We start from the raw sequence: 113628 nt of genomic DNA on the forward strand, positions 1-113628 counted from the left end.
ACTCTCAAAACGAATGCTCTCGCGTGCTTCTCGCAATAAATACCAACACAGTGACAGAAAATTGACCAGTGTTTTTCTTTAAGTTGGCATTTATCGAAATTTTCGTTAGTAAATATTATTTATTGTTGAAAAATTTGTTTCGTCGTAGATTTTGAAAATAATTAAAGTTATTTCAAACTGCTAAAAAAAATAAATATAAGTATGGATGAAGGTATAAATAGTTACTTTTTTTATATTCCACATTTAAAATATGAATACAATTTTATTTTAAAATTCGGATCTGTAAACAAATTTATTTTACAGCATTATACTCTTGTAAACTTTGCAATGGTTTTGAAAAAGTATATAATTTTTTTAGAAATCATTTAAAAAAAATTACTCACAACGTAAATGATGTAAACTTCTTACATGAAACTATATATTTTACTGTTAATTTAGCTTGTTAAAACCTTATATTCTTTAAAGGTTTTCTCTTATTTCAGTAAAAAAATGTTAATGAAATAATTTGATTATTAAAATAAGCGTAAAAAGTTTTCAACCAATTATTATTGTTAACCACATTATTTATACATTAATGAGGTTGCTAACTCTATTCAGAACATTTTTTTTTTCAACACTGACTTAGCGCACTCTGCTGATGCATTTGAAAACTAATTCACGTTCCAATTAAGCTTCAGCATTATGCGGCATTGTGCGGCACTGAGTCGCATTATGCTCTATAATTGGAAAACGTACACACACTCGCAGATCGCTCTATGTTGTATCTCTGGATTTATTTGTTATCTTTGGTTTCAGATTTCACAGTTCACACCATTTTCTTGGCATTGTAAAAGATTCGTGTTTGTCGGCGTTTTATAAAATACAGCTTGCAAAAAATTATCAGCTTTCTTAGTAACATGTGACACCAAATTTGTGACCAATGTAAATTATTTATAAGTTCTGTAAGTATACCAATTAAACTATCAATATAATATGTAGTTTACAGGTGTTTACAAATCGAAATCCTCTAAAGAGCGTGATACATTGTTTCATTAATATTTGAAGTTCCTTGTAAATTATAACTTGTCTGATGGGTTTGTTACCTGAATATTTTATTCAAATTTTTAGTAGTTTATCTGAGGTGATATTGGAAGACTATCAAGGTCGCCAAAATATATCTACAGTAATACTTACTGAAACAACATTTCTTTCAATTCGATTCCTTTATTGGAGACTTCCTGTTTACAGGTAATACTATTTTCTGCAAGATGTAGATTTCAAATGATGCCGAAATGCAACAATAGCCCACAACTATAAATCATTGTCACTATGGCGAAGTTAAAATTTAAATAAATGGATTGCACATAACCCACCTCAAGATGACTTCAAGGGAGGCTTTACAAATTCTTCAAAAACCATTAACCACAGTGGAAAAAGTTGGTGGTATTAGTTGCAATTTATGCAAAAAGATATTTAAAAATAAAGCAGATTTTGACACTCACTATACAAATCACACTGGGAATAAAGAAGTTTTGTACCAATGTGTTGTTTGTAGCAAAGAATTTCAAAGGTACTCAGCATTCCGTGGCCACTGCTACACAAATCATGTCATCAAAAACAGATATGTGTAAGTTAAAATAAAACATTCCTTAATAAACTTAAACAGTTATAGTTATTATATAGTTCTAGCTTTTAGGCTATATATTAGATGGCTTGGCATTAGCTTATAGTAATTTATACATATTTATAGTTTTTACTTGGTCATTATTGTGTAACTCATAAATACTTTTTCTAGATGTACACAATGTGACAAATTCTTTTCCAAACAATACAATCTACAGCAACACATTGAACTGGTTCATGGGCCACAATGTAAAGCGTGCATGCAAAAGTAAGTTGTATATTGAGATATATGACATATATTTTATAGCATTCTTAAAAAGTCATAGAAAAGAAACATCACTTGTTTTCACATTTCACTAATGAATTTTTTTTTATCAATTTGATTGTTTAAATTTATATATGTATTTAATTTATAGATTTCCATCTAAGAAAGAATTGCATCTACATCAAATCGTCTACCACAATGAAAGTATGGCCGACAACTCCTGTCAAGTATGTCAAAAGGAGATACTTACTGTGGAAGCATGTAAACAGCACATCGATTTGCACCTGTCACAAGTCTACACGTGCCCAATTTGTCAAGAAACAATTCTCCATAAGAATATGTCTGCTGATCATTTAAAGAAACACTTTTGGAAAAACGATTTTGATGAAAACAACTACGAAGGAATAATTAATCAGCTGACTGCAATAGCTTGTGGATTATGTTCAATAATTTGCCCGAATCGCGAAGAGTTTGACGCCCATTTTTTTTGCGATCACGCTGGCAAAGATGTGTTTTACACCTGTATTTTGTGTGGCAAACAGTTTTTTAAACATTCCGCATTCCACACGCACGTCAATCGCCATTATACTGATGGCCAATTTCTGTGAGTAAACATATTATTGTTAATAAACAATAATTTCCGACATCGGCTACTCCATGATGAAATTCTTTTCAGATGTGACACATGCGACAAAACATTCCCGAATCTCTCCGAGCTCGTGTGGCACGTGTGTGAATGCAGTCAAGATTACAAAAAACATAAACCGTACATCTGTTTCCACTGTGGCAATAGATATCTCCTCGAGCACTCGCTCCTGAAACACATCACCGATTCACACAATGGATTCGATTTACGTTGCCGGGAACCTGGATGTGAACAGATGTGAGTCTAAATTAGTGATAAACATTTTAAGAGTATTTATTTCGAATTAATGTCAAATCTAGACGATCGTGCCCCGCGCCGGAGGTGCGTTGGAAACATCGGTAAACGAAATACTTTCAGATTCGACAAACGGCGGGACCTGCTGCTGCACTCTCGGCATCACGACGACCGCGTTCAGAGCTGGTGCCGCATTTGCGGACAGGACTTCGCTTCGCTGCCTTCCTGCGCGAAGCACCTCGAGGTCCACAAGAAGTATCTCTTCGCGTGCCCTCTCTGCGGCAAGTCTTACGCCGAAAGGTCCTACCTTCTCAAACACATCCCCACTCACTTCAGAGCCGTGCTACACGTGTGCAAGGTGGGTGAGACTCTTTTCGTTTATAATAATACTGAGAAGTATTATTGCATAAAATATTGTTTAATATTGAATTTTCAGATCTGTGGAAAAATTTACGATGCGAAACGAAGACTCCTCGAGCATCAGAAGACTCACCACGAAGTCAAAGTTCACAGCTGCTCGCGATGCCCCAAAACTTTCGCTAAGAAATCCCATCTGCTGCAGCATCTCAACGTTCACAATGAGGAGAGAGACTTCCTGTGCGTCGTGTGCGAGAAGAGGTTCTCTTGCTCGCCCAATCTGTCGAAGCATCAAAACAGAGTTCACTGCGTAAATTCAAACCGATTAGTGATCCGGGACGCTCGAGAGGAAGCGGAAACCGATCCCAAAATTGAAAATTCTAAAACGGACACTTCGCAAAACAAAGATTGGTACGTTTACCTAAACCGAGAGATGGAGACCAACGTGATCGACGAAGCGGTGATAGAGAAGGAGTCCCGACTGTTCGAGAGCCGAGAGGGAGCCGAGACGGAGATCGAACGCATGGAGGTCGTCAGAGAAGATGCAAATGATTTTAAAGTTATTTTTAAAGAAAAGTGCTTCGGAATCGCCTCGAGCTCTTTGTCTGGTGAGTTTTTTAAATTACTTTTGTCAGTAAAGAGAGCATTAAGCGTGCAGACGTCCAGGTTCACATAATCCTTTATCATAAGTCCACTCCGGCACCGGTCTATGGTGAACCATGTAAACACTTAAACAAATTGTATGTGTTAAAAAAATTTAATTTTATCATTCTTTAACTACACAAATACACAATACACATATATTATGATATATTTCGATCAAAAACAGTTTTCGACGATAAATATGCCGACACTGACCGACTCCTTGAGCACATCCGAATGACTACAGATTTCCTGCTCGAAAAGGTCCCGTCCGGGAATTTTGATAATCGGTACCTTTAACGCCCACTTTGCCGACTCGCTCGGCTCAGATACCACTTTGCTTTGGCATATGACGTGACACAAATGGTCCCCGCAATTACGTGAATACCAGATGTAGATGGTCGCAACCCATCTTTGTTGTACCTTGTCTCCCGAAGAGCAATTCGAATCATCGACGACCAGTCACTTTCCGAGCGGCTCGATCCGGGGTTGCGAGATGTGGGGTCTCCCTGCATCTTCTAACACTTGTACCATTTAGAGTGTTCAGAGGAGTCGCTCGAATTAATACCTGCAGCTGAGTTTCACTGAAGTATTTCCGAACAAATTCGACTTAGAGTCCTTCGAGCAAAGAATTATACAAAAATATTTAAAATGACGGCAACGCACTCGCGAACCCTCCCGCATTGAGAGTGTCGGCGGTGGTATCACTTAACATCGGGTGAGCCTCCTGCACGTTTGCCCCCTGTTCTATAAAAAAATAGGATTAGATTAGGACATATTATTTAGAAGCATGCTACGTCTTCGACTCGACTAATCTGTGGCCAATTCGTGTCACGTGACTGACAATATTTTTAGTTTGGATTTTCTCTTCATCACTTTCAGACATAGGAAATTTCACAACGGACTCCGTTCCCCTCGAGTACGGCCCGGAGATCGTGTCTCCCGGGGTGGACGACTACATTCTTCCGCACATAGACCCCTTGCTCACGATACTGACGGATGCCATCCCCGACCGCCCGGAGCCCGCGCCGACCCAACGCATTCCCGACGGGAACGAGTTCTCTCTCGCCGAGTCGTGGGCTCCTCCCCTCATCGCCAAAATATACTCGCACTACTACGACGAGTACGAAGAACACAACCGTTTATCTGCCAAGACGGATATATTTTAAAAAAGTTGGACGAAGTGGTCTTTGACGTCACATATAGACGATGTCTTTCGATCGGTCGCCATGGCGACGGACGCGCCTCGCGACCGGCCGACGGAAGAACTCAGATGCAAAAGTCCACTGATTAAACTAGCCGGACTATATTTTATACAAACTCAAAGATCATTTCAAACCGATTCAGCTACCTCAGTAACGTCTTACCTCACTAATGTATGTATTATTGTATTTTTTACACTTTTAACATATATCCCACCAAATTAAGACATATATATACAATATAGTATAACGCTACCTCATTTTAGATAAGTATATCGCTTGCACTTAAAAAGAACACTAATATTTGTGAGTGCTTTGTTTTCGAGTCGTTTAATCGTTTTCGCTCGACGAGACGCGCTCTGTGCCAAAAATAACGTCGTTAAATAAACAAATAAACGTCGGAAGACAGAACGAGAAAGAATAGAAAAAGGTTTTTAAAATTGGCACAGAACGAACTGTCCCCGAGCGTCGATCGCATAATATCCAAAGTGTTTAGGCTAAGTCTTTTGCGAAAAAGCTTTTCTATATATTTGGTACATCGACGGCACGTTGTATTTTGGTTCTCGCTTTATTTGAGAGAATCCATCGCCGGACCGATCGAACGAGAATATTGTTTACGTACGCATCACTCCAAACCTCATATTACCTCGGCCGAAGTTCACTTCGCTCGATACGCACCGAAGCGGCGATGGCGATTCCTTGCATTTTAATCTCGATTCCTTTTTATTATATTTTTTATGAAGTCGCGATGCCAAGCGTCGCGATATTAGTGTAAGTGAATCGATAGTGCTGTGATATTTTTATGTATATTTAGAGTTTAAGCGTAGGGTGAGTAACGATCGAGTACAAATTATGATAACGACGATACTGCAGTATCGCGTCCGCTCCGAAATCCCGCGGGACTCATTTCCACAGGACGCATTCTGACTGATCCAAACGCATATGGAGTACGAATTGGCCGACATCCCGCCGTCTAGGCTTTTAAGGAGACTTTCGATTTGATGGCAAATAAAAATATGGATGGTCCATATGCGTTCAAAAATTTCTGAAAATAATGATAGCATTCAAACCTGCCCGGCAGAGATACCATGAAGTAAAAATTATATTAAAAGAAAAGGAATTTAACTCCGAAATATTTTCGAGAGAGTGATTATTTACAAAGGTCGAGTCTTAGGTAATTTAATCCAAAGACTGTGATGTATTTATAAGTTCCGTGAACTTAGTAAAAATCGGGGGGAAACGAGTCAGACGCGAAATATATCGACGTACGATTTAGCTTGAAACTTGGCTTCGAAAAGAACAAACTGTCTTTTGTTCGCGTGAGTCGTGCGAAGCGACCCAATCCACACACGAACAATTTGGCCTGAGATAAAACAAATATATCTGGTGAATTCGATTCGGAAACGCATGAGCCGAACGCCATGCTTCCAAAGTACAAAATTTTATGCCTCCAAAACTCGGTTGTCGAAACTGAGAGGTATCCAAAACTGCGCTCATCATTTCCATGAGAGCGCAGCGCTGTTGGCTTAGCTGCAAAGTGCACTGGGATCATCGGACGCCGCGAGGGATACTTTGAAGTATGCCAACGATTGCCCGTCGCGAGTAGTCTGTGTCCCAGTCTATTTTGTCCGTCACGACAGTTTAAGGTCGTTCTCACTCGACAGGCAGTTCGAGGCTGGAATGACAATGTTTGAGCAACTTTACTCACTTTCACTAAATCTAGAAGTATTTTCAGATATGTAGCAATGTCATCGAAAAATTGTTAAACGAAGTCACGAACTGTTTGCCGAGTGTGGAAGAGACCGAATAGCTTACATACACTGTTAGTTGTACCTCAATGTAATAGTACTTATTCAAAACTATGTTATTATATTGTCATAACCCTTTTTATATGTATTTTGTCGCAAAGGAAACAAGGGTATAAGAATTTTTCTATGAACTTAATATAAAATATATTTTTGATACTTGTGTGAAGTGTTAAGTTGAATATTGTTAGTATTTATCGTAATCTAGTCTAAACTAAGGGTTCTATTATGGAACGTGGTTTAAATTCACGGTAACAATAGTTTTTTATATATAATAATTCAGTCGGCGTTTTATGATGAGACCATATCTGTTGTAACTTTTTCTGTAAACACTAAGCCGAACAGGCACATTTGTCTACCGAAGTCTATGTCGAGCCTAGCTTTCAAATTTAGGAAAATTGTTGGTAAATTGTAACCTTTGCGACCATAAATGTCCTTAGCTGTTAGGTCTTAGGTTAGAGTCGAGCACAGGGTATTGTGGTTCTATTTCTGGGGAGTGTTGTACCTCGATATGTTAGTCAGTACCCGACGAGCGGTCACAATACTACCCCAATACCCGATACGTGTATTTAGGCCCATCTCAGTCTGTCGTAACTTAAGGTGAGCCGGGTTCGTGTGTTCCGTTTTAATGAATTGCAGGAAAAAGCTAAGAAATACCTTGATCATAAAACGTTACGGACACGAAATCGGTCTCTGTTTATACATTAGCGAATTACTTTCAAATAATATTCGTTTAGGATTTCAAAATTATCGCATAATAAGTAGTTCTTCTATAGGTATTCACTTGTCGGATGTAATTTTGTCATTGTTTTGGTTGTTTATCGTCGAAGCAGTTTTATGAAATTCCGTTACATCAAGTTTATTAAGTGATATTTTCTGAAATACATTTCAAATTAACTCGAAACGCCCGTTTGCCGAGCAAGTTTGACGCGAGTATTACTAAAAAGTAAATCGACGATAAACAACCATTAGGGCGTCAAAGGACAAAACGTGTAAATATATAATTTTCGTAACCGTCTGATAATATTCAATCGAAGCTGCTTTCGTGAGTCGAGTTACACCGAACGATATCTTCAATGCGGGATTAAGTTAAGCTATATTTAAGACGCTAAATGCTTTTTTTGCGAAGTTTCGCTATTTTTACCTATTTTGTGTCGACGATTTAAATTATTTTTTCATGAAATTTACGAATATTGTCTATGTAATGAGACCACAATTTGTAATTTTAAAGTTTTATAAGCGGTGACGTGAAACAATTTTTTTCGAACCGTTTCATTTTCAAGATTATGTTAGTGCCATCGTTCTCGACATCATAATAATACGTTTTCAGTATAATCGACTTATATAAGTGAGACAAACGCAAGTAAATCAACCTGAATACTATTTATAGTCCGTAGTATAAGATCCACGTTACACGACCGGTGGTTTAGCGGCAACTTCTCTTCGCTTCTACACTATGCTATTACTAATGATACCCTGGAAATATAGAAAAGGAAGACTCGCCCGGCATAATATATATATATTTAAGAATCTCTATAAACCGAAGGAAGAGTTAAAAGTTGCCCCTAAATATTGGTTTTCCATATAAATAAGTAATTTCATCGATACGTCTTTATAATATACCGATCTACCTCCGCAGTATACGCTGCTATTGATTTACTTTTTGTTACATTTAAAGTAAGGCCGTAGGTTATGCATGTTTTGATTTTTCTGTAGAAGTGTTCGGCGCCTTTCGTGCACTTCGACGTCTAGTTAAAGTGAATGTTTGGAATTTTATTAAACGATCTGGCTAAATCGCTTTTCATTTAAAAATAAAAGAAACGTTATCAGCATTTTATTGAAATCCATTTCACCGAGAACTTGTACAAACTTACACAGCTATTTCTCAACCGATATTCATTACATTAGCACGGCGCAGAGGATTCCGGTTTTAAGTGAGGAATTAAAGGTTTAAACATTTTACACGAACAGTATCGAGTCAAATTTCACCACAAACCCATTGACTACACTAACACTAGCTTCACTAAAAGACACACTTTGTCAACTAACGCTTTAAGGTGGAGTGGGAAATGCATTAGATGCAAAAAATAAAGTAAACAATAACAAAAGTTTTGGTAAAGGTTCGTGCTTCTTCTACTAACAATAATTGCACTTTTCGAATGACACTTCACTTTCGTCGACCCTCCTCTCCGACACTTCACATGTTCTCGAATTGCCCATCCTGAAAGTGAACGGTTCCATTAAAGATACATCCTCGAGTACCAATAGAACGGGAGGAGTTGATTCAGCTTTAAGAATAGAAAAACGAGAAGGAACCTTGTCCAGCAGGAGGATGTTGGGGTTCTCCTTCTCGAAGTCGGTGGGCTTCCGGTCCCTCATCTCGTCCGTCCACTCCCCCTCCCCTTTTCCCCACTCCCCCACCTTCTCCCCTATCACGTCCACTTCCGCTTCGGCGCGTTCCTTCTCCACCTGAGTGTTATATGTTATCGTGTGCTAGAAGATACATTTAAAAAGAAAACAATACTATGTCACGAGTGTATACCTGCGTGTCGTGTTTCGCGAATTTGTCGAACATGTTGGCGTACATCTGCTTCTCGCGCTGCTTCTGCTTCTGCAGGGTATTTCGGCAAAGCAGCACTTGCTTGACTGCGGCCTGACGAAATATAAATATATAATAAATCCCGTTAGGACCGGTTATAATCCAGGACTTTCGGTTCTTCACCTTATTTTCCGGTTCCATCTCGACGATCGCCCGGAAGTCTTCGATCGCCCGCTCCGCCTCCCCGATGCCCAACAGAGCCTGACCCCGTCTGAAGAGACCCTTCACATTCTTTTCGTCCAATTTGAGGGCCTTAGTCGCGTGGTCCTTGGCCTCGTAGTGATGCGGAGGAGACACCTTCAGGTGGACCAAGGCCAGGTTCAAATGCGCCGATACGAGTAGTTCTTTCGCTTGAGATTTGTTTTCCTCGGATTCGGACGTGTCTTCCGGCATATCTGGGAATTAAATTCGAAATTGAGTATTTTTATTTCTGTTACTGCTACTGACTTTTGGATCGTCAACCTTCGCGGAGAACCGATACATATCTTTGCCCCACAAAATTAGATCGAATCGTGTAAAACTACACAATTCTTCCTCGGATTACCTTCTACGAGCGACACCACCTTCTTGTATTTCTTAACGGCCAGCATAAACTTATTTCCTTTAAAGTACTCCGTCCCCTTTTCCTTCGCGAGCTTAGCCTGCTCCAACTTCTCGTCGCCGTCCATAGACCAGGATTCTTTGGCCTTTTCAAAACTGAGTAACTTCACCACGTATTCCACCGGTGTGTTTGGAGGCACTCCCAACTCTTTATTTCCTTCCGATTTGAAGGCATACTTTGGTTGTATTATCAAGCGTGATTTCTCATCTTTGAGGAACTTTTCGAGTGCCCGTTCGATTCCCTCGCACACGTTGTGTTCCGTCCCTTCACCTAGTGTAAATGTAACTGTACGAGTATCGAAAACTTTATCACCATACTTTCCCTCGAGTTCCACTGAAATGAATGAATGTTTAATAGAGTTAAAATTATACACCACAGGCAATATATTATTAAAGAGAATTTTAGAGAAATTAAGAAATTCATAGACCAAAAAACTTTAATGATTAAATACTCTATATAATTGTAGTTCTTTTACTACCATAACGTACCTGTTACTTGGGATCCATCGTTGGGATAATCTGAGCCGGAGCCCTGCTCTATAATGTGCCGGAGAATACCTTTATTCTTGGCAGGACTTAAGTCTTCTGCCTTCCAATCTATCATCTCAATCTGTTACAAACATAGGAATTGGATGTAATTTATTTCATGATATTATATAATATATAAATTATAAAGTAAGAAACCTCGGGTTGACACATTAAACTAGCCGCTGATTGTAAAATAAATAGATTTTCTGTCAATAAAAATTTCAATTGCAAATGTACCTCAAACTGCAGAGTTGAATTTGGTGGTATTTTAGGTGGACTTCCTTGGGCACCGTATGCATATTCGGGAGCACATGTCAAAACACAAACTTCACCCTTTTTCATAGTAGCTACACCAATGTCCCATGCTTTTATAACAGTTCCTAGAAATAAAACATTTTAGATTTTATAAAAATCTTCAGATTGTGTAGAGGTAAGTATGGATGTGGTAATTGTGCCAAGTGTATTGCATTCTTAATTAATTTTATTCAATTTACAAAAAAAAATTATAAAGTCATTCATGATCATAAAGATGGTATTATAAATTAAAAATAAACATCTGTCTATAGTCACAAGATGTTCTGTATGCATGCCTGAATGTTATTTTAAATTCACATACATACAGCTAAGTTATGACTATTTAAATTTTCATTACAATTTAATATAATGAAAATAGTTTGTTCCCATATTTTATAAACATATGATAAGAGGAAGTGGTTTAACATAAGTGATAACCAAAAAGATATACTTATTGCGGTTGACATTAGATGTAACATGGATTTTTTTATAGGTATAACAGGTATAGGCATTTTTTGTTTGTACACCCTACACACTAAAAATGAATATTTCACATACTACTCCTTTTACAATCTTCGCAATAAAACTTATTATTATCTACCATAATTTTATACAATTTTGAAAGCCTTACTTTTTGATTAAAGCCTGATTATTACTCTCTTAATATAAGAGTTAGTACTTTATAAAGGTCATAACTGATAATTCACACAGAGTTTTCCAAAAATAACATAAAAGTCAAAATTATTAGATGACCAATAGTCAGTCAGTTGGACTAAATGAATTACAATTTGCTTTGTAAGTGAAATTATAATAATAATTTTTATCTGGACTATATATTAACATGTCTTAAATAGGTTAGTAATATAGAAGGTTAGAGGACATGCTAGTATAGTAAAAGAAAACAAAATAACTACATAACCTCCAGAACAGCTTAGGTTTGTTTACCTTTTCCTAGGTTAAATTCAAAAGGTTCGTTGCGGTCTTTACTCGAATCGAATTTAGAACCATCCAATAAAGTTCCAGTATAATGTACGGTCACCTGGCACCCTGCACCTGGCGTATCAGTTCCATCGCCCTCTTTAATAATTCTTTTTAGAACTCCACGATCGCCGGCTTTAGTTATATCGATTCCTTCGTCAACAGTCATGATTGTTGTATGCTAAAATTTTATATTATAACTGGAAATCTAAAGCTCTGTAGCACGTGTCCTTAATAATTATAATTAATAATTTAATAGAGTCAAAGAAAATTTAATTCAATGCGCAATGCGCTTAAGAGTTAAGAATAGAGAACATTTAAACATTAGCATAAATATTTCTGGAAAACTCTAGCGACAATTGACACTTACGATTTGCGATTCGTCACTTGATGTACATGTCACATGACACAGAACACATAATACCGTATGGTTCTCCCGTATTAACTGCTAGTTTAATAATTAGGTAATATTTAATACTAATACTTAATAGTAATGTTGTAGTCCGTGGATCACCAAGAGACATTGGTGAAATCCAATTTTGCAATTGGAAGTTTAATAACTAAAGATATATGATGTAAACAGGCAACTGCTATTAACAACATAACATAACTAAGTTTAACCACATCCCATTCGTTTTTGAACATGTAGGAAGAGCACACTTAACTCTTCATGTGCTAGTTAAGAGAGTATGGCATTTTAAGGATAGGTCATAGGAGTAATAAGCTACTTCTAACAAACATGTCTAATTCACTGCCTTAAATAAAATCTTGATCATTTTGCTTTTTATAGTAAAGAACATACCAGATTAATTATAAATAGTAGATTGGGTTTTTTAAACAGCAAAAAAATATTTAACTGTAATTAAATAAAACATTATTTGATAACATTGTTTTACTTTTCATCACATATGTTCTAATATACAATCAGTCTTTAAATATCATCATTTTATTTACAAAATGATAACAGTTCCATTACATAATAAGGATAATACTACATTATCAGCTATCCCGTTTTGTTTGTATGAAATATTTTATGGAGATCTGTTTATATCTAATAAGCGATTCTAATTCATTATTGTGTTATCTAATTGTTATACATAAATTGGGACAAAGTTTCACATAATGTCTTAAATTGTTTGACTGACTTTGACTAACTAACTTATGATTTTTTACTAATAACCATTCATCAGAGCCATCACAACAATCACAAATTCCATCATTAAGTTTTCCAGACGGTATAGAATTTATTGAAGATTTTGGAAATTGAGTATCACAATAAAAAGTTCCCATAGGACAAGCACTCGTACTAGGTTCATCTGTTCCATCATCACAATCACAGAAGTCATCATTAACGTTTTCAAATGGTACATATTGTCCTGTGTTACGGCATTTAAACTGATTTTTTGAGTTAGGCCTGTAGTCCTTAACTTGAGTAAAATATACACCTCTTAACACGCCGTGTTCATTTACATATTTATCTTGATCTGAGCGCACATGTATTAATTGTTTAACACTTTCGTGGTCCATAACTGGAATAATCTTATTATTAAAGCTTTTATCGGAAGATATTGCTAGAAAAAAATACAATTGGTAAATTATGAAGCTGCTTGCCGACAACGCAGATAACAACAACACCGTTTTCTTCTTTAATGTCAACATTCTATACATGTTACGGACCTACGAAAAAACAAACTTTAAGTCTAAGGCAAATAATGTTCTCAATCACTATTATTTCTAAAATCTCAGAAATATCACGTTTATTCCATAAGAGGTATGATAGTATTATTTGTTTTTACTTTTTGAATCAATAATCAATTATCAAAAGTTTTTTTTTTTTTTTTTTTTTAATTTATTTATTAGCCGGATATCAAAAGTATTCTATAGCAGTGTTGCCAACTGCCAAGTGCCAACTTCTACAGAATGTTACCCCTACTCCCTAGAACCAATTTTAAATACCCCTAAATTTCGATTAAAAGCCCAAAAGTTTTTGTGTTACGGTGACATTTAAAACTGACCCAACCCGTATAGAATCGTGCGTTTTTAAAGAAATATTTCGTTTCTGAAACTCACCATATAATATGATAAAGAGATAAACACGACTGTCAGATGTCAGATGCCGCGCAAGTAAACTTGTGAGTTATGACGTATAAGTTGAGATTAGTCATTAGAATTTAGAACATTCAGATTTCAGATTTGTCATTTGACAATTGAATTAATATTACGATTTACATTTTACGACTTACGAGTCGACGAGCTATAAAAAGAAAACAATAAAATATATTATTTTATTACTTGAATGGAGCTTCAGTCAATTCTGGTTAATCAATTATCATTTTCATATTTATTTTAGACACTTCGGTATAACAATTAGAAATCTTTAGTTGAGTATGATTCAAAACAAATTATAAATATGAGTTTTCTCACTGTGGATGGGCCGAAACCTTCCACCAGTTCGGAAAAAAGTGATTATATAGAAAATGAGGATCTTGAGGTACTTGAGGACTTATTTGTCCATAAGATATATTTACGATAATTGTGCTATATTTTTACAATTATGACAAGTAATCTTTCAGGTGGATAACTCACAGAGTGTTTTACTTAAGATTGCTAATTTGTATGCTGAGCAGTTAATGAGTGATTTAGTACTTGAAGTGGGAGGTGTTGATTATTCAGCTCATAGGCTGATATTGTGTGCTAGTAGTGAAGTCTTTCAGGTAAACGTTGTGTACCTCCATTAAGTAGAACAGTAGTATATTTTCATAATATCTTGATTAATTTAAAACAATGAGCTGTCTAATTTTTAACTGTAACATGTAGGAAAAACATTTCAAATAATGGGATCAATTAGGATTAAGGTGAATATTTGTTATTATATTGTTTACTTTTCTTGAACTTGTGTTGTTGTGGCCCCAGAACTTAAAATTTTAGCCTCAATCATAAAAACTAAATAAGTTAAAATATAAGATAGATTTACTGTAGTATTTGAAAGACCAACAAAACCATAAACACATTTTTATTTGTTAAAGGTAATGTTAATGAACAGAGAATGGAATGAGTGGCGTGAAAGCAAGATAGTATTGCAGGAGACACCCACAGCTGCATCAGTCTTCCCACACTTTCTCAAGTAATTTTAAAATTGTTGTGGCTTATTCCACTGGAAAATAAATTAGAGTGTTGGAATATAACTATAAGATATAGCAAATATTCTATTATTAAATATCAATTTCATATGTCTCAGTTCTGAAGTTGTAATAGTGTTATACTTGTTTAGGAGAAAATCCTAAATAATACATCATTCATTAGTCACTATGTCAGTCAGGCTTGTTTATATTCTTTCATATCTAATTAAATTTATATTACAGGTATTTCTATACAGGACAAATAAAAATTTCTTACAACACAGTATTACCTGTTCTGTCTTTGGCAGACAAATATAATGTTAAGGTAGGTATATTGTTAGGTGTGTAAATGTGTACCAGGAAAAGATTATAAATTGAAATTTTTTAACCTTGTAATTTTAGGACTTAGTGTCACTATGTTTGGAGTACATGTCCCAACACATAGCATTGGCTGCCAAGAAGGGACAAGTGATCAATTGGATGCAGTACACTATGGCGTGCGGACATACCAATGTTGCTAAGGTGTGTTGTGTTTGGATTTTTAGATTATTATTATTATTTCCACGAGTCCAAAACAATTTTAATATGTTGCTTTTCAGGCATGTCAAAATTTTGTGAAATGGAACATGGAATGGGTGTGGGGTCATGCAGATCTTTCAGAGCTGGAGGATGAAACCTTGCTGCTTCTACTACAGCAGAGTGATCTAGTTTTGCATAATGAATGCAGTTTGTATCGGTAAGGATCAAAAAGAAATTTAAAAAGTTTACTAGGCACAAGTCAAGTCTTACAGGTTAATGAGTGCACATAGGCCTCAAGAAAAGAATATGTTTTGGTATTTTTTTTAAGTAAAATTGCATACAATATATCTAATCTATCTATGAAAAAAATTTCTCAGCAACACAATCAGCTGTCATTACTATAATATCTTGACAGAGCTATTGCGTGAATAATTTTGTCTCTAGGTTTACAGTGGACTGGCTGCACCGGCAGAAACAAAGATTTAGTCACTCGGAGGAAAATGCCTGTGAATGGAAACAGCATTGGGAGACACTAGTTACCACCGTCTTTTCACACATTAGGTACATATTATCTACTTTTGAATGGACTTTCCCTATTTGTCTATGTTTTTTAACCCAAAACAATTAATATTATTCCCTCTGAAATTTACCCTTTTAATTTTTAGGGTGCCTCTTTTTGAACCATATCAAAATCAGTAAAATATGCACAATTAGCATAACATTACGTTAAACCTTCTTTAGCTTAGAAACGGGAATTAGTTAAGTTATACCTTCAAGCGATATCTGTGGTCATATTGACAGATGACAGTATTAGGTATATCTGTACTGACAAGCAGTGAATAAGTTTCGAATTTAACACTAGACAGACATTTCTTATAGTAATATTAGAAGATTTAACTAGGTTCCCAATGATGTGTCCGTCTCAGCTGGCCAAGCTGCTGCTGTGCAGCTTGACGCAGGAGTACAAGGAGTTCTTCATGGAGCAGATGGCCATCGCCATGAGCTACCAGTCAGGTGAGTTGACCGAAATGTCCCCGCGGTCTGTCAAGGATGTTCAGAATACATGTAATCGGAGAACGTCTGGTGGTCGACAGGTCAAAACGAGCGAGTCGCCGAGATTCAAGAGAGCGATCACGGCCGTATGTTGTTCACTCCTCGGCTTTACACGGAAGATATTTGGGGTTCGATTCTCGGCGTGGACAATTTTCATTCGCTGCCCTGCTATCACACGCGCACGTTCATATTCTCGACGCGGCCCAGCGTGGTATGTGATTGTAGTCTATCGTTTTCACTCATCAATTAGAATTTGTATCAAAACGGGAGGCCTCTGCTATTAGTTATTTTTTCTACTTCTATTGGGCCAAATAATCGCCGCTCTAGGCTCCAGCTCACTCAGTCTGCTGGTAAATGAAGGTATTATTTTAAATATCGCCAATCTTTCATAGATATGATTAATAATATATTAATGTCGCCGTATGCGCGTACGCGTTTCCCGCACGTATGCTCCTTTTCATCTATTTATTAACTGAAAGCGTACATAATTGATTAGAGCATTCGTTCGAAGGTGGACGTGGCACCCGAGCGCCTGAGCGAGTGGACGGTGGATCTGTACCCGAAGGGGGTCTGGTTCAAGAAGAGTATGCTCATCGCCTGGTCCGGGACTTACGATGTGAGTATTCCTTTACTAATAATTAATGATAAATAATTTAGTAAACTTTTTAAAAATGAAAACGGTTCCAGGTCCCGGAAGTGGTCCTCCGCACGGTGCGCATCTCCATCACGTGTCAGAGCTGCCCCGACCCCGTGACGTGCGACTTCGCCTGCGAGGACGACGTCCGGGTGAAGGTATCTCTCTTCGTCTCGCTCGGTTCGGCCCTGCGTCCGAACACGCAGTAGTTAAAACCGGAAGTGCTTTGCAGGTGGGCGTGCTCGTGTGGGGCGTACAAAATGGCGTCGAACACGTCGCGTCCGTGGTCGAGAGGATTCATCGCTTCTCATCACAGAACAGGTCTCGATTCCGTCGTCGACCTCTCTCTCGGCAGAAGTTTAATGTTAAACGTGAACGATGAATAAAGACATTTCGGATTGCAGGGTGCTGAACGTAGATGGCGCTTTGGATTTCGACGAATTGAACACGCCCCTCTACACGCCGGCCGCGGCCGCCTCGCCTCTTAACAAACCATCGGGGTGACGAGAGTTTATTGAACGTCTATGTGGGAAATCGATATCGGATTTTAAATGTCAATATAATTCTGTATTTTTCTAGGCGGTGTTTGAAATGCACGGAAAATTGTGACGCCCCGGAGCCCAAACATTTGTTGGGCCCGAATAGAGATCAACTGCGGGTGAGATAAATTATTTCTTTTAACCGAATCTTTAAACAAAATATTCATTCGGACTATTGGATTTAGTAGTCTGAAATAGCAAAAACTGTCAGTCATTGAAATTAATTAAAAAATCGTATATAAATCGTGTTAAGCTTTTCTAAAACGATACATAGATAGATAGATATCTAAAACATGTTAATAAGAACGAATACCATTTAACCATTTCTCAGATCCAAGTGGTGATCGTGCCGCTGACCGACTTCTGTCACGTCTCTGCGCCGGATGGATGACCGCGAGCTCCGTCTCGCTCGCACATATGTCGAGCGAAAGAGATAGCCATATCCGCGTCGAACGATTGTAATGCCACGGCGTTAATCACTTAGAAGATTCTGCTATTTTGTTTTTACTTTTGAAATTTTGTTATGTAATTAATTATAGATACTATTTACTTATCGGGATCGAAACAATGTTCTATGAAAAAGTTAGTTCAAAACATTTACACAGTTACGGTTGCATCTTATTAGTTAAATAAGATTGTATGTGTGCATAATCTAGTATAGAACGTTGTTCTTTGACTGTGGAAGTTGACTTGGATTCCTACGTTCTATACATATAGCGACAGTGATTGAACCCCTGATGAAGAATAAATTTGTGCCAAAGGCAAAGACAATTTGGGACTTATAGTATAAGATCCCGATATACAACGACCTTCACCGAGATGCTTATTTAATGAAACGTATTTTATATTTAATCTAATATGTCAATAAATATAATCCATATGGGTTGCCTAGCAAATTTCAGTCCAGAGTATGTTTAATTAATTTTTTTTCAATCAATATTTTTAAACAGGGTAGTATTATATTTGTATCACTATAACCTTCTTTTTTACTAAAGATGTATATATATACTTTAGTGTCACATAAAAAATATACACATAAATAATTAATTGATTAAAAACAACCTAACGTTTGCATATTCTATGGGCTTCATACTTTCGATTGGTATAGAATTTATCTAATAATCATACCGGTGAAATGTTTAAAAAAATATTTTTTTTTAAATATTAATTAAAATACTCTGGACTGAAATTTGCTAGGCAACCCATATGGATTATATTTATTGACATATTAAATTAAATATAAAATACGTTTCATTAAATAAGCATCTCGGTGAAGGTCGTTGTATATCGGGATCTTAGACCATTATTCTGAATACATAATTGACAAGCGAGTCACGCGACGCTTAGGATTATTATGTGCAATAACTAATTATACTATTGTAATTTTAACATTAAAAAATACATTTTAAAGTTGATATTGGTGTCCTTATTCAATACAATTGTTATTTGCCACCGTCGCAATATACCTATTACCTATGAAAGACCAATTTTTACTGTTCCTGATAAAGTAAAAACAAATTGTATAGTTCTAAGCTGCTTAAAGTCAGCTACTTCCGTACCTGCACAAATATTTAGAGAAAAGTTTAATTAATTATCATCAATATACTACTACTACATATATATGTTACTCGTTACGTAGTAACATATGCTTTATTATATATATCTATGCCGTTGATAATTTCTGTGCAGAGCTCTGGATGCGCGAGCTGCGCGATTCATAAAAATCGCAACCAGCGCAACAAATTAAAAGCCGCCCACGCGGAAAATCACAATCAGATTAGTCATTAGAGTAAAAAACTGACTTCACCGAGGACGTGGACGTTCACTAAGTACTTCGCTCACTTCCAGCTTCCGTCCTGCCCTTCAGGCCACCACCCCGCGAAGGCCCAAGCTGAGTCTCGCAGGAGACGCCCTTGCACCAGTCGCCAATCCATACTCAGCCCAAACTAAGCTGTCAAGGCCCTTAGGGCCGACAGCGCGATTCCATTTAAAAAAAGAGTACCCGCGCCTTTAGTCACCTGTGCGCCGCTGATGAGTCCACACATTTTTTTATGTAATAGTAGGCAAACGGGCAGGAGGCTCATCTGATGTTAAGTGATACCGCCCATGGACACTCACATTGCCAAAAGGCTCGCAAGTGCGTTAAGTTAAGTTACGTTAAGTCGATTTGGTTCGGAAATACTTGAGTGAGCTGGTTCTACAGTGGTGGGGCGCAGTAAAAACTGCCTTGAAACGCTCAGTTGTGGAACGACGGACGTCGAGGTCATACGGATGGTATTTTGTATTCTGCCTTGACGTCCGATAGTGAAACTCAGCAGTATTAGTCCGAACAACTCCTCTGAACACTCTCCGTAGTAAATGCGGTAGAAGATGCAGAGTGACCCACATCTCTACGCAACGCCAAGGTATCAAGCCGCTCGGAAAAGGATTGGTTGTCGACGATTCGAACCGCTCTTCGTGGAATACGGTCAAGTGGAAGTCCGCCCCGGACCAAATGTGGGGCCGAATTTGCGCTTTATACCTACAGTATGCAAGCGGTGGCCTGGAGTGAAGTACCGTCTTGCCTTGATAAGCACACCACGATTTTTGGAGGCTAATTTAGACATTCCCTCCAAATGACCGCAAAACTGAACGTCGTTCGATATGTCGACGCCAAGTATTCCGATGCTGGCTGTGGCTTTATGAAGAGTGTCTTCAAAAAGAGGGGTATCGACAAATGCTGTTTTTTTTCATTTGTCGTCCACATAGCAATGAATATTGCTAAGTTGCAAGATATAATTGATTTACAACCCCTTGTGAAACCCCAACCTTCACGGGTTTAAGGTTGGAACATGCCTTGACATGATGCTCCGATCGGCCAGAAAGCTGGAGATTCGAGTCGCATAATTTCTTGGGATGCCTCCGCTTTATCCAAACTAACCGCTTCCCTGTTGGACTGGAGAGCGGGCAAGAAGAACTGGCAATAAACTCTCCGCCACTCTTTTTAATCGCCAAGTTTTTTGTTTTGAACTACAAATTAGCTTGTCCCCTTTGAATTCATTCAAGCATTTTTTTATTTGCTTTAATTTCAGTTCAATGAAAGAGAGGGAGTGGAGACTATGTAATTCATATTATGTAGACTGTGGAGAGGTGTCTACATATTTTTTGGCCTAAAGGTCTAGATACATACATAAAAATATGATACACATTTATTTTATATACCCCGTAGATAGAGTATAGAACTAGATGAGTTTCTAAAATGACAATAATAACTAAAGAGAGAAGGCATTAACGTGAAATACTTAAGTGCGAGCGAAACAAAGTATCAGTTTTTCTGTCTCTATTTGCGTATCGGGTTTTATTTGTTTACCACCGAGCCCGTGGTGGTTGTTTGGTTTAAACAAGTTTTCACCGCTTACTGATAAATCTGTGAAACCCAAGTCAAACCCATATTTTAAGACTTTATCCTTATAAGAGGTGTATTTAAAGTGTCAGTCATGGTGAATTGTTGCATAATTGGCTGTAAAAGCTATAGTGAACGTAAAGAACCAAACATAACCTTTCATCGGTAAGTAGCTTATTTTGTCACAACTCAGTAACTTTGTTCAAGAATTATTCATTCGAATGTGTATTTTGGTCAATAATAAGCAGTCTTCAATGAAAAAATAAAAAAAAACTGTAAATACGATATATGTCAATTATTTGCTCTCACACGTTGTACGCTGATGCCTGGTCTATACCAAAGTCCATCTACGATATACCCGTTTCAAATGTGTCAAGCAAATGTAATTTTTTTTAATATTATGCGTAGACGGACTATGGTACTATACTCTATCTACGATATTATGGAATAGTTTTATGTCATGTCAATAGTTTCAGAAATGTCAAGTCTTCACCCTCAAAAATGATTTATGTCATTGTCAAATTTTCAGTCCAAACATTTTAATATTTTTAACAGTGATGCCAACTTGGGGGTTTTCCCCCCAAATTTAGGGGTAATCAAGATATCAAGGGGGTTTTTAGGGGGTACATTTATTTAGAGGAATCTTAGGGGGTACTTTATTCAAGAATTTTTTTATCTACAAACACACGATTCTATACAATTTATAAACTCCAGCTTAAATATCGAAAAAGAATAATTTCATATGTCAAATTTGTTTCTTCTGACCGTATGTTCAAATCATTTAACGTCAATATGTACAATTTCAAATATCAGCAACAGCAAAACGCAGTGCTATGTCCAGGCCGATGCCTTCGACCGTCGACGAAATATTAGAAGCTTATCCCAATGACATTTAAAAATAATGTAATAGAAGGAAATAAAGGAAACATTGAAGCAATTCGTTTTTATTTTAATTCTGTCTCGTTTAACTGTAACAGAACAGATAAAAAAGAAAGTAGAAAAAGCTTTAAAAAAAACAATGACGAAAATGCAAAAAATTGTCTGCCAAGAAACGTTAAAAAAAACTGAATTCGAACAAATAAAAAATAAGAAACGTTTCATCTCATTGTTATTATCATTAATATTATTCGGTCATTGATTAACATATATAAATATGTACACATCATCACAGTACAACAGCTATTTTTTACTACTTTAACGTATTTTTAATTCATATTTGAAATTACCTATCAAACCAAGTGTACAACAAAATCATTAGGGGTTTTTGATCGACATTTAGGGGTATTTGAAGTTGGTCGTAGGGGGAACATTTTGTAGGAGTTGGCATCCCTGATTTTTAGTTGTGGATTGTGTTTACTGTTTGTGTGCAAGTGTCACCTGTGACCTGAGGGTTTTGGGCCGGAGAAATGTCTTCTGCCGATGATAATATAAAAATTCGAGCTGTTGTTTTAGGAGGTAATTTAGCTTATTCTAAACACCCTATTCCATAAAGATAAATTGAATACAAGTTTAATTAAGAAAAGTTATATTTTTTTTTGTAATTTTGGTCTTAAGTTTTTGAATCAGTAACGGTCTCGCGGTTAGTCATCGGGTGACCTAAGTTTTGCAGTGTTTTTGTAAAGTGAATGTTTTAATAGGGTGCGGCTTTATTGGCCGCAATTTGGTGGAGTACCTCATAAATAATGACCTTGTCACGGTGCTACGAGTGGTGGACAAGACTCCGCCGCAACTTGCTTTCCTCAATCCCTCTCACACAAAATGTTTTGAAGATCCTCGTGTCGAATATAAGAGTGCTAATTTAATAAATCCCGGTGAGTATTTCACATTATACTCGTTCAATATGCCTATCATTTAACATTCTTACTTAAAATGCTCTATTTAAATTATACGCGTGTCAAAAAGTTTTCTTTTAGATTTAGCGCGTTGTAATACGATTAAAGGTATCTCATTTCAGCTTACTTATATAAATAACTTTTGTGTCTAGACATCTGCGCTTATATCAATTTTTCAAATGTAAGTGCTATTTCAGTTTAGTAAGGTGTAAAAATGTATATTTTATAAAACAAGTGTCATTGGCATGAGTGATAACAGCTTATCACTATGATTCACAGCCGAATAAATATTAATAAACCAAATTATATATTACTTATTGCTACTTGTTTACTAAAAGAACCATATTAAAAAAAAATATATATATATAAATATTGAAAATACTGCTATGCCACCAAACAAACATTTTGTACAGTTTTATAATATATTATTAATGTTCTAAAGATTGTAATAAATATCCAGTACTTCTTTAATTGATTACTGAAGTGAATACTTATTGAAGTTACTTTGAACACCCAATTGAATTATTTGCATGAATGAACAAGGGGCTATGAGAAAAATCAATACATCCCTAAACTGAGGGGATTGTTCCCTCAGCCATGTGAGTAAGAATTATTTATGCCCTATAAACTTGCTGTTTTTTCTGTACATAAATGGATTAAATAAAAGTTACTAATCTCATACGCCAATATCTATGCTAACACTACATATAGATATTAATTCAATCCTGCCAGTGTAAGTTTCATTTCCTTCCTTTGAAGCCTTATAAGGCTTATTTAAGATATTTTATTATTTAAATTGGGAAAGCCTTGGATTATAATTTTGAGTAGTAAAGGCAAGCAGAGTGGTCTACTCTTTAACTCTATTGATTACCCAAAATGAAGTAGTAAATGATAACAAACAGGAAATAAATGTTATCAACACAATTTAATTTTAGAAAAGTTTGAAAGTAAAATGTACAATGAGAAATATATATATAGTAAGTATAGTGTATCGTGTTCACACCATGGAAATTAAATTATTTTTCTACAATATGTAATTTGCACGGTCATTGCTGTAAACTAAAAATAAAATAAATAAAACAAGGTCTGTTTGAATTTGAATTAAACATTTTTTTTAAACAAGGTTATTAAAATCTAAAATCATTATTGCTTACGTGAACATAAATTATTGTCCTTAACTACTACAGCCAATATTATGAAAAACCAAATCTTTTGGCAATAATGACATTGCTAATTAATTGGTTGGCCTATCAAATTCTAATCAACGCTGTATGTATGCACATGCCATTAAATTACTTTTAATTTTATTCCTTAAGCACTTCCATTAGTCAACAAACAATAGGTGCTAGACAATATGGCTACATAAGTTATTGAATTGTGTGAACCTAAAACAATGCCTATTCACATTATCTGCTCCTACTGCCATTTGCCATATTAACAAGGCAAGTAAATAAATATAGAATATTTAAATGTGTTTATGACATATTGTATACACGCATTCCATTACAGATCTGCCTCAATATCACTTTAATTAATAAATGCCAGAATAATTTTTCTTCTATAATGCTGTTACATTCTTAAACTGAAAGTGATATGACAATATTTTTACTAAGATTTTCTTATTTATTAATTAATTAAATAATTATCAATTGTTTAGTTAAGCAGAAATGTATAAGGCAAATTTATGCTCAATTTTGAATATAAGTTTTTATCATTATAATTGATATATTATCTGTTTTGTGATGCAGCATCATGCGCGTCAGCTCTAGAACCGGATGGGGGCCAATGGGATCTGGTGGTAAACTGTGCAGGTGAAACAAGGGTTGAAAAGACTGAAGCAGTCTACTCGGAAGGTATATTCACCCTCAGTGTCAACGTTGCCAAGCAGTGTGCGAAAGTGAAAGTTAACCGCCTTATTGAAATATCTAGTGGACAAATGTACAGCAGTGATAAGGTTAGTGGATGTAAAGATATATATGTTAGGAAAATGTGAAGACCATAAATAGTTTTACAATTAGAAAAATAAATGATTAAAGAATAATGGAGAATTTGAAACACATCACAATTGTACTAGCATATAATTCAATCTAGTCTGGCCTATAAGACATGGTGGAAATAGGTATTAGCCGCATGTCAATATACTGCTATTATTGGTTAGGTTTTCCTTCCTTTAGCTGAGTCATCAAGCTCTATGCAACATCCAATGCATACAAAATAAGCAAATGGTAAAACATGAAAATAAAGAATAGCTTTTATATAACATTTATTATTAATTTATTTATATAACACTTAGGAATTTTAATTACAACAATTTCAGCCCCACAAGGAAGACGGCCCTGTGGATCCATGGACAGTCGAAGGACGAATGAAGAGCAAAGTTGAGCAGGAATTAAAGAAATTGGAGAGCGAACTCAACTACACTATCCTAAGACCTGCTATTGTCTATGGCGTAGGAGATAGGCGGAGTCTCAGTAAGAGTTTCCCCATATTATGACTAAGGCTCTTGTTTGCTTTTATTTTATTTAAGGTAAATAGCCTCTAGTTCACTCCTTATCACTACAGATGTTTCTATAATTTCCAGCACCCCGTCTATTATACGGTGGAATCTACAAACACCTAGGTGAAACGATGAAGCTTCTTTGGACGGCTGATCTCAAAATGAACACCGTTCACGTCCGAGACCTCTGTCGGGCAATATGGAAATTGTCCAGCTCGCCCGAAGCCCAGGGGCAAACGTACAACGTGGTGGACGAAGCCAACAGCTCCCAGGGCAGATTGGCGGAGATGGTCGCCGAGATATTCAAGATAAATCATGATTATTACGGAAAGGCCATATCTTCACTGGCCAAGGTGAGCTTCGATGATTATCTCTCCATGAAATGTCTCCGAGGAACGGCTCTTAAAGGCTGAGGCGTCTTTTCAGAACGACATCGCCTCGGTGGCGGAAGAGGCCAACGTGAAGCATCTGACCGCGTGGGCCGAGATCTGCCGAAAGTACAACCTGGAGCACTCCCCCTTGGAGCCGTTCGCCAGCACCGAGCTGCTGCTCAACAAGCAGCTGTGTCTCGACGGCTCCAAGCTTCGGGACCTGCTCCCGCTGGAAGCGCCCGAGCCCACGGTCGACCGACTGCTGGAGGTGACCAGACTCTTTTTATTCTTCTGTGTGTGCGTGCGTGTGTGTCGCCAATCGCCATAGAGACATCAAGACAAAATGTATTATTTTATCGATAAAATGTTGCAGGTGTTGCAGGACTACGCTTCCATGAACCTGTTCCCGAAGGAGCTGCTCGTATGACCGCGAGGTGTCGAGACCCGCGTTTCTGCGCTACCGTGCTGTCTGTCGAAGTATCGGTAGCGTCGAAGCTGCTTTTGAGACGTATTTTTCGAAATTCTTAAATGACCATTTGGATGCTGTGATAGTTTGACATTTAAAGACATAGTTTATAGATTTTATTGATGAAGACTGGAGAGGCCGATCGCATTGTTCACTTTACTAAGTGGCTGAACGCAATTCCATCCGGAGTCATTTTTAGACATTTTAAGAGATTTTAAAATTGCCTTTTCCCGAGTGTACTTAGCGCTGTGTACTTATTCGCAATTGTTCAGTGATTGTTCGTATTTCTAAATACCCCTATAGTACGGGAGGTAGCAACGTTTTCGAGAAAGAATTTCAGGTCAGCTGATTTTGTGATATGTCTTCCTTCTTGCACTTCCGGTTAGAGTCTGGGCAATCTGGCTGGCGGTAGCGGTTGCGTTCATTAGTGCGCATCCTATCTGTCCAGGTAATAATCCTGGATTTTAAAAGCATTTTAAGAAGCGTAATTTTTAATTTTTCGTTTTTAAATACGTCTACCTGACATACTTTTTTTATTGCCAGACATTTTTCACGTTGCTAACAATTCTAAAATGCTTTGAAATTTTTATAAAAATAAAACTTAAAATCGCGTCTGGCACATAGTTAGCAACGTGAAAAATGTCTGGCAATAAAAAAAGTATGTCAGGTAGACGTATTTAAAAAGGAAAAATCAAAAATTACGCTTCTTAAAATGCAATGCTTCATCATACTGCAAAACTTTATCATTTTAATTCAAGACTTAACAACCGAATTAATGTCTGGCAAATTCATTTTCAGTTTTTCTTATATTTAAATAACATAATATTAAAATTACAGACATTCTAAAATGCTTTGAAATTTTTATAAAAATAAAACTTAAAATCGCGTCTGGCACATAGTTAGCAACGTGAAAAATGTCTGGCAATAAAAAAAGTATGTCAGGTAGACGTATTTAAAAACGAAAAATTAAAAATTACGCTTCTTAAAATGCTTTTAAAATCCAGGATTTTTACCTGGACAGATAGGATGCGCACTAATGAACGCAACCACTACCGCCAGCCAGATTGCCCAGACTCTAACCGGAAGTGCAAGAAGGAAGACATATCACAAAATCAGCTGACCTAAAATTCTTTTTTTTCAAACGTTGCTACCTCCCGTACTACTAGATGAGATCTTATAGATTTACCTTTAATTTTAAGCTTTTGTGTATTTTTCGCCCAACTCGTATGATTATGAAAAAATGCTTGTTATTTTAATTACCTTTGGTAAATTTATGAAACGAAGTTTCTTCCGTTTTACTTTTCGTTGTAAGAGTTTCTAGGTGTGACATTTTTTGCGCAATAAAAATTTAGTCATTTATATGTTTTTTTTATCTAAACTCCCTGCAATTTCGCTCACATCATTGATTAATTTGGAGGAAGCACAGGTGTACTGTTCCTCTGACCTAAATCGTCGACCGGTCCAGACCATTCAGAAAATGACGTAATTGCACTGAAGATGTCGCTATAATCTAACTAAAATAGTTTTCTATCTCTGTTAGTAGAACTTTCATCTCTGATAATGTAAAGTTAATGAGTAAATAATGACAAATAGTTTGAATAAAATTTTATCGACTGTAACGGTTTCCACCTGGAGAGTTATCTGCCGGTAACCATATCGCTATCAGTAATCCACCTGCAATATAACAAAAAAACGCTTTCGTTGACCAGTCCAGGTTTAGAAATTGTTCAGTTTTGGCGAATTAGTGGGGCAAGGGAGCACTACTATTTTTAAAGTAAAAATATTTTTGATTCCAAACTTGGTTCAACTACCAAAGTGCATCACTCGAGCATGAATTACTATGGCTCCCGCGGTGGAAACTTCTTATTATCACGTCTATGATGAATTAATTAGAACAATTCAAAATAAAATTTCGCATAATTATTTGATTATCACTACTTGAGATAGACATCTCATCTTTTTATTTTAATAATGTCCGCGAGTACTGAATATTTTTAACTTCAAGGCAGACTGGCGAAAGCCTACTATTTAACCAGGATTAAACTACGTGAGGCATCTTATTGTCCTATACACACTTGTAATGAGAGCGATGTATCCTCCAATCATTGGTCTGCAGTGGTCAGACAACAACGTGGCGATTAGCTGAACGCTGAAGAACCCAAAGCCTCTGGCCACAACCACAGACAAGCATGTCGCCATTCCTCTATAAAAAAATTATGATCCTTTAATATTTCAATAAGAGTTAAAAACCATGTTGCGAATTCCCTAGGACCCTGCATTAGATTTGAATGATTTAAATTATAAGAAGTGGCATTAGAACCCATGACCTCAGAATTCTGTAGTTATTAGAATATTCAGAATTAGTAGATGTAAAATTTACCTTAATTGTGTCGGATTTAATTCCACTAAATACGTATTTACATTTCCCAATATTAAAGCCACATAAAGAAATATGAAGAACAGTCCAATGCTGGCTATCGATGGCTTCACGAAGAGAAGCAATACACCGGCTACGATTGCGATAATAAAGACTAATAACGTTGTCCTTTTTTTACCCAGTGGCCCGACTATGAATGTGAGGAGTATATTTAGCGTCCCCGACATGCCCGAATAGCACATGACCGCATATAATGTCATAGGTTGAATCGTGGTACTACAATCAGTGGTCTGAAACAAGTATAAAAGTCATTTTAATTTAAAGAAGAACTGTGCTTCGATACAATAAAGCTACGCCGTAGTGGTGGGAAGGTAATACAGATTACTGACCTAATGTAGCCGCTACGGAGTCGTAGCGAACGTCAGCCGCGTCTATGTCCAACACTTGTTACGTACAGTCCAAAGTACGTAGCAATTACGGGCTTTGACTATTGCCCTTGGACACTTCGAGATAATTTGTATAGACTAATATAGCAATTTATTATATATTGAATACTTTATTTTGATTTCATTTAAGTTTTAATGGATCTTCCATAAAGACCTTCTTTTCTTTAAATTTAAATAAACAAATAGTAGCTATTAACTCAACTGTCAAATTTCGGAAGTTTTAGTTCAGAGCTGGCTATTTTATGGAAACTTTGTTCTTACAGTTTATCATAAGTGATTGTATATATATTGAAGATCCTACGAGATCCTATGAGATCGATACCTTAATTTCATTATTATTAAATAATTCTTTGTTAAACAAAACTACTCTGCTTAATCTGATTTCAATTAATGTGGTAAATTTAAGTTATATAAGAAATAGGTAGGAAACATAGGAGTCAGGTGATGCTGAAGTATGAACATACCAAATTATTTTGAGATGCAGCTTTACTGGCCACTTCACAAAAAGTTTTTCCATTGTTATCTTCTCCATTAAAATATGCGTTTGTCATTGTTGGTACCCACATTGTGTAGCCAGTCGATCTGATACAACAATTAATAGTTAATAGTTATGTTACGTTATTATTTTTATCACTTGCCTTTTAATTTAATAAACAAAATAATCTTATAGCAAATATAACTTACGTCATGTATGCACATAGTAACATATAGTAAAGTATCAGAGAGTTTTTTAAAAGCGGTGGTTTGAAGAGAGGTGCCGTTTGATTCCAAATTTTTTTCCAAACTGAATTTCCAGAATATGTAGTGATGGTTTCCTTAAGGTGTACTGATGATATCTTCAAGAAAAATAACAATAAGGCACTTGCTTGAATGATATAAATTACTTACGGGTGTTGAAACTCACTTTGAATTCACTCGATCCCTTATTCCATTTATGTATAGTTTTCAACACATCGATCGCGTCCTTTTCGTGATCCTTACTAAGTAGGAATTTAGGACTCTCTCGCACCAACATAATACCAATAGTCCCAAATATCCCTGGGAATGTTATTAGCTGGAGGAGGAGTCGCCAAGGTCGGTAGTTCAGGTTGATCAAGGGCATACTAATGCTGAAGGTAAGCTGAAGAATGGGAAGTGCGACAACTAAAACAGGTATTCATTAAATGTTAATTTTTTTTTCTCCCGGGTTAGTTAAATATTTTGACGCATCATAAAAAAAAACTGTTATATGCTCCGATTTAGTAATGGGATGGATTATGCTCTTAATACAGTCAAAGCCGCGCATGTTCACGTCTATACTATAATCTACTATCGTTTAAACAATAACATATTGATCTATTGTGTATCCTACATAATATTTACAAGTAAGTAAGATGTAGGTATGACAGGTATGTGATGCAAAATATCGCGTATTATATCATAATGTATCTAATATGATCTATTTAGAAAACATATAATTCACTAAGATGCAGTATGTGCAGAAGATGTGTAAATAGAATATACGTAATACTTATAATATATTATTAACATAATTAACTCACTACTTATAATAAGCTGAACAAACATAGTAGCACTGGCCATAAGGAACATAAATTTGCTCCTGTAAGCAGACGGAACACTTTCTCCTAGAAGTACGAATGCTGCAGCATTCGCTGATGATGAACTTTAAAACGTAAAGCACACAGTTTTAGTTGAGTACTGATTGGACGTGAGAGCGCAAATGCTTGCAAATACTTACAAACAAGCTGACATAAGTTTGAGTACTGCCAATGAAGTGTACGTCGGCGTCATACTAGCTACTAAACTCCAAATAATGCTCACCGGCATGGCCAATAACAATGTCTTCTGACGTCCGATCGTGTCGGTACTTAGACCCCAGACATATGAAGAAATCATGACTCCTAAGTGAGGATAATGTATTGTAATGACCACTATAACTTGATATCTATATTAAAAAGTACGATGAAAACCTAGGCGCAATATCATGCACTATAGATATATGTAGATACTTATGTTACATATATATCTTACCAATCAATGGTATCGCGGAGAGAAGTCCCTGTTGCGTCGTCGATAATCCCATATCACAAGCCACGTCTGGTAACACAATGGAGAAACCAAATATGTCTATGTACATGGCCAAAATCAACAGGCAACAAGCAATTAGTAGACAAATATTATATTTACCGAAACCTGAAATAAAAATTGAATTGTCCAAATTGCAATAGGCAATCTCTATGACGAAGACGCGATTTATGCGTATAGGTAAAGATTTAGCACTAATTTGAGATTCGATGTGGTCTTAAATTTATTAACGAGTTCTTATTTGTTGACATTTATTTTTATTCTTACCAGTTTTATTTATGGCTTCCTCAAAATCTAGCCTTTCGCCTGTAATATCGTCCATGGCTACTCGCTTCAGACAACTTGTTCACTATTCTTAACCCGCACTGAATAGTTGTGATGTAAATATTAATAATATAGAATTCATGACAAAGGTTATACTAATATATTATATGTAGTACTAAAGATTGTTATGATCATAGAATAACGTTTCTACAGAGTCGCACTAAACCTACACTAATATTAGCTAGCTAGCTGAAAAGTTTATTCTGTTGAATTTACCTAAAACCTTTTGGTTTTGGATGGTCCATCAGGGAAGGTTACACCGCTATCGGCTATATAACATCCGAAATTACGCCGGGCTCAGGTAGTTGTTATAAACTAAGTACAAACATCGTTCTCGTAGCAGCTACCCGCTACTAAAAAAGTGATTTAAATTGTAGGTATAAGTATTGTGTATTATTGAGACCTTGCTTTGCCAGAAGACATGCTCTGCGGTGATCATGAAACTGCGAGGAGCTGGACTCTTTCTAAAAATAACCAGTAATACTTCTTATTACGTTTTCTAACACAACTCCATTTTTGTGCTATTCTGGTAAGTGCTCTGCTACGTTCACGGATACCTCGTGGTAATATCTTTCGTTCCACTCTTAATAAATTATTGATTATTCACTACAATGTATTAATTTACGGTAACATATAATTAGAAAATTAACTATATATAAATGAGTGATTTATGAATTTGTATCGAATTCTTGCAACAAAAAAACGTCTTATTTCGGAAAGTGAGAGCAAAAGTTTGATTTTCATATCACAATTTAGAAAAATTGTGTCGAGATGGAAGGAAGCTATATATGCATGTAAATTGGTTATACATTTCAGTTGAAAATGGCAATTCTTTAAATTCAATAGTGTAAATTACGAATTCACAAATATTTGATATTAATCTTTGATTGCAAATTTTAAGTGGTCACTTCACGTCATAAGTGCAGTGGTGTTTATCGAAATCAAGGTAATGGTAATTACTAAATTGGGAAAATCGTCTATCGATTCAGTCTACATTTTTATATATTATTTCTGAATAAAATGGCGGAGTCACTTTGGATACTTTAATATTTATTTCGTTCAATAGACTCCGAGCTGACAGTGTACTTTTTGCAAGATTCCTCTTGAGTTACAGGTTTTCTGACGTCCGCTGGCAGGAAAAAGGCCGCTATTAATCCACCTGAAATATAGGTATTCTCTATTTATTTTCAACCATATACAAAGAAAATTCAACACAAAAAATAATTAAAAAAGACAATTTGACATATTGTCATCAATATTAAGTACTTACACAATAACTAGGTACAACGTTTTGTTTCAGAATTAACTCACAATATTGCCGGATAATGAAACATGTAAATGTGTATTTAATATGTAAATGTAACATGTTTTTAGGCATTTTACTCACTTAGTCCGAGTAGAACGTATGATATTATCAGGGGTACACAGTAATCTGCTAAGAGACTCGCGATGACTTGCACGCTGATAAATCCGAAACCTCGCGCAACAAGAATTGACAAACAAGTAGCCATGCCCCTAAAAAAATATATAACAATGTCTAAATTAAATTAAAAACAAGAAAATATCAAATATATTGTATCCTTTTGCGTTCTTGAAGTAAGCTTATTTAATTAGCAGACATGTTTAAAATGAAAAGCTACAGGCGAGATTTACGTCAATCTTAGTGGATCGCCGAAATCATTATACATATATGTAGTTTAACAGTAGGATTAGTTCTTTGACATAAGCATTGCATAAATTATCAATTATACATAAAGACAATAAATAAGGTGGTTTATATGATAATTGTTACAGAAGGCTACATACATACGATACACCACGCTCTCCCATTAAGCGGAAAAGTGGCAGGCTCACGGTACCTCGCCATGTTTCTTCATCATGGCTGGCAATTTCCCACAAATTGTGAGAAGTTGCGTGAAGAGCTTACTATAGAAATGCTCCTATGAAGTAAGGTCTTGTCGAAATCAAGTTAAGCGCGCTATCTAATGACGATTTTTGTAACCACATCCTATTGTTTACTATCAATTTATTAGAACATTCGAATATTTTCAGAGGTAATAAATCATTTAAAAAATTGAAGACAAGAGTAATATTATTTTATAAAGGATTTGAAATACATACCTTAAATATGTAGGAGTTAGCTCTACCAAGTACGTGTTGATATTTCCCAAGATTAAGGCCACATAGGGGAAGATGAAAAACAGAAGAATGCTCAACATCGGAATCCTGACGAAGAGAAGGAACACCCCACAAGAAATTGTGATTATAAATATTATTAACGTCGTGGTCTTCTTTCCTAAAGGCCCAACTAGGAAGGTAAGAAGAAGGTTTAGAGCTCCGCAAAGACCTGAATATACCATTACAGCATATAAGGTGTTTGGCTTGATGATGTTATCACAGTCTTCTATTATAAGCGAGCTCTGTAAATTAAACATATTTTTACACTATAATTATGTACCATAACGCTTAAAGTATTACTTATTATTATTAAGATAGATGTAATAGTCAATAACAATGTATGAACACAGTGCTGAAATTTGCTTTTAAAGCAAAATAAACAAAAGAAAAAGATCATGTTACAGCTAAACCATATCTATATCAAAATGAAATCACAAAGTCTTACACCGTTCTTATACAGAGTGCGTCGGGCCGCAGAACTGGCGATTTCACAGAAAGTCTTGCCGGTCGTCGGGCTGTCGTTGTCGAAGTAGGCGTTGGTGACAGTTGGAATCCACATTGTAAAGCCTGTGGACCTAAAAAAATAGTATTTTTTTTTAATTTAATTTATTTATAGCAGTGTTGGCCTAGTGGCTTCAGCGTGCGACTCTCATCCCGCAGGTCGTAGGTTCGATCCCCGGCTGTGCACCAATGGACTTTCTTTATATGTGCGCATTTAACATTCGCTCGAACGGTGAAGGAAAACATTGTGAGGAAACAGCCTTAGACCCAAAAAGTCAACGACGTGCGTCAGGTAAAGAAGGCTGATCACCTACTTGCCTATTAGATTACCAAATGATCATGAAACAGAAATCTGAGGCCCAGACCTAAAAAGGTTATAGCGCCATTGATCTTTGTTTTTTTATATTATTACGCTTTTTTCCAAAAGGGATAGGCAGAGACCACGGCTCTCCAACTACGGTCCTGACATAACTCTTTCGCTTCATCCACTTTCATGATATTCACCAAGCTTGTCGGTTATGGGTACTTACAACTTTTCCCTTCTCTTGTACCTTCTGGATTTGGTTCAGGTATGTACGACAACCCGATTTTGTTTTTAAATTAAAAAGTTCTTATAAAGGGTTTTTAAGGTTAAATCCTCCAAATGTATATAATTAGTTTACTTAGTTATTTATCGTAACGTTAAAAAACTTACGTCATGTAAGCGCACAATAGAATGAAGTAGAGCTTTAAAGAGTTTTTAAGTAGAGGAGGTTTGAAGAGAGGTGCCGTTTGGTTCCAGATTTTCTTCATTAGAGACTTTTCCGTGCTATTCGTCATTTCCGACTGCTCCAGGTATACCGAGGTTACCTGAAAGAACGTGAACTGTATATGTAGTATATTTCATCAGAAATTAAAAAGTGTTCATGGTATGTATACTAGACTAGTAAGTCTATATTATCTATACTAATACTATAAATAGTATTTGTTTTGTATCTTTGTAATGAATAAACTAAACCGAATTCAAAAATTATTTCACCATTCAAATGCGTCATATTTATTTTTTAAAATGTTTTCAAACATAAATTTGCAGTCGCGTGATTTTATTACTAAATAGGAGAAAAAAAATAACAGAGAAGACGGGGTTAGGTCTTTCCCTACCATATTTTAAATATATTCGTATGTGTGTGTATAAGTGTTATGTAATATAATTGTAACCTTATATAACGCTGTATCACTTCCTGTGTTCCGTTTAAATATTTTCTTTAGAACCTCCAACGCCTCTTCGTCTCTTCCTTTACTAAGAAGGAATTTAGGACTCTCTTCGAAGAAGATCATGGCAATTATCATTACGAAACCAGGCAGGCAAAGAATTTGTAGCAGCAGTCTCCATGGACGGTAGACCATGTGAAGCCATGGGACCTTAATGTGAAACGATAGTCTGAAGATCCCGAGAGCCGGCACTAGGAGAATCGGAATGTTATATTATATGTCGTTTGATAAATTTTAATTTAATGTACCAAAACTGAGCTGTTTTAAAACTTATTGAATTTGTATAAATAAATTGAAATACCCACAACATGTGCTCAGTTGCCCAATCGTCGTTGAACATGCCATAAAGAACATGAACTGACTTCTGTGATGACTCGGGACGCTTTCCCCCATGAGAACGAACGCGGCTGTATTCGCTGATGAGAGACTGTAAAAGGAAGGTTTCTTAATTTGTAGTTTTAAAGATTATTTAGTATTATCAACTACATATTTTTTTTTAACAGCAACGCAAAATGTAATTAAAAGACGTCAACAATTATTTATAAATTTAAAAATAATAACCGACTTTACTTCTTAATTCTTGTAATATTTTGTATCACCTTCATGTATGTGAAGACAAAAGGCGCCTGGACCCAATTAGAAATATTTTTTTTATAAATATTAACTCTTCCCTTATGAGACCTCTTATTATTAATGGATAAAGAAAAAATGATTGAGAAATAGAGGGATCCTCGTAAATTTTAATGACATATTTATTTTCGATACTTTTTTAAAGTGACTTTAGACTTTAGTCTAAAATATGAAGTGTAAAAGACAAGTGATGGTTCGTTAAAAGCACGGAACATTTATATTATAATTTTTTTAATAAATTGTCTCTGCACAAAGACAACGTTACATATTACGATCTAGCCTAACTTAAGACTAATAAGAAATTAAAAACTAACCTAATTTAATAAAAAGGACTTTTAACAAAAGAAAGTGTCCAATAACACTACTTACAGTCTATTAAGGGAAGACACTCTGTTCTTGTGTTCTATTTTTTCCTACTTACCATTGTTTAGGTTACCATGATATTTTTAACTATCCATAGTCTGTTTCTTATGAAATGTAATAAAAGTTTGATTAATAGTAACTGACTCACAAACTAGCCGAAAAGAATCTTAAAATGCAAAGTGCGATATAGTTCGGCGCCAGGCTGGTGAGCAGACTAATGCAGGACCCAATAGGCATTGCCAATAAAATCGTCTTTCTGCGACCCAGGGTGTCAGCGCATAAGCCCCAAACGTACGACGATATCATTGTTCCTATAAAACAAACGTTTACCGATTATTTGTTGTCTGTTGAATTCAGCGTTAAATGTCTCATTCTTAGTCTGAACAGAGATGTTACAGTGTTTTCCAAAGGACAGGATAAACATTCCAACCCACACACATCATTTCCACAAAGTACAATAGATTGCTCCACTTTATGTGTACAGAGTAAAGTACACGTGTATGATGGTATACAATATTCCTAATTATCACGGCTACGAAATTTATTCAGAAATAAAAAAAGCCAAAAGTAGTAGAAGGTCATTGTAGTTGCTTTAAAAATGCAGTATGTTATAAGTCTACTCTGCTCATCATATTTATTTATTTATTTACACTTTGTTACCTTAAACATATGTATATAAAAAAATAAAAAAAGCAGGTTACATAAGTTTTAAGGCAACGGGCGGCCTTATCGCTAACAAGCGAATTCTTCCAGGCAACCCTAATATAGAACAATAAAAAAGAAACACCTACAGAGGGTAAAGTACAAGAAGTGCATAAATAATTAACAAAAAAAATCTCAAAATAACATGTAACTATAACTTAAATAGAATAAAGTTAAATCTAAAGTAAAAATAAAAATAATAATAGATAAAAATGTATAAACCAAAATTTAAAAGCTAATCACACGGTTAACTGAGTCACAAATAATATATTTAAGTAGTAACTAATTACGAGGCAGACAAAAAAATGATCAAAAAGATACTTTTTAAATAAATTTAAAGACTGAGCTCGTCTGATATCAATAGGTAAGGAATTCCATAGCAGGATACTTTGCACAGTAAAGGAGGAGTGAAAGAATTCTGTTTTATGAGTAGGAGTTTCAAGAATTAGATTGTCTAAGGAACGCAAAAATCTGAAAAGAAAACGAAAAGTTTCTTTTTATTACTGTCGGCAAATTCGGCTTCACATTGGGAATGTTTGTTGAGTTAAGTGCATAGAAATATTTTCACTGATAAGTTGTTTTGAATTGTTGCAACTGATGGTATGGCTGTTCCTGGGGCTGTGGTTTCCTTCTTTATTTCAAATGACTTCTATAATCGGGTAAGCAGATATAAACAAAAAAAAAATAATCTAGTGTATTTGTTTTTGTAAACGTGATAGTTTTAAATATTTTTATTTCACAAGGATACACTATCCTTACTATAGAGCGACTCACGGCCATTTTTTTTTTCACCGACGTAAACAAAAAGTTATGATTTTAGAAATCTTTATATGGTATAACTTAATATTATCTTCAATACACTCAATAAACAGCTATAAATAATATGTCTAACGCAAGGACTCATCAGTACCAATCTAGTGGATATTATGAAAAAGATACAGGATGTAGTTTTTCGAATTTTAATAAGAATTAGTAAAAAAGTCAACTTTCTTATAAAAACGCAAAATAAATTATAACTCTGCAGGGGTTGAGCTTAGAGACCTCCCGTAGAACATTTTTTTGCAGCTGATGACTTCATCTATCCCCTATTTGCGTTTGATCCACGTTTTGGCCACCCTGTCGTTGTTGTTAGTTGACAGATTATTTATGTTGATTGAGTTATTGTATTGTACTGTATGTGAGTGTATAAATAATAATAAAATAGAAAAATCTACTCATTCATAAAATAACTAAATTATTATTACATATTACATATTTTTTAATTATAATACAACCATTACCTAACTGAGTGAGGTTTTTTAAAATGGCGATAAATCTACCATTAAAAGCAATTTAATAAAAAGATTTGGCACCCGGTAGCTTGTATTCTCTCGTCTAAATGATTATTTGATTAGTAAGTAAAACAAATATAAAAGTAAATACTAATTGAGTACGAAACTAAATTTCCTTGAAATTACAACAGCTGTTATCGTTACTAACCTTCGTTGAAAGATTGACTAAATTTGGGTCTAAAACTCTTTAATTTTTACTTTACCGATAAGTGGCAGAGCTGAGAGAAACCCTTGTTGGTTATTAGTGAGGGCTAAATCGCAGGAAATACTGGGCAGCAGCACAGAAAAGCCAAAAATATCCACGAACATCGTGAGGATCAGGACGCAACATGTCCCCAACAAGCTGTAATTGTACTTGCCGAAACCTGAAAGAAAATTATTTCCTGTTTTAAGTTAAAAACATATGTAAAGCGGCTATTATCGTGTAAATAACATATCGTCTGATTTGTTTGAATATCTGGTAAACAACAAAGGGCCATACGATTCAATCGAACGTTGATCCAATCTCGGTTGAATTTATAATACTTACCTCTTGAAAAAAAAAATAGACAGAAACCGCACGCCAATAGATTAATCGCTTTGCGATAGAACATATTTTAAAGATAACTTTATTGCCTACTTTACTAAACATTTGTATGTATAGTATACGTTACCTATATATACAAACGTTTTATTTAACATAGAAAAGCTCATTACCGTGAAAACGCGGCCTGTACCCAACCAACCAATGCATCTCCTATCTTTGTGCACAATTTATACTTGCTTAACCTATGAACACAGATTACCTACTTGCCGTAACATGAATGATTAAGAAAACAGGTTCCGTTATAAGAAGTGTTTTTTTGAAAATGCAAATAACAGAACGGGTGCTTTTAAATTCTAATCGCAAACGACTCACCACTAGCCTCTAGGGCGTCATCGAATTGTAATCTGCCTCTATATTGTTCAGTGGGCATTTTACCAATTTATTTGCTCAGATGAACTATGAACGTCTCCTTGTAATAATTTATACTGAGACTAAACGAGGCCGATACAGGCGACTCTTTATAAAGACTGATTATTTATTTGAATCGCAAAACTATGTACTCTATATTTAAATAATGTATGTGGAATAGATAACAATATTACGTCATCCGCCGATCAGTACCTACGGACGCGTTTTTTGTTCTTTCAGTTTTCAAAATGTCTAGACATAAGTTGCCTTGGTTGGGGTGAAGAAAGGGAGGATACATCTCCGATTCAAGATCTTCTGACTTAAAAACCGTTAACAAAAAAAGAGGGGCCCGACCAAAAACTCAGACGACCTCGTCTGCGTTTTTGAGAGACCAGAATGCCAGAGACCAAAATTTTATAAGTTCTAAAGCAATCGAATACCCAAGCAAAGTCACCAAGGCGAACTCAAAGTACAATATCCCGGTACAGACCGTAGCAGTATCGCACCATGAGCGTCAATATACCTGTGCGTGTTGTGCTTCTCCAATCTCTTCTCTCTCTTAGCAAATGCCGAAGATTTTTAATACCACTCTAAAAAGGGTAGCAAGCCCGCTACCCACACAACCCAATAAAGAGAGGAGAGTCAAGGGTTTTGGTTTCGGAATGCAAAGAATAAAACAGAGAAAACTTTCTACTATTAAGCAGCGGCCTGCGAACTAAGTTAAATAAAGTTAAATAATCGTTATTGAAGCACTGATCGTCGATATAGTGGCTATAACAGAAACAGGATGTAACGATTCTGTTAAAGGTGCGGAAATTGTGTCAGCGAGGTATCGGATGTATGGAAGAAAGCAAGGTGGCTGCATAATTTGATTGCAGGAAGGCGTTTGACGTCGTGGATAATGGCAAACTGTTATAAGTTGGCCAGTATCGGAATCACTCCATAACTAATTTGCTAATTATATGAATCGCCGGCAGTATGTAGAGTACAAAAGGTGTCAGTCGGAACAGTTTTGACGTGAGTCAGGGCCATTTAGAGCCATTGCATTTTGCAATAATGGTTAAGTTTTACCAGAGGTAATATAAATAAACCATGCAAGATGCCTTCTTTTTGCAGACGATCAGAAATTACTCCTGTCAATCCAAGATGTGGACGAACGTGTGTGTGAACGCTTGCAAGGAGATATAGATAGAGTAAGTGAGTACAGCAAAAACATAAGCTCCAATTAAATATTGACATAATTATGATATGTTGGGAACCAGACAGGACTTATAATTGGCCTACTATGTACTTGAATGTCTTGCGGGGGGTAGTGTGTAACCCACTTGGTTTGCTCCAAGAAGTCGGTTTCTTTGAACCTATGGAATATGTGCGACGGCGATGGCCAAGGTTGATTGCGATAGCAAGGGCCAGAACCAGTCTGTTGCACAGATCCCCGTTATCAAAGACGTTGCGCCTACTGAACGCTGTGTCCGACACTATCGACATATTTATATATTCGCAGTGAATTCACAGCTGCGATATTGTGTATATTTTATGTTTAATATTATATACTTTAGTATATTTTATTTTTTCTCGACATTATCGTATTTGCATAGTCTGTAAGGGTAATTAATGTATGTATTTCTGTAATAACTAAATAAATAACATTGAAGGTAGATTTTCTCTTTGCGAAAGAATAGAAATAGTAATGGTGTTCTAGACTTGACTTTATCTATTCCTGATTAACAAATAATGGTTATTACCTCTGTCTAACAACATAATCAAAAAGTGACAATGTTACTGTTATTATTGAATAATGTTTAGCACGCTTTTATATCGAAAATAGCTAATTTTATATGTATTTTTTCATGGACACGTGCCGTTCAATAATTGAATCGATTGATAAGTATTCGTGAGCATCATTTGTTATTATTATTTTTATTTCTATAAATTGTTATTTTTTTGTTTTTATATTAAGTTTAATTGTTCAATTCAACTTGAACTCTTTGTAAAAACATATGAACAATCAATATACATTATACATGTAATGTGTGTAAATAATAAATATATCTCGTAAGCAAAGAAAAACAATCATATCATACGTATGCCAGCATCAGGTCGAACTGTTTTATTCAGACTTTGTGCACTTATAACAAGTAGAAGTCGATAAACTTATTTATGAGACGTATACATTTAAAGAATATTATTAATTATCCGTTTCTGCTAACTATACTCATTATAAATATCGAAGAAAAAATGTAGGTTAATGTGTTAAATTTTTTTCTACATATTATCATCACTCGGCAATGGTGAACCATGCAATATTGTGATGTCGCATGACTTTAGACCCCTCATTTTTTTTTAAATATTGATAATATTACATACATGATGTAAATGATATTGTCTCAGTTCCCAGTGGGGGGTTCCCAGGGAATTACAGGGTTAGGTTAAAGCCAAAATTTTGTACCTTCTTTCATTTATTTCACAAATCATGATGTTTTAATTAATTTCTATGGGGTTAAAGAGCATGCACCACATTATTGCATGGTTCACCATTGCCGAGTGATGAAAGTATGTAGAAAATAATTTGGAGCAGAGTTAAGGTCGATAATGTACCAAAATATGAGTACATTGCTTTTGTCTTGATCGTTCGCTAACTTCTAACTTCTTTATCAAGTCTACATTGAGAAAGAAGTTAGTTTTATATTTCTATTAAAACTACTAACATATACACTATTAACTACACGAACACATCGACTCCACGATTCAGACTCAGTTTCGTTCCAGTCCTTGAAGACATGTTGTAATCAGTGGCAAGTGGTGATGTGTCATATGTAAATTATGGTGATCCTGGACAACCTCTAGAGAGAGATGTAAAATCATTTTTATATATTGCACTGTAATGCAAATCTATGTAGATTGTAGACTGTTCAGTTAGAACTTCGAACAATAGGCGCCGTCATCAATTGAGCGTAATAAAGAAGATATTCGATACGCCTCTACATATTGTGGGTGTTTTGCTACGGAGACACACTGGTTTCTAAACTCAACCTATACTCGTATAAATTAAAAAACTAGCTAATTAAAGAATCACGTAGGTACGAGCAATATAAAAATATAAAATAACATAGCTCGTTACTCGTGTAAGGAAAATCTACAACCATTTCATGTATTCCTAGTGAAATCTATGAAAATGGCGGATCTGGTGCGCGACGTTTTCTATAGGGCGCGGACTTATTAGAAAGTTTTGATTTTTTTCGTTAATGATTTGAAAAAGTAATAATATTCCGTAAAGGACAAAGCAATTAAACCTTTTAATAATTTAGGGCTTATATATTATATATATAATAGATCTAAAAAAAAACTAGACCAAATTGGGTAAGAAAAATGCTCATCAATCCCCCATCTACGGGTTTTCCTGACATGTTAAATACTAGGGTGATATGAGTTTCGAAGATATATAATGGTAAAGGAAAATTTAAAAGAGAGTTAGAAATTTTCGAGTTTACTCGGATAAGGTATTGCCTGAGTATCAGGTAATTAATTGATTTAATACTTTATTAGTTTCAGAGAGGTCTACCTGTATTCCCGATTGTTTTCTGTGTTTTAGTGCCGTTATAGGTACGTGTACTGACCTAAACCAAAGCTGCTCTTCCTCCGACCTAAAGGGAGGATCAGGACCATCTAACCATAGACTGGTCAGCCCGACGGGCCCAGAGACTTAGGTCGATAGGCTTTGCCGTTGGAATAATCATATTGAGCTTTTTTTGCGCGATTATTTTAAGACGTCATCGCAGTGATTGTTGCTGTAGATAGTAAGAGCTACGCTGATGATTGAAATATTTCATTAGAGTATTTCATTTATTTATAAATTAATAACGTTTTTCTAATCATACATTTTATTTACTTTAAACTATTTAATATGCCGCATCTACAGCCAACATAGAGCTTCACTCATTTTCTCGAAGGGGGGTGTAAGAAATCAATAGAATCGCGCAGGCGTACACATGGGTATACATTTAGCTATCTTCTCTAGTTTGCTGTTGTCCTAGTACAACCGCCCACAACTCTGTCGTTTTCTTGCCCTCCTTCCTGGTTTTCCCGGATCAGACCTTAGCAATTCATAGATGTAGGGCGGCCAAGCAGGTAACCAACCGCCCAAGAACTTCGGTTTGTTTGTTATACTTGAATTTTTCTTATTTTGGTGTTCGATTTGGTATAGCTGCTCTCTCTATTTATTATTAGGCATTTTTGTGAAGGTAAAAAATATTACTTTATAAATTCTCTACTCTATTTAATCTATGTTGCTCTGGTACCTTGCATGTCAAAGAGGGGTTGTTGGTGACGTTTTTGTTAGATGACGACGCAACGATAAAAAACAGTTTTATTTATTTTATGGTAACGGTTTAGCTAGCATCTGTAAAGTGTATCTGTATATTTTTTAATGAATAATTGGACTAATACACTCCGTATTCGTCAGTAAAAAGATTCAAAAACTTTCTATCGCGTATGTGGGAAATATCAATAATATCCATAATTTAAGTTATAAGATTTATTTATTTATTTACAGCCTATATATATTTATAGCCTATATATGTTAAACTATAACATTTTAAAACAATGTTAAAATACAATTAAGTATTTTTTTATAAAATTACTAGAAAAATTTTGCTATCTATTAATTAATCCTTTCTAAGTACATTTTTAAATCACTATTTATTATTACTCCTTCTAATTACCCCGGCGAAGAATCGAGAAAATGGGAGCTTGTAGAGAAGACAGGGCAAGTAAAATTTCACACCAAAAAGCTTATGTTTACGGCAGCGGTGACAATTCCCCGAAACGTAAAATCTCATAATCTCTCCGGGCAAGTATGCGCTTTCAGCTATTATTTCATAGTCTAGGGAAAATAATTTGGCGCCATTAGGTGCGTAGAACTCGTTTTTGAGGTTTTGCCTATGAAGTTGGCGGTTGGAGAAGCGACCTTTGTCCAACCATGCATCGAGCCAATTGTCGAAGCCCGAGTATGTTATTGAAATAGATTTTCATCAAAACATTGATTAACACCGCTGCTGTATAAATTTAAAGAAAAAACTAAATAATAATAATAATAATTTAATTTTTTAGTTAAAAAGCTAAAATTTATTTAAAAGACGAGAAGACCCTATAGAGTTTTATACTTAAAATTATATTAATTTTGTATAAAATTTTTATTTAATATTTTTTTAAGTATTTTATTGGGGTGATAGAAAAATTTAATAAACTTTTTTTAAAAATTTTACATTAATATATGAAATTTTGATCCATAATTTATGATTTATTTCTTTACGTATTTAATTAAGTCCCTGACGCCATCTTAAATTGTCTAAAACTTAATCACAGCCACAGTTATATCAGTCAGTCGAAGAAACTGCAATATCTTCATATTAAATAACTAAGTACCAGTATAAGAATTTATAGATTACATTTTGTAATATTTAGTGATTTTGACCAAAACGAAAATTAAATCTGTGACGAAATGCAAACGAAGAGTGTCGCATCGACGCGGGCGCAGAATGATTCGTTTGGTTCATATTCAAAGTTTTCAAGCAGAACCGTGGGGTTGATTCCGTGTGAGATCCGTTTTTATATTTTTCGGCGCACTGTCACTTTTCCCGGGTAGTGAGAAACAAAGGAGAGCGCACGCTGCAACAAAAGTGACATTTTCATTAAAGCTATTTTGCTGTAACACTAAAAAATGGGGAATAATGTTGTTTTAGTGTTATTCAATCTTCTTATAAACATAGCCCCTGACAGGATCCAAATGAAAAGCTGGCTTGTTCAGGGTTTAGGTTAATTTTCTAAGCCATTGGAAAAAGAAAAAATTATCCTTACTTAAAATAAGTCCCCCGAAAATGTAAAAGCTGAGTCCGCAGTTGGTGGAGAGGAACATGCCGATCAGATTGGAGCCCGCCATGGAACCCACACGACCCATCATCATGGATAAGCAGATGGCCATCGCCCTGATAAATATAACTAACTTGAAGTACTCTAATTTTGCATAAGTTTGATTATATCAATATATTTTTTATCGAGATTTTTTTGTAAGCGTAAATTATTTTACGTATAAGCTACCTGTACTTAGTCGGAAAGAGTTCTACAGTAACCGCATTAGTGAGACCAATACAGGCTCCACACATCTGGAATACCGCGAAAAGAACCACAGCTATGTTCTGGTTTTGAGCGAGGTGAGCGCCAATCCCGCTGAGTCCAGTGCTGGAGAGAACTAGCAGAAGTATCAGTTTCTTTCCCATAAAGTCTACCAAGAAACCAACGATGATGTACATTGAGCTGAAGACCAGGCCAATGTAAATGGACAGCTCGAAGGTTGTCGTGTTCATAGTGTCGTCACAAACCACCTGATAATGAGACATTGTTAATGTAAAATTAAACACGAAACGTAACGACATTCCAACGGGATTTTGATTAGTCAACAGCATTTCTGACCAACATGCGCAGACACGCGACATGACGTCACTATTTTACGTCCCTTTGTCCAATTACAATCAAGCAGTCATGGAAGCAATTTTTTAGGATCGGAATATTTCCGATATGTTTTAAATGTCATTAAATTGAGAAAAATATCGCCGGCCATAAAATTTAGAGCAACTTTGAAAACTTACGTCAGTGCCATTTCCAGGCGATTTTTGGTGAGCATCTAGAATTGCGCATATTCCAGCTGTCCCACCGTCGTGGTTGGCCACTGAGTTCAGAATTGTCGGGAACCAAACGTAGTAACCATTTGTCCTAAAGAAAGTATTTATATTTATTTTAATATGCCATTTAATTCGGCAACAAAATAATAATTATTTGACCTACAAACAATGGCGTAACTATACCATCTGGGACCTGTGACAAATCTTCCTTCGTGGCAGTTCTTTTAATGGGGCCCTATCAGTAAAAATCGTCACGTTGTACTCAGTCTAATTTTAAAAAACTTTGAGATTTTCAGCGTACTCAATTACACATTGTATATATGTCCCACTAATGGCCATAGGCCTCCTCTTTTAGGCGAAAGTGAATGTTCTGTAGTCCCCACGCTATCGCTAGCCCAATGCGTATTGGAGACTTCACATTCATCCATAGAACATAATATATCTTGGGCAGGGGCCCTCTTGGGTCGGGGGCCCGTGGCATTTTGCCAGCCCTGCCACCCTATTGTTACGTCACTGCCTACAAACTAGAACTTAAGAAGTAGTGTTTCCATTGTTGGAGTACCAGTCATCTAATTAAAAATCTACTAACGTGCCAAACAGTCCAAACTGAATGAAGCAAATAAGTAAAGTCCACTTTAACAACGGAACCTGGAAGAGAGGCAGAGTCTGGTCTTTCATCGATTTGAACACAGCTGTAAGTCCACTACTCTCGAGGGCTTTGACTGTATGTGATTCTTCGACAAGGGATTTTATCTGGAAATTTATCAATGTATGTTTATTTATGATTCCTTTTCTTTAAGTTTTATGTAAAGCAACTAGTCCCATGGTAAGCTGGTGAAGCTTGTGTTATGGGTACTAGGCAACAAATATGTATATACATATTATAGATACACATTTAAATACATATTTAAACACCCAAGACCTAAGCACAACACCAAATGCTCATCACATCGATGTTTGTCTCAGCCGGGGATCGAACCCTACTACTACTCGGGGTACTAACCACTAGACCAATGAGCCGTCAATTTATTGATGAACAAATATTATTTTTACTGGTTTACATTTAGTATGACTTTTAATAAAGCCTAATAGCAAAAGGTTACAAGAAATATTTTCAATAAAAACTTACCGGATAATTCTCTTCCGGTAAACGTTTATTGACTGCATACATCTGTCTGAGAACTCGCAAGCAAGCCTCTTGCTGTCCAGATGCGTTTAAAAACTTGGGACTCTCTGGCGCAAAGAGTAGCAGAACAAAACCAATAGCAAGGGGCAGGTTGGCTGCGATGACCAAGAGACGCCACGACCGGTAGGTAATCTTTAGAAAATTGATGGGTAGGGAGATGTCTATAGGGAGAATCAGCCAGCTGACAGCTGTGAAATGAAAGAAAATGTGTAAGTCGTAGAGATAAATATTAAAATAAAACTCGGGTACTATTACACATTACACATTACAGTGCCCCAATTGTTTTACCTGGTAATAGTATTGTGCCGATTCCGACAAACGATGATCCAAAAGCGACAATTTTATCTCTGTGACGTAAGTTTGTAAACTCTCCTAAATAAGTGTACACCACTGAAGATGGTCCCGCCATGCTGAAATCCAAATACGATATAAATTATGGAAACGTTTAGATGCCTGTGTCGAGACAACTGTGTCTGTCCCGATTCCACTCCATTTAATCCATAAAATACTTACAAGACTGCTGACGTAAAGGACAGTACGGCGAAAGAGATGATCTCTGGTGAAAAGCTAGCGAGAACCGCGAACACGGTGGAGATAAGCATGGAGAAAAGCATGACGAAGCGGCGCCCGCGCGTGTCGGCCAGCCAACCCCAGAAGTACGAAGTTAGGATTATGGCTGGAATGTTAATCTAGTTTTACACATTTATATTTGATGTTCATATTGGACTTGTTAATACTACATTTTATAATAGTGACCCGCGTTGGCTTCGCACTGGCAACCGTGAACTTCAAAAATGATATGCCTAAACCTTCGTCATGTCATAGATATTTGGTGATATTCGCAAGAAATTCCGTGCATTTTTTGAGTTTGTCGCGAACAGGCAGACCTATTGACGAAGTTCACAATAGTGGAGAAAAGTAAGCTAGCTTTCACCACCAAAGGAATCTATGGGATTTTGAAAGGTCCCTGTGCCGTTAATCGTAGTCGTATAATAAAACTTAAACTTCGAATGGCGATACTCGCGTCAACCACATACAATACCCACCAGAGAAAGGTATAGCAGCAAGCCAGCCGCGCTGCTGCAGCGTCAGGTCAAGGTCGCATTGGGCGGCTGGTAACACGTAGCCCAAAGCTAAGCTTTGCATGATCACCCCCATTAGGATAAGGCCGCTGAGCAGCATATGTAAGATGTTGTAGATTCCGAAACCTGTCATCAATTAAACATTACGTAAACGTGCATTAAGGAATGTTTATGCTATGAAGTGCTATCAATCTGTGTGTCTTATTGACAATAATGTATTTGAAGTTCTAGTTCTGTAACTAGATAATACATAGAGTAAGCACATACAAAAACAGCCATTGTTTTCCTAGGAATCGAATTTAGGACGACCATGTTTAATAGATATAATTAATTAGAATAAGTATACTTATACGAATAAGTCTCGCAATACAGCGAGGAAAGGCTGCCAGCGTTAAAGGTACACTTCCACAGGGACCAAACTTTTTAAATTTGTTTGGATTTTCTTTTTAATAATTTTTAATATTGTTTAATATTACTTTGTAGGTTAAGAAAATTGTAAATACTGTATACTTGATTGTTAATAAAATACATATATTAATTGAATAAAGTATGTTATACTAAATGCAATAGAAGATAAAGCATTCTTTCTCTGAAAAAAAAAAAAAGAATTATTTATTACCATTTGGCCACAAAAGTCATGTTTTACATCATGACATGACTTATAGGGTTTGTAGCTGAACGGACGACGCAAAGGCGTTTGAATTCATCATTTTTTACAATTTTTTTAAATATTTTAATTGTTTTGAGGAGTTTCTTCCAAACGACTACAGAAGTTTATGCTCGTTTAACGTTAAAAATCTTTCTCTACTTGCGAGTAATAATAATATAATTAGATTTTATGAAATGTTTTCACTATTACGAACCCTATCTTTGTAAATATTGTCGCATTGCAAATAATATAAACAAATATGTATTATCTCCCGCGAGCACAAACGGAGTTTCCCATTATTTAGTATGTATACAGATAATAAATAAATTCATTACAATATATACAATCAACATAAACCCATAATAAATTATACACCAGCTCCTTAGGATGTGCTGTATTGATGAAAACCGTACTAAATTCTATCATCAAAAGTATTCAACTATTCCCAAGACAACATTTTACTCTCACGAGTCTATATTAATGATTGTATCTGAATAACAGTGTAATAAATCATTGCGAAATGTTTAATATATTATACATTGAGCGATTATAAAAACAGTCAATAAACCTCATAAATACAATAAACTTATGACGGTAGAAAGGTTATAAAAATAATGATGTAAAATTATGCAAGTATTTTAATTGAATATTATAATGCAACTATTTAGAATTTCTTAGCTGCAAATCAAAATAGTTGCCCCCAACACTGGTGTTATCAATAGAGAGTTGATAACCCGATCTCGAAGCTGTCAGGTCTTAGTAAAGATTATATTGCGTAATACGATATATACCAACTGAAAGGTCAGGTCAGGTCAGACCAACAAAATTTCTTATAATATTAAATTACCACCGGAATATTATTGCTTCTTCTATGAGAATAGAAAAGTTCAAGAGCGACTCTGACTTCGGGTAACAACTTGTGTGAGTACTAGAATGCGGAAAGTTCCCAAGAATAAGATATTTTTTATATTCACTCTTCTTCTCTTCTTTTTTTATCTGGCAGCTACCTCGGACAAAGAATTAGTCTAGCAATTCAAAGGGGGAACGCTGCCAGTATCTTCGGAACCTTGCCTAAAGGGACTCCTTTTAATGATATATTTTAGTTTATGTTAAGTTTAGTTATTTATTTCAATGTATATTATTTTATTATTAGTTTTATGTATAATTATTTCCTATATTTCACATTAAATCTCTTCTTTGCACAAGAATGGATAATAATATTGACAGTAAACTTATTGCTACTAAGCGATCTCTTCCAGACCACCATAGTATAAGAAAACATTAAGAAAGAATTGTAAAGAAGTGCAAAAGTGCGAAACCTAATTATTAAACAAAAATATAATCAATGAAATCTCGATACTAATAAAGATAACGAATAACTTATAAACTTACAGAGATAAAAAAGAAATGGCGAATGTAAAGATGATGACGTGATTATTGAAAAAATACTGATATTATTTTAAGGACTCATATACATATCCCGATAGTCCGTCCATAGAGATGGATTGTCTAGTCAAAGTCAAAGTCAAAATAACTTTAAATTGATTTTTTTTATATTTATCTTAAGGTGGGAACTGACCAACGTTACGAGGTGTAATGTAACATGTAATGTAATGTTACACAGCGAGCATTCGTGCAGTCAGTACGTAGTGTTACGTCGTGTTTCCCCGCCTTTATACATACATTGCTTTATGATAAACTTACTTTAACTTAAACTTACTTTAATTAACTTAAACTTAATTTAATTAATAATAATAATAATAAACTTGACAATAAGCTTAAAGCTATCTATTATACTGAGAGACTGGTGCTTGAAAAAGGTTGGGAAAACCTGTTATTACAAGTCACCAGTCCCTCTTGAACATAGTGTTGCAAAAAGTATTGCTAATTGCTAACAAGTCTTTAAAAACGAACGAAAATAAATAATTTATAAAAATATATAAAAAAAAAATATATAAAAATAAAAAAATAGTAAAAAGTAAAAGCATTTGTGTGTGAGTGTACGGGTCAGTGTGAGTGCGTGTGCGTGTGTGAGTGTACTAAATTGAGACTAGTGTGCGCGAGAAAAACGTTCCATTTATTAAATTAAATTAGAGGTCGTAATAGATTTTCTGTGATTTGGTAATCAAGCGATTTGAGATATTTAGTTACTACTTTTTTACAATTGTATCTTGTGAGATGATAAATTTGAAGGTCTTTGTTAAGTTTATTGTATAAATGGGTACCTAGAAAGCAATACGAACTATGGGAAAGAGCTGTTTTGAAAAGTTGAGGACGGCATACGGAATCCTTTCTACGCCTTCCATCTACTACTTTTTGATCGTATTCTATCTCAGAATGCTTCGTAAGAATAGTGTACAGGATGAAAGTCTTGTCTTACGGATAATACATCCCAATCCTTATACAAGTCAGCTGTGGGAAAGCGAAAGGGGAGTCCTGCACCTACTTTCAAGATCGCACGATGCGCTCTCTCGACCTCAATGAGGTATGTTTTGGCAGCGCCTCCCCACGAGGGTATACAATACACCACCAAAGAATGACATAAGGCATAGTATACCATCCTAAGGACGCTGCGATCAGCGATGTGCTTGAGAAGCTTAAAGACAAAAATAAGTTTCCGTAATTTTAATACCAGGGATTCGACGTGCCTGCTAAAATTTAATTTTTGATCGATGTCGACACCAAGGTATTTGAAGTGGTCAGTCCTTTGAAGATTAGGACAAAAGATCTGGGAGATATTGCAGTTACAGTTTGGTACATGAGCGTATTTAAATTTAAATTAATTTAACTGAAAATTAATTGCAAACTTACATTTACTACCAGTTCGCAAGTCAAAAGCGTAGAGCGGGCAAGAAGAACTGGCAAAAAAACTGGCGTCCACTCTTTTTAATAAGCGAAGTTTTGAGTCATACAATATGTTTGAACTGGAGCAAATCCATCCCAATCCCGATCATTTAAATATTCGTCAAATTTATAAAAAGCTTTATTGATTCATTTACGTTTAACGAGGACTATGAATTTATTTAGTGATAGTTCTCTAATTTTTAAAGTGGTTTCTTCTGGAGTCTGATTGTCTGGTTGGCCGTGCACTCAAATTGGTTCTGTTTCGAGTATTATACTGAGAATATTTTTTGTACCTACATACAACAAGGTCTCAAGAATATATTGACCAGATAGTGTCATAGTATTTAATTCCTTAAATTTATTCCATACCGACTCCCTTGGGGAAACAACAAATACCCCGAACAGCCAATATCGCGTTATACCTTTAGATTCTAGTAATAAAATAATAGGAATTATAGATTAACTCATACGTTGACCGTGACAAACTTCTCAACTCGTTCGACAAATACCTTTTAAGGAGTTGATTAGATTTAAACATAATTAGAATATTGATATGGATACCTTGACCTGACGTCGCGTCGTTCTACCATGATAGTTAAGATTTTAGTTTTCCATTACAAGCAATCAGTCTCAGGCATAAGCAGTCTATTAAATTCTCACACATTCTCTATCTCTGAGATTCAGGCTTGAATTTTAATCATCAAGCGCTTCTGTAGGCATAATCAAAGCGAAAAACCCTCCACGAATATTAATGTTAGATATCGGTAATTCTTTTTATTGAGTCAATCAATTCGTTGTTTTGTTCATATGACAAGAAATTTATCGGGTAATCTATTGATTCAGTAAAGTTTCCATCAGATAGTAGGTATTATAAAGATTATATTAAAACATCTATTTTTAATCTGCAATAAACAAGCAGTATTTGATAAAGTATTTCTGAATTATTACCCTATATGTTGACGAATTGATGATGACGTTTAGAGATTTAATTAATTGGAATTTTTAATATTTTATTAAAAATTTTAAATTTTTATTATGTAAAATGATTACTTATTTGAAATCCATACTAATACAATAGGAACTATTTGTGTTTTTGTATGTATGATTGTAATGTTTTCACAAAAAAACTGCTGGACCGATTTCACAAATTCTTTCACCATTAGTAAGCTGCATCTTCACTGACTGACATAGGCTATATTGCGTTTTAAAAAAAAATTAGGAATCCCTAACAAAAATGCAATCATATAACCCAAGGTGTAAAAAATTATCCATAAAAAATCTGTCATCGCGAGCGCTGTGAAAACGATTGATGATAGAACAAATAAATGTTGTACAGTATTATAGAACGTATCAATATCAGCAAAAAGAAAATTTTGCCCATGTGCATCTATTTGGCCTATCCCGAGTCGGAACTCCAAAACAGGAAATTATTTCGCTGCCACAAAACAAAACTACGTCAAATGTTAAAACTACATCTCCCCCCCTACAGAGAGTAACAATTACATGTAACTGTTATTCATCGACAATTACAGGGGATAATTAATTCTTTTCCCATAAGCCAGTGCTGCCAATATTTCGCAACTTCTTTTAATGCTAAACATTCTAGATAAATCGCCTTCTTGTTTTAATACTTCAGAATATAGAAGAAAGTCTTCTTTATTGTTACTTCAGAATATAAAAGAAAGTTTTCTTAATTTTTGTCACCTAGTACATCAGGAATTTGACATTTGTTTGAGAAGTTTTCTTTTTCTTTCCGGAATTGCAAAAACCTATCCACCAGTAGTAGCGATCGTGTCTATGCAAATGATGTTTGATTTTCCATCTTCTGACGGTTTCACAATAAAATCAAACCTCATTCTTTCCGTATTTCGTAAAATATGTGCAGAAAATGTTGTTTTATAATGGTATCAATCGCTTATACGAGTACTGGGAATAAATAAGGCGCAACTGCGTTTCTCTGTGAATACAAAAGAAACAACTTTTAAAGCCTATATTCTAGGTTTTATAAAATAAAATAATATAAAGTAAAAATGAAGACATCTTACATCTATTATGTCAAGTGACAATTTAAACATTGTCGATCAGACGGCAAAGAAGAAAAATAAAATATAAAAAGAGTTTGTATAGGAAAATATTAAATATTATGTTTTCCTTACATACATATTCGTTGGCAGTAAAATCTGTGTATTGATTAGATTATTATGAATGTAAGTGTATATCTAATAATCTGAAAGAAAGTGATTAAAAACAAAGAAAACTAAGTAAAATAAAACTTTTATCATATCAAATATATATATATATATATATATAGTCCGACTAAGAAGACTTTCCACTACCACAAGAGCGGTATCTACGCGAGTGAAACCACGAGGCATTGCTAGTAGGTTATAAAGTCACGGCCTTTATTTGCGAACTGTATCCACCTAACAATTAGCTGAGTGAAAATGTGACTTTTTGTTTGGCATTTCACGTAGGTGTTGTTTAATTAGAAACATTTTTTTTAACCTGAAGTGTTTTTGACTCAACTGATCAATATTGGTTACATATTAGGGTCACAAACTCTTGTAAGAGATAAGATAATTTAACTATTGAATAGGCAATTGACATTCTCAAGTAATAACAGTACAAGTAGTAGACGGTACCTACACAGAATGCTCGGGAGTTTCAAACACAAATACGTCTTGTAGGTTTGTACTCCACTGCAAAGTTATTAACAACGGGTTAATAATAAAGATTCAGCAGCACCCATATAATGATGTTGAATTTTAAATAGAAATCTTGGCATGACGGGACGGAAAAAAATCTTTGCGGCATAGTTAAATTTAAGAAAGATTATATTTCATAGAACTTATGAATTTTCAATCATTTATTTCATCGTGTTTAGGTGGGATATGTTTGAAACTAATACCTGTAGCAAACATCGCTTCGTCAAGCGTCGCTGAATTGTCGTACGCTTCTTTCTTCTCCATTTTTATAATCTCTGGTAGATTCTTAGCCTGAAAAATAAAAAATAAAAATAGTTCCGAGTGATTTGTAGCAATTAATATTTGCAATACAAGCCCACTTCGATAAGACTTGATTAAATCTAATTATTGTCTGCGGAAAAGACAAGATTATTATTCCATTATTTTATTATTATGTTTTCCTTGATCGCACAAAGTGATAATTGTTATCAAATTGAAATTACAAATGCAGCAAGTAGTGCAATACAAAAACTGTTAAAAAACAAAAGATACAAGTAATTGATTTTTGACTGCGAATGGACAGAATATGTTTCTTAATAACCCTCTTTTTCAACCCCCTTTAACGCAATGGGCAAATACACGTTTTTGTCTACGATACATCGATCGTTATTATAAATAGGCAAAGACAATTAAAGTAAATTGTAAGACCCAAGTGATTGAGAAAGGTTATCCAAGGGCTATCGAATGCATATTATAAAAGTCTACGTCGCCGATGACATATTTAAACCAGACTTCAAAACTGGATTCGCTCAGAGAATGTAGAACCCTATTACTTACAAATCTATCGGATTGAGCTCAATCAATTAAGTAGGCTCCTTTTTAGGATACCTTAATTAGCTTGAACATTTTAAAAGGGCTACTGGTTAGATACCAGTTATAAAATTGTCATTCCTAGCAATGGGTAAATTATTTTTAAATTAATAAATTTAATTTTAATTATTTTTAGGATCTATCTTAGACACTCACCTTATTAATTAAATCTCTTTATAAAAAAATGGGACACGTGTTAACATGAGACACAATATAAAAATATAGAACTTTTTCATTATGTTGCGATTGTTAAATAGTGAGGAGGCATAGATATCGAATGATAACTAACAATCATTTTATTTTTCTATTCCCAGCGCCAGTTTAAATATTGTTTTTCTATATTGTATGTAAGTGCTCTTACTTAAATTCTAATTTCATAACATTTTTATTTTTAGTCCCTCCCTTGTTACTGCGAATTATACACCAGTAGTCCAGTAGTCATCCAGTCGGGTTAGCATTTGACTTTGCATTGATGGAAATATCTTTAAATCTAAAATTTTTTAGAATTCATTCAATTTGAAAAAATTGTCGTTGCGTGTAATGCGACATTATTATTCACAAAATATTATTGCTTGATCTGATCCTTAAATGGCGATTTAGATCAGAGAAGTACACGTGGCCGATTATCATAACCCGTTTTAGATAATTTGATTTATGTTATTATTTTACTGAATTATTATTGATTGGAGGTTTCACTTTTACTGGCCGACATACGTTATAAACTTTTTGCACAGTGTAACGACATTTAATAAATACTGGCTTCATCACAATCAAAATTACCGATTTGATTATTGCGAGGTAGCTCAAACAGACAAATAAATTTCTATCTATAGATCTATATTTATAAGTTTAATTTTAGCTGAACTTATCATAAAACGAAATCAATAATAACTGATATAATTGTTGTTACCAGGATTTAGGTTTGGCCGTCAATCGCCACTTGGAGTTTCGAAATAATGATTTCGATAAAAATTTGTTAAATGATAATATTCTGATTATCTATAATCCGGTTTAAAGGGAAATTAGGTTTTCCTGTAAGATGTTTTTTTTCTAAACTAAATCTAATATTCCATAACATATTTTTCTAAGGATAAAACTCTTATAAAAAATATCTATTACATTGCATTAGGTTTTCCTTATGTTTATGAGATATGCAACATATATTGAATGTTTTTTTTATCAGAAGGTTTTACTATTAATTTATTATTCTCCTTTTAAATATCCTCCTCTTATATAAATATTACTCGTATTTGTACATTATAAATTTTAATTTATTTTTGTTATTTAAATTTTATTTATCAGTATTATCCACTAACGAAATAAAATAAAAATCTCACCTTCATTTCATCTTTTTCCATAGCTAACTGTTTTGAATTTTTCCCACTGCTAAACCACCGCACACAAGCTGATCCCACAACTGTCATTCGTTGTATAACGCGTCTAATATTAAGATTATAATTTATAGTAAAAATGAGGTTGTTTTATTTATTTAAAACTTAGTATGATAACATGATTATGGCACTTTTAGGTCAATTATATGGTACAAGTTCGTGATTGGAGGGACATGTAATAAAACGACCATGTTTCACTGAAGATATCGCCTTTTAATTGTGGCTTATTAAGCAAGGGCAATTACTCTAGCCAGGGGCGTGAGTTTAGCATCTTGAGGAAATAGAGACTATTTCTACGTTTAATACGATTGTTTTGGCCTTAAAACGTGGTAATGTCTAATATAAAAGCTTCATGGTGTTGCGACATTTCTGGGCCATCGTTAATTCGGCTAAATTAAGCAATAAAAAAAGGAAAAAGATTTAATGCTTTATTTCAAAATATAAAAAACTTGAGTTAACTGTCCCAAGAGAAGTTACATAGTTTTATGTAAATTTGTTTATTAATTATAATTACGATTACTATTTTTCTTTATACATTATTAAAGCTTAACCAAAAACAGTACAAATTATGAGTTGCAATTAAATTTATTCAAATATGAATCATCAAAACTAATCAGTCAATGTTCGATAATCGTCGATATTCTTCTCAAAAAAATAAATATAATAAAAAAATATTCTTAACGCAAGTTTAATCTTTTATGTTTTGAGAATGCTACGTAACATAAATGCAAGTGCTTTCCTGTGGTGCCTAAAATGTTGCGCAATATTAAACAACATTCCTACCTAGGTAATTTAATTTAATTCACTCAACATTCTTTATTTAGTAATTGGAAACCAGGCACCGACAAGCTGTCTAATAAAAAAGCATTTCCTACAAATGTAACAAGAAAATATAATCAGGATACCCAAAGTCATAAAGGTTTAATATTTAGGCCTCGATAAACAATTGTCAAAGGCTGCCCTGGCAGGCTCTACGGTTGATTATAGTAAGGAAGAGTTATTGAGTGGAAAACAATCAGGTAAACTAATTATAGGAGGAAAAATTTATTACTTGTTGCAATAATTAATCAATTTTTTTTTAATTTGACTAATATCACTATGAGAACTCACATATACATAATCATAAGTATCGTAAAAAAAACTTTTAACTTTTTTTAATAGTAAACAATTTAAGTAATTAAGATCACCATAGATTCGATTGGAAGCTTTAAAGGTTTCTTACTATATGCTACCTTAAATCACCATTCAATTCAATCACTAAAATGAGTAATTACCATTTTTCATCAAAGGTAATTAAATAGCCGACTCGGAGTCTTAAAAGATAAGCTGTTTAATCTATATTAAACGGGTTTATTGTCATTTTGCAAAGCATATAGACATTATCTCAAGTATCAAAGACTTGTTTTTTCAGATTTTGAAGCCGGTTTGCTGTCGTTGGGAAGTAGGAAGCTCAGCGCTGCACATACTGAAATGTTTTTTAATAATAATTAAATAAAATTATTTTCTCTTTAATTAGTACAGTTGTAACATTTTGTTGTGTTGTAATATATTGTTGAACCAAATTTGAAACAACATAATCACTAAAAATATATATTTCCGTTTTATTATACAAGGAATTCAAATATATCCAAATTATCACTATAGCGTCTTTAAAGAGAAATTTTAATTAAACAACCATGTATTGTGGATATTTCAGACAAATAACATGTTTTTATGTGATTAAGGCGTTTATTGAGTAAATGTCTTTATCTATTAATGTAAATAAACAGAGAAAGAAAACAAGCACTGTGTTTTAAACCTATTTCAACCCAACAAAGTCAATATAAATGTTAGATGGCTGATGATAAAATAAAAGTTAAAAACTAGTCCAACATATAAATACTCACAGGCAATAAGAGCAGCAAACGCGTAGAATGTATATTCGCAACCACGAGCCAGGAAGATACCAGCCATGTTCGCGCCGAGCATCGAACCCACACGCCCAAACATCATCACGGCACCAACAGCTGAACCTCTGAAATCATTCACCTCGTAAGAGAAACGTTCGTCTCAGTAAGCCTTAATATTAACAAAACTGCTTTTCATAACATTAATAGGATTGTTAACACAATGTAGAGTCGTTTAATAAGAAAATAAAACATTTAATTTCACGAATAATTGTTTTGTGTTATTAATATTTAATTAATAATTTACCGTCGATATATTTGACAAATGGAGCCGGGTCCTGGTACCCATAGCATAACGTTGTTTTAATGATAATTTGAGTTAATTATAATATTAGAAATCTAACAGCCTCTGTTAGCCTTAGCGTATATCATTTTCGGGATTTCCCTATTGTACGACCAACAAGCACTTGTTTGTTCAGCATTAAGCGGTATTAAAACATCATATCTTCGTCAACATAGTAAATTAAGTTGATATAATTATGTAGTTTCATAAACAAGTGACAAAAAATGTATAATGATAATGAATAACACAAATATATTATTATGGTCCACAAAGGATTTACTATTCAAAAGTTTATTTAAATCTATATTTCATTTATATTTATCAATTATCAAGCTTATTTTATATATGTATTTATAATACAAATTATCAATTATCTAATATATATATAATCTAGGTTTTCACTAAATATTTATTGAATTGTCTAATAACTAAATGTTCTTAGTAGATAATTATTATGATTTTTAGTTACCTTAAACTTGTTGGAAATATTTGTACTGCATAGGCGTTGAGAGGTCCGATACCGAGAGCAGTCAGTTCCAGAGTAGACATGGACACACCAGCCACGAATCTGGTTGAAATTTTGTAAAAATTATGATTTAATAGTATTACCTCATACAGTCATAGTGATGATGTTTGGCGATCTTAGTTCTTACCTATTGCGCGTAATCACACTGACTACGCAGGCAGCAGAAACGAGTGTATACATTCCAACCAATAATGTCTTCTTCGACAGTGGACTGAGACTCACTGCCATCACTATAGCGCCGTAGAAAAGGGCTGTTATTACAGTTATTTTAAATGTGTCGTACGAAATACTGTCTATGCACGTTACAGTGTGCGTCTGAAATTAAAAGAAAATTACTTCCTATCGTTTTATACTTGAATATTTGCTAGAATTTTTTATAAACACGAGATAACTTCGGTGGCGTTTGTTGTAGATATGTTCAAATATATGTCAAATAAAACACTTTGTTTGACAGATGGGTCAACTGGCTTTAACTGTTTAAAATATGAGCTTATAATTAACATAAAATTAGGGGGGTTGCGACGCTAACAAGAAACTAATATGGCTAAGGGTTCTTAAGTCTAAGTGACCCTTCAATATAAGTTCGACATTTTCGGAAGCAAGAATGTTATATGACAATTTATGAGTGTGGGAAAAACTAAAAGGCTCATTTTGTGTTGTGAGATGATTGCTAACTTTTTTGCTAACTTTTTTCGCTTCTAATTTACTTACTGTATATTATACATGTAAAATATTAATGTTAGGTTACATAACTCACGTTATCGTAATTATTTTTGAAGGTTTACAGTATTTAAATGTGTGTAATATACATTAACACAGTTTATTACTAACACCATATTGTGATATTTCACTGCAATTACTGAAATATACGACTAACAAAGTCCATAAACTGTTTGACTACTGTATACACTTGCGTACTGTTACACTAGTTTTTAACAGTCCCACCCGGGATTCGATCCAGGGACCATAAACTGCAGTTACATACGTAAAGCATTATAGGAACAAGCAATATGAAAGAGCTACTTACGACGTTGTCTGGCTGGTTTAAAGAGTAACAAATGGACACGGTCTCGTTTGGTAATTTCGTCATCATCTTATTTATCGTATGTGGAGTGAATAGAAATAATCCATTTAATCTGAAAAGATATATTACTTTATGTTCATGAAGTATAGGATAAAATTATATAAATTATATACCATGGCTTTAATACCTTATTGATTTTGAATTAAATCGATAAGAGAGGTTGACTGAACCTTGTCATTGATAATGAATTGACAATGTTGGATCAAGGAACCCACGGCATTGTAATTGTGCCTACAGCATAAACTTAAAGGGCTGCTTCTTCCTTTCATTAAAAGTATCACGAAATTAGAAGGTGGCACCAACAAAATTATAAAGCTCAAATAAAATTGAATAAAATCTTGCATTAAATGTCCTTTGCATAACTCTTGGTTCTAGACTCTAGAGCAACGACATGCCACCCCAGTTCACACATGAAATATATTTTTTATTAGATTAGCACTATGTCTCGGGACCACCACCTTCGTGACCAAACTTCAAATCTTTATGACTCGGAGGAAATAGTATTTTTTCGGGTAAGTAGGCACTGATTGGGTCGTGATACAGAACTGAAATGTATCCAATAAGACCAGCCTTGCTATTCTGTAACTCACTTTTCGAACTCACACAGCAGTTTTCGCAGCGGCGGTCGCGCTCAAATCAGTCGTGAAGCAGTAATTTTATGATTTGGCATTCCGATAAGGACGGAGCTTGTAGTTTATTGTTTATCAGAATGCCAAATCGTAAAATGACTGCTTTATGACTGATTTGAGCGCGACCGCCGCTGTGAAAACCGCTGTGTGAGTTCCAAAAGTGAGTTACAGAATCGCAAGGCTGCGCTAATTCGGGAAACACGTTTACAGTGAATTTAGTATTTTGCTGTCTTTAGAAATTTATTGACAGAAGAGATGAATAAATTGAATCACGTTTCTGACTACTACTGATATGTGCCCCAATGTGCGCAAAATCAAATTTAAGAGCAAAATAAGTGGGGTTGTTTCTGACATTACAATTACAATGTGGTAAAATAAATAATAAAAAAACTCACAAGGAAAATAATCCCAGCATGAGGAAGCCCAATAACAGAAGCCACTTGACGTGTGGGGGCTTTAGCAGAGCAGTAGCTGATGTCTTTGCTACTTTGATAGCTTCGCCATCTACCTGGTCGGCATTGTCCTCTTTTTTAAGAGATGTTACCTGTAATTGTACAAAATACTCACGTACCTACATAATATGTTGAGACATAGTACAATAAAATCGTCGAGGTGCCACATTTAAAAAAATCCATGCGACTACATGCAAATGTTATATACTATTTATTATTATTTTAAAATACATAATTGTTATTACTACAAATATATAATTAAATTCGGCCTGACATATATTTCTGAGTAATAATCATTGTCGAACGACTACTTGGTTATATTATTACAGGCGCTTACAACAAAATATACAATGTAAATGTTATTTGGATATTCCCTCGTTCAATAAGTTTAGATTTCATGATATAAAGTATATATAAATACACGTTTCTAATAATTAACTCTATCGAGTGATGTTTCAGAAGTACTATATTAAATAACTAAAAAAAGTACTATATACTAAATAAATAAAATAAAAATAAAGTATGGTATGTGTAACATATATATATACGTATAATAAACTAAAGGTATACCTTGTATTCATCTGGCCTCCTTCCCGTATTAAATGAATAAACGTGGGCTAAAACCTTCAAAGCTTCCTTCTCCTTGCTCTTCATCATAAGAAATTTGGGACTCTCTTTTGTCTGTGTCATCCACAACGCTGACAGGATGAGAGGCACAGCGTAGGCTACGGTTAGTATGCGCCACGGCTTAATGAAGATGTTGTTGTGTTCCCAGTCTATGGTGAACACGATCCAGGCAAGTACTGAAAAGAAGCATATACCTCTGATTTTAAAGTAAAAATACCTTACGCAACCGTATTAGGGATAGGATATATTATATATTAAAAATCATTAATTGAATAACACACTTATTTAGTTGATTTTAAGTTTTCTAAAGCCTTTAATTTCGTCGTGTATAACTCATTTTATGAGATTGGAATCAAATTTAATAATATATGTATGTAATTTTTAGAGAGCAATGTTATCGTAGTGGGGTTTAGCTTGCAATTCTCACTCAAAGCTTTGAATCCCGATCAATCCGAGCGATTAATGTAAAGAGCTTCTTTTCTTTAAGAGGAACACGTCACGAGAAAACTAGTATATCTTGCACCAAAAATCTTTATTATGTCTCGAAAAATGTAAGGGTTAGAAAAATGGTTAACAAAATTTCATGATTCTTAAAGGTTTGTACTATCACTGGATTATTATTACTATTGGTTAATTAGAACTTACTGGGACATAAAGAGGCTATTAACATCAGCGATGCATTGCAGATTAACACGGCCATGTCACGACGTTTCCTCGGCATCAACTCACCAGCGAAAGCAAACCCTAAGGACGAGGGACAGGATAAACTGAAAAAATTATCACACAGATGAATTAGAAGTTGAATTAAGAGATCACGTCTCATTCAAATAAGTAATAAACTTACAATAACGAACCAGCGAACTTGCATAAGGCGAAAGAAGTAAGGTTGGGCATGAAGGCAGCCATTAGCCCAATGATACCTGACAGCAACGTGGACACAATAAGAACTGGTTTTCTGCCCATCGCATCTGCTATGGGACCCCATAATGGTGCTGTTAGAATTATACCTGCGAAAATGATTAAGTGAATGCACGAGATAGAGAAGAAAGAGCTATTAACTCGTCATGTTTATCTTGTTCAGAATCAAAATGTCTGAATGAGTTCGAAACTTTCATCTTGTTGTTTACTGTACCTATATTGGGTATACTAGTGATTATTCCTCTTAAGTGGTCAGATAGTTGAAGATCACAGGCGGCCAGAGGGAGTAAGAAGGAACATCCGATCATCTCTAGGATGGAAGCTCCCAGGGTGGACACCATGAGTGCGCAATGGAAAACCTGGTATTTTCCAGCTCCTAAAAATATAAATCATACTATAAAACTAACCTATTGTTGTTTCCGACTTATGCAATGTCGATACTAGAAAATTATTCGGTGGTCTCTTACATATTACATTTATTGCAAAATTTACATCACTAAACCAATTCTAGCCATTAGCCAAGGCCATGTAGCAGTCTGGATAATAACCATTTGACAATAAACGATCGTTAAATTGCGTTTATTACTGCATATGCATGCCTTTGTCCATGCAAATTGATTTGCATCGTGTTACACGGGGTGCTGCGTCATGGGCTTCAAACACTATAATGTCAGACATTTCCGAGGCAGAATTAGTTCAAATCTTGACGACTGAAAAGGCTTGTAGAGGAACGACCATATTGCCCTATCAAAGTAAGTACATTAAGTATTATGTTATGTTCAGCTGTCAGATCATCCCAATCTCGATGGACTGAGGAGATATTTGGGTTTAATTTAAAAGCTGTAATAAGTATTTTTCAATTAATAATAACTACATTGTTAGATTGCTGTTTGTGCACCATCTTATTTTATAAAGGATGCTAAAGCGCTGTCGGAGGTGAAACTTGTCCGCCAATTATAATTAGACTCATAGAAATAGGCGTAATATGTATAACTAACAAAACACACGCACAGAAACACAAAATAACAATAATCAAAAAATATAAAAAAGAATGAAAGATAACAATATTTTTTGTCTAAAGAACACGGTACGTTTTAAATGTGTACTGCGTGTGTGCTGTGGTTGTAATTGGCCCTGACTCAGCATTATGCTGAGGAGCAGACTGTTCCACGGCGCTGGTTATTCTGCCAGAGACCACAGAAGCTAGTTTGCGCCTCAGTCGCAAGAAAAGAAAAAAATATATTAATAAAAGTGGGCAGTGTAAGTAATGAAGTCTTATGTAAAAGTATATAGTATATAAAATAAAATTAAAAATAAGAATTTTTGGGTGGATTAATTACTAACGTTTATAAAAAAAGAGAACCTTAATAATTTTAAATGAAATAAACGAAATCATAAAATATGTATCTTTATATTATTTTATATATTCTAAATAGGCACCTGATGGGCAACCTAAAAACAGGAAAATTGTTACTAGATTATCATGGAACTGGTTAGGTTAGATCAGGTTGCGAAATTGATCGGTAGGTACACCAAACCTATTAACTATGATTAATATATTATACAGAAAGTTTCCAGCAAAGCCACGGCGACTGAGTAATTTGCTTGATACTTTTTTTTACTAGAGTGGAATGCCGCTTAGTGTGGAACTTGCTATACCCTTAGGTGCACATTAAACCTCTCTCTGTCACAAATAGGAAAAGAAATCAGGACAAGTATTTGCATCCCTTTACAATATACTAAAAGTACGGTAACTGTATCGTCAAGACCTCTAAATCAAAGACATACCACTTACACCACTTTACCGGGAGCAGATCCGCTCTTTATTTGTTACCAACTCCTTATACTACAATTAAACACTAAGCAGTATCTGCCCGTTTCATATTTATATGTATAATTCCCACAATTCTTTAACCTTTTCTTGCTTTGGTAAGTACCGCTGCAAACCCTTTTCTTCAGCCTCCTCTAACGTCAATATTGCTTCTGATTCTCTTTGTCTGACTTGTGGGGCCTGTACGGCCAGTATCAGACTCGTGTCTATAACACTGACTACGTTATAACTCCTTCCCTTAGAACTTCCATTCGCTGTAGATTCAGCTTCTTTCTGCGTCTTTCGATGATTTACGGGTTTTATGCAAACGAGCAGCCACTTCCACGAGTTTTCTTTTAATTGTGTCCCTTCCGTTTCTATGTTTGATCCTGTCATTTCCCTCGAAGGAAGGAACGACCTTTTATGAGCATTGGCAATGTAAACAACGACACAATATGTGTACAAATGTAAAATTTCGCCAATATACTGCGCTGCAGGAATTGTGTACCAACAAAACATTTTACTCATTAAAACCGATTACGCATACACGCACGCAGAAGTACTCAACCGAGTCTAGTCGAGTGCCTGGTGCTGATTCTCCATTTTATTTAATAATGAGTATCGAATATTCGAATTAAATGAGACTGAAAACTCTATTTCACTTTAAAACGTAGAAAGGGGTTCACATTTGACAATATTAGTTCGCTTAATTTCTGACACGCAGTTCCACTTCAGAGGATCTTGATAAGCGATGAAGAAATTACGAATGCGTTTTATTCGTAATTTCTGGTTATCGGTGAATTTTAAATAATTTGTCCGATAACCTTGCTTTAAACAAATAGATTTAAATTTTAAAAATCAGTTTAATTCAAAAAACTTTATTTCTTGATTAAATACATGTAATAAGCGTTTGGTGTTTGCGTAGTATGTAATGGCAAATACCTTGAGAAGTGTTAGCCTAGTGGCTTTAGAATGCTACTCTTATGCCCGAGGTTGCAGTTTCGAACCCCGGGTGTGCACCAAAATAGTTTTTGTCTATGAGCTCATTAGACACTTGAGGGGTAAATGAAAACCACTTGCATTGGCATGCCTTAGATCTAAAAAGTCGATGGCGTGTGTCAGGCACAGAAGGTTTTTCTCAGGCAAGGATAGGGTAAAAGCCGGATAGTTGCCTCGGACGGATACATGCCCCGGTGTTTAAAAAACTATGTTAAGATTATAAATTGTATTGGGGCTTTACTACAATAAGTAGTGACTGCCCCTCAGGCCTAAATGCCACGTAACCCATCGGAATAGGCCCAAGTGTTTTGTCCGTGTAAGCAAAAATCTTCCGCGGCGAAACTTTGACGGGCGTTATAATTATATTCTTGATCTTACCCTTAGAACCTTAGAGTCACAACAGACTGAACATTTACTAGTGGGTACATGAAAAAGATTCCTTAGTAAATTTTTTTAGATAAAAAAACAGATCTGAGGCCAGAGATAGTATCTGTTTTTTAAATGGAGGTCTCTAAATATCTTTCTAGGCAAACATCAACCATGCGATCGAGTAGCGGTGACTTCTCTGTGCTTATCAACCTCCACGCTAAGTATAGATTTGTTTGAACTCCCTCTGTTGACATTATCAGTGTATTGCATACTTATATGAAACAATTTCTCACGCCGTCGGAGCCAATTACTGTGTGAAAATCTAGACAGGCGTATTTAATACTCGTGGCATAAATTAAAAATTCGGTATTCCCTTGAACTAGCACGTGGGGATTATGTTCTCGGCATCTTTAATTTGTATTAAAAATAACACTCACGAAAGATAATTTCTTAATCGTACATTAAGGTCGTATAGTTATTTCAATAATAGTAAATATATTTTTTCAGACCGCAAACATCCAATTTTACATTAAATTGATTTAAATGGGAATTATATGTAAATGAGTTAGTTTTCAAGTAGTCTGCTTACCTATGACCATCCTTTAAGTACTTGTATAAACACTTTTCACTTGTTATCATTCACTAACACATATTATATATACATGATTTCGTTATTTATGAAAACATAAGAAGCACTTACCAGCGAAATCCAGCGCAGTGTCTAAGTCAGTCGCCATCTCACATTTCTTTTTTTCATTCTCTTCTCTTGACCCCATCCTACGAATGTTAAAATACAACTAAAAAGTATACTTTTGGGAATTTCATTATGTGTAATGTATGTTTGAACAGATGTGCTAATTATGTGGATATTTCGGTTGAATTATTAGTGTATTTGTTTATTTAATATATAAATAAATATCGCTATTTTATACTCATAATATAGATGATATTGTGCAGAATTCAAACTGAGCTTATAGTTTTATTACGTACCTATAGGTAGCCAAAAAATACAATTATCGAAACCAAATGATAGCAATGAGATGAACCCCTTCTACAAGTAATTAAAGAAATCCTTAATACCTAATAGTAAAGTTCGAAACATCTTATTTAATTATTAAAAGTAATAATCTTACATAAAGGGCAGTGGACACAACCGAAATCGCATGTTTTCATAAATACATATATTAATTAGCGAAATATAAACGTTTTGCGATTAAGTGCAAAGTAACCGCCAGCGGTGGAAAAACTGACTAATAAATATTATGTCTTAGTGCGGTACTTTCACATTTGCTTGATTATCCTCAGCTAAACAAGTTCTAATCATTTAAACACACGTTGAACCAGTCCTAGGTCCTAGTTCCTTACACTTAACTAGACTTTTTCGTACCCAAATTTTATTCATGTTTTCAGTCTTAAGTCTTATTATTTTTCATTTATTAAGCATTTCGTTTTCTAGAATATTCTTTTCAATTATTGTGAACCCTTACCTGAAATGTTTTTGGAGTTATTTTATAATCGTCTCACGTTGGTGACAAAACACAGACTGTAAATCTTTTCTTTTGTCAGGGGAGAGGAAAAATTATATCAATTATAAATTAATTAATAACTAATTGCAGTTATGATAGTTCTGATTACTTATTATCATAAATTATGGTCTATAAGCGACCGTAAGTGTAAACATACCCATTTCACTACAAATATTCCTCAGGCTAAGTTTTTTACCTTGGTTTCACTAAAACTTACACATTTTTACTTTAATATGTTACGTAAAATAGATCAAGACCAATTTTCATTTAATCAAATTAGCTTTTCTCTGTAATAATAGCTAACCCTAATATATAAGAATTAATTATATAAAGTCAAAAGTCATAATTCATTTATTCATATAGGTAACACAATGTACACTTATGATCGTCAAAAGGATTATGTAAAAAATTACTTTATAAATAATTTTTCGGGTGCAACTCCAAGATTACATACTGTAGACACACAAGACCAACAAAGCGTAAATTCTTACAATAAAATCAAATAAATCCTGATCTGAGTCATTATTAATTGAATTGTTTTGATTTTAGTTCGCAATGTGTGTGGTCACTTTTTATTATCGCCTTCGAAGAAATGTGCCTTCATGCTGTCCCACAATTCACTTACTCCTTCAGTATTCTCCTCTGTGTGGTCTGTCTGTGCCAATTCACTTTTAAAACTTGAATTTCCTTCCATCATCAGCTTAACTACTGTTGGTAAATATGCGCGAGATACGTGTTATTTGTCAAACAATAATTTTAGATTACTATTACCGAGAGATTACTTTCTATTTCTGTTGTTCCTGTATAAATATTGCTCTTCAAAGGGTATTTGTGTTTGATTAGAATGTAACATTATTATATAAGAATATTGTATCAAAATGATTTAAATAATTGTCTCGAAAAAGCCAAGCAACGGTTCTCTATAAAAAAAATTAAGGGATAATTAAGAAAATAAGGGAGAGAACCCAGAGGAATCATGATTAAGGTATATTAATCAATCTATGCCTCGATTTTTTACTATATGTTAAATATGTCGCAGCCAACTAGCTTAATTAGCCGTTCAATTAACAGCCTAGCCGTTTAACTAGCGGCCTCAAAAATGTTCAGCCAGTTGATCAAACAGCTAGGCAAATGACTTGGATCGATGAAGTTTCATTACTTGCCTAGCCTGTTGACTGTTAATTTTATTTAATTCCACTTTCTGCCACTCTCAAACTCGAAATGAACCACTTCAAACTGTCAATATGGCGTCGGTAAACCACAACTTTGATGGTGTTTTGTAAAGTTTCATGAAAAACAACAGATACAATGGAAGAATGTAGTGACAATAATAATGTGAATTTGACTTAAGCATTAATTTTAAAAGAAATATAAATGGCTAGACTGTTAATTAAACGGCTAATTAAGCTAGGTCGATGCGACATATACATATACTATCTCGTCCCTAGGAGGCACTCAGTGTCGGGCAGTTGTGAAAATGACTCCCGGTACCGATGATGATGTCCTCAGTTGTCGAATTTGTCAATACCTTCATTATTCATAATCAGAAAAAGAATATTTGATTAATGTTCTCAATTGAGAAATGTCCAACATCAGCATTGTATGTGCTAGGACTGTGTGTGCGGTCGGTGCACTGCTCCACTGGAATACCACCGCGCACTGCCTTCTGGCTTAACTATTTAACAGAGGAACAAAAAGTTTTAATAAAAATATGTTTATTAATTATTTTGTACATTAAAGCAGTCCTGGTCAGCATGAGACTCGTAAATGTAATTCGCCCTTTTATGGTGGCAGTACTCATGGATATGGATAGGTACCTACGATGTATCTTTTCAAAGACAAAGTCAAAATCATTTATTCATTAAGGTAGCACAACGTACACTTATGAACGTCAATACAGAAATACATATTAAATGCTAAATGCTTCTAATATTACATTTACTGCCAGTTCTCAAATCAAGGGCGTAGAACGGACGACAAGAACTGGCAATAAACTCTCCGCCACTCCTTTTAATCGCCAAGTTTTTGTTTTACACATGACATCTTAAGTAATTAATAATTAAAATAAAAAATAATGTTTTGTCCTCTATCAGCAGTAGGCATGGTGAAATGGGAGCACGCACGTACATTCTCGTGAGAACAACACGCAAAGATCAGTCCGTCAAAAAGAAAACATAAAAGGTTAATTACTCAATTCAACCCAAGCTGGAAAAGTCTAAAGGCGTTTATTGTGTAATAAAAAGGCTTTGACAATGACAACAGATCTTTGTACTCTTTAACTAAAATGTGTCGAGAAATCAAAGAATGTAACGACGGAATGTTTTTATCGTGAAAACTTTCCAAAGCCTATCACCTGCTCATGCCTCCGGAGCATCACCATATACGCTTAATTTCTATAAATAGGAACATCGAGAAATATAATTATAAATACTCTTTGTAATCATTATTTGTTTATTATCTTCAAAAGATAATATTTTATATAAAAGACGCGTTTCTCAGCAACCTCACCTATTGTACCAAAAGATTCAGATAACACCTCTTTACTTTTTTCCCACATTCTTTATCAAAGTTTTCGTCTCGTTTTTATTGGGTTTTCTTTTGTCAGGAGGTAAGCTGAACAATTATTATGGCTCTTTGAGCATTTATTTTTAGCGATCCAGACATCAGTCGGCTGTTCTAAAGTAAGTGGTGTACAGGTAGTACCAAAAATCGAACACTTTATTTTGTCTATTTTGCATTAGGCGTTAATATCAAATTTAAACTCGGAACTAATGGTTTCATGGTAAGATTCAGAAACTCGACAGCACGAACTATGACTTCCGAATGTCAAAAACGTATTGGATTTGACATCCGGAAGTCATACTTAGCGAAAAGTCTCGACTCTGAATCTTATTATCGAACTCTCGGGGATAGGGTTGATTTAATTTAAGCAAATTTTACGCTAGACTCGAAGAAAGCTTATTAGAACAACAAATGAAGTAGAATCAAAAGAAAATAAATATAAATTTAAAGTATGACAATAAATTTCCAAAGACAAAACATATCTCTACCCATAATCTCTCGCTGACCGTGACTGCTGTAAAGCTGTTTTAATTCGCGTAAATCAAAGACCAATCTGGCATAAATTCAAATTTACTAAACAACAAATAATTTATCAGGCAAAGTATGAAACCGTCAGTTTTGTGTATCCTATCCACAAAAGCCACTACTTCACTTCACTTGAATATATAACTAGCGATTCAAAAAAGTAATAATACCATATTATCGTTAAATTATTACTTAATATAAGCTTGTTCCCCTCTTGAATGTTTCTCAAGAATTTAAGTTTTCCCACGATTTCGTGCCTTTATGCAAGAAAATTTACACAAATTATTAATTGAAACTAGATTTTGCCACAAAACAGATAAAAGACTGAGATAAACAGGCTTTAAATATTGTGAAAAAAATACTTTTTGTAGTTATTTTCTGTTGCAACAATACAATATATATATATTATATGTAGATATAATATTGATTTAATCCTGCTAAACAGTTAGTGGCAGTACAGAGTAATATTTATTATTTTTAATAAGTAAACGGGCAGGCGCGAGTAAATTTCGTATGAATAAGGCATATTTTAAATACTTTACGAGTAAAAACTAATTTTTATTTCTTAATAAATTGTTAATTTGAACCATACATATTTTTGACAAGCTATCATAGGTATAAACGTAAATTTTTCATATGTAATACCACAAGGAAAAGGAAAGGGAAATACCAGATAATTTTGAAGCTCGAGTGGTATTCGGGGGATTATTTTTCCGACCCAAATGTCGGCCAATAGAATTGCACCATGAGACGAAATGTACAGTTAACAAATAAGAATTTCATAATGAATAAAACAACTACTTAATACTTTTCTTGAAGCAACGACCAGAGAAAATTTTCACAAAAAAGTTTCAGTATAATACCATGTAGGTTGTACCACGTGACGTCGAATGGTGCAATTCTATTGGCCGATATTTGGGTCGGAAAAATAATCAGTAGAATCTTATAGGTAACACCAAGTGCACTTATGAACGTCAAAAAAGAAATATACATTAAATTCTTCTAATTTTACATTGACTACCAGTTCTTAAATCAAGGGCGTAGAACGGAAGAGAAGAACTGGCAATAAACTCTCCACTACTTACACACAACTAAAACCCTACAAAATATATCTCTGCCTGCCCGTTTTGCGAGAAAATCATCGGCCGGTATCTTAATAGTCGTCATTCCATCTCTTTAGTCACAATTATCAATTATATAATTATAAAGATTGAAACTTTTCTAAAAAAACTAAAAAAACAAAAAACCATAAAAAACTAAATTCGTTATAGATACAATGTTTTTCACGATCTATGCAAAATGCGCACTCAATACTGGGCGTCATCGTTTCTAAAGTCAACATGAAATTTTCAGATGTATTTTCATGATTAGAATCGCTACTGCAGTGAGACGGCACTTCGTTCTGGGTTTTTTTTTCGTTTCGTTTTGTCACTTTTTTTGATTAAACATACAACGTGTGGTCCTTCCGGTATTCATATACTCCTACTTGTAGTATCCGATGAAACAAAATGTAGATGTCGCCACAGAATCAAATTAAAAGGAAAGACAGTTTTTAGGCGTCTATTGTTTCTATCTGCTCTGCAACCAGCCTGTGATTGTTTAAGAGAGTTATAACGGAGCTCATTTATACACACAAGTAGCACTTTATACTATAGTTCAACCAGCTCCAAGAGATAAAAGAGATCCATGGTAGCTTGCCATGGTTCAATTTCACTAATTAAATTATGACTGTAATTTCCCTCAGTCCTCTGGCGAATCAAAATGTGCCCTGGGTTCTAAATCTTAAAGCACCTTCCTGTTCTGTATCATTTAAACGTAACTGAGAAGAAAATTCAATATTAAAAATAGATGTTCAAAGGATATCTAAATATTGTATCTTAAACCAATCACACAAACTTTTACTTTTGGTCTTATTTAATGTACCGTTATTGTTTCAGTGATGCATATCAAAGCGAATAAAGACTTGAAATTGGAAGAAAAAAGACCACTCAGCGTGGCAACGGTTGAAGAAGCTCTGACAGCGACAGGTAATTCCAACTCTTGTAAAAAATAAAAAACTGTCCAGTTTAAATAATGTTTAACTTTAATATTTACCGGCATTAATTACTGAAAGTCGAGGTTTAATTTTAGAGTGATTGAAGGGTGTCGTAAATTTATATTTCTCTGGCGAAAGTACATGTGAGATTTTTTAGGTTTCGGGAAATACAACTTCGGCCTCCTGTTAATATGCAGTTGGACGCTTCAGGCGATGGGCATGGACCTATTCGGCACCAGCTTCGTGGTGGCAGCCGCCGTCTGTGATCTCGAGTTATCACTGCAGCAAAGGGCGCTTCTGACAGCCACACCTTTAGTGGGTAAGTTTGTACACTCGAGAAGACTCTCTTTGTCATGTCAATTAAGTATGATACACATGCAATACTCCTAGTAAACCTCAGACTAAACTATTAATGTTTATCATAAAGAGTATGCTGTGGGTAATAACGATTGTTTTAATAAATATTCGGTTTAGGAGTGGTGTTGGGTGCCCAACTTTGGGGCTACGTGTCCGACACGAAGGGTCGCCGCCTCACACTGGTTCTGTCCATGGCCGTCGGCTTCGTGTTCGCAGCGCTCAGCAGCTTCGCACCTGATTGGAAGACTATGGCTTTTATGAAACTCATTTCGTCTACCTTGTAAGTAAAAAGAACAATTTATAAGAGAAGAATAGAGCTTATAATTATAGTAGATGCTTCGTTAAACCTTAGGTTCCACTAACCTTCCAAAAACAACTAGTCACATTATGTCTTTAATAACCTCTGATGTATTTCAATATTGACAAAAGCGCTTTTAAAATATTCCAATGATAAGGGATTATGAAATTAACTGATAATAATAGAAGTCTGATATCAGAGTACTGACGTATTTCTGACTCACTGATTAAGCGACACGGTCAGGTTCAAGATAACTATAAATTTTAATGGCTTTGATAATATTATGAGATAAACTATTTGAAGTAATATTCGAGGCTGTTCCATTCATAACATTCGAATTTGTTTTTGCACTATAGTAACAACCACGACATTAATAAATGGAGGGCGTTTGTGAAAACCAGTGACATTATTTGCGAATACGGTGACGTCAATGGAAAAACAATATTTTTATTAATTAAACACTTTGTGGACTTTTTACTACACAAATAAAATTATTTTTAGGTATATAGATAAGCGATACTCGTAATTTATGACTGCAAACAAATAATTATGTAAATACAGTCATTACGTACCGTCAATATTTACACCGCGTTGGATTTTCCTCGATTTCTCATCCTGCGCACATTGTATTGTTTTACAAAAGTAACCAACGGCTGCATTCTGTTGTTACAGTTAATTCGTAATATTTAATAATAACTGATATTATTATAATAAAGTAACGCAACATAAAACTCTAGTTTCGTTTTCTATCTGATCTATATTATTAAATTATAACGATTAACATTAATTTTTTTTACTATTTATAATATTTGTTGTAAATGAAAAAAAAAACTGAAATCCTTCAGAACCGAAAAATTCCCTGAATCTTGGAAAATAGTATCGTACCCATCTATAAAACAGGCAATCATCATGGATACTTAAATTTTGAATGCCGGGCGCCTGAACAAAACTTGGTGCTTTGACCAAACCATTGCCAACCAGAAAAGGGTCCTTCAAGAAAAGAGCGTACCAATTATTAAAAGGCCGGCAACGAACTCGCGAGCCCTCTGGCTTTGAGTGTCCATGGGCGGCGGTATCACTTAAAATCACGTGAGCCTCCTGTCTGTTTGCCACCTTGTTCTATAAAAAAAAGACGTGCGTCTGGGGCCAGACCTCCTTCTTCTGGCACCTTTCCTTGAATGATTTGTTGAAGGAGCTCGTATTCTTTGGTGTTACGTAACGATGTCGATGTCTGCGACATATTCAAGTTTCCTTTTCTTAACGTTCTTTGTTCTTTTCTATTCTATCCAGCACGGTTGCATTTCGTATGCGGTATTTTACCAAGATATTTTAAGTATATAAAATAAGCCCAGATCTCGAAAGTTTCAGTTTTTTGGAAAATAGCCTTTGTCAGCATCCAAGATCCTTCACCATAACAGCACATAGAAGACGTAACATCGCACAACAATAAAACAGGCAATAAAATAGAAATTTCTAAGTACTAACCCATATCTCTTCTTTCAAATCTCGTTAAAAATTTTACAGAGAAAATAATAAACTTCAGATTACTTAATTACTTAAAAAAAACCTGCCCTTGCAAACAATCAACTTGGATTAAGAAATAATAGATCTACAGAAGATGCAACTGCTGGATTATCCCGCCTAGTAAAATGCACTCATGTGTAAACCTTCACAACCACTGCAACTTTCCTTTTCTGGAACTCACTAAAACAATCTGGGATTCATGATTGATTTAAGGGTACTCAAATAAATTATCTTTGTTCTCGTGTTCGCAAATTGATACATGTATCAAATGCCTTAGAAAATCTTCAAATCCACACAACCACGATATATATGTATACTGCATCTCGGTATGGGGTGGAGCGGCAATGTCTTCAATGCTGAAAATTGAGCGTACCCAACGCGCTATTCTTCAAATATCCTATTGGAAACTAATCTATCCAACTACAAAATTGTACGATGAAACAAAACATCTAACGGTTATATAAATATACTTAATGGAATTTGCCAATTTTTTTAGATACCAACAACATCACAACGCAAACATATATACATATATAAACCACCTAAAAAACGCACTTCTTCAACCCAACGCATTTTATCTTACAGAGGCCCTTTGACCTAACAATTTTCACTCTTGATTGAAAACTTTAAACATTCTAGCAATCTTAAGCAACATCTTCTAAAAATGCCTTAATGCTCAAACCGAAACTTTAATTCGTATGCAACAGTAATCAATTTTTTTATTACGTGTAATAAGTTTTTCTTTCTTGTTTTAATTACAGCACATCAGCCACTAATTCCGGCGCATACACCTTACTCGGTGAGAGTTGCCCTGAGAGGTCCCGAGGGCGAAGTATGTTGCTTTGCACCTGCTCTCTTATGTGCTCACAGGCTGTAGTCGCGGGTAAGTAAAATATAATATATATATAAAGATATAGTAAACCTTCATCAAGCAATCCGTTATAAAATTTCTGATACTTTACCTTCCAAGAAAATCTAAATATATTTTTTTGCTTTTAGTATTCGCCTATCCAATTCTACCGATGAAGTTCTCCTACTGGATTGACTTCCTCGGCATCTACTACAGACCTTGGAGGCTACTCGCTTTCGTCATGGCACTGCCATGTGCAGTCACCGCTTGTTTGCTACAATTCTTTGAGGAAAGCCCTAAATTTCTGGTGTCAAGAGGTCAACCAGATCGAGCGTTGAAGGTGCTGCAAAGAATCTATGCTTGTAACACGGGCCACAAAGCAGACCAATTTCCCGTTAGTTTTCTTTCGATATCAATTTTGCAAAAAATCTGGTTCCTCAATTAACGTCGTTTAAACTACTTATAGGTAAAAAAACTTATGCAAGAACAGGAAATTGCAACCACACTTACTGAGACTGACTCTTTCTTCTCCGCGCTTTGGCAGCAGACAACAGCTCTGTTTCGTCGTCCATTGCTAAAAGACACTCTGAAGCTCTTCTATATCGTCACTGTAATCTACATGACGTAAGTAGATTTGTTATTAATTAAAGTTGAATAAAATTTGAAAAATCATGCACACTAATTTTGGCTATTCCTCCAGTGGCAGTGGCTTCATTCTCTGGTTGCCTTATATTATGAACAACCTCTTTTCGGTGTTGGAGACAGGAGAAGGCGCAGGAATGAATCTCTGCACAGTCATCCGATACTCAACTGACAGTTTTGCAAATGCGGCAAATAATAACGTGAGTCTTAAGGAATTCAAACTATGGTCATTTTAAAGAGAATTGTAATCTGAAACACTTAATGACTGAGAGTAAACACTAAACGTACGATTGTATTTCCTTTCAGACAATTCAAGAAGTTTGTAATGATACAATACAGCCAACTACACTTATCTCTGCGATGTCGTATGGTGCCTTAGCCAGTTTATCTAACCTGGTTTTGTCACTTACGTGCGGCTCCAGAAAGCGATTGGCTATGATGGGAATTGTATTGCTATCTGCGACATCAGCTGTTCTGTTAAATGTGGTCCCTATCCCGATTGCTGGGGGCGTGTTCTTTTTCCTGTTCCTGCTCTGTGCGCTGTCTATGGGCATCTTAAGCGTATACTTTGTGGAACTTTATCCCACATCACTAAGGTACATATTTTTAAAGAGTGTGATTGAAAAGTAAATGTACGAGAGCATTATAAATATTTTGTTATTTTATTTACAGAGGAATGGCGTCATGTCTTTCAGTGATGCTGGGAAGATCGAGCGCTTTCCTTGGAGTCAACGCTATTGGATACCTTATATCAGCAAATTGTGAAGCAACATTTTATGGCTGGGCCATTCTACTTTTAAGTACGACCATTGATCAATATTATAGTTGTAACATCTTAGAGTTCAATATATTTTTACACAACAACACACAGTTAATTTTTATACAGCTCTTCGTTGGTTGATTAGTAAGTTACATATTTGGTAATTATATACTATAACATATATATTTTTTCAGGTGCCATAATCGTTACTTGGTTCTTGCCAAACGATAAACAGCCACGGCAATAAGACGGATTTTTGTTCACGATTGAAGAGAAACGAAGGTGCTGAAATTACGTCGTGCCCTCAAACAAAAAATGGGTAGTATGTATGGAGGGTCTTCTCAATTTTGTATTTTGATTTTAAACTTAGTTGTTAGTAGTAGTTTTCTAAATTGTGGAGTTGATACATTTGTACTAGAGCCACGAGATAGTCATGTAATAGTACCTGATTTCTTTATCTACGTACTCTGTTTAGGTCTAGCGTAAATTAATTAAGTTATATCTTCAGAATATCTTCTTAAGTAAATAATAAATGCTTACCTCGTTTAAAAAATATAAAGGTAATGCAATTCTTGACGCTTCTTTTAGAGAGGGTTTACGAATATTTAAACTAATTTAAGTGATTTTAAGTTATTGTAGTTATAACATGAGACTGGTTATAATTTAAAATAAAAATAAGTGTTTTATTTAATATGTATTTTATTATTTCACCCTTTGTCTGTCTTTTAAAGTAAACGTCCTAGTATCTTTTATTATTATTAACGCCGGTTGTAATAGACCGTTAATATTTAAATAGTATAATAATAAGTTTCTAAATAATTATCCTTTTCTTTTTATTCAAAATTGTAGTTGTTAATTAATGGACCTGGCGTTATAACAATGAAATAAACATATCATCAAATAAACAAGGTTGTTCCAAAACATAGAAGTATTAAACCTCAGCTGTCTATGTAACAATAATACTGAGCAGTAAGAGCGACCATATCATTCTTTGTAACAAGACAACCCCAAATGCGATGAGAGGACGACCTGCTGACCCATACTGGCTCCAGGTGGCTTGTGTAAGGAAAAATAGCATTCCTTGCAGGCCTATATCTGTGAAAGGGGTTACTACTGAAATTATTACCAACATTTAAAAATTTTGTACAAATATTTATATTTGTATTTGTTTTTTTTGTCATATACGTAATTTGTCATAATTATTGTTTATCCTAGTAGGAAAATAAAGACTTTTTTATTTTTATTTATTCTCTACTATGAATCCATAATTCGCTACTTACAGCTTTACATACCTTCATTATATTATTGATATATAAAAATAAATATAAGCCTTGAATTACGAAAATAGTGAAGATAAGAACATAATACATAGATATTTAATACGCTTTGGTCGATCGATACATTAAACCTTCCGGAATTACTTCTAATTTTATATAATTGTTCTATCATTAACTGTATTGAGAAAACAACTTTTCAATTTCAGTTTGAAGACGTTCACGAATGATAAGGTCTTGTTATTTATCGGTTAATCGGTAATTCGTTGATTCAGTATTATGTTTAATTGTTGCCGTTAAATTATTTTGAGGTGACATAAGTGCTTATTTGTGTTGTTTTATTGAACGTATGAAATATGAGTGTTAAATTTACATTTGAAGAAGCGCTGGGGCGAACGGGTACGTAATTTAATTACACAACTTAGGATGTATTTTTGTGAATAAATAATATATTAACTTAATAAAAAATTTCAAAATGGGTGTTTGTATTCTAAATTATTTAATTCCAGGCTTCGGTCGATACAGCTACACCGTAATAGGCGCAATAGGTGTTAACACAATTGCTTATGCTTGTATAACATATGGCACGATAATAATTGTTCCATCCAGTGCCTGTGAGCTCCACACGACGAGCACTCAGAGAGGAATACTTGCTGCCGGACCGATCATTGGTATTTAAATTTTCAAACAAAAATATTCATTCGAATTCATTAGGGCCGTTGCAAAAATTGGGCGCTGTTACAGGTTTAATTCTAGGCAGCGGACTATGGGGTCTACTGGCGGACTTATTCGGGCGCCGGAGGACCCTCCTCATCTCCATCTTATCAGCAGCTTTCGTGAACGTCCTTAGCAGTTTTTCAGTCAACTGGATTATGCTCTTATGCCTTCAATTCCTAAGTGCTCTATTGTAAGACTAGTACTGCTGCAGAATCAAACTTAACTTAAATGTGTACTTAAGTAACGGCGACCTTTTTAGAGCATCGGGCCTGTTTTCGCAATCGATGTCGATGCTGAGTGAGAGTGTCCCCGTCGCTAAGCGCAATGTAGTGATGTTGTTGGCAAATAGTATTTCATTCTTGGCGCAAGGATTGATGGCAGGTAAAAATGAGAAGATTTTAAAAGTAAAACAAATAAATGAACAACAAACATAAACACAACATGTTGAGAGGAATATGGATCTTAAAATATTTTAATATTTGTAGTTTCATATGAGTACTACAGGGTTCCCTAGTCTAAGTACCATATGTACCATTATTTTATTCTATATGTAACATTATTAACACTAACGATTTGTTTAACAAAAGGAATTTATTTACACACACGTAATTGGTCGCAATATTAATTATTATTTTCATCTTAAAAATCCAACGTTCTAAGGCGAGCCTATTCCTTTGGCATTTGAGAGGTGTCAAGGGTCACCCGAATGGAACGAAGTTCCTTTCGATTAATTTATATTTTAATTGGTATCATAACGGTATGATAGATTTTCTCGACACCAATATTATATTTCATCGTCTATTAAAGTTTTAAGAGACCAGGAATCTAAAAGACGAAGAAGGATAGGTAATGTCGTTGTGCTACGCAGGGATTAACTAGTAAAATAACCTAAATATAAATAAAGTGGCACAATTAATAAGCATATTTCGTATTTCCACGAAATATTATTATATAATATTCAGATGTTTTAATTCAGTCTCATCTGGTTCATCTCCTTGTATAAGCTGTTCTTGTTTTGATATAAGTTCACAAAGTTTTGAATTCGCAGAATTTCATGACATTTTCCTGAAACATTATTTTTTTGACGTGATAACGTCTTTAAAATCGTTTTAGTCGGGTGACATGTTCAGAAACTTGTGTCACACCAAAACCTCACGAGCGCGATCGCAGGTATAACGAGAGAGAGACGGACCGATCTCCCGTCTCATCTCGAGCGCTGCCAGTCATTCCGTGAATGTATGAAGAAAAATGTATATCATAGTCGAATAAGTAAACTTGTCATTTTACACCCGAAATTTATCATCAAAAGTGTGAATAAAACGATAGATGTAATTTAAAATTTGAAAAAATTGTTATCTTCATTAATTCCTTACTTCCCAAAAACTTATATCACCAATAAGACGTTATCACGTAAACATCTCGATCGTAAACCTACTTTACAAACAACCAATATTTTAATTATTATCTATAATGGATATTTTTTAAAGGTATTGTAATTTGCAAGGAAACAAGGGAACCTGGTGTACGTTTACTACGACTAATTTAGTTAAGTGATTTCAAAAATAATTTTCAATTCTTATCCCTACAAAAAGAAAAAAAAACCAACATCACGAGGTGTTCCCAGGCGGTCACCCATCCAAGTACTGACCTCGCCCGACGTTGCTTAACTTCGGTGATCGGACGAGAACCGGTGTATTCAACGTGGTATGGACGTTGGCGACAGCTAATTCAAAAATATATAATATAAGAACAACTATAGGAAAAAGTGTCGTTACAACTTTTGGTCTTAATTTTTCCGTCTAGCCCCCCTTTCGCAACGCGTGATAAGGAACTTCGTTCCAAAATCAATAGCGAATACAATTTGATTTCAGATAACTAGCTACTATAATTGACTGAATTACTACAATTTTAAAATAATAATGTCAATGAAAGTATTACGTTTATGCTAAAGACGTTTTTTATTTATTTTAGTGTTCGCAATACCGATCATACCACTAACTTTTTCTTACTACATTCCTATATTAAACATTCACTGGAACTCATGGAGAACTCTCCAAATTGTATACTCTTTACCAAGTCTTGTGGCAGCAGGGTGGATGTATTATTTAGAGGAAAGTCCCAAGTTTGCTTATGCGAGAGGAATGCACGACGAATCATTGGAAATTCTAAAGAGAATTCACAACATAAATTATAGAGGTACCCGGGAAATATTCGAGGTAGATACCTATTTAATATGGTATATATATCAATCTTTATGAACAGAAATAAGTTGTAGCACAGCTCTGTCTTTTATTTTATTAATTTACGAAATTTGCTTCCAGGTGGTGGAAATTGTAAAGCTGCAAAAGCCACCGACATTTACAATTAAAGAACAAATTTTCCCCTTGTTCAGACTGCCACTCCTAAAAAGCACTGTTATAATGACATTGCTTCTAATTTTTCAACAGTTGAGTATGGCTAAATTAATTCAGTTTAGCTAAATGTGTTATTGACATATTTGTTATTTCAGAACCGGAGCATTCATAATGTGGTTGCCAACCATAAGTAATCAAGTTCTAAAACTGGTGAAGGAGGGAGAAGGAACTGAGCTCACCGTGTGCGGAGTCCTCAATGCTAGCCGAACCTGGGAGCCTAATGTATCAAAAGAAATTATTTTTATTATTTTAGCAATGTTAACCTTCAGGCGTGAATACTACTTGCTCAGAGAAGGTTGATCGTTTTCTTGAAATGATCCAAATTGAACATCCATATGAAGGTCATTTGAGAAGAACAAGCTTGATCTTGTTGTAGCGCTTTTCGTTTTTCTACTAGGTTTTTGTTACATTTGGTAATGAAATGTATGTTGTTGTTGTTTTCAGTCAGGCGTATCCCCGTGTTCACTCGATGTCGCAGCTATGCTGACTTTGTTTACATTGGGACTGATACATTCAATACTCATTTGTTTAGTGAGCATCGTAAGTACTTTAAAGTTCCTTTTAGCCCGGTAAATAATATTAAATACTTTTAATTTACATGACCTATGTTTCTAGGTAGTAAACAAAGTTGGACGACGTAACATGGTGATAATAATAACAACAGTGTGCGGTCTCTGCGGTATCGTTGTGAACCTGGTACCCAATATATTTGTTAGTGGGATCTTGTTCATGGTCTTCATGGCTGGGTTTATAGTTATCAGCTTGTATATGGCGATGGCTGTCGCATTGTTCCCTACGCACCTGAGGTAATTTAAGCATAAATATCCTGTTTTTATCTGTATCGACGGAACGTGGCTGTCAGAAGACTGATTTCACGCTCATCTACTTACAATATGATCAATGAAACTGATGTGGAAATTTGTCAACACAATGGCAATTCAAACTAGACCAGTGAGCTTTAGATTTAATAAATCATTGACCAAGTTCTCATTATCCTTTATTTATTTTCAGGGCATTTGCGTTATCTTTCGTTCTATCGGGAGGTCGCGTCGCTTTATTTGCTTCTGTTCAAATTATAAATTATCTTCTGGAAAACAACTGCGAATTCAGTTTTCATTTATTTTCTGGAATTTTTGCGTGTAAGTGTTTCTTCTCTTTTTCTCCTGCCAAAATTAAAGAGCAATATTGTTTTACAATTTGCTGATAGTAATGAGAATATAATGTAATGGAGCGGACTGACATGTGGCAACAAGCTTCTTATTTGAAAAACATTTGGAATAACTTACTATTTTCAAATTTTCAGTGTCCGCGCTGCTGGCGTCTTTTCTCTCCGATGATAGTAAAACAATGAAAAACTAATATTAAAGGAAGATTTTTTCGAACTTTTTTATTTATTTGACCGAATAAGTTGCCATTACGGGTCACCCCATTGCGGAAAGTATTCATACTCATTATTTAATTTCATACAAAACAATACACTAACGTTTCCATACAAAAAAAATATTGGTTGTTTGTAAAGTAGGTTTACGATCGAGATGTTTACGTGATAACGTCTTATTGGTGATATAAGTTTTTGGGAAGTAAGGAATTAATGAAGATAACAATTTTTTCAAATTTTAAATTACATCTATCGTTTTATTCACACTTTTGATGATAAATTTCGGGTGTAAAATGACAAGTTTACTTATTCGACTATGATATACATTTTTCTTCATACATTCACGGAATGACTGGCAGCGCTCGAGATGAGACGGGAGATCGGTCCGTCTCTCTCTCGTTATACCTGCGATCGCGCTCGTGAGGTTTTGGTGTGACACAAGTTTCTGAACATGTCACCCGACTAAAACGATTTTAAAGACGTTATCACGTCAAAACAACAAACTAGTTGTTAGTTACAGACCTTTTGTTAGTTCACTCAATGGACAATTAAAAAGGTCCGTTAACGCAAGTAATAGTGACTCCATAGTCATTATCGAACATTGAATAGTTGTTAATGTATCTTATAGCCCCCTGTTAAAGGGTGACAAACTTTTATAGAATACAAGCATTGGCAGAGCGGCTCTCTACATTCCCGGATGTCACAAGAATATCTGCTGCTGATGTAGATGAATACACGAAATAATACGAATATAGACAAATACTCTCTCTACACTACGGTATCCGGCAAGTTTCGTGTAGTTTTGCCGGGAATGTGGAGAGGGTTTATCTTAAAAAAATATTAACTCCAGTTTATAAAACATTATGATTTTACGAGAACGTTTTAAACAGCAAATATCATTTTCATACAAATTTAGTTTTCGACTTTCTACATACACCACTGTTAAGACATCTTGTCTAAGCCCCAAGGTGCCAGGAACAGCAGCTCGGAGCTACGCTTTCGACTTTGCAGTAGAGTAGTAACATAATCCTGTATTAATTTGAATTGATTAAAAATAAACAAAAACTTGCAAAACGATTAACTTGAAATATATTAAATCTAAATGATTTAAACTATCACTATAGCTTTACGAGAACCTTTAGAAAAGCAAGATAAAATGAAAATTACAATTATTTAATAAAGAAAATATATTTTCGTTAAAACGTCCGAAATATAACATATATTTAAAACGGTAGCCTTAAAGATGGCCATAGCGGTGCCAAATTATAGCAAACAGCAGCTTACGCAAAAATATGGCGGATAAACGCTGTTTTTTCTACAATGCCGAAACATTAACTGGATGTTGACTACCAAAAAGCGTGAGTGTTGATGTGTCTTTTCGTAGCTCTGTCAGAGTGTCGCTTAGGCTGAATTTAGTCTCACGCCGACCGCACGCGCACCGTCGGCGCTGATGGTCGAGATATATGAACTTCTAGGAAGCGTTTTTCAATGATGCGTAGCTATCAGCGCGCACGGTGGTCAGCGCTGATGGCTGCGCGGCCGTACGCGTCGCGCGTCGGCGCCGCGTAGCTGTCAGCGCTGACGATCACAGAGCGCCTCTGCTTTCAGTGTTGTAGTGTCGAACGGAGCGGACGTCGTCAGCGTGTACAGTCATGGCAAATCGCGAAGTTTATCGTGTATCTTTGCCAGTAATTCGTCAAAAGTTCTTGTTGACATTCGAAAGTAATTAAAGAATTTACTTTCGTCAACCCTCAAAGTGCCATATTATAACAAGACAAAGTCTCCTGCAACGGCTCTCTGCTCAATCAATGGATGAACATGGAGTCTTCGTCGTCTCCGGTTTTATTTTTTTGAGATAGGTAGTACAAAGCAGCAATAACTACCGCATTTTGGTCATCGTCTGTACAGTAAGGCGGTCAGTACGATACTAAAACGAGCCACGCTGAACCTCAGCGGCCAGCGCTGATGAACTTGTATAGTCCGCGCCACTACTCATTGCCGACGGGAACCCTGGAACTAAATTTGTCGTTACAGTGAAATATTATTTTATTCGTTTTAAGGTAAAACATTAGAAGCAAATCTTGGAGACTAGTTCCCGAATTTCATATTAATTAATGTTACGTAAAATAGCCTTGCATTTAGCACTAGCAACATAATATTACTACGCCGTTCTACTCGCTAGCGCCGCGTCTATACTCTATCGGCAATCAGTGGTAGCGCGGACTCTACACTATCGTTAAGGCGTTTTGACTAGGCCTCCAGTTAAACTGTCAAATTTTTAACGTTGAATAAAGCTTCAAGGGTATATCATGATAACAGACAAGATGGTCAACTGACAACACCTTTGACAATTGACATTTCATATAAATAGGAAAAATAAAATCCAAAAGTCAAGTCAGTAACCTTCTGTCATCTGTGTATTAATTTTTAGAATTTTTGTCGAAATCGCAAAAATTCATAAGAGTTTCAGTGTTAATCGTTGTATTTAATTGTACCTGTCTATTATGTCATTATATTTATAGTCGAAATTATTTAAGATATATATATATATATATATCGAAACAGTACCAAACTCTTCCAATCTGAAGTTAAAACATTTGTTATTGTGCTCTCTCAAGACTCGAGACCGTCGGCCTTACCGTGTACTAAAAAGGTAAATATGATAGTACTAATTGTAACATTGCTGCAGTGTGCATTCGTGTATATATAATTGTGAAATATCTATCTTAATTCTGATTCCAACCGTAAAGTAACTTTTGTGCCGAAAAATCATTTTGAACTTTGGCCGCTAAATGTATATAAAATACTCCAGTCCAATGGAACCAAATGTTGGTTGTTAAAAGGATGAAGTCCTAGGAATTCAAAACGAAAATCATTAATAATAATAATAATATTATATTAAAGCCTCATTACTCAGTGCTTCCATAATACTAACAAGTTCAGACGAGAGGAAAACTTATATTACCAAACTTATATATAATATTTATGTAATAGTACACATAAGTAAATTTTAATGTATATACATTCTACCATTCACAAAATTGGATCAGGGTATGCAACTGTCAGGTCATTTGATCATTCAAATCATGTCTCAAATGAATGATAATAGATTTTCATTTCTATGTGTGCACTTGACTTGACTTGTTCCTATGGTGAAGGCAAACATTGTGAGGAAAGAGTGCACTTTTCTACATTAATTAAGAGTGATGAAAGAAACATATGCAACATCAGGCCAAGATTATAGGGTCATAAAAGGTAGTTCCACTAAATTTATTGAATTATTAAAATAAGGTTGTTTATATTAACCGCTTATAAAGCCATCTCTAACAATCAGATTCAAATATCTATTATTTAAGCAATGTATCTACATTGTATCAATAGAATAGAAATCTACAGGCACTTTTATTGCATAATTGCCAAAAACTGCCTTCTCAAAGCTTTTGAATAATGTTTTATCTGTTCAATTCCAACAAGATTGATTCTTCTCGGAAGCAAATTTTAGCTATTGTCGAAATCTGACACTAACAGCCATACTCAGAACCATTAATTAAATGATCAATACATATGAATCTATATATCATATTAACGGATTGGCGAAGAGACTTAGTTCTGCAGCCTACGCGGTTAAAAAAATTTGCTCACTAACTGATGTCGATACAGCTAGACTTGTTTATTTTAGTTACTTTCATAGCTTAATGACTTATGGCTTATTATTATGGGGTCATGCTGCTGATGTCGAAACTATTTTCATCCTGCAAAAGAGGGCTATTCGTGCAATCTATCATTTAAAATGTAGGGAATCTCTTATAGATAAATTCAAGGAAATTAATATACTTACCTTTCCCTCGCAATATATTTATGAAAATATTATGTATGTATACAAAAATAGTGATGAGTTTACTAGAATAGAACATACGCACAATGTTAATACACGGAACAAACGCAGGCTGCAATTTCCCCGTACTAGACTATCTAAAGTTAGTAATTCTTTTTTGGGGAAAGGGATACTCTTCTTTAATAAAATCCCAGAGGCTCTTTTATCACTGCCTTTCAATAAATTTTAGAAATGTATTAAAGAAAAGCTGTGTAAAAAGGCTTACTATAAAGTCAACGATTATCTAGTTGATAAAAGGGCCTGGGACTAGTGCTAGACAGGCTACTTCTAATTAATTTGCGATATTTGTTTTAAATAAGTATTGTTTGATGATTTGCTGTTTTAAAGGAGTACCGAGAGTTTTTTACGCCGGCTTTTTCTCTCGGCCTACACCCTCTGTCTTCTTTGCCGATGAGTAGGGATGCCTTCAAATTTAATGACGTGGAATAAGTGATACATGTATCTATCCATAATAAACATATTTTTTATTTTTATTTTTTATAAATAAAGCTGAAGAGTGTCTTTGTTTGGTTAAATGCACTTATATCGGGTATGAATGGAAAATATCATTTTGTATTGGATATTGATTATGTCTAAAAAGTGCCCTTTCTACTTTTGTGAAAGAAGTAAATATAAATCTATATATATAAAAGAACATTCCGGGGCGGGTAGTCATAACAGACACATCGTGTCCTCATAACATAATTAATTAAATATAGTTAAAAGTAGAAATATATCATAAATAGCAATAATAAGGCAATATTAGTGAATTGTCCATCTCTGGAAGTGATAGGTGCTTTGTGGAGTACGGAATTTATACAAATAGTTCGACTTTTCAAAACTGATTTTGTGTTGGTGACTATAAATTGTGAACTAAAAAAAAAAACTTTGTGTAAGTGAACTGAGATCCCAGATTGACAGTTTTTTCTGTCTAATACGTGTTTATTTTGGATCAACGACCGTTATTTAAGCAACTCACAATGAGTTGCTTAAATATAAAGTATAAGTACTGAAACGTACATTACTGTGAAGAGCATTTATTGCAGTGCAATTTTTACTGAGACACTTTTAAAGAGAGCATTTATTGTTGTGCAATTACGGAAATATATTTAATAATAATATAAAGTAACTAATCTAACTAATTGTCAATAGAGGGCAGTGTCCGCAAGATTAATGTAATAAATATTACATAGAAAAAAAAAAAAAAATTTCAACCGGTGATACCAACTACCAACCAGTGCTGCTAACTTAGTGTTGCCAACTAAAAATCGATTTTACACACACGTACTAACGCTAACTCACAGCCATGGAGAAACAGCTGGCACGTCTACTAGAAAAAATAATGGAAATTGACGAGAAGCTGAATAAAAACAAAAAGGATACTAGGGACGAATTTCGTGAGCAAACAACTGCCCTTACCAAAAGCCTTACCCAAAGTATGGCGTCGACAATAGAAGAAAAACTGAAACCGTTGGTAGAAGAGAATAAAATACTTAAAAACGACGTGGCAATTATGAAGAATAAGGTGCAAAATCTGGAGAGAGAAGTCAGAAAAAATAATTTAATACTCCACGGAGTAGAGGAAAACGAAAGCAATAATGCAGAACTCCTACAACTGGTCCTGAAGGTCCTTAACGAGGTGGGTAAAGATTGCGAGTTGGACAACTTTGATAAATGGGAAATAAGTGAAGCTCGTAGACTTGGCTCTAAAGTCGACCAGAAACGCAGGCCTATTCTCATAAAGTTACTCTAGCATGGAGAAAAATAGAAATCTTAAAAAACAACAAAAGATTCCCTGCAAACATATACGTGTCTGAAGACTACCCCAAAGAAGTACTGCAGAAGAGAAAAGAATTAAAGTCCCTACAACAAGAAGAAAGAAAGAAAGGAAATCTGGCTCTCATCCGATATGATCGGCTCATAATAAAGGAAACAAACTCAACCAAGGCAACTGAGAAAAGGAAGCGCTCACCATCTAAAACACCAACGCAATCTGACTGCTATGAAGGTACAAGGCAGACGGAGCCAAAGAAAATGATTGTAACCAATGCATTTGAAAAAATGATACGCCACAGAACAAATTCTATTTCAGAAACATCTAACCAATAACAATTAGTACACAGCGGTCCCCGGAATCAAAACAAAAATAAAACCAAAGAACAAATACAAACAACCAACAAAATATACCTTTCCCCAAGTCGGACAGCGGTCTCCGTGGGGAAGCGCGACCGCAGCCCTCCAGCTGACCCTCGAGAGAGATCTCTGAAAATCACATTGGAGCAAACGAACCGGCCAAAACACAACCTACCAAATCCAAACCCACCAAAGCCCAACCTACCAAAGTCTAAGCAACGAAGTCAAATAAACACCAATATTTATATCGGCACGCTCAACGTACTAACACTAAGAACATGCGATCGACTTATGGAACTGGAAGAGGCGCTCAAGAACATTAAATGGAACATTCTAGGCCTTAGAGAAGTCAGAAGACTAGGCACAGAAATCACTGAACATGACGACTACATTCTATATTCTATTGGAGAGACAAAAGGAAACTACGGAGTAGGCTTCATGGTCAGAAAGGAACTCAAGAACAGCATACTAGAATTCACAGGCATCTCAGAAAGAATAGCAATCCTAAAAATAAAGATAACAGGCTACAGAGAACACTGGACCTTGATACAAGTGTATGCACCAACAGAACAAGCAGAAGAAGCCACAAAAGACTCATTCTATCATCAACTATCCAAAACAATAGATGTAACAGAAAAAAACTTAATAATTATGGGAGACTTCAATGGGAAAATTGGCAAGCAAAGATCAGGAGAAGAAAATATCATCGGCGAATACACCATAGGAAAGAGAAATAATAACGGAGAACGACTAGTAAATCTGAGTCACGAAAACAACCTGGCTATCCTCAACACATTCTTTAAGAAAAAACCTAGCAAAAAATGGACCTGGAAGTCACCAGACGGTAGCTACCATAACGAAATCGATTTCATAACAAGCAATCAACCCAAAGCTTTCAAAGACGTAAAGGTAATCAACCAGTTCAACTTCTACACCAACCACCGAATGGTCAGAGCAACCTTACACTCCAAAAACCAGGTTAAATCTAGGCAACGCTACAAACAAGTGCTACCTTCTGAGGAATACACCCTTACTACCAAATTAGACGCAAACCATCTGCTAGAATCGCCGAACGCAATGCAAGAAAGATACAATAAAGAAATAAACAGAATGTATCAAGCTAAAAAACCAAAACAACAGACGAAGGAATTATTAAGCACACAGACCAAACAACTAATTTCGGAAAGAAAAGAATTATTCAAGAACAAAAAGGATAAAGACATATTAAAAGAAATAACAAGAATCAGCAAAGAAATTAACAAGAGTATAAAAAAGGATAAAGCAAAAAAAACAATGGACTGCATAATAAATCATATTACTAAAACAGGAGGAATAAGGAAAGCCCTAAAAGAACTACAACCAACTAAACAATGGATACCAAGACTCAAAAAACAGGACAAAAACTTAGTTACAAATAGAAAAACAATACTAGATACTGCAACATCCTTCTTTAAAGAACTGTACTCATGTAACAACAATTCCGAAACATATGCCAACCCTGACCCAGAACACGAAGAACCTATCCCACCTGTCTTAGAAAGGGAAGTCGAATATGCAATCCTGACACAGAAAAATGAAAAATCCCCTGGCCCCGACAACATAACAAATGAGACAATCAAAATTGCACTTCCGGACACACTAACAACATTAACAAACCTATTCAATGAAATATTAGATACTGAATACATACCTACACAATGGACACAAAGCACAATAATCCTAATCCACAAGAAAGGAGACAAAGAAGACCTTAGCAACTATCGTCCTATCAGTCTTATGTCCAACGTGTATAAAGTCTTTGCAAAAATCATTCTCAACCGCATCACCAAACAACTTGACGAACAACAACCTATCGAGCAAGCCGGATTTCGGTCTGGATTCTCCACAATAGACCACATGCACACCTTGAAGCAAATTGTCGAAAAGTGCCAGGAATATGGATATCCCCTGTATCTGGCTTTTGTCGACTACAGCAAAGCTTTCGACTCTTTGGAGCACCCATGCATTTGGAGAGCGCTAAAAAACCAAGGCATTGAAGGGAAATACATTAGACTCATCGGAAATGTCTACAGCCAGTGCTCGGCCAGGGTGAAACTGGAGATGCTGGGAGAATCATTCCCACTCAAAAAAGGAGTCAGACAGGGAGACCCTCTTTCGCCTAAGCTCTTTACTAGTGTGTTGGAAGAAGTCTTCAGAAACCTACACTGGGAAGATTGCGGTATAAACATAGATGGAGAAAGGATCAACCATTTGAGATTTGCAGATGACATTGTGCTCATAACTGACAACCCGGGAACACTACAAACTATGATCGAAGAACTGGCAACCAAAAGCAAAGAAGTGGGTTTAACAATGAACAAATCAAAAACAAAAGCCATGACAAACAGAACACCAGATACTATTATCCTAGAGAACGAAAACCTAGAATATGTGACAACCTACATATACTTGGGACAACTCATCTCCATGACAGAACAAGCCCATCAGGAAATAGAGAGAAGAACCTCAAATGCCTGGAAAAGATTCTGGTCATTAAAACACATCCTAAAGAATAAAGATTACCCACTTAGGATCAAAAGGAGCATCTTCAACACCTGTATCTTACCTATCCTAACGTACGGCTGCGAAACTTGGACCACTAAGCAAGTCACAAATCAAAAGCTTGTGACTTGCCAGAGAAGTATGGAAAGGAGCATACTAGGGTACACACGGAATGATAGGAAAAGAGCTGTAGATCTCCGAAGGATCACCAACTGGGAAGATGCAATGACCAGAGCCAAAAGGCTTAAATGGAGATGGACAGGACACCTGCTCAGAGGCCAGAGAGCAAAATGGTCGAAAAAAGTCACCCAATGGACACCTCGCTACAACACCAAGCGAAAGAGAGGAAGACCATGTGCCCGGTGGGCTGACGACTTTAAAAAAGCCACTGGTCCTCTGTGGCAAAGACTTGCCAGGGATAGGAAGGAATGGAAACAGTTGGAGGAGGCCTTTGTGCCACAAAGGCAAGCTATACAAGAGGACAGCTGTGCTTGTTAAACTTTTTTTCTTTTTTTATATACATTTATATTTTGTTCTCTTGTATTAGTTAAAAATAAAGGCTTTGAATCTTGAATCTTGATATAAAAGAAAGTCGTGTTTGTTACAACACTTATAACTCGAGATCGGCTGGACCGATTGCCATGGTTTTTGATTTGTTGGATTTGTTTCCGTCCCGAATAGCAGAATACATCTTAAAAACAATGAAAACTCGATATGTGTAATGAATATTAATCATTTCAATAGATGCTGATTTCTTTATTACATATCAAACATTTGTTGTCCAATCCTGTCAAATAGTGTAACAACTATTTTTTTTTTTTTGGAGCTTATGGCCTGGTTGCTGAGACCTTTAAGCCACAACTTTATTTTTTTCTGAAGACATCATGTGTGCGTTCAGAAATTTATTTTTTGTAAAATGTCTACAAAGTTCAGGTACTGTTATATTTGTTTGTTTTAGACATTAATTTTCGAAAATTATTTGTTAATTATTTAATTTTTAAATCCCGAAAATAATATCTATGATTTCTCGAAGCAATTGCTGACTATCGGTAATGGCCGTGTTCCTGTTGACAAATCGAGCGGTTTGATTTCATTTCCTCCAAATTTTTGCAATTTCGTATCATCAAAAGACGAGCTTATCAACAAAGTATTCCCGGATATCATTGCTAACCACAAAAATACTAAATGGTTAAGTGAGCGAGCAATTTTGGCCGCTAAAAATAAAGATATAGATGACCACAATTTTATAATTCAAAATCAAATCGTAGGTACTCTGTATCCATTCAAATCTATCGACTGTGTAACAAATGAAGAAGAAGCCACTAATTATCCAACTGAATTTTTAAACTCCTTGGATGCGCCTGGTTTACCACCGCACAATTAAAAACTTAAAGTTGGCTCGGTAGTCATCATGCTTAGAAATTTAAACCAACCAAAACTGTGTATAATGGAACGCGTTTGGTGATAAGAAAACTGATGAGCAATGTGATTCACGCGTCGATACTTAAAGGAAAATTTAAAGATGAGGAAGTTCTTATTCCAAGGATTCCGATGATCCCAACGGATATGCCCTTTGAGTTTAAACGAATTCAATTCCCGATTCGTCTTGCCTTCGCCATGATGATCAACAAATCACAGGGCCAATCCTTGACTATTTGTGGCCTCAATCTAGAAAATGCATGTTTTTCTCATGGTCAATTGTACGTGGCATGCTCATGTGTCGGCAAACCATCCGCTTTATTTGTTCTTGCGCCTGACCAAAAAACAAAGAATGTCGTTTACCACAAAGTGCTTGAATGAAAGTCCTATTAATGAATTAATCCGAGTTTTATTTTTTTTCCCAATCACAACATAGTTTTCAATCATTTTTTTCTGACATGAGTTTGAAGTACTTAATTATTATTATTATTTTTTTTTTTAATTCTCATTCTGTATGTATGTTTTCATCATCCTTCATCATAATAAAATACTTTTTTGTTTCTATCTATATAAATATATTATTTTGTATCATTGTTTTACGTTCATCAAAGCCTAAATTAGTTCAGCTAAAAAGTAACACGACATTCATTGACTGTTAGGCGGTACGAAGTTCGCCGGGTCAGCTAGTTTAATATAAAGCAACAAATCTCTGGCTGTATGGTAATCATAGTTTCTATTACAGGAAGTAGAAAGAACATCTGAGTCCTAAATATGAAAGTACTATTTACTTCTAAAAACAGCAACTATCAATATATGAAATACAAAAAATACGATAAATTCTTGCAGCTTTCTTTATTACTACTCAGTTTAATTGGGTAGAAGCCACATAATTAAGGCGTCCCGTTAACGCTAGGTCAGTGAAAAGCTATCAAATTACGATGTCACCTTGGGCGCAGGCTAATCACATTTCCGATTTAACTTCCCATTTTCGATGAAATTAGGCTAATTTTAATTATATTGTACCATTATGCAAATAACAATAATTGTTAAATGGCTAATAGAAAAATGAATTATCATAATATAAAATATGATACGCCATTAAGGTATTTTTTAAATATTCCAGATGTTAAAATCAAATCTTAATGTCGGTCTCGTCAAATATACACAAAGGCCAAAGTTCTGATTTATTTTTGGTTCATTTAAACTACCTACATTTAATGTGTGTGTTCGCCGTTTTTGCGTAAAATCATTGATGTGAAGTGAACTTAGAATACCTGTAAATGTCGCCATGTTTTATTAACAATCACACGCAAGGCTTCTTTCACATGAAGATTTCACATGAAGGTGTATACTACATCATGTAGACTGTAGTTTTGGATTTTGTTGTTATGTCGACGTAATCTAAACTAGTATACAATCTTGAGATAAATACTTTTTATAGAGCTTATATTATTTAACATTTTTTTTCTTGAAATGCGTTGTTCATAAAAATGAAAGTTAAAACAGTACTTCGTCCGTTTCAGGCTACGCGCTGTAGTGACCATGAGTGGGTCGTGGGAGGATTTCTTTGCGACGCACCTGCCTCCCACTGACTTTGAGGATAACCGCTCCTTGCTCAAGGAGTTCTGTGAACGGCACGACCGACAGGGACACAGGATTGTATTGGTCACTGTAAGTTGAGTGCCCATAGATACAGTTAAGTGAGAACAGCGTTGGAGTTCGTTACTGCAACTATCTTTTCATTTCGAAAGATTGATTCCAGCTGTACAGTCTTAAAAGTATGTTTTTACAGTCTGGCGGCACCACAGTACCGCTCGAACATAACACGGTACGATTCGTGGATAACTTCAGTGCGGGAAAGCGCGGTTCGGCTTCGGCAGAATATTTTCTGGAGCAAGGCTACGCGGTCATCTTTATGCATCGGCTGAAGTCGTTGGAGCCCTTCACGAGACACTTCAACGGCCAGAAGTTACTCGACATGCTCGAGATGCAAGATGAATCCAATAATACTACTATCAGAGGTACGCACCGAGTCAGACGAACGACATCGTAAGCGCTGGGGTGCAAATCGTTCGGCGAGGAATCGGTGAGAATAGGTCTGCCTTCTACCGGTGTGATTGGTTTTCCAGTGAAACAGGACAGCGTGTTCGCCTTGGCCCCGGTGCTGTCACGGTATCAGGCCGCGCACGCGGCCGGGGCCATTCTGCACGTGGCCTTCACCACGGTGTCCGAGTACTTCTGGCTGCTGAGGGCCGCCTGCGAGGTGCTGGCTAAGTCCGGCCCCAGGGCCCTGCTGTATCTGGCCGCCGCCGTCTCGGACTTCTACATCCCCAAGGATAGCATCGTAAGTGATCGAGCCCTTTTCGGCGCATTTCCCATCGAGTGTCCGGTTTGTCTTATCGGATCCGAGTGCACGGTGCCCACAGCCCACCCACAAGATGCAGTCGGAGAGCGGACCTCCGGTGATCCAGCTGCATCTGGTGCCGAAGCTGCTGGCGCCCCTCGTCAACCTCTGGGTGCCCGACGCCTACGTGGTCTCCTTCAAGCTGGAGACCGAGGAGAATCTGCTCATTCCTAAATCGAGGGCGGCTCTGGAGAAGTATAAGCATAAGGTGACGAGTCGTAACTTTATGGAGTTCTTTGCGCACTACGATATTCTACGACAATAGGTTTCCAGATGGTGATCGCTAACATGCTGCAGAACCGGCACCAGCGAGTGTTGGTCGTGACCAGGGAGGCCAACCAGGAGATCCTGCTGTCGAGGGAAGAGCTCCTGGCGGGTAAGCCCTCTCTAATGCGATACGCTCACGAGTCACGATTCGCATGCGATTCACGCTTTTTCTAACGCGTCGGGCTGCGCAGGCGCAGACATCGAGGCGGGGATAGTCGGCGTCATAGTGAGCCACCACTCGGAGCACTTGGCGCACTCCGAGGCCCGCTGAGGGTCGCTTCTCCCTCGCAAGAGGCTCTACCTCGTCGACTAGCCGATTGGACTTCAAATGGTTCGATTCCCGGTTTCGGAAGTAATTTCTGTCAAATCGGGCGGCTTTCCACCACTCCTGTCGACGTCTTCTAATATTCCTTGCGCCTTCGGAACTCAACCCGATTCAAAGATTTATCTGCCTTCGGATTCCACTGACTGAGGCCATGTTATATTTAAGATAAGTGTACCCTGGAAAATAATAATTAGACGTAAAATTCCGAATAATAATGTCATAGATTCAGGGTTATCTGGTTGTTGCCATCGCTCGCAATAGTTTAGACATACCTATTCATCATACATTTCCAAACTTCAGACGGATTTTTACTTATTTTTTAGATTATATATTGCATAATTAAATCAATATTTTCATCGTAAAAATCCTAAATAGGAATTGCCATGAGAAAGTGACGTCAAAATTAAAATGTATAATCATACAATATAGTTGCTAGAATCGAATTTCGCCAAAATCATTAAAATAAGACATCCCTATTTTAGATAACTTCTTTATTACGCAATTGAAAATTCACCCTGACCATTATTACTAAACTCCTACATATCTTAGTGTTTTATCGATATCACGAGACCGAGAATAATATATATATATACATATATATATATATATATAATTTGACCTATGTAGGTCTGTTTCAATTCACGTCTATCCACGTGTAGTGTGATATTTGTGGTTATAATTGTTATAAAGATTCTCTCGACCTCTTGTGATCGATTGGCAGAAATGAAGCTATAGGTTCGAGCGGAACGACTCGAACTTGTTCACTCGCCTGAACCACTTGGGTGCTACTTAAAAGAATAGTCCCGCTTCGTCTCTGCCGTAGCGCAGTGAGCGGAAAGAAAGTATTTCAGACAAGAGTAACAATTCCAATATTATTCTCCGGATCGTATATTCTAGCATAAATTGACGACAATTGTGTATAAACAATTGGCTGTTTATACGATGTGTTTAAATTAAACATAATCTCTTGTGCCCTATAGTTGTAATGTATAGATTTTACAATATGTTTGTTACGTGTTTATGAATAAAATGTTCTTAAAAAAATTAATATTAACGTCTGGGTGCCTGTGTGCTTTCGTAAACGTTTATCTCGATAATTCCAGTCAGATCTCTTTACTGTGTTTTTAAATTAAAATAATGTATTATGATATTTTAAATTAATAACATATCAGTGCACTAAACGCATCAAATAAATAATAACTCGATAGACTTCTTCGTGAAGAGAAATCTTTTTTTTTCTCTAACTTTGTGGTTAACCTAAACTGTAGTGCATCCCTCCCGATATTAAAATGACGTGTGATTTAAGTTATGTAAATGTTATAATATATTGATTAGTTTTATAAATGTATTTATTGGATTTTGAAGGGTATTTATAGATGTTTGTAATTCTTGTTAAGAATAATGTATGTTCTGATTATTAGACATAGTACAAATATAATCTGTTTGGAACGTTGGCCTTTTATTTTCCCTTTTAAAATTATTTTAAGATATTCGACTTATTATATTTTAATAAAATAATAGATCTATATTCTATATAAATTCTCTTTACTCTATGGATGTTTTTTCGACTTGGCAGTTTTTAGCGACCGAGATATTTTTCGTTTATAGCGTCATGGCCTGTCAGAATTGTATGGAAAAATTTCTAAATACGTAAATATACGCTACTCAGTAGTGACCAAACGACGACCCGATGTTTTAATTTTTATATGTAGTTTTTGTTCTAAATTTATTATTATGGTAAGTACATATTTACTTTCTAGACGTACCAAAGTATTAACGTTTTTACTCAAAGTGATTGTTCATAGGAGGAAGAAGTCGAAGATATTGTAGGAGACGTGAATTATACTGATTCACAAAAAAGTATCACCGCTTCAAACGTGTACTCGCTCGACTTCACAGACAGTAGTTCAGATAAAAACTACTCTTCGAGTAAAGAAACATATGTCATCGATTGCGATGATAGCGACACCAGTGATAAGACGTATCAATCTAACACATGCCAAGCCACTTTTCCGTTAAAAGACGATGCTCAAACTCAAATTATAGCAAAACAAAACAATCGCATGGAAGCTACAGAAAGAACCAACAGGTTCGACAGAGATGACAGTCTCCAGCAATATTCTTTACTTTCACAAGAAATATTTACACAAACGAGTAAAACTATTTTCGAACTAGCTCAAAATGAAAAGCGCCTAGCTTCAACCGCTGAAGGTGTAAATTCCCTACAAACACAAACATCATTTATTTCTATAACTGAAAACAAAACCGTAGAGTACCATATTCAACTAGTAAGCGATAAAACCCATTTTAATCCAAGTCAACTGCTAACCAACTCCATAGTTTATAATACTAACTTTGTTAGCCAAGCAATTGCCGATTCATTAGAAGATAAATCTTTTTGTCAAGAGTCTGAGAATGAGATAGAAATAAGTAAAAAAAACCTTACAGGAGAAACTGATGATAAGATAATTAAATTTGTGGACGATGGTTCTCGAGAGGATTTAGCTCTAGATGAGAATACGAATGAATATGAAAATTCCCCTTGTGACTCCGATATAGCAGAGGATTCTTTAGATAATTTGTACCAAGAAACTGATCAAGACCTAAGTGAATCTAGTGAAATCCCGAAATCTGTTGATAACGATATTGATGATTTGTATAGAAAATTGTCTCGCTGCGGTGACGTGGGTTTTTATCAAGACGAAAAACTTGAGCAGGAAATACCTATAGTGGGTATTTTAACACCACTGACGGAAGAGACCAACGTAAGGAAAACAAGTGTAACGGAAATAAGCCCTAGTGAAGAAACGCTTACCAAAAATGAGGATACTAAATACATAAGTCAAATTACAAAATCTAAAAGTACTGTGAATCCTATGAAATGCAGTGAAAACCAAAGTCACTTTAGACTCCCACCCATTAACAATTTTTCCTGCCCCAACAGTCCTTTGAACTTTTTGTTTTCCAACGCTTGTAGTAATTTAATTAAAACTAATACCCTACCCCTTGTGTCTGATAACCGCAAAGAGAGATCGCGATGGAAGATTGACACCAATGCATCAGGAGAAAATCCCTTAATAAATATTAACAAAGGTAATTTATCATAGTTTTGATATGTCTCCTCCTCGAATCACGGATTACCGCATAGACACGGCACATACTTCTTAAGCTATTTATTTAGTATATTTATTATCGCAATAACTCAGTTAATTATCTAAACCTTTATTCTCAGATACAGGTAGGTATCATAGCGATACAATACAATTACCTCCCATAAACCACGGTGAAGGTTTTATTAAAAAAGAGCTGCAGCTTGGCAAAGTCCAAACCAGCGATGAAGCAAATCAGGATGCTATAAGTATTAAAGGGAAAATACGAGAACTTAAGATGACCCAAAGGAGACCCAGGTAAAGAAATGATGACCAAGAATTTGGAAATAAAACCCTAAAGACAATAGCCCGTAGTGCTGTTGTATTATTACAAAATTGAGAATAGAAATGTGGCACAATCCAAAAAGAGGAGTAATAATATTTGTTATTAATTAAGGATGGTGAGCCGGAGTCCATCTCCGACTAGCACAACCTGTTCTCCGACCGAAACTAAACTGAGTGACGCAGCAGAGAGAGGCTGCGAGGCCTTGTGTGGAGAACTGCTGAGAAGGCTTCGTTTGAACTCTTGGTATTATTTATCATTTAATATTTATTATCTTACTATCAATAAATATATGTGTCTGTGAGTTTGTGTGTGTGTGTATATTTCAGGGTGCAAGCTTTAGAAACGCTAGACGAGCTCCCCAAAGTATTAGAGAATTTTTGGCCTGTCATAGCTGAACACAGAATTGCAGAGCTTATACGACAAGTAAGTGAACCCCATGGTTTTACGTTAATTGGCAAAACATAGAAAAGCGGCAAGTCGAAAGCAAACTGATAAAAAAAATAACTTTTTCATTTGCGAATGTTGCAATGCAGGTGTCAGTGCACGTAGATTCTGCGCGCACGCAGGTGTCTCGCGTCGCGTGTCATACTCTCGCTGCAATACTTAAGAACACCAACTACACCAAGAAACCGGTACTCGTATTTATAGTTTAACGGCTACCGAAGCTTTTCCGTCATCTCTGCAAAATTATTTTGCCTTTATTGTGACACATAAAGTTTTTTTTTCTTTTTTATAGAACATGGGGCAAATGGGCATGAGGCTCACCTGATGTTAAGTCATACCGCCACGCATGGACACTCTCAATGCCAGAGGGCTCGCGAGTGCGTTGCCGGCCTTTTAGAACATATCAATAAATGTTAACGTGCTTGATTTAAGAAAGAATTAAAACTTAATAGCGCTAATAAAGTTGAGAGTTATTCATGATTTAATATATTATCTAGCTACAACTTTCAAATAAGTTTCCGATGTGTCGTGTACAGGATTTCTTTGAGGCAATAGCAACATTGCTGGTGAAGACCGGCAGCTTCTGCCGCCCAGTGCGAAAGGCGGCAAACGTGGCCCTTGACCTTGTCGTTTGCTCAGTCGACGTCACTCATTCTGTCACCGCCATATGCGTCTACGGCGCAGGGTACGTCTTCAATCAATGTGTACAATGTCCATGCCATCAATGCTTCTCTATTCTCTCTCTTCTCTTAGCGTAAAACGTACGATAAACGTATTGGGGGCCTATCATGACATCCAAAAACACAGTTTATGTTATCACGTGAACTCGGCGGTAATCAGATTTCGTTCGTTCAATTTGTATGAAAATTCGTACCATGACCGCTCGGCTGTCCCAAAATTTGACCGTTGCGCCTTTAAACTATGACAAAATAAGCGATTCTAAAAAAGTTATTTTTTGTTAAACTCTTTTGTATCGAAATGTACAAAATATGATAGTTGAGAACATATAACATTCAATATTTTAATAAAAACTTGTTAATAAATTTAAAATTATAAGAAGTATCTACTATGGTAGGGGAGCCCAAGAGGGGATTTCGGGATTTACTAAAGCGCGGCAGATTAATATATAGGGGGATACCTTGTACCCGGTTAAGTACCTCCACAAAATATGAGGCCCATATATAAGGCCGCCCGTGAAGGAGACAGGATCAGATTAGTAAAAAAAAATTGACCATCAGAAATTCCCGAGCGCGTCAGATTAAGGTAGGGTGAGTTAATTACATCCTAAAAAGTGTATATTCCACTAATCTGACAATTTGAGAGTGACGGAAAAAAAGGGGAGGGCAACAAAGTTGTAAAAAAAAAACGTCATCTCGACATTCTCGAGCGTAGCTAATTTTTTTTTTATTTTGAAGGAAATAATTCAAGAATAATGAAAAATATATAATCTGACGATTTCCGCAAGCCGAAATAACAAAAATTCGTCGATAAAGTTAAATGCGTACAGCTGCGTGATGCCTACATTTCCTTAAACCGATCGGAATCTACTAAACGGCGTTCTAAATGTTTCCCTCAAAATTACATTTCCTGTGAATTTGAACCGTGTTTCTTCGGGATTACTCCGAAATTTGTGGTTCGATCAATTAAAATTGCAAAATTACTTATGATGATGATAAAACTGCGTCAAATGCCGCCAACCGCGTGAAAATTGCTTGATCCATTCAAAAGTTATTGCGGTTTGAAAATTCCAAAAATAGTGTTCTATGAAACTTCTATCAGACTTTCGAGCTGGGAGAGCTCAAATGCATAGAAATGTTATTTCTTTGAACTCAGCGAGCTCAAAATATCAATTTTAAACGCCCAGGAATGGAATTAGCGGGAAGTTGCAGGGATGGCCCTTTAGGTGGACCGTTTTTCTAAAAAAAATTTGTCAGATCAGGCGAATCCCTCTAGATAATCGTCAGATTATGAGACAGTACGTTTAGAACATAAAGATGAACCACATATATCTTAATCTGACGCGCTTGAGTATTTCAAAATTGCGATTTTTTTTTGCAAATTATGATAATGGCCGTGGGTTTGCGTCCCATCGAAATCGTCAGATTAGAGAATGAGAGCTTTTTTTTGGTGCACTTAAGGCATCTTTTCCATTACACGGTTGTTCAAACGTACGGTGTGTAAGCCGTACGGTTGAAAAAACGTGCTAGCTTGTACATGATACGGCAAAATCACCGCGCGAGACATTGGTAAGTACTGGCTAGTAGCGCTTTTTACTCGGGCTGTGTAGGACGTGCTGCGTCATGAATTTTCTTACGAAAAAAAAGATTATAGTTGCTTATTACATATATAGGAAAAATAAAATAGAAAAAAAAAGGGAAGTAAGGTTTTGGATACATCCGATTTTAGAAAAAAGGGAGGAATATGGCGCGTTTCATACACTTGTGTTGATGGTCTTATCCCATATTACAGGCCTTTCTTGAATCAACGTAATTAATAATTCTTGATTTATGTTCATTTTATAATAAAATCGCGAAACAGCGTATATAAGCGGTCACGAATCCGTGCGTACGTCCGGCACCGTCGACACACCCCGATAGACTGCCATACAACACTGGTGAAAATCACGCCGTGCGTAGACGCGGCGCGCCGAGGGGCAGTCACGGCGCACGCGGCCGCGGCGCCGTGCCTTGGCGCCACCGTGCATGTCGACAAGCTCATATAGTGATCCATACCACACTGACGACCGTGCCTACACGCGGCGAATTAACCGTAGATTTTCACGGCGAGAAACCGTTTAATGGAAAAGAGGCCTTACACTCCCTTAGAAAATCTGACGCGCTCGATATTTTTTATTTTTTTTTCATTTTCAACCCTTAAATACAACCATCCGCATCATGCAAACGATTAGATTAACATACGTACATTATTAAAAATACGTAGGGCATTGATGCTATTAATATCTGACGCGCTCGAGGATGTCCATGCAACAGTTTTTTTTACATATTTAACAATCTATAGCCGCTTCCCCCACCGATGAAAAGGTATAATCATATAACATTTTTTTCTTCTTATTATTCAAGCTTTGCATCCCAATAGGTCACTACGACGCTCGAGTAAATCCCCATTTAGCATCGTGGGCTCCCCTACCACTATGTCTGATATAGGAAAAATAATGAAATTTTTATATATTGGATATTGGGGTATTTTGAGTTTAGAAAATGTGATTACAAATAAATTATTAAAATATCGACGGAGATGAGAAACAAGACGGCCATGCCCTTCTACCGACTTGTAGATGTCGAGTTTATAATTTGCTATAACGACTTTGATTCGTAGAAGATTTCAGTGTACCTAGAAATAAATGCACAAATTTTTAATAATATTCAATTAATTAATTAGGCATGTATAAACCTGTTTTATTTTAAACCAGCTCCCATCCGCGTTAATTTCGTGTATTTTATCAGTCTCTTGGGACTTTTTCAACTATTATTCCGTGTATATATAATAATTAATTAGACACCTAAACGTTCTTATAGACCAGTGCAGATAGCCTTTAAAATAAATAAAAAGTGAAAAAAATAATAGTAGGATGAAACCTATTGGAAAAGGAGGAGAATATTATAAAAATTAAAGGAAAAATAATTTACGGGCGATCTGAGGTCGGGAAGGGGTAGGGGGGGTAGTTTTAAGGGTAAAAAACGGTTTATCTCGATTTCCGGCAAAACTAAATGTCCTATCGAAGAAAGTTAAATGGCAAAGTTGTAGGTAATAAAAAGATCTAAAACTTTTGTATTCACACATTTTTCACATAACCTCAAAATTAATGTGAAAAATTCAAAAAACCAAGTTTTTGGTTTTTAATTTTTATCTTTTACAAAAAAAAATTTTTTCCCACGAAATTTGGTGAAAACTTACATTTTTATGTCTTTAATACGCTGTAATTTATTTGGTGTTTTTTCGATATTAATTCAAAATAAGGTGAACAAATTATTATTTCAAATCAAAAGGTTATGTGAAAAATGTGTGAATACAAAAGTTTTAGATCTTTTTATTACCTACAACTTTGCCATTTAACTTTCTTCGATAGGACATTTAGTTTTGCCGGAAATCGAGATAAACCGTTTTTTACCCTTAAAACTGCCCCCCCTACCCCTTCCCGACCTCAGATCGCCCGTAAATTATTTTTCCTTTAATTTTTATAATATTCTCCTCCTTTTCAAATAGGTTTCATCCTACTATTATTTTTTTAGGTTTCAAAAATTATCGGCACTGGTCTATTAAGGCATCAGTATAGTATAGGTAAAAACTACAAAAATAGACCCCGCCTGGTTCTTTATTTTACAATAAATAAGACTGCTTTATCACTAGTATTTATTATAATTAAACTTTTCCTTATTATGTTCGTGAATTGTATTATTCTCGTCTGCTTTTTTGTTTGTTTAAATACACATAGATATTTTTCAAATGGATAATATGCAAATAATAAGCCGTTTCAAAATATTCTAATAAATGTGTTTATTTAGTTAGGATGACGCCATAAATATACAAATATATACCTATATAATACTAAGGAAAGACGTCTTAAAATGCTATAATGTAAAAAAATATATTATTAAATATATAACATTAAATAATATCGCTACTGTGAACTCACACTGCATTCAGTAAGCCCAACGTCCTTTAACAGACAGGGGATCTTTGCAACAGACTTGTTCTGGGCCTCCGCCCTTGCTATCGCAAACAAACTTGCCCGTTGCCGTCACACACACCAGGTACAAAGAAACCGCGTTCTTGAAGAACACTTGGGTTACTCACCACCTTAGGACTTTAAGTAGTAGTAGGCCAACTGTTACTCCCGTCTTGTTTCTTATTTATTGTACACCAACATCCTATAGACAAAATCCCTAAAACTTGTTCTGTCTCCAACATAAGACAGTATTTAGGTTCATGCGGAGCCCGTATTTAGTGACGTTGTAGCCCTTCGAAGCAAAAATCTCATTCTTATGTATTATAGTAATTTAAATGTATTTTATCAATGGGATTACACGGGGGAATCCTTCTAGACACAAAAGCGCTCTGGTGCGCTGCGCCACAGCTCGCCTTTTGGTAGTATGCGCTGCTTTCGCCGAAGGGGGTCGGCTTCTGCTGCGAGGCCGCCCGCCTAGCGCAGCCACGGCTAGGGCACATGTGCTGCGGGCGCTCTCACATTTACTGTACGATAAGAACGTGGACACCAGGTATCGCTTAAGGATACTTATTTTCATTTGCAAATAAATGATTTGTTTGTCTTTGGTCCATTTCGTCCGACCGATTTATTGGTTTCCTTTCAGAAAATACGCCGAACGTCTTTATGCCATGTTGCGGCCTCTTAACAACTTTGAAGCGTACTTTTTAACGGACGTCGACATCGAGACGGCGTCCAGGCAAATGAAGAAATATGACCAAATCATATCAACATCGAAACTAACATAATTCCCGTATGCGTTTATTTGGAGATTATTATGTATTGTCATGTTGCGTCTTTTATGCGTTTGTAATTTAAAAAAATATGAAAATAACAAATAAATGAATCGCTTGTAATCTTTCATTATTTATGAGTCTGAGTGCTACGAATCTAATCGAGTCGACATCTGCTTGTAGTCTCGGATTGAGGTCTACTTAATCTGGTCCAATATACCCCGTTTTCCGCAAAAATAAACAGCCTTTATCGCTAGTCCTCTCCTCGAAGACATTCTCCTTAAAACTCAACTCTATAAAGCGCGATTTCTGCCCCCACAAGAGTCGACGGCGACCAGTCACTTTCCGTGCGACTTTTAGAGATATATTTCACCGCATTTACCATGGAGAGTGTTCAGAGGAGTTGTTCGGATTAATAGCTGCAATTGAGTCGTCGGACGTCGAGGCATACGAAACGAGGTTTCATAACTGGGCGATTTTATAGGAACCTTTTGCCGCGCACGCATGTGAAACCCATTGAAGTATTTCCGAATATAATTGGTGGCGATGTCACAGAACAGATGAGCTTGCAATGCTCATATGTCTCTCTATAAAGAACGACTAACGACTAGGCTAAAAGCGGCCACTGACGATACGTCCATTAATCCGAATGGAGTAGTCGTCGTCCAAAATCGTCCCATGAATGGTAAAAAAGTATTCCATTTGGATGGACGTCAGCCAGCTCTGGATTTCCAAAAGGATTGAAATCCATGCGTCCAGGCCAAATGGACGTCATCCGTGGCTGTCCGTCAATGGCAGAAACGTGCGCCACGCCATATGGAAGCAGTCCGAATTGTCCGTGAATGGGCCAAACGGCGTCCATTTTTTTGAGGTTTTTGTTTCAGTTTATGTTTTGATGTCGATGGTGGTGCATGTGCTGTGTATTTGTCAAGCGTTATAATTTTCTTTTTATTATGTCTTTGTCCGCGCGTGACTTTGTGTTGGAAATAATAGAAAAAAATAAAAGTATTTCTATTTTTAAATAAATATATTTATATTATTAAATAAATAAAAGTATTTCTTTGTTTCAACCAATCCTTCATCCACCTTCTCTTAGGTTTTTTTGTCTTTTTAATAAAATACACACAACTGCTGCCACCAGTAAAGTATTGTTATCCATAGTATTATTTATTTCCTTTCCGTACGATTGCAAAGTTCGAAGTGACGCCATGCATCCAAATGGAAGTATCGTGAATGGTACCGTATCTCGATAAATTTCCATTTGGAGTGCATCCAAAAGGAAGTCTACTAAATGGACGTATCGTCAGTGGCCGCTTTAACGCACACTTTTAATCTGATATTTAAAATATCTAATTTTTTAAACAACGAAGTGTAAAATTTGTAGCCAAAAAGCGAACTCAAGAAATGTCCTTATGTATATTGTATTATTGCTTTGTTCGGCGATCAGGATTAATATACGAAGAAATAGTTCTACTATTGGTTCATGTTGTAATTTTTTAGTTCACCGTGAAAATTTTGTTGCCTTGCGTATATTCATACAGTTGTTACGTAGGAATAAATTGGTAATGTTATAATGGATCAAAGATAAAATACCAATTTGTTTACAAATGAATTAGTGATAATGAACAACCACAGTTCAAGTGCACTTGGCCAAGTGCATGTGCACTTGTCATATTGCTTCATTTCGAATGCTTCACTCATTTTGAATAGCTAAAAGTCAGAAAATGATAGTAATTACTTTATTACCGATTATTTCCTTATTTTAGAGTCAGTAAATACTCGGTCCTAGTTGCTATACATATATGTATTGGTTATGAAGGAAATTATCGTGAAGAAACTGACTTACCCTAGACCCAAAAGTCGACGGCGTTTGTCAGTCACAGGAGGCTGATCACCTACTTGCCTATTAGGTTGACAAATCATGAAACAGATACAAAAATCTGAGGCTCAGTCCTAAAAATGTTGTAGCGCCATTTATTTATTTATTTTAACTAACTACTGTATCGTGAATAACTTAATTAATTAGGTATATGAGTCGAGTTAAGTTCGGTGGCGGTGGTTATATAGGTAGATATGTTCAAATATGTCTTAAGACGCAGTGTGTGTTATACCGCACCCTGGTATCTCGATGCGGCTGCTCTTAGCCAAGTATATTGGCGAAGGGCCGAAGCTAGGGAAAGAGGGAATAGCCCCATTTTGGAACAGGTAAACACGTGGCGAGCCTTGGAAGACCAATAAATGTTAGTAGAGTGGTAAAGCGAGCTGGCGGGCGTGAGTGCCGGAATAAACTATCGAAGCCCTCAGACCCCTGCTTCAACATTGGGTAAGGAGGCGCTGGGGCCATCTCAGCTACCGACGCGTGCTGTTGCTGTCCGGACACGGATGTCTCTGTGCTGAGATAACCGAAGCACCAACCTCCCATCACTGTGTCGGAGACAGCCGGGACGATGCCCTGCATACGCTGAGGGACTGCCCAGCATGGGAGGCGGAAAGGAGACCTCTGCCAGATGCACTCCAGGGCGAGGACGCAAGACTGCCAGACGTAGTAAAAGCTTTACTGAGCGCGGCAAATGACGGCCCGCGGAAAATTTTCTAAAATTTCTGCGAGGCGGTCATCAAAACCAAAGAAGAGTCGGAAACGACCAGGAAGCTTTGTCCTGAAGCCCATTCGCGACGCCCTCACGAAATCCTCGCCACGTGCGTGCACGCCAAAGTGCCCATGCGGAGAACCAGGAGTCCATAGCTTTTTCTAAAAAGTGGATGGCCCGGAAGTGTCTGTGTAAGTCTATGTTAAATGAAACACTTTGTTTGAAGCAGGGTGTTAACTGTGTGCAATTGTTTAAAACATAACTAACATACAGTTAGGGGTAGTGGGGTTGCGACGCTAACAAAATACTAACTTGGCATATTTAACGGTTCTTAAATCTAATTGACATTTCAATATAAGTGTAGTCGAACTTTTGGACAATATCGGAATCGAGAATGTTAAATTCTAGAGTTAGAATAAAAAGAAACCTCTCGTTACGTTTGAATTAGAGTCTTATCATTTACTGCTAGTTGTTAGGCAGAATGTTTTTCGGGCTAGTAGGGAATGCGCGTCCTACATTGTACCCACTCAAAACATTGCAACAATCATATTAAGATAATTAAATAGGGCGTCGAATAATTTAAATCTAGGCAATTCCTGTGAGGTTTGTACAAAAATTAACGTGGTATTCTTTAAAAATATTTTTATTCGACAGCTTTCCATCTTTGTGCCATACTACTATTGTAGTAATGTTATGTAAACTATATACATCCTTTAAATTTAATCTTTGTTTTATGAATTAAAAATAAAAAAATTAAAGAAGTATAACAATATCGAGGCCACACAGTAACTGAGATTTTATTAAGGTTGATGAACTTTTATCTAAAGTGCTATTAAATCTTCTCTTCACTTTTTTTCTTCCAACGTGTAAGTTATATCTTTTTCATAATTGCTTGCCGCCAATGTTGACATCATTTATTTCTGTATGTATGTATGTAACGGCTGCGACTTAATCGACAGATATCAAAACAGCTTTTAACTTGTTTCTTTAGGGATAGATGTACCTATTATTTTACCGGAAATTCTAAGTCAGATAAAGCGTGGCAGCGAATCCATAATATCTTATATATAAAATTCTTGTGTCACAATATTCGTTAGTAAGTCTGAGAATCGGCGACTATCTAACTTTCAAACCCCTAAGTGATGAGGGGTGTCCAGTGTCCAGCCCAAACATTTTTATTTTATTTTTTGGATAAAAAATTTATTGGCATTAAAAAATACATACATCCCTAAATTTTCACCCTTCTACGATCAACCCCTATTTTATAGATACTTAGTCATTTTTAAACTAAACTAAAAAACTAAAAAAAAATTTCATAGAAATAATATACATAGCAAAACAACGTTTGCCGTGTCAGCTAGTATTAATACAAGGAGCACTAGAACATACGAGTCAAGGAAATGAATCATATGATGGGTAAGTCTCGCAAGTTCTCAATGAATATATCCGGAGTTCATCGTACCTGCTCGTCCGTCAATCTCTGGCACATTCTCTTACTAAACTCCACGTGACGTCCAATTCAGCTTCAAGATGACCTTGGCGATTTGTTACTTTAATTCAGAATAATCCTTGAACGTGACTACCATCATACATCATACTTTGTAATTTACCTTTATTTTAGAGGATATTGTTATTCCCTTGCCTTCGGAAGCTGCCTATGCCATTAGTTGTGGGTCTTTGTGTATTTTTTTTTTTTTAACTAAAGGTGAACTAGCAAACAGAAATTTCGAAACTTTGAGGGAGATACTAGTATACGTAAAAGTAAGATTACAATTATTACATCTTTACTTTTTTTTAAATTAAGTATTTAATTTAATAGTATAGATTCCGTGTCTATTTAGCACCGATTCGAAGTTTTAGACAAGACAGCTAACAAAATGCACATAGAGGCCCTGGCCGGGGGGCTAAGGGGGGGTTAACTTATGTATTAACCAGTAATACATGCGCACTGTAACGTCACAGCCACCCACGTTGCGAATAATAATCATAGCGAATGATCTTGCCCCTGGTTCAATAATAACAAAGAAAAGTTATCTAGTTCTATCCGTTAAGATGCTGCGGTCATCATAATATGTCGGACGATATTTATGTACGCGTGGAGCGCGTCATGTTATTGCTGACCTTATTCAAGCTTTTATTACCGCGATAATTTCTATCATATCTTTCCTTATAAAACAATAAAAGTGAAAAAATTGTGATATATACCTACGAAGTCGAGTGACATTTTGTAGAACTGCAGGATTTTTCCCGCCCAATGTTTCTACTGTAATACCCAATTCGACCCTAAGTCGCCTTTTCCTTCAAGAAAAGAGCGTACTAATTCTTAAAAGGCCTGCAACGCACTCGCGAGCCCTCTGGCATTGAGAGTGTCCATGGGCGGCGGTATCACTTTACATCAGGTGAGCCTCCTGCCCGTTTGCCCCCCGTTCTATAAAAAAAAAAAATACGTTGAATAAAATGAGCAGTGTTGGCCTAGTGGCTTCAGCGTGCGACTCTCATACCTGAGGCCGTAGGTTCGATCCCCGGTTGCACTGGTGCACCAATGGACTTAATTTCTATGTGCGCATTTAACATTTTCTCGAACGGTGAAGGAAAACATCGTGAGGAAACCGACATGACTTAGACCCAAAAAGTCGACGGTGTGTGTCAGTCACCGGTTTGCCTATTAGATTTGAAAACGATCATGAAACAGACTAGATATCTAAAGAGGTTGTAGCGCCACTGAATAAATTATTTTTACTTTTAATAAATCTATGTTCAGTATCGTTTACGACAACACAACTTAAAATTAATACGACATAGAACCAAAGGATTTTATTTGTTACAGTCCTAATTTATGTGCCCAGAATGTAGTTTAGATAAAAATACCGAAACTGGTTTTTCCCCAAAGCAGTAATATTCCGATCGTGATATTCCGATGTAATATGGTATCATGTTACAGAAATTCATGAATGAGACACACCTCCCGCGTACGGAAGCGTTATCAAACTGCGTAGATAACATCTACGCATTAAGAAAGGCGCGCAAATTGATAGATCCGTTTATTTACATGGTCCCAACACATTAATTCTACACAACCAAAGCCAAACCTGTGATCCCCCTAGGTCCCATAAATCTAATGATTATATTAGTAAAATATCTAGGAAAAATACGGGACGTTTACTAAATATAAATAAACGTTGTGTTATTGTTACTTCAAGTATTATAATCAGATGACGTAATTAAAAATAATCAACGACAATCCAATGCTCCGAGCTCTGATATGAATTCATCATATATTAAGATAAATTTTCAGGTAAAAATTATATATTGACAACTACTTTAATTTATATGCTTTTTAGTCCAGAAATATGTTTTAGTTTTACCGCATTTGGCATTTTTTTAAGCAGTGTTGCAGCTTTCACTTTATAATTATTTTTGATGAAATGTTCGTAGTAATAAAAGACGATATAAGAAATAATAAGTTTTAATCTTAGGTCATATTCAAATCATAACAATAAATAATATTATCTGCGTCGTGCGTACAATATCTAACAATGCTTAATTACATAACTTCACATCTAAATAACTCGATAAACAATATCGAAGGAACTTTTTCGTGTCTTCCAAATACTAGTGTTCTTAAATACTTAGTAATTCATTAAGTACAGAGTTACTTCTGTTAGGCGGCGACCTAATGTAGGTCAAAGAAAATAATACTCCCAGGCGAGTATTCATTCCGTATCGACGGTCAGTATTTGCGGCCGTCAACGCAGCTTCTCCACAGGATGCGGCGCCGGCGGATAACTGCACAGCTTCAGGAGGCACCACGAGCGTTTGTGAATGCGATAGCCGCGGACGGGAGGGCGGGCGTTCACTTGCGCCGTAAGGAACAACATGGCCACCAACACGGCGAGCAGAAGACGCTGGAGTTGCATAATTATAGTGTTTGTAAATAGTCGCAAATCTTCAACTATTGCGTAGAAGTTTATCGATTGCCGGCTCAGTGTAAACTGAAGATTGAGTTAAGATGGCCAGTTATATATAGGTGCGGGGGTTATCGCGCGCGTGCATGATAACCCGCCGAAATGGTGATAGGAAGGTTCGATGACTGGGCTTCAATGTCATTATATTTCATTGTAGTAAAATTATCATTTCGTGGATAGGTTATGATGTATCGCTTAATTTTTATTATTCGAAGATCGATATAATTTAAGCGAGACAAAAACACCTCATCGTTACTTGACTCTGTCGTTTAATTAATTGTAAAGCATTGCAATTTAACATTTTTTTAAGGCCGGCAACGCACTTCCGAGCCCTCTGGAAATGTGAGTGTCCATGGGCGATATCACTAAACATCAGGTGAACCTCCTGCCTGTTAGCCCCTTGTTATATAAACATTTCCTTACTCGATCCATTTAGCCGACTTTAAGGTTTTTTGACAAATTAGACTTTAACGTAGGTACTTATATAACGTTAAAGTAGAACTTCTCATAAACAAATGCAATCTTTTGTTAGGTGATCGCAATTATTTTATAATGGAATTAAAGCTCGACTCGTGACGAACAAATATAATACACATATGCAATATTCGAGGATCATTACCATCAAGGTGTCTATCAGTCAGAGTCAAAGTAATGATGTAATAACGGAAATATTTTGATAATTGAAGTTATCAACACGGTCGTCGCACGCGCACCGTACTCAACGAATTGGGTCAATGAGAAGCCTTGTATTTCAGACTGGACCGTCTTTATCTATCTGGGTTAAAATGGGTTTCTAAATTATGCTCTGTTTAGTCTATGTTCTCGCGTACGTAAGTTGTTAATGGACAGAGATTGGATGATTCACCTGTCTAACTAAATTGCTTCATCCATCAACTCCAGGCGCAGAAAATATACCAACTACAAACACTAAAACGTATTAAATTTACTATATGTGATAAGCGAGTATATCTTTATGTCAAGTCAAATTGAAAATAGGTGAGATGAAATTAAAGCGAGCGTAGCCTTTAACCTTATCTGGATTACGCTCAAAGAGAAAATTTGTGCCAAATCTGAAGATATTTTATCTCGCCGAATACGATTTATACATATAAGTGTGCTTTATTCACTTGAACTTAAGACTATGAAACCGAAAGTTCGTCGCCATAATTGCGCAAAAGCTTTCGTGGCAATTCAGGCCAATTTAATCATGAGAGTACTCTCATACCTTTAATAATAATTAATCACCTTATTCTACATATATTTATACATATATTTCTCGCAGTATAAATTAATTATTAGTAGATATAGACATTATGTTAATTAAGTGCGTAATTGACATTCGGCGAGGCTTTTGGAGATATCACGTGTTGACTTTTTGTTTCTTGTTCAATGACGCAATATCACCGCATATTGGCGAATTATGATGGCTAATCTGAGAGATACTTTTGGAATAACTTGAGGGTCATGAACATAAATAACCTTTAATTTGAAGTGTTTTTTTAACTTTCCTTAGCGTTGTCCTGTACTCGTCAAACAGTATTTGAATATTTTCGTAAACGAATTCAGCTACATATAAGTAACATTAAAAAATGTAAAAGATAG

General features: G+C 35.5%; 12 protein-coding genes and 2 non-coding genes across 23 annotated transcripts; 7 read left to right on the plus strand and 7 right to left on the minus strand.

Moving 5' to 3' along the window:
- Positions 1–793: 793 nt before the first annotated feature.
- Positions 794–8547, plus strand: LOC125049830 (zinc finger protein Xfin-like). The gene is made up of 8 exons (XM_047649296.1): positions 794–941; positions 1228–1606; positions 1775–1870; positions 2019–2471; positions 2544–2750; positions 2871–3105; positions 3184–3712; positions 4629–8547. Exons 2-8 carry the CDS (start codon positions 1359–1361, stop codon positions 4913–4915), a joined length of 2055 nt encoding a protein of 684 aa, XP_047505252.1. The 5' UTR covers positions 794–941; positions 1228–1358; the 3' UTR covers positions 4916–8547.
- A 25-nt stretch (positions 8548–8572) lies between these two features.
- LOC125049833 (peptidyl-prolyl cis-trans isomerase FKBP4) lies at positions 8573–12096 on the minus strand. Of its 2 annotated transcripts, XM_047649300.1 has the most exons (8): positions 11720–12096; positions 10718–10860; positions 10442–10562; positions 9897–10286; positions 9476–9747; positions 9296–9406; positions 9070–9222; positions 8573–8974 (listed from the first exon to the last, which is right to left on the minus strand). In XM_047649300.1, exons 1-8 carry the CDS (start codon positions 11919–11921, stop codon positions 8951–8953), a joined length of 1416 nt encoding a protein of 471 aa, XP_047505256.1. In that variant the 5' UTR covers positions 11922–12096; the 3' UTR covers positions 8573–8950. The 2 variants fall into 2 exon arrangements, with proteins under 2 accessions (XP_047505256.1, XP_047505257.1); XM_047649301.1 differs by lacking the exon at positions 9070–9222 and having other exon boundaries at positions 11720–12095.
- A 1851-nt stretch (positions 12097–13947) lies between these two features.
- LOC125049831 (BTB/POZ domain-containing protein 17) lies at positions 13948–18508 on the plus strand. Of its 3 annotated transcripts, none has more exons than XM_047649298.1 (15): positions 13948–14243; positions 14315–14466; positions 14779–14876; positions 15115–15196; positions 15274–15393; positions 15471–15607; positions 15835–15951; positions 16292–16404; positions 16485–16654; positions 16955–17059; positions 17131–17235; positions 17310–17398; positions 17482–17577; positions 17657–17735; positions 17948–18507. In XM_047649298.1, the coding sequence occupies exons 2-15, from the start codon at positions 14383–14385 to the stop codon at positions 18005–18007; spliced, it is 1455 nt and encodes a 484-aa protein (XP_047505254.1). In that variant the 5' UTR covers positions 13948–14243; positions 14315–14382; the 3' UTR covers positions 18008–18507. The 3 variants fall into 3 exon arrangements, with proteins under 3 accessions (XP_047505254.1, XP_047505253.1, XP_047505255.1); XM_047649297.1 differs by having other exon boundaries at positions 14326–14466; XM_047649299.1 differs by lacking the exons at positions 13948–14243; positions 14315–14466 and adding an exon at positions 14483–14607 and having other exon boundaries at positions 17948–18508.
- Positions 18509–22298: 3790 nt separating this feature from the next.
- LOC125049484 (spore coat polysaccharide biosynthesis protein SpsK) lies at positions 22299–26307 on the plus strand. The gene is made up of 7 exons (XM_047648813.1): positions 22299–22453; positions 22636–22809; positions 24579–24784; positions 25148–25301; positions 25412–25680; positions 25754–25966; positions 26072–26307. The coding sequence occupies exons 1-7, from the start codon at positions 22405–22407 to the stop codon at positions 26123–26125; spliced, it is 1119 nt and encodes a 372-aa protein (XP_047504769.1). The 5' UTR covers positions 22299–22404; the 3' UTR covers positions 26126–26307.
- A 1447-nt stretch (positions 26308–27754) lies between these two features.
- LOC125049482 (synaptic vesicle glycoprotein 2B-like) lies at positions 27755–32419 on the minus strand. Of its 2 annotated transcripts, XM_047648811.1 has the most exons (10): positions 31340–32419; positions 31019–31180; positions 30726–30888; positions 30529–30650; positions 29892–30130; positions 29672–29823; positions 29452–29569; positions 28545–28831; positions 28240–28367; positions 27755–27838 (listed from the first exon to the last, which is right to left on the minus strand). In XM_047648811.1, the coding sequence occupies exons 1-10, from the start codon at positions 31392–31394 to the stop codon at positions 27771–27773; spliced, it is 1494 nt and encodes a 497-aa protein (XP_047504767.1). In that variant the 5' UTR covers positions 31395–32419; the 3' UTR covers positions 27755–27770. The 2 variants fall into 2 exon arrangements, with proteins under 2 accessions (XP_047504767.1, XP_047504768.1); XM_047648812.1 differs by lacking the exons at positions 30529–30650; positions 30726–30888.
- A 6-nt stretch (positions 32420–32425) lies between these two features.
- On the minus strand, positions 32426–39414 carry LOC125049481 (synaptic vesicle glycoprotein 2B-like). Of its 2 annotated transcripts, none has more exons than XM_047648809.1 (10): positions 39251–39414; positions 38556–38717; positions 36468–36630; positions 35632–35753; positions 35273–35517; positions 34770–34924; positions 34020–34149; positions 33518–33816; positions 32784–32911; positions 32426–32555 (listed from the first exon to the last, which is right to left on the minus strand). In XM_047648809.1, the coding sequence occupies exons 1-10, from the start codon at positions 39306–39308 to the stop codon at positions 32440–32442; spliced, it is 1578 nt and encodes a 525-aa protein (XP_047504765.1). In that variant the 5' UTR covers positions 39309–39414; the 3' UTR covers positions 32426–32439. The 2 variants fall into 2 exon arrangements, with proteins under 2 accessions (XP_047504765.1, XP_047504766.1); XM_047648810.1 differs by lacking the exon at positions 39251–39414 and adding an exon at positions 39049–39174.
- LOC125050013 lies at positions 33194–33353 on the minus strand. The gene has a single exon (XR_007117094.1). It is a non-coding gene; the product is annotated as a small nucleolar RNA U3 (small nucleolar RNA).
- A 5176-nt stretch (positions 39415–44590) lies between the features above and the next one.
- LOC125049598 (organic cation/carnitine transporter 7-like) lies at positions 44591–56739 on the minus strand. Of its 2 annotated transcripts, none has more exons than XM_047648983.1 (11): positions 56616–56739; positions 54633–54720; positions 48196–48357; positions 47663–47825; positions 47438–47559; positions 47093–47337; positions 46553–46716; positions 45931–46054; positions 45383–45666; positions 45143–45270; positions 44591–44953 (listed from the first exon to the last, which is right to left on the minus strand). In XM_047648983.1, exons 1-11 carry the CDS (start codon positions 56700–56702, stop codon positions 44853–44855), a joined length of 1668 nt encoding a protein of 555 aa, XP_047504939.1. In that variant the 5' UTR covers positions 56703–56739; the 3' UTR covers positions 44591–44852. The 2 variants fall into 2 exon arrangements, with proteins under 2 accessions (XP_047504939.1, XP_047504940.1); XM_047648984.1 differs by lacking the exon at positions 56616–56739 and adding an exon at positions 55435–55453.
- Positions 56740–57084: 345 nt separating this feature from the next.
- On the minus strand, positions 57085–67870 carry LOC125049600 (organic cation/carnitine transporter 7-like). Of its 2 annotated transcripts, none has more exons than XM_047648989.1 (12): positions 67800–67870; positions 67013–67089; positions 63349–63510; positions 63061–63223; positions 62862–62983; positions 62160–62392; positions 61533–61681; positions 60452–60560; positions 59552–59739; positions 59368–59466; positions 58556–58683; positions 57085–58134 (listed from the first exon to the last, which is right to left on the minus strand). In XM_047648989.1, the coding sequence occupies exons 2-12, from the start codon at positions 67086–67088 to the stop codon at positions 58061–58063; spliced, it is 1503 nt and encodes a 500-aa protein (XP_047504945.1). In that variant the 5' UTR covers position 67089; positions 67800–67870; the 3' UTR covers positions 57085–58060. The 2 variants fall into 2 exon arrangements, with proteins under 2 accessions (XP_047504945.1, XP_047504944.1); XM_047648988.1 differs by lacking the exon at positions 67800–67870 and adding an exon at positions 67446–67577.
- Positions 63777–78082, plus strand: LOC125049599 (synaptic vesicle glycoprotein 2C-like). 2 transcript variants are annotated; one of them, XM_047648985.1, is made up of 11 exons: positions 63777–63886; positions 72863–72952; positions 73118–73279; positions 73435–73597; positions 75901–76022; positions 76139–76383; positions 76456–76613; positions 76690–76831; positions 76938–77227; positions 77304–77431; positions 77586–78082. In XM_047648985.1, the coding sequence occupies exons 1-11, from the start codon at positions 63802–63804 to the stop codon at positions 77636–77638; spliced, it is 1638 nt and encodes a 545-aa protein (XP_047504941.1). In that variant the 5' UTR covers positions 63777–63801; the 3' UTR covers positions 77639–78082. The 2 variants fall into 2 exon arrangements, with proteins under 2 accessions (XP_047504941.1, XP_047504942.1); XM_047648986.1 differs by lacking the exon at positions 63777–63886 and adding an exon at positions 70332–70446.
- Positions 78083–78775: 693 nt separating this feature from the next.
- Positions 78776–83178, plus strand: LOC125049995 (synaptic vesicle 2-related protein-like). 2 transcript variants are annotated; one of them, XM_047649579.1, is made up of 11 exons: positions 78776–79064; positions 79175–79336; positions 79410–79572; positions 79642–79763; positions 81354–81598; positions 81704–81828; positions 81892–82018; positions 82241–82340; positions 82416–82602; positions 82808–82935; positions 83100–83178. In XM_047649579.1, exons 1-11 carry the CDS (start codon positions 79022–79024, stop codon positions 83153–83155), a joined length of 1458 nt encoding a protein of 485 aa, XP_047505535.1. In that variant the 5' UTR covers positions 78776–79021; the 3' UTR covers positions 83156–83178. The 2 variants fall into 2 exon arrangements, with proteins under 2 accessions (XP_047505535.1, XP_047505534.1); XM_047649578.1 differs by having other exon boundaries at positions 78779–79064; positions 82241–82336; positions 82412–82602.
- LOC125050007 lies at positions 80982–81100 on the minus strand. The gene has a single exon (XR_007117088.1). It is a non-coding gene; the product is annotated as a 5S ribosomal RNA (ribosomal RNA).
- A 2377-nt stretch (positions 83179–85555) lies between the features above and the next one.
- On the plus strand, positions 85556–97586 carry LOC125049391 (phosphopantothenate--cysteine ligase). The gene is made up of 7 exons (XM_047648630.1): positions 85556–85827; positions 94665–94812; positions 94934–95162; positions 95271–95485; positions 95568–95753; positions 95819–95921; positions 96004–97586. The coding sequence occupies exons 2-7, from the start codon at positions 94684–94686 to the stop codon at positions 96081–96083; spliced, it is 942 nt and encodes a 313-aa protein (XP_047504586.1). The 5' UTR covers positions 85556–85827; positions 94665–94683; the 3' UTR covers positions 96084–97586.
- A 66-nt stretch (positions 97587–97652) lies between these two features.
- LOC125049390 lies at positions 97653–105596 on the plus strand. Its single transcript, XM_047648628.1, has 9 exons — positions 97653–97874; positions 97943–99230; positions 99370–99544; positions 99684–99815; positions 99899–99995; positions 100106–100204; positions 100553–100701; positions 105080–105253; positions 105347–105596. Exons 1-9 carry the CDS (start codon positions 97872–97874, stop codon positions 105486–105488), a joined length of 2259 nt encoding a protein of 752 aa, XP_047504584.1. The 5' UTR covers positions 97653–97871; the 3' UTR covers positions 105489–105596.
- Positions 105597–113628: the final 8032 nt, after the last annotated feature.

The sequence above is a fragment of the Pieris napi genome, chromosome 5 (genome assembly GCF_905475465.1).
Source record: "Pieris napi chromosome 5, ilPieNapi1.2, whole genome shotgun sequence".
Classification (NCBI taxonomy): domain Eukaryota; kingdom Metazoa; phylum Arthropoda; class Insecta; order Lepidoptera; family Pieridae; genus Pieris; species Pieris napi.

What these genes read in the sequence shown, in the direction of transcription:
- LOC125049481 (XM_047648809.1), bottom strand. Translation starts at nt 39,308, where the DNA reads ATGCCCACTGAACAATATAGAGGCAGATTACAATTCGATGACGCCCTA. An exon ending in TGACGCCCTAGAGGCTAGTG is followed by an intron (nt 38,718 to 39,250) that starts GTGAGTCGTTTG and finishes ATTTTCTTTCAG; the next exon opens with GTTTCGGCAAGTACAATTAC. An exon ending in AGATTCTTTTCGGCTAGTTT is followed by an intron (nt 35,754 to 36,467) that starts GTGAGTCAGTTA and finishes TTCCTTTTACAG; the next exon opens with TCTCTCATCAGCGAATACAG.
- LOC125049831 (XM_047649297.1), top strand. Translation starts at nt 14,163, where the DNA reads ATGAGTTTTCTCACTGTGGATGGGCCGAAACCTTCCACCAGTTCGGAA. An exon ending in AATGAATGCAGTTTGTATCG is followed by an intron (nt 15,608 to 15,834) that starts GTAAGGATCAAA and finishes TTTTGTCTCTAG; the next exon opens with GTTTACAGTGGACTGGCTGC. An exon ending in CGCTTCTCATCACAGAACAG is followed by an intron (nt 17,399 to 17,481) that starts GTCTCGATTCCG and finishes TTCGGATTGCAG; the next exon opens with GGTGCTGAACGTAGATGGCG.
- LOC125049390 (XM_047648628.1), top strand. An exon ending in AGGCTTCGTTTGAACTCTTG is followed by an intron (nt 99,816 to 99,898) that starts GTATTATTTATC and finishes TGTATATTTCAG; the next exon opens with GGTGCAAGCTTTAGAAACGC. An exon ending in GATAAGAACGTGGACACCAG is followed by an intron (nt 105,254 to 105,346) that starts GTATCGCTTAAG and finishes GTTTCCTTTCAG; the next exon opens with AAAATACGCCGAACGTCTTT.
- LOC125049482 (XM_047648811.1), bottom strand. Translation starts at nt 31,394, where the DNA reads ATGGACGATATTACAGGCGAAAGGCTAGATTTTGAGGAAGCCATAAAT. An exon ending in CTCCGCGATACCATTGATTG is followed by an intron (nt 30,889 to 31,018) that starts GTAAGATATATA and finishes ATCCTCACTTAG; the next exon opens with GAGTCATGATTTCTTCATAT. An exon ending in TTACTATGTGCATACATGAC is followed by an intron (nt 29,570 to 29,671) that starts GTAAGTTATATT and finishes TTGTTGTATCAG; the next exon opens with ATCGACTGGCTACACAATGT.
- LOC125049995 (XM_047649579.1), top strand. Translation starts at nt 79,022, where the DNA reads ATGAGTGTTAAATTTACATTTGAAGAAGCGCTGGGGCGAACGG. An exon ending in TGCTGCCGGACCGATCATTG is followed by an intron (nt 79,337 to 79,409) that starts GTATTTAAATTT and finishes GCGCTGTTACAG; the next exon opens with GTTTAATTCTAGGCAGCGGA. An exon ending in CAATTCCTAAGTGCTCTATT is followed by an intron (nt 79,573 to 79,641) that starts GTAAGACTAGTA and finishes CGACCTTTTTAG; the next exon opens with AGCATCGGGCCTGTTTTCGC.
- LOC125049830 (XM_047649296.1), top strand. Translation starts at nt 1,359, where the DNA reads ATGACTTCAAGGGAGGCTTTACAAATTCTTCAAAAACCATTAACCACA. An exon ending in TGTAAAGCGTGCATGCAAAA is followed by an intron (nt 1,871 to 2,018) that starts GTAAGTTGTATA and finishes TTTAATTTATAG; the next exon opens with ATTTCCATCTAAGAAAGAAT. An exon ending in TATACTGATGGCCAATTTCT is followed by an intron (nt 2,472 to 2,543) that starts GTGAGTAAACAT and finishes AATTCTTTTCAG; the next exon opens with ATGTGACACATGCGACAAAA.
- LOC125049833 (XM_047649300.1), bottom strand. Translation starts at nt 11,921, where the DNA reads ATGACTGTTGACGAAGGAATCGATATAACTAAAGCCGGCGATCGTGGA. An exon ending in ATTCAACTCTGCAGTTTGAG is followed by an intron (nt 10,563 to 10,717) that starts GTACATTTGCAA and finishes TGTTTGTAACAG; the next exon opens with ATTGAGATGATAGATTGGAA. An exon ending in ACATCCTCCTGCTGGACAAG is followed by an intron (nt 8,975 to 9,069) that starts GTTCCTTCTCGT and finishes GTTCACTTTCAG; the next exon opens with GATGGGCAATTCGAGAACAT.
- LOC125049599 (XM_047648985.1), top strand. Translation starts at nt 63,802, where the DNA reads ATGTCAGACATTTCCGAGGCAGAATTAGTTCAAATCTTGACGACTGAA. An exon ending in CAAATGCGGCAAATAATAAC is followed by an intron (nt 76,832 to 76,937) that starts GTGAGTCTTAAG and finishes ATTTCCTTTCAG; the next exon opens with ACAATTCAAGAAGTTTGTAA. An exon ending in CTTTATCCCACATCACTAAG is followed by an intron (nt 77,228 to 77,303) that starts GTACATATTTTT and finishes TTTTATTTACAG; the next exon opens with AGGAATGGCGTCATGTCTTT.
- LOC125049484 (XM_047648813.1), top strand. Translation starts at nt 22,405, where the DNA reads ATGTCTTCTGCCGATGATAATATAAAAATTCGAGCTGTTGTTTTAGGA. An exon ending in AAATGTACAGCAGTGATAAG is followed by an intron (nt 24,785 to 25,147) that starts GTTAGTGGATGT and finishes CAACAATTTCAG; the next exon opens with CCCCACAAGGAAGACGGCCC. An exon ending in AGGAGATAGGCGGAGTCTCA is followed by an intron (nt 25,302 to 25,411) that starts GTAAGAGTTTCC and finishes TATAATTTCCAG; the next exon opens with CACCCCGTCTATTATACGGT.
- LOC125049598 (XM_047648983.1), bottom strand. Translation starts at nt 56,702, where the DNA reads ATGACAGTTGTGGGATCAGCTTGTGTGCGGTGGTTTAGCAGTGGGAAA. An exon ending in TGCTGCTATACCTTTCTCTG is followed by an intron (nt 47,826 to 48,195) that starts GTGGGTATTGTA and finishes TTAACATTCCAG; the next exon opens with CCATAATCCTAACTTCGTAC. An exon ending in TACCGGAAGAGAATTATCCG is followed by an intron (nt 46,717 to 47,092) that starts GTAAGTTTTTAT and finishes ATAAATTTCCAG; the next exon opens with ATAAAATCCCTTGTCGAAGA.
- LOC125049391 (XM_047648630.1), top strand. Translation starts at nt 94,684, where the DNA reads ATGAGTGGGTCGTGGGAGGATTTCTTTGCGACGCACCTGCCTCCCACT. An exon ending in CAATAATACTACTATCAGAG is followed by an intron (nt 95,163 to 95,270) that starts GTACGCACCGAG and finishes TTGGTTTTCCAG; the next exon opens with TGAAACAGGACAGCGTGTTC. An exon ending in ACATCCCCAAGGATAGCATC is followed by an intron (nt 95,486 to 95,567) that starts GTAAGTGATCGA and finishes CGGTGCCCACAG; the next exon opens with CCCACCCACAAGATGCAGTC.
- LOC125049600 (XM_047648988.1), bottom strand. Translation starts at nt 67,477, where the DNA reads ATGCGATTTCGGTTGTGTCCACTGCCCTTTAT. An exon ending in CACTAGTATACCCAATATAG is followed by an intron (nt 63,224 to 63,348) that starts GTACAGTAAACA and finishes TCATTTTCGCAG; the next exon opens with GTATAATTCTAACAGCACCA. An exon ending in GTTTGCTGCTCTTATTGCCT is followed by an intron (nt 58,135 to 58,555) that starts GTGAGTATTTAT and finishes AAAACATTTCAG; the next exon opens with TATGTGCAGCGCTGAGCTTC.